This window comes from Rhamphochromis sp. 'chilingali' (genome assembly GCF_963969265.1).
Source record: "Rhamphochromis sp. 'chilingali' genome assembly, chromosome: 21".
NCBI lineage: Eukaryota > Metazoa > Chordata > Actinopteri > Cichliformes > Cichlidae > Rhamphochromis > Rhamphochromis sp. 'chilingali'.
Genome location: NC_137949.1, coordinates 22,666,597 through 22,810,775, shown reverse-complemented (window position 1 = coordinate 22,810,775; position 144,179 = coordinate 22,666,597). Strand labels below are relative to the sequence as shown.

General features: G+C 39.5%; 4 protein-coding genes and 1 long non-coding RNA gene across 5 annotated transcripts; all 5 read left to right on the top strand.

Moving 5' to 3' along the window:
- Window positions 1-48,912: 48,912 nt before the first annotated feature.
- Window positions 48,913-52,573, top strand: LOC308389501 (beta-1,4-galactosyltransferase galt-1-like). The gene is made up of 5 exons (XM_080870952.1): window positions 48,913-48,931; window positions 49,025-49,660; window positions 50,649-50,979; window positions 51,063-51,238; window positions 51,335-52,573. The coding sequence occupies exons 2-5, from the start codon at window positions 49,056-49,058 to the stop codon at window positions 51,564-51,566; spliced, it is 1,344 nt and encodes a 447-aa protein (XP_080727078.1). The 5' UTR covers window positions 48,913-48,931; window positions 49,025-49,055; the 3' UTR covers window positions 51,567-52,573.
- A 2,401-nt stretch (window positions 52,574-54,974) lies between these two features.
- LOC308389793 (uncharacterized protein) lies at window positions 54,975-78,622 on the top strand (the record flags this gene model as incomplete). The annotated part of the gene is made up of 5 exons (XM_080871320.1): window positions 54,975-55,031; window positions 76,017-76,649; window positions 77,285-77,615; window positions 77,726-77,901; window positions 78,400-78,622. The coding sequence occupies exons 2-5, from the start codon at window positions 76,048-76,050 to the stop codon at window positions 78,620-78,622; spliced, it is 1,332 nt and encodes a 443-aa protein (XP_080727446.1). The 5' UTR covers window positions 54,975-55,031; window positions 76,017-76,047.
- An 8,054-nt stretch (window positions 78,623-86,676) lies between these two features.
- On the top strand, window positions 86,677-112,895 carry LOC308389352 (uncharacterized protein). The gene is made up of 6 exons (XM_080870722.1): window positions 86,677-86,706; window positions 92,542-92,613; window positions 109,662-110,297; window positions 111,286-111,616; window positions 111,699-111,874; window positions 111,961-112,895. Exons 2-6 carry the CDS (start codon window positions 92,582-92,584, stop codon window positions 112,190-112,192), a joined length of 1,407 nt encoding a protein of 468 aa, XP_080726848.1. The 5' UTR covers window positions 86,677-86,706; window positions 92,542-92,581; the 3' UTR covers window positions 112,193-112,895.
- LOC308389354 lies at window positions 101,879-106,429 on the top strand. Its single transcript, XR_013970256.1, has 3 exons — window positions 101,879-105,847; window positions 106,153-106,186; window positions 106,294-106,429. It is a non-coding gene; the product is annotated as an uncharacterized lncRNA (long non-coding RNA).
- A 152-nt stretch (window positions 112,896-113,047) lies between the features above and the next one.
- Window positions 113,048-123,692, top strand: LOC308389353 (uncharacterized protein). Its single transcript, XM_080870723.1, has 6 exons — window positions 113,048-114,880; window positions 115,317-115,523; window positions 121,006-121,171; window positions 122,122-122,613; window positions 122,750-122,817; window positions 123,328-123,692. Exons 3-6 carry the CDS (start codon window positions 121,135-121,137, stop codon window positions 123,418-123,420), a joined length of 690 nt encoding a protein of 229 aa, XP_080726849.1. The 5' UTR covers window positions 113,048-114,880; window positions 115,317-115,523; window positions 121,006-121,134; the 3' UTR covers window positions 123,421-123,692.
- Window positions 123,693-144,179: the final 20,487 nt, after the last annotated feature.

The following is a 144,179-nucleotide window of genomic DNA, read 5'->3' as shown; positions in this document are numbered from 1 at the left end:
ACCAGAGAAATCATTTTACTGTAGGTACAAGTTTCTCCATCTGGTTGCCAGGCAACCAAAAGCCTTGAGTTGGTCCAAAAAAGGCTTGTGTGTGTATGCACATCCAGATGTACGCTTGCACACACACACACACACACACACACACACACACACATGCATATTAGCACACACACACACCTGCGTGCTACTGTGGTAAACATCAAGCTCTATCAAAGGATAAACAAGAGCTATCACCCCCTTCACAGTGTCCACTCTGGGGCTTGTTCTCACAGATCGCATGCCAGATCACAAACAATGTGTGAGCCTGTGTGTGTGTGTGTGTGTGTGCATGTGTGTGTGCACGCGTGCGCGTGCATCAGGGGGATTTTTAAAGTGGCATTGTTTAAACCATTCAGATAGTTTTGCCTGCCAGAGAATGAACAATCCTCTTCTGTACACACAGCACTACACTAATACAGATACGCATGCATGCACTCCCCACATACTGTACACACGCTTCACATGTTCGTGTATAAAGTCACACACACTGATGAGAAAATGCTCGTTACCACCCAGGCGTGGGAGACAAGCGTCAGGTAGGGGCTTTTTTTTCTTTTTTTTTACCTCTGCATTTTCTCATGATGACAGGTGGGGTAATGGGCCATTAGATTAGCAGCAAACTGAGGGGGTGCTTTCAAATGTTATGTGATGCTTTGTTTATAGAAACCAGACGCTGCTCTCTTCCTGACTTGGGCTTTTTTGCAGTATATGCCTCCGTGCGGTTCGCTCAAAATAGGGCCAATGATGATAGAATGAGGCAATCTCTGCTCTTTAGTGTGTGTGTGTGTCAGAGGAGAAAGAAAGGCACAAACACGGGGGAAAGAAATGGAGTTAGAGAGTATGTGTGTATGCATGTGTGGGTGTGTGAACGTGTGTGTGTGTGTGTGTGTGTGTGCTCATTAAAACAGAAAAAGAGGGAGGGAGGGGGAGAGAGAAGGGAGTGAGGTGGGGGGGGGAAAGCTTGGGAGAGACAATCCTCTGTGCCCATCAGCAAGGATTTACTGATGGGTCTCTCATCTCTCTTTAAGATGTTCCCTTCTCAGCCTCAGCCTTCCTTACTGCCTTTTGTTAATTGCCATTGTTCAATACTGTAAATTCCCTTTGTCAGCACACACCCTGTGAAGACAGAGAAGGTTAAAATTCTGAACAATTTCAAAGAGAAATTTTGTTCTGTATTCTAACTGTAGATAGAGGCTTCGAAACTTGTGCGCCTTCAACTGCAACTCTGTTTCAAGTTGAAACAGATCGTCAGACTGCTGTTGTGCTTCTGCAACAGGTCAGACTGCACGACTAGCTACGCTAAGTGATAATGACTTGTAAAAGCAAGGTGCAAAAGATAAACAACACCTTGACTGGAAATAAGCAAAAATTATTCTTAAAACCACCCAGGAGTTTGCCTGCATCCGTCATGAAAAGAAAACAAAGTCAAGAATTTGTGTTAAGAATGCCCTTGAAAATGGGATGCTTGAAAATAGCAAAGGTAGAACTTTGGCAAAAAAATAAAAAAATAAAAAATTCAAAGCAAACACAAAAGAGGCTTTGTGTAAAAAGTGACTGCGTTACCGTGGAACTCCTGAGTGTTCGATACCAAAATCCCTCTACACTCAAAAAATGTATTTTACTTATTGTCATTTCAATCAGGTGTTCCATCTTCACTGTGCAGAATTTAACAAAAGAGGCTGTTTCAGCATTCGTCAGCTGGGGGGTGGGGGGTGGGGGGTTGTATTCCAGTGCTCAGTTCAATTCTGGGCTTGAAACCGTATTTGTGTGATTTTTGCGACATTACATTCAGTTTGAAAGTCAGATGAGGTGATGTCTACTTTCTGGGTTAAAAATATTTTCATGAGGAAGAAGTCGTAGATGCTGTTTAGCAAACTCTTAAAAGATAATTAAACTTTTTGGTGAAACACAAAGTATAATTTTTGGCACTATGTGTTTATTTTGGGGATGTAAAATTGATACAAAAATGTTCATTTATTCTTATTCCATCATTTTTGATAATTACCCTTCTGATGGTCACATAATTACCATATGCTACTGTCTAGTTGTGATCACAAGTTTACATACTGTTGGTCATCTTGGACTTTCAATGATTTCTTTGGACTGTTCTTTTTCCAGGGTAGAGTGATTGTGCAGTGTACATCTTTGTGGACTTTAAAAAACAGGAATTGAGTGCACAAGTCTAAATTTATTTAGGTTTCTCTCTAATTCACAGAAAGTAAACATATAGATTAAAATTTGGCAAAATGTCAAGTTGCACCTCTAGAGTTTTGTTAGCCGTCAACAAGCTCCTGGCACAATCCTGGCTGGATATTTGCCCACTCGTAATTTGCAGAGTTTATTTAAACTGAGCTGGCTTTTAAGAATAATCCACAAATTTTCAATAGGGTTGAGCTTGGAGCTTTATGGAGGCCACAAGTTTAAGTTGAAGTTTAATTTTAGCATGCCAAAACCTATTATGATGCGTTCAGGATCATTGTCCTGCTCGAAGACAAAACTGTATCCAAGTTCTAATCATCTAACTGTTGATTCGAGGTGAAGAATTTGGAGGCTTTTCGACTTCTTCACTGTTCCTCACACTTTGTGCAATGTACCAGCACCACTTGCAGCAACACACCCAGAGTATGATGCTGTCACCACCACCATGCCTTATAGTTAGTACACTGTTCTCGGGTTTGAAAGCCTTGTCTTCACTCTTTCAAACCTACCTCTTGTCTGTCATACTGGTTTTCCATCAGTTCCCAGTTGATAGCAGGCCTGAGCCTTGGTGGTTCCTGGGTTGTTCCTGAAAAAGCTAGCAGTCACATGTCGGCAAAACATTAATAAAGGCAGTCTCCACCAGCTGGCAAGTCAAAACAATGCTAATTTAGGCTGCATTCACAGTGGTCAACATTAATTCACTAAGGTTTTAGCCAGTCATACATCACCAATCTCACAAGACCGATTGCCAAATATTCCCAGGTAGCTCCTATGTATATAAAATATATTTAGTTAATTGAGTGAAAAGAAACACAATAAAATCATGTTATTAAACAAAGGCTACATGCACACTACTGTGCCACGCAGGGCTTAGACATAGAGCAGCATCTAGCTGGATATAATTCAGAGTAGATTTAGCTGTGTCGTGTTCTAGGAGAAAGACATTTAACTCTGTACAGAGTAAAAAGATTTGCTACCTCACAACTCTGGTGGCAGTTTGTGGCAGCCAACTAAGAACTGGGAACACATGTGAATGGCAGACAATTCACAGGAAGGCTACACTTTCATGAAAAGTGACATTATGAAATAAAGTTTGACATAAAATAAAAACTGCATAGGGAAAAATGCAATGATGAAGTAAGAACAGACACCTGAATAAATAAATGTTGAAATAAAAATGATGCAACAACATTAAAGAATAAAGTGCTCACTTTTTTTAATTTAGGGGTTTTTTTTTGTACTGTTCACGTGTCTAATGCTTTATGCATTACACCTTGAATCCTGTACAAATGACAGACATCTTGTCACTGTTACAGGCAGGGACACTGCCTTAAACTATGGGTCCTATGACAACAACTCAGCAGCATCTCTGACACATTATCTATAATCCTTGACATGTTCTAGGGCCCCTGTCCAGCTCTCGGTGAAAACTCTTTATCTCCACAATGTCAACTTTTCACAGACTAAGAAAAACTAGTTTACTTTTGGCTGTGTGACAATTCATTTTTGACATTTTCCAGTGGGTTTCTGAGAAGGATTCGTGAGCCGAGGAGACATGAAAAAATAAAATACATAACTACAGCGTGAGCTGCCAAACTTGGACCTGAATTTTTAAAGACATTTTATACTACATACTGTAACTGAAGTGGATGTCTAAATGACACACCTTCAGATAAAACTGGATAACAGTTGAGGCTGGTAATTGCTTGAAGGTGAAATGAAGCCAGTTTGAAAAGAAAAATGAGAACTGAGCCGAGGGTCGGCTGCTTGTGTTTGCTGCTTAGCATCATCGCAGATCAAGATGACTGAATGTAAGTGAGCTAGTCAAGGCCAAGACAAAGAAGCAGAGAAGGAGAGACGCAGTGTAGTGAAAGGCAGATCGATGTGCAAACAAGCCAGCCTCGCAACAACCAAGAAAACACGACTGTTATCGCTGGCTAGATGACTTTTCACTATTTTATTGTGCACTCTCATTTTAAGTCAGGGCTGAAAATGCGTCTCTAATAAATAATAAAGTGAGAATTCCTCTAAGCATCTCTATGTTGGTTGGTATGCACTTTTCTTTCCTGGGAATGCTCAAAGAGATTAGTCTTTGTCCTTGTATTTCAGGGAAACTACCAAGTTCTCGCTGCCACTGTTACTGTTACTGATTTTCATTAATTATAACATAAAAGCGGGCATTTATTTGCGCTTAAAGTTTAAGGCTCATCCTGACTGACTGGATAGAAGGATTTCTTCTTTGAAATTGTAAAACTAATGTAAATTCTTAAAGCCGACTGCTTAAGTGCAAAAGGAGTGCAATTTAGTCTTTGTGTAATTTCACCTTTGCTTTCTATTTCTCTTCCTTCTACTCTACATTTCCTCTGCGAGTCTCCGAGGCTATTTTAACATCCATCTCTCTCCCCTTGGCCACAATAGAGAATGATGTGCTATACAGCAGGCAGGCAGACTGAAAGAGAGTTACTCAGACAGATTACCAGACAGATAGATCAGGAGGTGGTTGAATTACCTATGCAGAGAATCACAGCAGTTACAACTTGTGATCACAGAACGAACGAGAGGAAGGGAGACAGAAAGAGTGACAGACGTAGAGCGCGAGAAAGAGCAAAAGCAAAAAAACAGGTGAGGAAGAGCCGAGGAGGAGGAGGTGTAGTTGAAAGTAAGAAGAGAATAGAGCGGTGGAAGGAAATCGATGTTCCCCATGCGATCTATAGAACTCTCAATTATCCTACTGCAGCCTGTCGACAGCAGCTCTTGAGGAGATGAAGAGGGGAGGAAGAGGCGGCGGAGGAAGAGGCGGCGGAGGAAACGTCAGCGAGAGGGGGGAACGGTCGGGAAGGTGCTTCTTATTTCAGCTGCATCTACTCGCAGTGCAGACTGTAATGGCGAACTCTGTGTTGCAATGCAAATTTACCGTCCTGTTTGTCTAGTGGCACTGGCTGCAGAGGACGAATACACAAGACTCAGGAGAGGAGAAACAGATAGAGAGGCAGAGGCGAAATGGAAATGAGACACAGAAAGATGGAAAAAAGAGAGCAGAAAGAAGGGAGTGCAGAGCAGTCAAGGAAAAGACAGAAAGATATAGACAACCGAAGAAATGGAGATGGATTGTTTTTAAAAACAAATAAGAGATGTGGATATTGAAGAAGAAGACTAAAAGCAGGTCTTCAAAATCCAGTAGGAACCTTCCACTTAGAGCAGCTGACTTCCTCCAAGAAAATCAATGCTGGCTGTAGCCACAGTCCCCCAGGCCGAGGAAAAAAGACCCACTCTGCATGAGCATTTTCACACTTGCCACACATGTTATTTAATCTACCTGTGAGGACACTGAAATGACTCACAGTTCATTTGCTGGAGGTTTACTAATACCCCTGAACCTCAAAGACTCGTGATTTAAACCTAACCCAACCTAAATCCACCTTTAAATCCTAATCATGCTGCCACTTTCGCACACTTGGACATGGTCTCTGTGGTCTGCTTTGAATGGGTTTGTGAAAAATGTGATTTAAAAAAAAATCTGTCACCATTAACTCCTGGGGGAAAAAAGATGCATCATCATACTTTTAGCACCTACACCAACAGGAACTAATGATTCTGACGTATTAAAAAATGACTCACCCAGGGAAAACAAAATGATTGTACTGATAATATGTCCTTTTGAACTCAACATACTCACTAACACCAGCTCACGCATTAAGATTCAGGACAATCGGGGGGGGGGGGGGGCTCAGTGCAGCTCTTTAAAACAGGGTGATTGCAGTTGAGCTTCAGAGGGAAATTCAATAGACGGAGAGCACCTGGCTCACAAATGCCTGCCAGATTTGGCTGGCTTTTGGGTTGCAATCTTGGGCACAATTTAGATTAAGCATTACAACTCAAGCAAGCCCAGATATAATTTGGATAAATCTGATGTGTCATTTTTCACAAGGAAAGCGCTATGAGGCAGTAAAACAAAACATAAGATGGAGACATCTGGAAGGTTGTTTGTGAACGTACTTTAAAATAGGGCTAATTTCCAATTTAGGACTGAAAATTGGCCTCAGGTAGATAAATCAATGTTAAGGCGCATATTTTGGAAAATAACTCTTCTGTATTTGACCTTTGAGAGTGGTTGCAGCATTGTGTAGGAGCCTCCCCAGCTGAAGCAAGCCAGAGTAAACACTACACACTTCCTTGCCAATTTCATAAGGCCATGTAATGTTAGATATACACTCATCAGCCAGTTCATTGGGTAACTGGTCGTTCGCATATATATCTAATTAGCCAGTCACATACCCAGTGTATTTAGTCATGCAGACATGGACAGGACGGCATGTTTAAGTTCAAACTGAGCATCAGAATGGGCAAGAAAAGGCATTTAAGTGACTTTGAACATGCTGCTCTTGTTAGTGCTTGTTAGATCAGCGGTCCCCAACCCCCGGGCCGAGTCGTTTGGTACTGGGCTGTGAGAGTTGAGTCTCGGGTGTGAAATTTATGGTTTTTAAGGTTTTTATCGTTATTTTTTAAATCATTTTTATTGTTAACTCGGTTTCCCTGGGTCTTTTCCCATGTGTTGTGAATAAATCTTCCTTTTTTCGGTACCGTTACTGGTTTTATTTTGTTGTATTTATCCACGATACCTTAAAGGCCGGTCCGTGAAAATATTGTCGGACATAAACTGGTCCGTGGTGCAAGAAAGGTTGGGGACCGCTGCGCTAGATGGACTGGACTGAGTATTTTGGAAAATGCTGATTTGTTGGAATTTCTACACGCAGGAATCTCTACAGTTCACAGAGATTTGTTCAAAATACAGAAAATATCAGTCAGCGACAATTCTCCAGGTGAAAATGTCTTGTTGTTGCAAGAGGTCAGAGCAACTCAATCATCCAGTCGAAACAAATAATGTTAGCAGAAGAGCACCTCTGAATATGCAACGCATTGGACCTTGATGCGTGTTTGCTAAGGCAGCAGAAGACCACACTGGGCGGAGGCACTCCTGTCAGCTAACAGAAAACCTGGGCTACAATTCACCAAAACTGGACAATAGAAGATTGGAAAAACGTTTCCTGGTCTGGTGAGTCTCTGGATCCATCTACAAACAAACAAAAAAGGTTATCTGTTTCTCAAAATGTACCGACCAAATTCCTCCTCACGCAAAACCACTTGTGAGGAGATTAAACGCACACAAACACATATCGTATCTCCTTGCCTAACAAATAATAAATATTCATTCAATTATTACAATAGTTAATAAAGGTTAATAAAGGTTTCCTTGTTTTCCAAATTGTCATCTAAAATCAATTATCTTACAATGATGGAATATTTGATATTCTTATAACGCCGTGAACTTCAGTGTAGTTTCCCCACATCAGGCTAGAGAGTTGGATTTGGAGTAGGACAGGAAAGACGCCTTTGTAAACAGCATATTCAATTTGTCAGGTTTTGTTGCTTAAAAGCATTGTAAAGTAAAATCTCAGATGCAGGCAAATATTACAGATTCCCATGTAGTGTAGTAGCTGAGACGTGTTTGTGAAAGAAAGAAAGAAAACACTGTTTGAAGAGACGGAAAGAGAAGAGATTTTTGACAATAAGAGTTTTTTCTGCTTCTACAACAAGCGTAAACTTCATCTTCATCTGCCAGTGTTTGCATGCACGTCTGTGTCATGCACTCGTACAGTTCAGCCTATGTGTGCATTTATATTGTTTCCAAACAATAGTGAGGCGCTAATTAGGGATATGCCATTTACTGTCTCTAAGCAGTATTGTCTCTAAAGGTGTCTTTGCCTATATGATTGATGTGGCTTTTATTTTGTGTTTGTGTGTTAGATTGAGATAAAGGGATATTGTACTCGGACTCAAGCTGTGGTGAATTGAAAGGGGGGTGTACTGAGTCATTATGGTCAGTAAGACATCCATTGATCAAACTGTCAAGTATCTATGTGTGTGCGTATGCGTGTCTGCGTTGTTTCAAGTGTGCATGCACTCGCCTGATAAGGAAATTGCCCCTTGGCCAATGGAAACACAGAGTCTAATGGCTCAGAAACATCAAGTCAATTAGTGCATATAACAACAGGCAAAGATACAGTCACTCACTTACACATTTCCACTCATCAAACACATTATTCAGCTCCCTTTGTTTGTTGTTGTGTTATTCCTCCTTTTTTCTGTTCTAGTGTATACACCTACATACAGTGTGATCTTAACATGCATTTACCGTGTCTCATCGCTTACAGACGGCAACTAAAAATGAGGTTAAACCTCATGTGAAGAGATCTGATAGGTGGCAATTCTGAAGGGAATACATTTACACATGTGAAGCTTTAGTTACATATGGCTACAGATGTTTGCCAACACATTCATTTATTCAGCCTAAAAATGGCGAGAGCTTCTGAATCCCTTCATCAACACTACGCCCTCAAATCTTAACAACACATGAACGCACCCAGCCAGCTCACGCATCCACATACATGCGTTTTACACATACACCCACAGAGATCTCTCACACAGAGGTATCCGCAATAAAATGGGATTAACTTTGGCTGCAGCTAATCCTGTTTGTTAGTCTCATTTTTTCCCCCGCTGCACTATATTCACAACTAGCTGCGGAGTCTAAACCCAAATCTGTCAATTTCCACTTTCTCAGGGAAAGCAGGAGGGCACTTTACTGGTAATATCCAAGTGAGGCGCTATTCATTATTATATACTTCCATCATTCGAAAAGGAAATTGCGATCTTAGAAAAACTTATTATTATTCCACAAATATTTTTTTTTTACTGTTCAGCTATCTTTAAGGTAAAAATTTGAGACAAAAAATTCTGGTTCAGCTCCCAAGGTCAGCTTACGAAAAAGTGCACTCTGGAAAAAAAAGAATGAGAGAGGCAGTTAGCACTCACATGCTCCAGTGGAGCTGCTCAGCAGTTGATGGTAGCAGACAAGGGTTCTACTCCCAGGTGTGAATGTTTGTAAAAGCAGTTACGAGACACCAAATTGAACTTGTGTAAATCCAACTGCCATTCATCACAGTACAGCCAGCACCATCTATTCTTCAAGATGCAAAAAGGCATTAGATAGATAGATAGATAGATAGATAGATAGATAGATAGATAGATAGATAGATAGAGAGACAGACAGACAGACAGACAGACAGACAGACAGACAGACAGACTTTAGTTACATCTGCAAAAGTATTTGACAGGTAAAAAAATAGTATTTTTGCACCAGCAAGGTGATTCCCAAAGAGATATTAGATGAAAATGTGATATATTTCAGCATGGTGTACAGCGTGTCCTTAAAAATTTAAGGAAACCGGACAAGTGAAGGACAAAAGAAGAAGTGGCAGCATCTACAGCAGATGAACAGTATCTAAAAGTCATGTTCTTCAGAAATAAGAAAAAGCCCAGCAACAAACTGACATCGGACTAGAGAGATGCATCTGGTCCCTCAAATGATCCATTTATTACCAGCATCCAAAGAAGAGATTTGAATGTCCTTCAAGAAACTTGGAGAACTATTCCTGAAGTCTATTCAAAGAAATTACAAGGAAGCTTGCCTAAGAGAGTTCAGGCTGTGCTGAAGAATAAAGTTGGTTATATCAACTATTCACTTTCAAGGGCGTTAGAATTGTACAAACTCTGTTTTTGCCTAACCTTCTGTGTATTTCCATGTAGGTTAGCACACGTTTCAATAGATCACTGCATTTATTTTGCATTTTCCTTGCAAACTATAAAGAAATGAGGGGTAGCACTCAATTTTTGCACAATACTATATTTGTTGTAGTTTGCCTGTAGATATGTTATATGTTGAGTTGCACTGGATTCTGTAGAGACAAGATATCCTCCAACTATGTGTGTGAAATGAATAAATCTGTTTGAGAGAGCTGTATATGAGTAGCAACTGGCAGTCTGCGCTGCACTGGAATAACTACGATAGGTTGTTAATACCTACACAGCTGGTAACCAGCCAATCATTGTGAATCATGCTAGAAATCTGAACCGATCTAGAAATAACAAAGGAAACAAAGGTCATAAGCACAAAAGATTAGATCGACACAAAAGACAAAGATGAGACAACAAAGCTAACAGTGCAACACAGTCAGTGAATTTTAATGATTGTGTTTTTCTGCATTTTGCTTGTTGGCTCAGTGTGAACCATCACATTTTTAAAACCTGCATATTTAAAATAAAGGTTAGAATGAATGCATTTGAATTAGCCAGTGGCGTATGCATTTCTTTTGGAAGAATAGCCCTTTAGCATTGAATAAGAAATCTATATAAACGCAGCTTCTGTCCCCTGTTCTGTTTGACCTGATTTATCTAACTTCTGGCTGGCTAAGCCTTGCAGCTTTCTCTATGATCTTGTCTAAATTTACATCTCTCTACATGCCCCTCTAATCGTGACTGAGGAGAAGTTCTCATTGCTCCTGATGAAAGAGTAAGAGGTCGATCAAATGCAAAACAGGCTCTCTTAAGCTTCCTTTGCATCACACATTGCTCTCTCTTTGTGGCCTCCAGCTTAAAACAACACAAGGATGGTCTGAATGCAGCACTCTCATGAAAATCAATGATCAGATTCTGGCATTCCTCCAAAATAAAAAAAGTTTAGGCAATTAGTGCGTATGAGTGATTGTGTTCAGCTGTAATAATGATAGCAAGACAAATCTGTGGGTTGGTGCGTCTGGGATTGAGGGGCGTGTAAGGAAAAACAAATTCACTGGCTGATAGTATAGAAAGATGTTTATCCTTTAACGTCCCAGATACATTAAAGATGTGGTATAAAATATGTTTGTCAGCATAAATCACTGTCAAGTTTGATGCATGCTGCAATAAAATCCAAACACAGTGAGTCTTAACTGGAGTAAGAGATTATAGAGAAGTAGCAGCTATCAGATCCACCAAAACCACAGGTTTCACTTTAGCTTGGTAAGCACAAACTTTAAACCGGCTTCCAAGAAAACATGCCGCACTCATTGATATTCTGCATTTAAAGGTACCATGCCGAGTTTTGGAACAGCAGTACTAAAACAGAGCAAGCAGCATGAAGAGCTCTTGTTTTGTTCACATGGTACCCACATCATATTAATGAGTGAGCAGCACAATAGCCGCTGCTCTTCTGTGAAAGTCAGTGGCAATAACTTAAAAAAAGCAGTCCTCTACCCACAAATGCAGTAAAAAACAAAAAAACAAAAATTGCAAGCTAAAATGTAGCTAGAACATAAACAAGGCTGAATTTCTCCAAATAATGTTACTTTAACTTTAGTTTATTGACAAGAAAACTACACACAGCAGCTTCAGTTTCATAATCTTGTTGAAAGTATAATACAACCTTTTTATAAGTCTAATGTTACCAAGTTAGAATCTAGCTCTATTTGAGTAAAGTGATAGTTTAAGTCAAGCTAGTACATCAGTTCCAGTGTCCTATGTAAACTTCTTTAACCTGCCTACAGATGCTGTTGCTCCTGCAAGCCACTTTGTAACCGACTTCTGTTTATTGTGAGGCCTTTCTGCTCATCTGCTTTAGACTTTCCACGCGTATACATAACACGGGGGAAACAACCCAGAACAAAACAGAGCCATATCGTCAAACACAAATAAGCATCCTTTGATTATGGTGATTCTAACTGAAATGAAATGGTTTCAGTATGCATACAGAGAGAAATTCATGCATCCTCATTCAGCCCTATGAAAGCTTATGAAAGCAAGCTGTCAAGCTCTTGTAATGTAAATTGAGTTGCATATAATGATAAACTCAGAAAATGAACATTCATTTTAGGGAATAGCTTTTAGACTGCGTTCCATCATTGTTTTAGTTTTTAGCCTGTAATTTTCTTATTTATTTTAATATTGTACTTAAGCATTTTTCTTTTTTAATGCCATATATTGCTGTTGATATCTTCATATTAACTTTACAACTTCGTATGTTTACACAGATCATCTAATGGTGACAAACTGAAACAGAAACAAAATTACAAACAAAATTTATGGTTGCAATATATATCTACAATATAGTTGTACAAATTTATGCAATGTGCAAAAACAAAAAATCTTTTGGCACCTAAAGTTATCCTAAAGAGAATGAAGCTCGTTTCCAGCAAGTGTCCATCCTTATTTTTCTCATTGATAGCAACAAAATCAGCATTGTGTTTACATTCTGTCTAGGCCCTTAGTCCCTCACAGATGCAGGCTACTGTATATTAAAACCATTACTTAACCTTTAATATTCAAAGAGGAACTGTATTACTTACTTCAACGAGCTCCTAATGACTTAAATGGTTGGATGCTTTGCATGACATGCTACTTTAGGGAGCTCTTGGAATTTGTTTGATTAATACATAATGTGCCATGATAGGCTCTTTGCATAGCATCACTAAAGTTTGCATGGCTGGGAGGGAAACAGTAGCTGTATCTGTATACAGGAATTGGAGAATACCAGTGAAGTCTTTTGTGGCTGGAAAGGGAGCTGTTCAAACTGATAAATTTCCTCAAGTGATCCTACATCGTCAATGGTGCTCAGGGAGTAAGAAAAAGCTCAATGGAAGCTGATAAACAGCCCTCATGAGGCTAGAAGCGTGAGCTCTAATAAGACACTATTAACATAAACAAAATCTCCAAAAGAACTTCTCTTCAAGTTACGTTGTTTATTATAAAGACAATGGGTTTGACAAGGAAAGTAACAGGATAAAGAAAGACCTCACATATGGTTTTGGAAATTTTCTCCATGTTCTCCTTCATTAGCACTTAGCTAATAGCAGCACTAGCTAGCTAGCCAGATTCTTCACTTCCATCCCTTTGCTCTTCATTTTATTGTGTGTCACACAATCTGATTTGCTAGTGGCATCTACAAATTAAAATCTGATTGAAGTGACATTTAATATCAACTTCAAATTTGGTTTGGATCCAGTATTCAAACATTGTTGGGTGCATAAAGAGACGTTAAGTAGATCCTCAGCTTATTAAGAAGTGACCTTCTGGAAAAAGAGGTATTGTGATCAGTGAAACAATCAGCTCTTTCCTGTAACTGCGATCAGGAATATAAAAGGTTATAAAAGGTTGGTTTGAAGGCTGTTAGGCTTAGCACTGAAAAGACTGCTTACTGCTGTAACTGGAGTAGCTGTAGCATTTGCTGTGCTTCATTTCTCTTGCATCAGATATGGTAGAGTTGCTGCTGAGAATGTTCAGAACAGGTTCATTAAAAACAGTGTTTACTTACTCATTGATATAAGGTTGTTATTTTACTCTCTAATTTCACTAGGTGGAATTAAAATTGTAAGTTGCGGTTGAGTTTTCTAATCTCCCTCTGGCCTTGTGATAAGGATAAGAAGACTTATTGTATTTCAGAACTCTCCCATGTGTCTGTTATCCATAAAGCCGAAGGTCCCTCATTTTGCCTCGTGGTTTTGCAGCTGACACTCACTAATTTTTTTTTCTGGTAAAAAAAAAATAGCCTTAGGTTTATGGAGGTAATGAGGATATGCATGTTCTCTCATTTTTTAGTAGGAAGCACCATGCAGAAATAGAAGGTACATGTAATAGCTGGGAAAAGCTTGCTTTAGTAGAAATGGCAGAAAAGTTTAGTGCAGGTTCTCATTATAGTTTTTCTGATTGCTCAGGCAATCTCTTTGAAAATATAAGCAATTTTTGCAAACCTTTATACACTAACCACTAAACTTTGCACATCAACAGTGAAATATTATCCAGCTCTTGGAAAATCAAGCAATTGCTGGAAAAAGTGCTCGAGCTCTTGGGGAAAAAAACAAAGCAAAAAAAGCATTGTTTTTGCATCAATATATCACACACAAACCACAACAAAACATGTGGCTTTTGCTTTTTCTGTGTGCTGCAGCTTTTAATAAAGTTTTGGGATACAAAAAGTAACACGCAGGTATCAAAATGTGTGACATGGACATGTGTGAATGTGTATTTCAAAATGACTCAGTATCACTGCAAACGGGGGACAAAGACATCAAATATTTGTAGAAAAAAAGTATGTCAAAATGTTGTAAAACTCCTTAAAAAGGCACCTAAGAAAACCAAATTATGAAACTATTATTATTACATTTTTATTATTCATTTTGCAACAGCGGCTTACTTTAGATAACCTTTAATAAGATTAATGAACTGCTCAGGAAATTTAAAAGAACACTCTGAAAACACATCAGATGTGAGAAAAAATATCATGCAGATATCTATACTGATATGAACCAGGTAATGTGTTAAGAACAAAAGAATGTCACATCACTGGATAGAAATGAAAATGATCAACCTACAGAGAGCTGAATGCTGACAACCAAAGTGAAAAAATTATGTGGCAGACTAGTCCATTTTGCAGCAACTCAAAGTGCCTGATAACATCAGTGTATGCTCCTAATGAGACGACAGATGGTATCCAGAGAAGGGCATCACTGAGTTTCTGGACAGTCCAATGTGTAACCTGATGGCGTTGGATTGACCAAAACATGACATCCCAGAGGTGTTCTATTGGATTTAGGCGAGACAAGCCTGGGAGGCAGTCAGTGCTATCAATTCCTTCATACTCCAGGAACTGCCTGCATACTCTCGCTACATGAGGACGGGACTTCACAAGGAGGAACGAAGGATTCACCGGACCAGGATAACTAGAAATGGGCCCAAAGATTTCATCTTGTTACCTAAAGGCAGTCAGGGCGCCGTTCACTAGCCTGCAGAGGTTTGTGTCTCAATCCACACAGCATCATTAACCCACCACCCAACCAGTCATGCTGAGCAATGTTACAGGCAACATAACATTCTCCACAGTTTCACGTGACCGTGTCTGTCACATGTGCTCAGAGTGAACCTGCTCTTATCTGTGGAAAGCACAAGACGACAGTGATCTACATACCAATTCTGGTATTCTATAGCAATTGGACTCAAAGGTGCCTGGCTGTGAGCCCAGGGCCCAGTAGAAGGTGTTGGGTGCTGTTTCTAATTCTGTTTCTGATTGTTTGATCAGAGGCATTCATACCTGTGGCCTGCAGGAGGTCATTTTATAGAGCTCTGGTAGGGCTCAGCCTGTTCCTCCTTGCATCCTTGTCCCATCCTGCTGATGAGTTAAGGACCTTCTACATCCATGTCCAGCTCTCCTAGAGTAACTGCCTGTCTTCCACATATTGACGTGCTATCCTGGAGGAGTAGGACTACCTGTGCAACCTAGGTAGGGTCCAGGTCATCTCATGCTACAAGTAGAGACACTTGCAAAACAAGTGAAAAAAAAACAGTCATAAGCATGAGGAGGAAAACATTTCAGTGGCCTCCATCTGTAAAACCATTTATCTTTTGGGGGTTGTCAAATCAAATCAAATCAAATCACTTTTATTGTCACATCACATGTGCAGGTACATTGGTACAGTACATGTGAGTGAAATTCTTGTGTGTGAGCTTCACAAGCAACAGAGTTGTGCAAAATACAATAACATAAACACGCAAAATATACGAATGGCTAAATCTGAAACTAATAAATATATGTACAATATATAATAGTATATGTGCACCTGTTGTTTATTTTTATGAACACCAAAGCAGCTGAAACTGATTAACAACCCCTCTGTTACTTAACTCACAGGATCCAAATGCCAGAAGTTCAACTGACTTGATGCTATACTCTGATTAAAAAGTGTTTGTTTAATTATTCTGAGCAGTGTATATTTAAATGGCTGGTTGGCTGTGGTTTCTGTGCTGGTTTGAAATCAGTTTTAGATTGAAACTGAAAATCACTCAAGCAAAACTCAACGACTTCTTTTCAGACTCTTCAGGAAGTGAACTTTGTGTACCTACATTTAATATTGATAAAGCTTTCCGCCCATGCTCAGAGTATTCTGACTGAGGTGAAGCACACTATATAATAGGTTCAGACCATGCAGAAATGCTGCTCACACCATGCACTGTATTAGACTGGACTGTTTCAGCCAGTAAGAGCAGAGAGAGGAGATTACAAAAGATGTACAGAACTTCCTCAAATGTCTTTACTTCAAGGATTCTGCTCCCTAAAGTTTCTCTATAATTTTTTTTAAAATCAAAACAATGTGTCACGTTAAAGTAGTTAATAGTGACAAGCCCACAAAGGGCCTTCTGTCTCCCTCCCCACCACCTCAGTTTTTTAGAGTGTCTGAAGTTTGCTTCTTGTTTCCAGCTACAGACAGATGTTTTCAGGATTTAAAAAAAGCTTTTGAAAACCCAAAAGTTACTATACTGGTTCATGTAGCAGCCCACAAGTCAAATATTTTCAGCAGGACTATAGAAGATAAAAAAGCAAAAAGAAGTCTAATTAAATAAAAGCCTTTTGGCTCACTTGATCTATGACCTCATGAAACATTTACTGATGTTGCTAATTTTAAGTTCAGTTAAATACAACAAGATATTCATTTTGTTAAATAATGATACCACTACAGTTAGTGGCATCATTATTTAACAGGCTTTGGAACATGTGCGGACACGGGAAGCAACATGCAAACACCACACAAAAAGGTCCCAGGTAAGATTTGAACCCAGGAGCTGCAACACTGCGCTGCCCATAGTGGATATATTGTTCTTTTATATACTGGACATGATTAGGACTCAGAGCTTAAAAGAGAACTATTACCACTTATTGTCACCAGTGAAATGTATGTTAAATCCTCACACAAGCCTAGAAATGAGTGTGTATTCCATGACCAGTTGGCAGATAGTTGTTGTCACAATAGGTACAATAGATTGAACACCTCCTTGCGATTGCTCCAGTCACTAGTAGTTAGCCCTAGTTTGCATGGCAGGCATCAACTTGGCTATCAAAGTTAAAGTTGTGCTGGTTAACTCGGTCATGGGGGCCTAGAGATGAGTTAGCAACCATGTGGCAACAATCATTGGCTGGTGAAAAATGTTGATTCCCTTGAAAAAGTGCAATGTAATATGTAAAAGCTGCACCTTTTGAAATGTCCTCCAGCACAAGGACCAGCTTTTACTTGAAGAGCAGTAGTTCTCCAGTTTGGTTTGCATCACACTTTTTCAAGTTTCACTACATCTTGGAGAGTAAAATAACAGACAAGTCATTTATGCGAACTACAGTTAGTTGTGGGAATCTGTTTGCAACCAAAGCAATCACAAGGCACAGCACCCTCTTTCCAATCAATTTCGCCCAGCATCAACCAGCAACCGCTTGCAAAAACCCATACTTGCCAGATGGTTGCTAACTGGTATCTAGGCTACTGTAAATGAGGCCTTAGACAGATATGAATAGGAAATCAAATGTTTCCTAATGTTGTATCTGCTGTTTTGCTGGTACGTTAACGTGTTAACATAAAATAAATAGAGGAAATAGCTCTTGAAAACCAGCTCCTTAACACTGTGAGAGTGACCATGTTTTACATGTTATTATATAATTGCTTTTGAATTTTTTTGCTTGTTATTTTACAGTGCTACGGGCTAAATAATAGCTCTAGGCTAAGGAGTTAGTAGAGTTAGTATATAGTGTTCATGTGAAATCACAAACATAAAGCAAAAAATGCATGGTGATACTTTATAAAAATGAAGTTTTGATGTTATTTATAATGTGTTTTGGGATTCAAGAAATGGAGCACAAAGAGTGGCTACTGACAGCATTACATATATTTAAATATGTCAGACAGGAAGACAGGAGCACGGCACAAAGCAAACATATAGTGCACGAGAGACATACCTGAGCTGGAAATGAATCTGTGTGCACACATCCTACACATTTGTAGACATTACATATATGACTACTTGGCTCCATGTGAGAAAATAATTGTCCTCTAAATCTGAAACCTGTATTATAAGTGTGACAAATATACAAAAAAGGAAATCAGGAAGGAGGCAAAAACTTTTTCACACCGCTGTATACACAGCCTCAAATTAGGTGCATTCATGATATGATGACGTGGCCCCTTAGTGTTGAGCGTCACCATTTCAAAATCTGGTTTTAAGACCTTAATATTTTTAAATCATATTATGCTGATGGTAAACACATTCACAAATAATGTTCTGTGTAATTAAATTCCCACAAGCTAACACACACAAAAAATTGCTAGGTTTTCTAGCATAAGAGTGCTGGTTATAGTCTCTAGGCAAATAATGAAGCTGCCATTTATAGGTTGCTGTGTGCTCTGTACTAGATGGGCAAATACGAGAATGGGGAACAACAGAAGATTTTCATTCTGGTCCTCCCTAATATGGATAATCCAGTCATGAATGTTTCCTTTATAGTCTTGCAATAAAATTCAGCAGGGAAATAATGAGTGACTTCAAAGAATAGAGGGAATGGAGGAATCTAAGACTGGTGTGGATTCCCAGTTTCATGTGCATTTACAGTATACAATGTATTCACTCACAATCCATCACACAGCTCACATCTTACAGTGGAAATCCACTTTTATGGAATAAGAAATATTTTTATATTTCACAACAAAGATGGCTTTTTAAAGTGCCATCTGCCATCCTGAGAGAGCAACTAACTACAATGCAGCCAGGCCCAGACAGACACAGGAACAGACACGTTATTATTGCTACTGGTTAATTGTTGCTCTTTGGTGACATCTGCTGGTAGAAACAATAAATAAAGAATGAAGAAAACTACAGGGTGGGCCATTTATATGGATACACTGTAATAAAATGGGAATGGTTGGTGATATTAAAGTCCTGTTTGTGGCACATTAGTATATGTGAGGGGCAAACTCCTCAAGATGGGTGGTGACCATGGTGGCCATTTAGAAGTCGGCCATCTTGGATACAACTTTTGTTTTTTCAATAGGAAGAGGGCCATGTGACACATCAAACATATTGGTAAAGTCACAAGAAAAACAATGGTGTGCTTGGTTTCAACGTAACTTTATTCTTTCATGAGTTATTTACAAGTTTCTCTTTGTTCACAGCCATTGAGATGTCGAAGAGGTTAACACGTGAGGAGCGGATCAAAATTGTGTTGATATCTGGTGAAGGCAGTAACCGGGTCATTGCAGCAGATTTCAATGCAAGACACCCATCTCCCATGCTACAGTCAGCAAACTGCTTGCTAAGTTTCGTGAAACTGGTTCAGTGTTGGATTTGCCAAAATGTGGATGCAAGAAAACTGTCACTAATGAAGAAACATCAGTGGCTGTCCTAGCTTCATTCAGCAAGAGCCCACAGTGTAGCACTCGCCGCATGTCACTGGAGAGTGGCATTAGTCGAACATCCCTTCGGCGGATATTAGCTACTCACAAATGGCACCCTTACAAACTACAGCTGCTGCAGCATCTCAACGAGGATGACCCAGATCGGCGCACAGAATTAGCAGAATGGGCAAAACAAAAATTGGAACAGGACCCTCAGTTCACGCAGAAGATTTTGTTCAGTGATGAGGCAAACTTTTATGTGATTTTAATCAGCTGTGTTGGATCAAGTACACATCTAAAACCTGCAGGACACCTGAGGCCTGGAGTTCGACACATGTGGTCTATGGTGTGAAGATACGAGATGTGCAGCACTTGAAACTACGGATACTGGATGCCTGTGCTGGCATTTCTCCTGAGATGTTGCTATCAGTGTGTGAAGAGTGGGAGAAGAGGGTTGCATTGACAATCAAACACAATGGGCAGCACATTGAACACATTTTATAAGTGGTCAGAAACTTGTAAATAACTCATGAAAGAATAAAGTTACGTTGAAACCAAGCACACCATTGTTTTTCTTGTGACATTACCAATACGTTTGATGGGTCACATGGCCCTCTTCCTATTGAAAAAACAAAAGTTGTATCCAAGATGGCCGACTTCCAAATGGCCACCATGGTCACCACCCATCTTGAGGAGTTTGCCCCCTCACATATACTAATGTGCCACAAACAGGACTTTAATATCACCAACCATTCCCATTTTATTAAAGTGTATCCATATAAATGGCCCACCCTGTAGAATTACTGCCTTAGTTTAGAATTCAACCAATCAGCTTCAACATTAAAACCAAAGCTGTTAAAGTGTGTATTGATCGTGTTAAATGTGTGAGAAGTCTGAAATTAATCAACCATAAAATGCTTTTTTTATTATAAAGAAATAAGAACAACTTTATTGATCCCAAAGGGAAATTCATGCTGGTTTTATTATTATTATTATTATTATTAGTAGTAGTAGTAGTAGTAGTAGTAGTAGTATTAGAAACTGTATACATACTTCTGATTGCACTACCTATGTTTAACACCTGCAGATACAAGCTATCCTTGCAGTTTCCTTCTTCTAATATAAATGATATATCCAGTAAAGAACTGCTAAATAGGGCATTTCTGCCTTGTTGGCTTGTGACCTTTTAAGGCAAAAGTTGTTTCTTGGTGGTTTTATAGTTCTGCCAAAGACACGGATCCCCTCCAAACTTCTGATGCTTTTATTTGAATCATTTCTTTGGGCTACAAGGCTAAATTCCTGGTCGGAGAATAAGAATAAGAGGTTATAGAAAAATCTAAAACTTAAAATCGTGTTTAAGCGGGCACGTTATGCAGCAGAGTTTTGTTTTTGTTTTTTTCTTTCTTCTTCCATACCCCATTAATCATCTCATTACCCCACAAATTTGTCATACGACCCTTGGGGAAGACCAGATCTCAGAGCTGTATTTATCTAACTGCACCTGAAACAGTTCCAGCAGCAAAAGGTTACTCTGACACATCTGTGTCAACAGTGTCTAATTGGCAGATGTTTTGACATGTCAAGAACAAGCATGTTAACCTCCTAGGACCTGGCATCCACATATCTGGACATCATATTCTGGGTTGTCTAGACCACAATACTAAATTTTGCTCTACAAGGGCCTGATATATACTTATGAGGACATTATACTGCCACTGTTCTATCGAAATTTAAAACCAATATCCTCATATGTGGATATCAGGCCCTTGTAGAGCAAAACCAGGTAAAAAGATAATTCTTTGTTTTCCCATTCATGAGCCCAAATAGCAAAGGGAAAATAAAATGAATGCCATGAAAGAATTCAGGTCTCGGGAGGTTAATGATCTTTCCATGTAGATCACAAAAGTGGAATGTTTTGAATTTCAGTTACCTGTCTACGTGGACGTGTGTAATAAACATTAATCAGGGAATCTTTTTTACACAATCTGATGTTAATCAAATTGGTTCTCTTTGACTGTCTTGTACTTTAACAAAGCCTCCCGCTAAAGTCTGTTGATCTGTTCACCTTCCCTTGGTTTTCGACACTTGCCTGCCATCTGTTCACAGGTTTAATGCAAACCGAGTTAAGCGCCTGTGTAGTCAAAGCGCATGGAGTTTACTTATGAAAACTAGTTACTTACAGTGGCTTGACGGCTCTCCCACATTTTCATCACAGTCGCTGTGTCAAATATTTCTGTATGTATTAAACGCAGACACATTTTTTTCTCTAAGTCATCGTTATAAAGTAAATGCTCATAGCACAATGAGATTATTTTTCTCAAGACTTTAATTATGAACTCTCTGGAGAAAGTTACGGTTCGATTGCACTGCCAAAACAGGGAATAGCTGAAAAAGTGGACGGTGGATGATTAACTGGAACTCTGCACAAGATGGCAAATGACCAAGCAGCAATGAGACTCGGTCAAATCATAATATTGGCCACATGATAATGCAAACATGTTAGGTAGGGCCTATTTTAAGCCTACTGCTTCTGCAGCTTCAGTTCCAAATGGGAAATTGTGATGATACTGCTAAAGAAACATAAATAGGTACACAGATTGCAATTAATATTTTGACCCCAGTGGTTTATGTCACAGATGTACAATGGAAAAATTTGATTTACATCTTACTGATCTAGAGGAGATGGGATGTGAAATATTATGTTGGCTGTAAACTGTGAGGGACACTGGAAGGTAAAATCAGTTTTCTACTCAGTCCCATGATAGCTCAAATGTCTTGCTATGAAGGGTGCTTTGATTTAAAACAATAATACTAAAACAAAAAGCTTGTGAATGCCTCTTGAAATAAACATTTGCTGTCAAATATCAACTCGGCTTTCTTTTGTAACAGCAGTTCTAACTACACCAGCTCCTCTGATTCACAAAGGAGCACAACCTTTTTCTAATGAAATGACAGACATGGATTGTTAAACCTGATGTACATACACTAGTAAGAAAAGTTAATGACTTGTGTTAAGTTAAATTTTACACACATTATGACCTTTACATAAGTTATGACTTTCATTTCCAGGCAGACAAGCAGCAGTGGCAGGTTTTCACTTGTTACAAATGCACTGTTTTGTTGTCCAAAGCTTAATGAAAACAGGCAAATAACCATTCCTAGAATTAGATCGGAATGTGCTTTCAGTTACTCTTATATAGTTTCTGTCATTGGAACAAGCTCCCAAATGACCTGAGGTCTATTAGAACTGGGCCTGGATTAAAAAACAAACCTTCTTGTTTTTATAAGTTTACATTTAATTATTGTGTGTATTTGTCTGCATGAGTGGCTTATTTCTTTGTAAAGTTTGTTTTGTTTTTATAGCATTAAGACATAAAACACTTACATCGGCTTTTATGTTTTTGTTCTTTAAGGGTAATCAAATGTGCTACATTAATAAAACTGACATTGTTTAGTGATGCAAGAGTGACTGGAAGTGTCATGTATTGTGGAATTGCAGGATGCAGAAACATGAAAGAGTTTAGTAAAACACAAGTTGAGTAAAAAGTTCAATTAGCTTCTTTGACAGCCAGGGGGCACACATGGAGAAGATACTGCTATTTATTTACATGACAGCAGGAGCAGTGGACACGGTGAGATGGCAGGTGAGGTAAACTAAAGTAAAGTAAAACTAAATGCAAAACACAGGCAAATAAGAAACAAAAAAGGACTATACTATAACAAGAGCTAACAGCTCCAAGTGTACCTACTCTATTTAACAACAGCACCAGGCTAAACTGAGCAGGAACTATACAATCAAAGCAAAAAGAAAGGACTCTGTGTAAATAATCTTTACAGCTTTTATAGGAATTAGGAAGATAACTAACAGCCAGGTGCTGATAATCAAATGATCATCACATTGATTCTCAGCAAGTGCGGATACAACTATAAAGGCAGCAGTCTTTTCCAGTTTGCTGGTCTGGAACATTCAGGTGTGTGTTAACAGAAAGCCATAATCTTCCCAGTAGTTAATATTTTATAAAGTCTATCTGTGGGGGACCATCTGTTAACAGTTAAAACTTGGTCAAAGTCAAGGTGTTGCAATTGTCCAGACATCAACCTAATTGAAATACTTTAATGAGTCCTTTAGAGAGATGTGCATAAACAAATGCCTGCAAACAGCAATAAAATTATGCATTGTTCAAACAAAGAGTGGGAGATAAAATCTGCCAACATTAAAAATCAATTCAGTAATGAGCATCAATCTACACTCTAACTAATATAAACAGGTTTTAATATTTTTAATATTAGTAATTACTGCTAATAACAAAAAATGGTAGAAAATTATCCAGCTCTTCTGTTTTGGACTTCAATTTGCAGTCAGGTGGATTTTGTTTATTTAATTTAATTTAAGTTATTTATTTATTATTGTTTTATTCTTCAGCACACTAGCAAAAAATATTTGAAGCTTAAGAATATATACTTGGAAAAATTGCATAAACTATCCAGATCCAAGTGTGTAAGTCTTGTAGAGGTTTACTCAAAAGACTCAGAATTGTTGTTTCTTTTGTGGTTTTCATGCTGGTGAAGTCTTTGGTTCAAATATAGCACAGAGCAAGCGTAGGTTTTAGGCATGTGTTTCTCCTCAGAAATAGCAGAGCGATCTGTTCTGAAGCTGAACACTCTTAGAAATTGATCGGGATTTTGTTTGGGGCCTCGGAGGTTTAGGCAGCCAAACGAATTTTACATCTCAGGTGGAGCTCCATATTTATCCAGCTGCTCTCATGCTAACAAGTCATGTCATGCTGCGTGCAGCTGTTTACCAAAGTCAGAGGAAAGAATCGGATTAGCAGCTGGCCACTGTGCTTTCACAAAAATTTAATATGTTACTTAACAGATATAATGTTCATTTGAATTTTAAAAACTAAGCAAAATATAAACTAAATGTCCATCTGTGATGTTGGAGAGCTCTGTCTGCGGAGCCAAGAGGTGCAGAGGCTCCTGTGTTCTCTGCAGTTTTGCTCTCTCTGTTTTCTTTTTACCCACGTCTTGTATTTGCATCACTTTTGCATCACTGGCTATTTTAATTCCTGTCTTTTTGTCAACTTTGCTTGCCATACTCAGATGTGTTTTCTGGTTGTTACCTTGTGCATTTATACTCCAGTCCTCTCATTTGGTCTTATGGATCCACAGTTTTTCCCACAATAGTCTGATAGAATCCAAACCTAATGGCTTCATATCTAAGTGAGCACTACTTTTCAATAAAGTTGTGAAGGCAACCTAATAACATTTATTTTTGTAAATGCATATATCTTTTTCTGAGCTAATTATTAAGCCCTGCAGCGACATTCGTGTTTGAGCAGAGGCAGTGATTAGTGCAAATCATGGATTAATTATAAGGTCCGGACAAAGTCTGAGTAATCGAAAATTAATTCTATATTAGTGTAGCAGTCACTTTTCAAATACATGCAACACCGATCAGTGAACACTCATTTGTGATGCTGTAAGCTTTTGCACTGATGGAGTCATATTTGGCATCATGTTGGAAATGATGTGAAGATTTGTGATCAAAGAGGATTGTAGTAAACTTACTTTAAGATTATAAAATGTAGTTTACACTGAATACTTAAAACCAGGCTGCACACAGTCCAAATCAGTTTAATTTATGTTCACACAATAAAATACAGTCATTAAATGAAGTCAAGTTGTCTAAATATTTAGCTTGAAGTTTGAACTCAACTCATTTCCACCACAAATCACCAGTCAGCCATACCGGATGTGATCAGTCTTATACGTCTATAACTAAGCTGTCTTTCCATATTTCTTATCTTAATTTGCCGTCAGATTTTGTTCCAGTTTTTTTTCCAGTTGAAGACTTAGAAATAAAAAATGTAGTTAAAGATGAAATATGAAATTTGCTGGATTTCCAGCTCTATTAACTGTTATGGGAAATTCAGTCTGGATAAATGATGACTGAGTGTGTGACTCTTAATAAGATGACTCCTTTTTTATTTGAAAGCATTTCATTGAAATGCTTTCAAATATCAAATACTACAAAATTAAAACAAGGCTTGGCGTTTTATTCGCTGTTTGCCATGGTGAGTTCGTGATCCATGTATTTAACATAATATGAGTTGTTGAACTATTTCTGATCTGTTCTGTAACCAGGTGGGCATTCTTATAATCGCAGGCTCTGTTTGCTGATAACCTGTACCTGGTAATTAAACATCTTCCCTGCATGTTTAATCATGTTTCTTTTTTTGTTCTGCTTTCTGGATGGCCATATTGACCAACTGTTAAAACAATTATTGTTTAGTCTTCCTCTACTCACTTTTTATTTAGCCTCAACATGTTTATTAAAGCTCTTTTTGCTTTACCTGAATGACTCCTGCATTACAGAATGTAAGTTCTTTAAAATATTCATTTAAATGTATACATGTAATGTTTGGGGCATTTTTAACAAATGAACAAGTTTGAGTGCGAATGCTTTGGAGAAGATGGGGAAGTCAACAAAAGATTAAATAGAGTGTGCAATTAGAACTATAATAACTATTTAGCAAAAAGAGGAAAAGGCACACCCATAAAATTCACAGTATTTAAAAACAAACTTTTTTTTCTTCTTTGGACCTTTGCTGCAGATGTGATTGATTGAGGCAATTTTGGTTGTGAGTTTACTCCTGGGCTCCTGGGCTAGTTCCAGGAGGTGCTGCAGTAAGAAGGCTCGTATTTGCAAAGCTATATGATGATGTATGGACAATCTTGATTCAGTTGTCACAGTTATTTTGGAGGGTGCAGGCACAGCAACAAATCATAGACATTAACTGTTGCTGTATTTATGTTTTTCAGAGCGGTAGGAGGCTCTCTCTCTCTCTTTTTTTCATATTCTATTTGTGTGCATGGCATTTTTTTCATTCGTTAGTAGCTGTATGTTTGACCATGGATGGTCATTACTGCAATGTCATAATTTATTTTATTTTATTTAATGTACAATTACAGGTAAATGCACATATTGCTCACTGAGCAGTTGACCTCGAGATAAGAAATCTATCATTTACCTTTATAGACCTTTTGTACATTTTTGCACAGTAGTGCAATGGTTAGCAATTGCTTCACTTGCAAGCTGCTGGGAGGCTTGGCCATGTTTGATGTGGACGTTTGCATGCTTTCCCTTGTTGTTATATGTTTTTCTGCTGCAGTCCAAAGATATGCATGTTAGGTCATCAGTCTGCACGCCTACAGAATCACCCAACTTGGGTGTGTCCCCTCCCACATCTCAGATAAAAGGTTCATAATAGACACCGCATGGAGCAGAGCAAATACACTTCAATGTCCACATTGGATTGAATGATTGCTGCTTTGTTACTAAGCTCTTTGCCTCCTTTTCCATTTGTCCTACTGCTTCCTTTAATCTGCCTCCAACTGCCGAGTGTCATTACTGATATGTTTAAACAGTGCCATGTTAAATTTCCTTTATTGTTCAGAGCAGCCTGTCCTGCTCTTACTGCCAGCATACTAGATTTCGCTGCCAGGCCACAACTCAAGCATGATTTTTGCTTCTTCTGCCCAGAAAATACAATTAATTTGTAAATGTATACTGTTAGCTAAAAACTGCTAAACATGAATATTGAATAAACAATGAGAGGAGACTACTTTTCACTAAAATGTCATCCTTTATTTAACACCGAACCATTACTCATTTGCATTAGTTATTTTTAAGTTAACATAGCTACAAATGTCAGTGAGATTTTAAGCAGTTGTCTGCAAACTTTAACAAAGTCAATATGTTTTTATCTTGTCTTTCTTTCCCTTTTCTTTTCTTGGCTTGTCTCTGTTCTCTTGTTCACAATAGGAACTGATGGGTCCCTCTAACCTAGAGGTTTTTATAACCTCAGTTCTGTTTAGCTGTTTCTTGAGATTATCCAGGGTATGAAGGTCCTACATTAAGATTGGCTCTAGAATAAAAAAGTCGGCACTCTCAGAAGAACCACGTTGTTGATCTATTGATAACTGAGATGAAACGGCAATATAAGTAACAGATAACACTTGTGAGACAAAAACAAACTGCCTCTGCTTTTGCTTACAAGAAGTTGAGAAAGTCCAGCCTTCCAGTCATCTCAGCCAGATCTCAGAGCCTACAGTGTCCCTCTGCTTTGATGTTTCTTTGTATTAACAAAGAGAAACTTGACTTGAGATGTTCTGAGTGTTTGTGTTCTTAATCCAATAAGATAAGATAACTCTTTATTGTCATTGCACAACCATACATAGTACAATAGTACAATGAAATTGGAATACTGAGTTATGATTATGATTACCTTCTAGTTCCTCATTGTTTAGTATTTGCAGTGTTTCCTAATTTAGTTATTTGTGTTTCTAGTTCTTAGTCTCTTGTCTTAGTTCCCTCTCATGTCTTTTTCATTTTAGTCTTGTCTCTGTATGTGCTTCTTAGCATCTCCTATGTAGTCTGTCATGTCTCTGTTTGTTTACCTTTTTTCCATGTCCATCTACAACCCGTTCTCACTCCCAAAGCGTAACATTTTACGCTAGGTGACAAATCGTCACCATATTACGTTTTCGGCTACCCACCACGTTCCTAAATGACGACCTCGGAAAAAGAGGAAATATGAGAACCGTCTGGACTGAACCTACACATGTTCGCTCTTTTTCTTCAAATCGCTTAGAAACACGCTATTTAACATCATTAAAGTCCTGGTTAAGGTCAGGAATAAGGTTATGGTCAGGGCTAGGGATAAGGTTAGGTTTAGGGCTGGAATACAGGGCTGGAACGTCTACTACCGCGGGAGCGTCATTGCACTGGATTCCAGCCATAACCCGCCGCGTACCATAAGAACGCCGAAGGTCTCCTTTCGCGTTCCTCAGGAACGCCGCGGGACGTGACAAAACGTCGACATGTTACGCCTCGGGAGTGAGAACGCTCTGCCATCTATGTTAATGCTTCCTGTTTTATTTTGGTAAGCTTGTGTTTCTGGTCCGCTATTGTGACTTTTGCTTCCTATGTTGTGATTCTGTCCTGTTTTATTCTGCCCTGCTGTCTTCACTTCCCCTAATCGCCCTGCATGTATATATTGTCTTAGTTTACCCACGTCCTTTGTCAGAGTATATGCCATGTTCCTTTTCTTGTTCTCCATTCTTAGTGATCCTTAGTCCTATTGTGTTTCCTCGTTTTTAAGTTCTAGTCTAGTATTCAGTTCTCCTTTTTAAACGTTACCTGTTTATTTATTTAATAAACAGACCACTTTTTGTTAAATGTATTTCGCCTCTAAACATCTGCATTTGCATCCAGCTTACAACTGATAATCTGCAACCCCACACACACATAAGGGGATGTTGATGAGAAGCAGGTCAGAATTCAGTAATCTACAAACAAGAAAATGATTTATTATGAGCAGTAGAATTTTCCCCGGGGATGTGCATTGTCGTGTTTGTTGTTTGCATATATCTCCTTTTAAATGCGACCTTTTAGCTTCAACCCTGATATCAATCATTGGTTTTTGCTTTGATAATTGTTCTCCTTCCAGATGCAAATGCCGATGCATCTTGTAATTCATTCAAGAGAGCGGCATATTTTAAATTCTTGAAAGCAGCTGTAATAATAAAAATGTGTCAGAGCTCACTGTTTAGCTCTGCAGCCCACAGCCCACTTTAATGTTTTTTTTAGTTTTCACCTCGTAAAAGCCGAAGTGGGAAGCAAGCACAGTTGTTCAATAACTTGTTAATACCACAGCTGTTATGTAAAATGTTACTGATTTTAAGAAAGCTTGAAACAGTTGCCTTAAATGGAGCTCAGTTCAGTACAAGCAACAATTTCTATGAGAGTTTTCTTGTAAATGGACAAAACCAATAGCTCTGCCTAATATTCAGTCTCAATTATCACGTGACTTTGTTAATCATGACACTTATGGGCGAGCTTATGAATTACTTATGAATTACACTACACTACAGTACTACCCAGTACTGCTAGTACTGCAGTACTAGCGATGTGTACCTTATAAAGATATACTGCACTTTATAAGGCATACATACTTGTACTGAGCTGGATTTCCTCTTTGCCTTCAGAACCGTCTTAATTCGTCATGTCGTAGATTCAACAAAGTGCTGGAACCATTCCTCAGAGATTTTGGTCCATACAGACATGACAGCATCACACAGGATCACATATCCATGAAGCAAATCTCCCATTCATTTACACGCAGCAGGGAAGGGAATGGGAGATTTTGCTCTATTGGATTGAAATCTAGTGACTGTGGAGGCCATTTAAGTACAATAAACCCACTGTCATGTTAAAGAAAACACTTTGAGATGATTGGAGATTTGTGACATGGGGCATTATTGAGCTGGAAGTAACCATCATAACATGGATAAACTGGTAATAAAGGAATGGACATGGACAGGAATAATACTCAGGCAGACTGATAGAACATAGGATGGATCCATGCCGTTACGTTGATTACATTCCCTTCTGATCGCATCATCTGAGCGTCACAATATAAACAGACACTCATCAGACCAGACCAGGAATGATTATTCCAATCTTCTCTTGTCCAGTTTTGCTGAGCCTGTATGACAGGAGCTGCACTCAGTGTGATTATACTGCTGTACTGAAGCCCATCTGTTTCAAGGTTTGAAGTGTTGTGTTGTGAATTCAGAGATTTTCTTTTGCCTATCTTAGTTGTAGAAGGTAATTATTTGAGTAACTGTTGCCTTCCTATCAGCACAAAACAGTCTGGCTATTCTTCTCCTCCCTCTACCATCAACAGGACATTTTCACCTATCCACCTTCCACTCACTGGATAAATTAGTTTCTTCAGAAAGTTCTCTATAAACCCTAGCTGTGTGGGGAAATCCCAGTAGATCAGAATTTTATGAAGTGCTGAGAGCTCCCGGTCACAACCATGTCACATTCAAAGGCACTTAATTCACCTTTTTTCCTCATTCTGAATCTTGATTTAAGTGTCAGCATGTCTTCTTGAATTTCTAAATGCATCAAATTGCTGCCAAGTAAGTAAAGATCATTTTTTATAGTACTTTTGACAGACATAAAAGTCACAAAGCTCTGGGAAATACTATATCAAAAGAGAAACATATTAAAACAGAACAAAAATAACTGATTAAACAGAAAAGTTTGTAACTATTTTTTCAAAGGAGTCCACAGGGTCAGCTAAATCAAGCTGGATTAAATATCTGCAATATCAAGCAGTTGAACAGTTGTACCTAACAAACTGGCCAGTGAGGCTTACATGTGATTCCTAGAGTTATAAAAGTAGAATGGCAGAAGGCCTGATAGCAGGGCATTGTGCTATCAGGCATCTCTGAACCATACCTTAGTTATGTTGCAACAGGCTTCTTTTTCACTCTCATACTCACTACAGAGGAGTTTAGATGAACTCCAACCTGCTGCTGACCTTCTACCGCTCATCCATTGAGAGCCTGCTAACCTACTGCATCACGGTATGGTACAGCAGATGCACCAAGGCGGATAGAGTGAGGCTTCAGAGTGTGGTCAAGACAGCACAAAAGATCATCGGCTGCCCTCTCCCCTCCCTGATGGACATTTATTCCTCCCGCTGCCTCAGCAGAGCAGCAAACATTATCGAGGACAGCTCCCACCCTGGTTTCAACATGTTCAGCTACAGGTTCATCAACACAAAAACCCACAGACTCAAAAACAGTTTCTTCCCCAAAGCCATAACCACCCTGAACTCACACATGCACCGATAACACAGCCCCCCCCCCCCCCCCCCCCCCTTCTTTTTTTTCTTTTCCTTTTCTTCCCACTTCCTCTATGGACCACCACTGTGCAATACCAATTCTATGTGCAATAACCCAACTGTATATATACAACACTATTTATTACATATTACTTTTTTTTAAACCGGCTTGTATATTTGTACATTTTATATATATATATATATATATATATATATATATATATATATATATATATATATATATATATATATATATATATATATATATATATATATCTTTTCCCTCCGTTAATACTATCCATATGTATATAGCGCTGCAGAACTGTGCCCCCCCCCCCAGCATGTTTGCACTGAGTAGGAGATGCTCTGTATCTCATTGTACAACTGTATAGTGACAATAAAGGCATTCTATTCTATTCTATTCTATTCTATTTATTGCAGAGTCCACCCACTTCGTGTCGCCAGGATTTTTTTCATCTGTAGTCACTTGAATCTTCCTTTTATGGTCTCTTGTCACCACTCTGTTGTGAAACACTAACTCATTGTAGCATGTTAAACGAATGCGTTTACTCATTACTAATGAGTAAACTCTGTCCTGCCCTGCTACTCATTAGTAATGAGTAAACTCTGGCTCACTTTCCATAGTTTGCCTTTTGTCTGTCTGCTCTTTCTTCTCTTGCCCCTCACCCCCAGCTGGTCACAGCGGATGGCTGCCCTCCACTGAGCCTGTGTCGGCCTGAGCATTTCCTTATCATTGTTGCCAAGTTCTTGCTCATAGGGGGGCGTGTGAATGTTGGGATTTCTTTAAAATGCCACAAGGCAGCTATTATTGTGAATTGGTGATATATCCTTCTGAAACCCAGCCTGTTAATTTATATCATCTTTAACATCTTTAAATATTAGCTACCCTAATACCCTCTTTTAGCTCCAAAGAGGCAGGACATCACAAAAACATTTAACCTGAAAGATGCTTGTTTCCTCAGTTCTTAAGAGGATGATTTGAATTGCCTGCATGGTACACAGATCTGTCATCCACTGTACAATGAAGCGATGTGTTTTTCATTTTTCATACAATACTGCTGAGTATGTTGTAAAACATACAGCATGCATCTGATTTTGTAGGACAGATGTACCTGTGTAATAATTAACCTCAGCCTGACGTCTGTGAAGGTTCTCAGTCATCCAGGTCATCGTAGTCAAAGGAGCTTGCAAAGAAAAGCGTCTGGACTTCTTTAAGTTGCTTGAAGACGTTTCACCTCTCATCCGAGAAGCTTCTTCAGTTCTAAGGTCAAATGGTGGAGAGTCCCAGATTTAAACCTAGTGGGAGTAACCCCCCACAGAGGGACAAAAGGACCCCCTGATGATCCTCTAATCGCCTGAGCCAAGGTGTGAAACTGGGTGTGGGTCCCAATCAGCCAGAGTTTCGGGTGAGTTCATTGTGAAACCTGGCCCCACCTTATCATGCGAATTCCTGAGGTCAGATGGCCCAGGATGTGAGTGGGCGTTAAGGCGTCTGGGAAGGGATCTCAAAACTGGATTATAGATGGCAGAGAGTTGGTGTCGTAAACCACCAGCTCTGTTCAAAGATGGTCGCTCACAGTGGACATAGATGGCTTCTTTCACTCCTCTTTCAAACCATCTGTCCTCTCTGTCCAAAATGTGAACATTGGCATCCTCGAAAAAGTGTCCTTTATCCTTAAGATGCAGATGGACTGCTGAGTCTTGTCCTGTGGAGGTGGCTCTTCTGTGTTGTGCCATGCGCTTGTGAAGTGGCTGTTTGGTCTCTCCAATGTACAGGTCTGAGCATTCCTCGCTGCACTCCATTTCAGACCCAGCAACACGCTCAGACAAAAACTGGTTCACCCGAAAGACAAAACGCCAAAACACAAACTTAACAATGTGGTGTATGCTGTACAGTGCAGCGAGGAATGCTCAGACCTCTACATTGGAGAGACCAAACAGCCACTTCACAAGCGCATGGCACAACACAGAAGAGCCACCTCCACAGGACAAGACTCAGCAGTCCATCTGCATCTTAAGGATAAAGGACACTCTTTCGAGGATGCCAAAGTTCACATTTGGGACAGAGAGGACAGATGGTTTGAAAGAGGAGTGAAAGAAGCCATCTATGTCCACTGTGAGCGACCATCTTTGAACAGAGGCGGGGGTTTACGACACCAACTCTCTGCCATCTATAATCCAGTTTTGAGATCCCTTCCCAGACGCCTTAACGCCCACTCACATCCTGGGCCATCTGATCTCAGGAATTCGCATGATAAGGTGGGGCCAGGATTCATAATGAACTCACCCGAAACTCTGGCTGATTGGGACCCACACCCAGTTTCACACCTTGGCTCAGGCGATTAGAGGATCATCAGGGGGTCCTTTTGTCCCCCTGTGGGGGGTTACTCCCACTAGGTTTAAATCTGGGACTCTCCACCATTTGACCTTAGAACTGAAGAAGCTTCTCGGATGAGAGGTGAAACGTCTTCAAGCAACTTAAAGAAGTCCAGACGCTTTTCTTTGCAAGCTCCTTTGACAACCTCAGCCTGACTGTTACTAAAGTGGAGCTTCTGGTGTTAAAGGCCTTTCTTTATTATTCACGGATTCAAAGGTTAAAGTCTAACTTCTTGTATTATCTGCTTCATTTAAGGGTTGGAGGAGACACCCCTTTAGTTTGCTACCCAAGCAGTTTTCAGGGTCAAATCTTTTTCAGGGGCACCTGGCAGACACTCATGACAGCTGTCCATGAACTCATTGCAACTTAAATGAGTAAATGTAACTAATCGTTTAAATTGTTGACATACATAAACAAAATTGAAAAGAGTATCACTGTTTTTATGCTATGTACATCTTCTACAGCCCTACATTTATGATAACAGATGAGAACACAAGTCCATTAACTTCAAGACATGAGCTCTGAACTATGAAAAATAAAGACAGCCAGTCTTGCAATGTATGAACTATACCACTCAAGAATACCAAGGTAGAAAATTATCTCTGCCTCTGTCAGCAGGTAAATGTAGCCCAGCACCACGTTGATTACTAAAACAAGCAGCATTTCACTCTCTGGCTGTATCCCAATTCAGGGTCTGCAGCCTTAAAGTACACATTTCAAGGCCGATTACGTCACAGCGGCGCGCCGAAGGCTGTCCCAATTCAAAGGCTGCTCCTTCATTTCTGTCAAACAAAGCTATGACACGTTTCCAGTGGTTAGTATCATGGTTGCTAGGCAACCTGGGCAGCGCAACGGAGGCTTTTTTTTTTTAAACTTTATTGACAAACAACAGTATCAGCGCAACGGAGGCTAGACCGTCCCATTACACAAGCCTCGCACTTCCGGCCTTAGCGGTCTTTGAGTACGCGGCCCTTGAGGATCGTTGGGGCTGCGTACTTTAAGGCTGCAGACCCTGAATTGGGAGACAGCCTCTGTCTCTCTCAGCTCGCCTGTCTCCATTAGCGATGGTAAATGCGATTCTTTTTACTGAATCGAGCTTTAATGAGTCACTCACCAAAGTGAATCGGGTTTCTTCAGTCATTTGAGTCACTGAGTCAGGTGACCAGAGAGTGCAAAAATGTACATTTTCACTCAAACTTAATTTGTTTCTCTTTTAATGTAAATCCTACTGCTGAGATGAATGATTGTAAAAGAAAACAACTATTTTATAGAGCAAAAAAGATCCCAAAAGTTCTAAAGGGAACATTTATTTATTTTTATTTTATTAGTATTTTCCTTAAATGTGTCAAATATATTTTCTCATCTAAATGTCCACTGAGCTGTGAGCCAGGGGGCGGTAATGCACCTTAACATTGGTTGCCAACCAAGAAGAAGAAGAAGCTGTGAGCCAGGAGGGAGTGAGTGATTCGTACTTGCTATGATTCAGCAAAAACCCAAATCCTGAATACAAAAAACAAAATCAAAAACTAGACACTAGAAACAAGGAACAGAAACTGAGAAACTAGGAAAAGCCACAGCAGTGCACACGGGGGATACACAGCAACAGGGGAGTTGTACGACACGACAACAAACAGGGGAAGACTGAGGACTAAAGTACACAGGAAGGTTAACAAGAGGATGGGGAACAGGTGGAAACACAGCTGGGACTAATCAGACATAATGAGACAAAGCAAAACTCAAACCACTGAACACAGGACACGAGACTATCAAAGTAAGACAGGAAACACAAGAGACATCCACAAAGACACAGACCTGACACTGAAACATGACTGACTGGGGAGGCACAGGGAACAAGGAACACAATTACAATAGTTAATACATATTGACCTTCACTAATAATCTACCAAGGCAAATTAGTGCCAGACCTCACCATAGTTAACCCTCCTGCCATCCTTTAAAAAACTCACACCCATCACCCTAGGGACCATTCTCAGCCACGCCATAAAAAGACCATATATCCATATTTTATTCCACTTTAAATTAGCCAACCTTGTAAAACTACTTCTCCCTGAAATATTCATGTAAAGTTTTAATTATATTTTCGTTGTTTTAACCCTTCAAATCCCAGTGTTATTACATGAGCGCCCTGTGTTATAAGCCCCAAAAACCAAAAAACGAAACTAAATATTTCCACAAAAAACCAGTTGAAGTAATATGTGATTGTCATTATAAGTAGGCCTTTAGATGGACCAAAGATTGGCACCAACATACATTTTGACCTGCCATTATTTTTTTTGCATTTTTTTTGCAATTTAAAAATTAAAACTTCAAGGCCCTGAGTCTTCATTGACATCCAAGAAAAGAAGAAAAAATAAAATCATATGATGATAATTTGGGGTTGAAAAATAGCGTTTATAATGGAAGTCAATGGGCAGAAAATGGTCCCCAGGGTGATGGGTGTGGGGATTTCTGCTGCTCAGCCATTTTAGGCTGATTTAAGGAATTCACACTGGAATATTAACATTGACAGGTAAAAACTATCCTGTGGCAAGTTTGGTTATATTCCACTGAACACAGTGGAAATGGCAGCCATTTAACACATAGCAGTGGCACAAAAAGGTCCCAAGAAGGCAGGAGGGTTAAGCTATTATCCATGTGACTGGCTGAAATTATGTCAAGAATGTGGAGATCCTTTGAACCTTCATGTGGGGTCTCACTGGAGAAATAAAGTCCCCCAACTTAACTCTTAATAGTTTGAAAAAGGATATATTTTGAGCTGGATAATTTATGAATGGGTGGGCTTTTAATTTGGTCTGATCTTTGTTTAAAAAAAAAAAAAGAAGAGGAACATTTTTACTGGTGTTTCTTGTTTACAAAAGTGGAAACCTGAAACTACACAGCAAAAACACGTTTTTGGTAACGTATCATGCACATTTTGTAGTTTATTTGAAATGAATGAATATACCTCATCATTGACAAGGAAAGGTGATTAGACAAAGAGAATTTTTGAGAAGACAAAACCCCCACTCGGCAGTACCAAGTGTCTTATGACAGCTTACACAGAGCAACGAATGAGGCATTTGGATATGCATGTTTCTGGCATATTTAGAAGGCTCCATCGAGTCCCTCCGCCACCTTTACTGCTGTGCAGGTTATTTAAATAAAACAATTCCAGGTACAATTTTACACTACAGATAACTCTGGCTTTCCCTTTGTTACGATGGATGTCAGACAAACAAAGAGTGCATTTGACCATGCATAACTTCCAATGAAAAACAAAAAGGAACAATGGACAAATAGTCAGTTGTTCTCCTTATAGTGTTAGTAAATATGCTTGTAAATAGTAATATACCTAGTCACTAGTCAATGTTCCTTTAATGCAACTACCCTTATAACTATCTACTAGTGTAGGGCCTTGGAGAGAGTGAGACTACCCTTTTGTGCTCATGCAAATCTAAGAGTGCCAGGACTCGTGGATGACTGGCTGCTGGGAGTCCTGTGCCAGTCTTCTTTTATGCAGATCACAGTGTGCCAGACCTCGCGGACGATTGGCTGCCTGGAGATCCCATGACCACTCCATGACCAATTGACTGGCTGATTGTCTGCACCTGGGAGTATAAAAAGGCTGAAGATCCTTCACACTATGGGGAATTGCTGCTCTGAAGTGAACATGCAGTGTCCTCCTCGTCTGCTTTGCATGTGAAGCTTGTTTGTTAAAGCTGTTTGCTGTGTTGCTCTTTGTTTAAACCTGGTATACAGCTGAACTTAGTTTCATTAGAGTTTTGTGATGCTGGCTGGCTGTTACTCTTGCCTGTTCTTTTCATTGTGTATTAATTGTTTTCCCGGTGGTCTGTTGAACAGCCCTGTCGGTTTTCAGTTTAATGTTTGTAATAAAACCCCTTAGTTACTCAGATTTCGTGAGAGGGCTTGTGTATGTTTCTCCCCTCCTGTCGCCTAGCAGAGGGGGTCGTAACACTAGTCACACAAACATACTGCAACAGTAAGACTCAGTGATTAGACACAGGGGTTACAGGTGGGTCCCCAACAGTCAGCAAAACAAGTCATAAAAAACAATAAAGGTTGTTTTCTTAACAAGAGCATCCGAGGACACACACCCTAACGTCCACATAGAAAGGTGCACACCCCTAACTGTACCCCTATAGTTTCCACCTTTTTCTTTATCTCTGCATGTCAGAGGTCAACTGAAACAAAGTCCACTTATATAAAATCACCCCATCAGACACACGGTATTTTCCTCGTCATTTCACAACTGCCGCAAGGTATATCGTTTTAACTTTTTTTGTCGGACCCCAGACACAGTGGTGTGAGGTAGTTAGCACAAAATTTGGCCATGTAGAAAGCATCGTTTGTTTGGAACGCATCATCACTGTTCATAAGAGTTGAACCCTGGCTCTGGACATTTTCATGACAAGTGACAGCGCAGACATTTGCTAACACTGTGATGTGAAGCATCGTTAAAGTGTCACTTCAGTAATGTTGACTCATGTTTTTTAATAGATGACTTTAAAACACTAAACTCTAATTTCAGTGGTTTATTTTAAGTTTACATAATATAACATGTGATAAGACGATGAGTTTTACTTCTCACGGGCCGTGTTATGTGTATCTATTTATCATGTATGCTACTTTGCTCTGTGGACTGTAAAATGTTTCATTGTGTTCATGAAATAAACCAGACTTTCACTGTCTGCATCTTTTACTGTTTTTCTGTTTGTGTTCACTCCAAATTGACAAAACCTACAGATATCCAGAGTTGACTCACTAACAATGTGGAGCAGTCTCAATGTATTTAGCTGCTTTTTCCCTGAACACAACCAACTGAGAGAAATGTCTACAGTCCTCACTTTGGTCGTTGCGAATGTTGAAGGAGATTTGTTCCATAGACACATTATACTAGTGTTTCCTACACTTAATCCAACACCACTATGTTCTATTTAAATCCAGGTTCCTTTTATAGTTTGCAGTGAAATTTGTTAAACCATTGCTTAATGGGACAGAAGTACAAGTCACTCTTTACTAACACATTTGTAGATACGTTTATTGCTGAACAACACAGCTAGCAGTCTCACACACTCTTTAGATTTTTTAAGTTTTGTGCGTAATGGTTTAGTCTCTTAAACCTTACCCTTTTCTCCTCAGTATCACAACAGTATGACTCCCAAAGTACGGCTCAGTAAAAAACCAATGATTCTAAAGCCGTAACACAAAATACAGTTGGAAGATGAATGATTGCGATTTTATGATGCATAGTAAAACTACCCCCTCTTCTTCTTCTCTGAGTTGCTGTTGCTCTTGTGTGTGTGTGTATGCCTTAGAAGTCATATAATACATTAGCAATACCTGAAGGGCAAGCTTTACTTACACAGCCTCACACACAGTAGGTTTTTAAAGTTTTTGGGTACAATGGTTTAGCCACAGATGTAACTTCCACTTTTGATAAAGATCACTCCATCTGCATATTTCTTAAGAAATGAAGCATCTTTATTAAGCTCTTATAAATGTTTACACAATAATAGACACCGTGTGCTCTGTGACATTATAGTCTTCTACTTCTGCTTCCATTGGTTTGCATTTTAAACTCCCAACCTTTCAGGTTGTTATGAACAACTTATATTTCTACCATTTTGTGATATAAAAGTGAACCATGTGGCTTTTTTATTTTCTGTGTGATGGAATGACTTAAGACACGAGTTATTTAAACAATTCTAAATGACAGTGTGATGGCCATGGTACTTTATGTAGGCCAAATATGTTAAGGATAATGTTTATCAATGTAAAATTGCAAAGAACCTTTGAATAGATTATAACATCTTGTAAACAGTTACCTCAGAACCTGTACTGTCAGACCTATGTATGTAAGGTAAAACTTTCCACAGTACTTCCCCTTAAGTAAGTAACTAAACACATAAAGTCACCCTTACCAATATTCAACTGCTCCTTGAAAAAAGTAGCACAAACAGACAACTGACTCAGCAATGATAAGAAGAAAATTAAAAGTTTTGGTTTTTGTGGCTCGAAAAATTAAAGAAAGTGTGTTTAATAATTCAACAAGACCCGCACCTTCAACACATGTACATTCAGATTTTGGATCAGACTTACATTGCTGTTGTTCAATAGTTTTTAGCCTCTCTCAAAATTTATTTTATGACCTTTACGTTTCCAGCCGATAAGGACAATTACTGCATTTCAAATGCACATCCAAAGGCTTTAAACATCCGCTTTGTCTGTAGCGACAGCATCAAACTACAGAGCGTTGTTTTTACTAAAATTCAACATTTTCAGATTAAAATTTGGTTGCTTTTTTTTTTCCACTGTAACACCCCCCTCAATTTTTGTGATATTCTTAGAGATTTCATTTTTTATATTTATGCTTTTGGTGTGAGGGTATCTAATATACAACGTTGTCACTGTGTTTTTGTACTACCAGCTGTGAGGGCTCTGCTTTTGCTTTGAGCAGTCTGTATGTATGTGCTCTGCTATAGAAGTCAGCAGTCTAACCAGGTTATGGGCAGAAATCTGTGCCATCAGAAACTGAATTTGATATGCTTAAATTTGAATTTGAATTGCTCAGATTGAATCTGAATTGCAACTTGAATAAATGCTTTTAAAAACTGCATATGAATTAGCCTAATTTGAAATTCAATTTATTGGTTTGAAAATGATCATGAGTAAATTGAAATTGAATTTTATATTTTGAAAATGAATTCATTTGCTTTGAAACTGTATTCAGTTTTTTGGGACTTACATCCGGTTACGGTTCAAGAGTAATGAGCGCAGATTAATAGAACTACGTTTTACTAGCGGACCGAAAGTGTTACTGATGGGAATCTACAGCATCTTGAGTTGAATTAAGACTTCAGAAGTCATTCGTCATGTCGAATGACCAGCGGATAAAATTTTCATTTTTTTCCACATCTGTTTTTTGGAAAGTTCAGCTTTTTCACCTCTTTTCAGCACAAATTTGAGCTTCTTCATCTCTTTTTAGCAGAATTTTCAGTTTCTTCACCTCTTTTCAGCAGCTATTTCTACTTCTTCGGCTGTTTTCAGCAGATTCCACTACACAGCATTCATACTGCATTTTCACGGCCTAAAGCTTTATATTGTGGTCTGTGACAAATTGGTTATGCTTGAACTCATTTAATACTTGTCCCCTGATAATTTATTCCTTGTTATTTTACAGTTGACCATAATGCTTTAATTTAGACATTGCTGGTGTAACCTTGCTTAACATACTATCCCAGGTTTCTTTGTGGTACCATTAGTTACATCCATGCATATGTTTTAAAGCAAAAATACTACTAATAGTCAGGTCATTTGAATTTTCTTCTGTTCACAGGTAAATTTCTAATAAATTATGTTTCTTTGTACTTACTTCCTGTTTATACAGGGTCATGAGGTCATGGATTGCATCATTGGGTACAACCAAATGAAGGGTTTTTCATTTTGTACAGTATTGTTTATTTTCTTTAAAGTAACCTTTTGAGTTGTATTGTATGCAGTGTTTTACTTTTCAAACCATTTATCTGAGTATGAGTTTGTCATTTGGATCCATAATCTTAATCCTGTTTTTTGTTTAAAATCGTATTGTTTGGTCTAACCTATTTTTCAATGGTAGACACCAAAGAGGTGTGTGAAGTCCTGTATAAAGCAAGTGAGATTTTGCCTACCAGGTTTGTTTGGGTTTTTTTGGGGGGTTTTTTATAACTTTTTATTTTGTACTTTTTCCAATTTTATAGTACATGCAAACAAAAACACGAAAAAAAAGAACACAAAAGAAACAAACCAAAAAAAAGAAGAAAGGACACCCAATCTGTGGAAGAGGGGAAAAGGGAAGAAAAAAAAAAGAAAAAAAACAACAACAAGGAGAGGTCCCTGCCCTATGGGGCTGAGTGAGTCTTATAGGCTATCCATTTTGTCCACTGTTTTCGGTGTTTATCAGATTTCAGTCTCAAAGTGTAGGTCATTTTCTCCATTATATATACAGTGGGGCAAAAAAGTATTTAGTCAGCCACCGATTGTGCAAGTTCCCCCACTTAAAATGATGACAGAGGTCAGTAATTTGCACCAGAGGTACACTTCAACTGTGAGAGACAGAATGTGAAAAAAAAATCCATGAATCCACATGGTAGGATTTGTAAAGAATTTATTCGTAAATCAGGGTGGAAAATAAGTATTTGGTCACCTCAAACAAGGAAAATCTCTGGCTCTCACAGACCTGTAACATCTTCTGTAAGACGCTTTTCTGTCCCCCACTCGTTACCTGTATGAATGGCACCTGTTTGAACTCATCATCTGTATAAAAGACACCTGTCCACAGTCTCAAACAGTCAGACTCCAAACTCCGCCATGGCCAAGACCAAAGAGCTTTCGAAGGACACCAGGAAAAGTAATGTAGACCTGCACCAGACTGGGAAGAGTGAATCTACAATAGGCAAGCAGCTTGGTGTGAAAAAATCAACTGTGGGAGCAATCATCAGAAAATGGAAGACATACAAGACCACTGATAATCTCCCTCGATCTGGGGCTCCACGCAAGATCTCATCCCGTGGGGTCAAAATGATCATGAGAACGGTGAGCAAAGATCCCAGAACCACACGGGGGGACCTGGTGAATGACCTGCAGAGAGCTGGGACCAAAGTAACAAAGGTCACCATCAGTAACACACTACAACGGCAGGGAATCAAATCCCGCAGTGCCAGACGTGTTCCCCTGCTGAAGCCAGTGCATGTCCAGGCCCGTCTGAAGTTTGCCAGAGAGCACATGGATGATACAGCAGAGGACTGGGAGAATGTCATGTGGTCAGATGAAACCAAAGTAGAACTTTTTGGTATAAACTCAACTCGTCGTGTTTGGAGGTAGAAGAATACTGAGTTGCATCCCAAGAACACCATACCTACTGTGAAGCATGGGGGTGGAAACATAATGCTATGGGGCTGTTTTTCTGCCAAGGGGACAGGACGACTGACCCGTGTTAAGGACAGAATGAATGAGGCCATGTATCGTGAGATTTTGAGCCAAAACCTCCTTCCATCAGTGAGAACTTTGAAGATGAAACGAGGCTGGGTCTTCCAACATGACAATGATCCAAAACACACCACCCGGGCAACAAAGGAGTGGCTCCGTAAGAAGCATTTGAAAGTCCTGGAGTGGCCTAGCCAGTCTCCAGACCTCAACCCCATAGAAAATCTGTGGCGGGAGTTGAAAGTCCGTGTTGCTCGGCGACAGCCCCAAAACATCACTGCTCTCGAGAAGATCTGCATGGAGGAATGGGCCAAAATACCAGCTACTGTGTGTGCAAACCTGGTAAAGACCTATAGTAAACGTTTGACCTCTGTTATTGCCAACAAAGGTTATGTTACAAAGTATTGAGTTGTATTTTTGTTATTGACCAAATACTTATTTTCCACCCTGATTTACGAATAAATTCTTTACAAATCCTACCATGTGGATTCATGGATTTTTTTTTTCACATTCTGTCTCTCACAGTTGAAGTGTACCTCTGGTGCAAATTACTGACCTCTGTCATCATTTTAGGTGGGGGAACTTGCACAATCGGTGGCTGACTAAATACTTTTTTGCCCCACTGTATGTCCTCGATTACATCAGTCCATTCTTCCAATTTTAAAGGGTCACTTTTCAGCCAGTTTTTTGTTATTACCTTTTTGCTTGACAACAACATAATTTTAAACAATTAATGGTCCTCCTTTCTTACATTTTCCCATATTCCAAAATACATTACTTGTGCCTCACACAGCACGTCATACCCCAGCACTTTCGTCATTGTTACCGCAATGCTTTCCCAGTAAGGTTTGATATTTTTACACTTCCAAAACACATGAGAATGACTGGCGTCCCAGTCTCCACATAATCTCCAGCATTGTTGGGGTGTTTTCAGCTGCTTGCTTTTGATATAAGGAGTAATAAAGAACCTAATCACATTTTTCCAGCCATATTCTCTCCATTGTCTAGAGCTAGTGGAATTATGCTGTGTGAGACATACGGATCGCCAGTCATCCTCTGACAACTCAAGATGTAATTCCGATTCCCACTTTTGTTTGATATATAATGTTTCATTCCTATTCAAATTTTGCAGGCCATTATATAATTTCGATAAAATTCTTGATGGAGGATTTTTATATGCACCTGTTATTATTTCTATTATATGGCTTCCTTCTCTCAAGAACGTCTTCCTAATTTCTGTATTGTAAAAATGTCTTAATTGAAAATACCTAAATAAATCTGATTTATCCAGTCCAAATTGTCTCTGTAGATTCTCGAAGGATTTGAATGTTGTCCCATCTATTAATGTACACATTGCTGTAATTCCTTTATTCACCCATCTTAAAAATGTACTATCCCATTGTCCACTTTGGAATTTTCGAGAATATGCAGGCCAAATCAGCAATTTACAGGCTTCTATAATTCTATATTTCTTCACTATAATCCACCAGAGTTTAATAGTGAATTCAGTAATGAGATTTGTGTTCGTAGACTGGATAGTTTCTTCTCCCAATCTTGCTTGTGGATGACATGATAAGCAATAATTTATCTCCATATGCTTCCATTTTGAGGTGTAATCCGGTGAACACCAGTAAACAATATATCTCAGCTGAGCTGCATAGAAATATTCCTTGAAATTCGGGAGGGCAAGTCCTCCTTTTTCTTTTCTTAATTGGAGTATTTTAAATCTTATTCTTGGCTTTGTCCCTTTCCAAATAAATCTACTAACTAATTTATCCCATCTACCAAATTGTTCATCTGGTATATGGATTGGCAATGAAGTGAATAGATACAGTAGTCGAGGAAGCACATTCATTTTTATTACCTCTATTCTTGAGCTAAGCGGAGCCCATTTAATCAAATCTTTTTGGATTGTATTACTAATCTTTACATAATTTGCCTCGTATAGTGTACTTATTTCACTAGTTAGATAGGTTTGTTTTTTAAATGCCATAATGGAGATGCCAGAAATAAAGGACAGTTAAAAAAAACTTGACTATGCTGATGCTGTCTATTTATCACCTTCTTTGCCACTTGGTCTACAGCACCTCACATGGTCCAAACTCCAACATGATACTACTTCATGATCTCTTGCAGTTGCAGTGCCAAGAAGAAAAGAAAAGAACTTGAATTACATATAAATTGAATATGTGATTCCAGATTTCCCTGGCACACATTAACACCTGAATGTAACACAGCTGTGTTATCCCATGTTAATAGTTTATTTCAGCCCTGCCGTGTCATTAAATTATGTAAATTTATTTATGATGATAAAAAGCAATAACAACAGTCACCAAAAACCACAATTCCACAGTAGTGATCAATCCTGATCCCAGGTGCCAGTGATTCTTCTTCCAGAGACTGCTGTCCACTTTAGCTCACCTGCTATTCACAGTTGCTCACCACACTCCCCACACCTCTTATTCACAGACTCCTACACACGAGAAAGAGCAAGTAAGTTCATCGCAGGCAAACAAGATATATGACAATCACCAAAGTCTGAGTCATTCAACAACCAAATGCCAGCAGGTGTATGGAACTGAAAAAGTTTTGTGGGAAATTCCACTGTACTGCAGATACACACGCACACATGTAAAACACACAAACAAGGAAAAACAGGACTGAGGCAGAGAGGATGAAGTGGAGAGAAAGGCAGAAACAGGGAGGTCAGCAAGGTGAGGATGGGGATCATGACATGTCTTTAGTCTCTTCTATGAGTTTTGATTTATTTTCCTTTTGTTCCTTATACTTTTTTTTAAGCTATAAGAAGACAGCATGTATGCGACACAGACTACATGAAACACAGAGACTAAATACACATGAGGGATGATCAGGGGAAGTGGCCACACATGGGAGCACAGCTGACACACATGAACCTAACGACAGGACAGGAGAGGTGAAACTAAATACACTGACATTGAATGCAGACTTTCAAAGTAAAACAGGAAACATGGAGATTAGACATGACATGAACTAAACATAACCACGCAGACATGAGGCATGAACCAGGGAGACTTAGTACAGGGGGAGATGACATAAACAACTAAGGAACAAGACTAAAGAGCAATCTAGAAATTAACTAGGTGAGCTAAACTAGGGCACAAATGAATACAAAAGATACATATAAGAACTCAAACACTGGGTCACAGACCTAGCCCATGACAGCGTCGGTCAATCTGAATAAGCATCCAATTAAGTTATTGTACCTCCTGTTACAAAACCACAGTTACAGTTGAAAAATAGGAATATTATGCACATGATTATGTGATTTGAGTGGATTTTTGTTTTTTTAAACATTCAGTTATATATGACGATCTTTGCCTGACTTCTGCTGATCTGTTCAAAACAGTTCAAAATCTTACCACAGATATGTAAAATGTCATTTTTGTAATGCACTGCACTATGAGAACACAGTTACAATGGACTGACACAATTTAAATGCACTAGAATCCACTCAAATATATTATAAACGTCATCAAAATCTACCCAGAAGTGTGGAGTAAAATATAAAATATTCGTGTAAAATGAAAGTAGTTACTGCCTGAAAAGATATCGCGAAGGAAACGAGTGCGACGTGATACACAGAACACCACAAGCCATTATTTCTGTTTTTTTTTTTTCGTCTACGCGTTGCGGGCGAGGTAGTAAAATCAGTTACTAGGCGCAGTAGGAAATAAACGGAGATGCATCTGTCGTCTCTCGAACAACAGCAGGAGGAACGCCCTGGCTACACCGCTTCCTCAAGTTAATTAACGGTAAATATAATATTTCAATGGAGTATTAAAACTAATACAAACGTTCTTATAATGCGTGTCCGATTTCTGTTAGAGCTAAGTTTCTACTCATTGCCTTAATTCGATGCTTTAAACTGGATCTATTTCCGAGTCGATACCACTTAAATCTCTATTCGACTCTTCTTTACTGTTTAACACTTTATTTTTCACTGCACAGTCTTTGCCCTTACTCCCAGCAAATGGGCGATAAACCAATCGGTGCCTATGCCATTCCCAATATGCGCTGGCTGACGTCGGGGCAGCATGAGTACGAGCATTTTTTTTTTTGTCGATGCCCGTGATGCCGCCCCCCACCACGATGCCGCCCCGGGCAACCGCAGGTGTCGCTCGTATCTAAAACCGCTACTGGTCCTGAGGGTCGCTGTTGATCATCTTAGTCATAATGTGGGGAAAAGAAGAAAAGGCATTGCTCTTGTGGCATCATAACCTGGGCCTGGGGATAAGGATGCAACTGTTTTTGGTTCTTTGTCAGACTGGTTTGAATGTTTTGCCCTCAGGATTAATCATTTTTTGTCTGAGGATAAACTGTAAGGACAAAACTCAGTGACCATTGCTGTTTCGCTAGCTGGGCCCACGTCCTCATTTTATATTTGACAGTGTTTTTATCGATAAAGGCAAAAGGCTTAAACATGAATTGAGCTGCGGTTTGGGGAAGGCCTCAGAGTGGACTGGTGGCAACTCTTGGGCCATGTACTAATAAGAAGTGAAAGAATTAAACAAGGGAAGGGAGTGTGGTCCACAAAAAGTTCAGTTATGTTTATTTGAACTGAGTTAACTATGGAGTTGAGTTTCTTATTTCTTTTTGTCAATATTGTTTGGTCACAAAAATGGTAAATAAATCGCTCACTACACTGGACAGGATCTGTCTCCTGCCCTTCTTTAGCCACTTAGGTCAAGTTCTACCACAGGGTCCCTTGATTTTGTAAAGGAGCGTCTAGTATGGGTTGTCTACAGAAAACTGAAGGGGGATTCAAAATGGAAGTTAAAGTGAATCTTATTGATATTTGGTGCTGCAAAAGAACTCAATAAGTCAAACAATATCAGGTCATATTCCATTTTCTTAAACTAACTTGTTTAATAGGATTTACGTTTTTTCTTTCTTTCTTCAAGGACACTCTTTAGCTCTATAATGTTGTGGTTTACATGTTTTGTAAAAAAGTTAACTTTTGTGTAAAAATCTGCCAAATCAATTATATGGTGAACTTGCAAATAAAGAAATGGGTATCTTGATGCATGCTCAATCATCCAGGTAAGTATATCCCAAAAGGTTGATTCTGTTGATCTGGACGTAGTGCTTTCAGTGGGAGAATCGTCACTCATCCAAGTGACTTCTTTAGTCTCAGCTGACTGCAGGTTTCCCCAACCTTATAAACAGTACATTTGCACAATGACTGAAACTAGTCCACTGAATGAACAATAAGCTGTGAGGTCAGTTCCTTGATCATTAATATGCAAATTGTCATGACCATTGATCAACTAGCACTAATCAAAGCCCATTGATTAATGACCATTCAGTGGGCTGTGCTGGTCAAATGAGTGCCAGTGATACATTGGGCAATAATTTTTACCATCTGGTTTAGTGTTATTTAACCATCTCTGGTAAAATTGTTGTACTACACTGGTATGCCGTTGGTGAGAATGCTCTCAATAGTACAGTGGTTGACATTGACTAGTATCCTGGGACACAGGTGAGCTTTCTAAAGGCCTTTTTTAATGGGAGAACAATCAGGCAGAATTCAGTTATTACATAAAATGAGCCTGGAGTTTGGGTCTTACATCTATCAAGAATATTTCAGTAAAGACACCTGTAGAGGTTAAGCCTACGCTTGAAGCCACTGAGGTGTTTGTTATCACTTCCTGTTCCTGCTCAAACACAGTGGTGTTTCTGAGGAGCTTATTTGCTTAGCAAATTAAAAACTTTTAAATACATTCTTTTTTCATAGTACAATCTTCTCGTGCTTCATCCGAAGCACACTTTCTGTTATGCTGCAATAGGCTTCCGGGGATTCCCATAATGCATTGAGTTTTTCCTTTCCAGTCACCTTTCTCACTCACTATGTGTTAATAGACCTCTCTGCATTGAATCATATCTGTTATTAATCTCTGTCTCTCTTCCACAGCATGTCTTTATCCTGTTTTCCTTCTCTCACCCCAACCCGTCGCAGCAGATGGCCCCGCCCCTCCCTGAGCCTGGTTCTGCCAGAGGTTTCTTCCTGTTAAAAGGGAGTTTTTCCTTCCCACTGTCGCCAAAGTGCTTGATCATAGGGGGTCATATGATTGTTGGGCTTTTCTCTGCATCTACTGTACAATATAAAGCGCCTTGAGGCGACTTTTGTTGTGATTTGGCGCTATATAAATAAAATTGAATTGAATTGAATTAACGGGGGTGACGCGATGTCACTGGTATGCATGAATTAATTAAACAGTCCAATAACTCCAGCAATACTTATCTAGTCCTTTTGGTCTTTATTCCAACATCATTTTAACATAACAGCGCAGTGGTCATAAACTGTGTGCCTTCTTACGATTAACAACACACCTGATGCTGATTATGTGCATCTACCTTAAATACCTTTACATGAACCAACCATACGAAAACAAAAAAATGTGACCTTTAGCGGCAACATAAGGTATTAACCCAAAAATGGCTCCTACAACATCAAAGTGGCTACTTAAATGAAATATAAAGTTTGAAAACAGGTTTGTTGATGTTCCACAAACATCGCAGCAAGAAAATTTCTAAGGAATTTTTACATTTCTCTTTGTAATTGTGATTCTACACCTTCTCCTCAGGTTGGAAATTAGCTTCATCTGCGCTGGCTGGATGGATGCAGCAAAATCTCTCAAAAAGAAGCTGGCTCTCCCCTTGATTGTTGCATTAATCTTCATTCTTCTATTCAATGTGAATATGCCAAACAACAACAACAAATCCATCCCAAAACCATCTGGGCCTGCGGGTGTTTGCTCCTTGGGAGTATCTGAGCAGACCATCACCCCGCTCAAAAATACCAAGCACTTACTGGTGTCAGCATACGTGGACCAGAGAGTGAAGGATTTGGATATACGCATCATTGGCATATTTAAGAGAGACTCCATACAGCCCCTTCACTGCGTTTTTTGCTGCACAAATGTTTTAAGTAAAACCACTCCAGCAACAATTTTACAACATTCTGATCACTTTGGTTTTCCCTTCGCCACTACGGACGTCATGTGTCAGATTCCTCAGAACTGCAAAGCTACACGTGTCACTCTCTTGACTACACCAGACAAAGAAAGTGCATCTGACTCTACCTGGCTTCCTATAAGAAACCAAAAGAGCGACAGGCAAAAGGAAGAAAACATGAAGTTTGACTTCACAGTCTGCATCTCTAATCTGTTTGGCGACTACAACAATGTGCTTCAGTTTGCAGAGACTCTGGAAATGTACAGGTGAGTACAGTAACAGCACTACAAGCTACAGAGTGAAACCTATGCAGCAAAACCTCTGTGTAACGGTTGCTGTTAATTGTAAAGCTCCTGGATTTCTTCAGTGGTGTTTCTACTTCTGTATTCAAGAGCGGAGGATAACGTTGGCTTGACTTCAGAGTCTTTGACATTCTCACCAAAGTGAATATTTCCAGTATTAGAAGTTTTGAAATGTAGCAGGTGCTGATAGATATTTAAATGTGCATCTGCACATGTAAGTGTGGAGCATAGACTGTATAAAAACGATGGAGTTTTCCCCACCCATGTTTTTTTTTTCTTTTTCTTTTTGTGCTGCCAGCATTAATCTCGTTAAAATGACGTTAACGCCATACCCACATTAATGGGGCAAATCTCCATTAGCCAGTTAACGTGGCTCACCCCGTGCGTGGGGCTGCATGGTGTCAACGTGTTAGCGTGGTTAGCTTGTTAACACGTTAGCGCTGTCCAGGCTCTCCTGACTAATGGAGATTTGCCCCATTAATGTGGGTATGGCGTTAACGTCATTTTAACGAGATTAACGCTGACAGCACAACTTTCTTTATTTTTGTTTTCGGGTTTTTTTGTTTGTCTTTTTTATCCAAATGTGGCCACATTTGACTGAGGCCACACAAAACATCCTAACCCCTAAATCTACCAGTATCTAAACCATCCATAAAGGAGGGTTTAGATACTGTATCATGTATCAGGATATAGACTTCCTTATAATGTTGTGTAAATGTTTTCCTTTCGAAGCTGGCCCCTAAACCTAACTGGCTTTTCTGTGGCTTTAAAGTAAAATGTCGTCTCAAACAAAAAATCTCTGCATTTCCAGTTATTTGTTATATGTATACTTCTTAACTCCTCTGTGTAATATGAATGCATTTTTGTAAGCTAAATGCAATAAATAACAAAGGCATGAGCAAACTAATGAAATATATAAATGTAAGCCTTTAAACCTGTTACTTTGTCCCAGGTTGCTGGGTGTGAACAGAGTGGTGATCTATAACACCAGCTGTGGTCCAGAGCTCGACCGCCTGTTGCAGAATTATAGCCAGGAGGGCTTTGTGGAAATGGTTCCTTGGCCCATTGACAAGCATCTGAATCCATCTCGTGGCTGGCTTCACTCAGAGCACGGAGGAGACGTGCACTACTTTGGCCAGCTGACCACACTTAATGAGTGCATTTACAGATCAATGGAGCGTTCCCGCTACGTCCTGTTAAATGACATTGATGAGATTATAATGCCATACCAGCACAAAGATCTGATGTCTTTGATGAACACGCTCCAAAATCAGAATCCAAATGTAACATTTTTTTCTAAGCATTTCTAAAAAAAAATTTCAAATGTCCTTCCTGCACCTGTCAAACCTAAACTGTTCTTCTACAGACAGGAGTATTTCTCATTGAGAACCATACCTATCCCAAGAAGACTTTTAATCAAAGTAAATGGGGACCCCTGCCTCAATGGAATGGGGTGCCAGGCTTTGATATTATGGTGCATATCTACAGAGAGGAGCCTAACAGAAATATTTACCATCCACACAAGTTAATAGTTCAGCCAAGGTGGGTTATAATGGGAAAAATGGTTGAGTGTTCGGCACTAGCATTCATTTAACCCTGAGGCATTGTGTGATTGTCCATGTATTTATGCACCTACAGAGCAGTGCAGCAGACCTCAGTGCATGATGTGCTTATGATGTCTGCAACAAAGTTCAAGGTTCCACCAGACGTCTGTCGGATCATTCACTCGCCAATCAGGACTCCGACCGATCCACCACTTGATCGGCTTCATGTGGACACCCGACTGTGGGACTTTAAAGACAAACTGCTCCCCAATGTGATCAAGGTGCTGCGGAGAGCAGAACTGCTGAGATCAGAGACGCAAAACTGATAGATGATGGACAGAAACGCAAATACTGAAGTTTTAGGAGAAAAAAGCTGGTCAACAAAACACAGGCTGACCTACAGGGGTGGCATGTGCCAGCCTGAAATAATGTCTTTCCATCCCAAGTCCACTCTATTTTTGCTTATCACAATGCTGCATATTAAAATTAGCCATCATTAACACTCTGAGTCTGGCTACAAGTAACATTAAATATCAATATAATTATAAAGCAAACGGTTTTATTTCTTGTTGTCAGTAGCAATCAATGCTTATGATTGTGCCAGAGCACACAATCATAAGCATTTTCAACACATTGGCTATTTTCCGATTTCAACACAGGTGGTTGATTGCTCCACTCTAGAACTGGAATGAAGGCGAGTGTTATTAACCCTCTGGGTTGACAGACAGCCACACCTTCAAATCACATGACCAATTTAAGCTGACATAGCTACAAGCTGCAGTCACGCATCTTCTAGCATCCGGGTCTCTATTTCGGCTTGTGTTGAAAGTCCAGACTTTAAACTATATGCCAGTTTTTACATTTTATTGATAAGCCACTAACACCGGAGTTATGATAAGTGAAAAGAAACGGTAACAACGGCATTTGGACAGCGCAAATAAGGGAAAAAAATGCCACCCTTTCCTATTGGTGGAATAGTGTACCATGTCCACCGATAAAAATGATATGACAACACGTGGGATTTGGTGATTTAGGAACAGGGAAAATTTGGGGAAGTGGCGGTGGCTAAAGAGAGAGCGATTTCGACTAGTTTTAGTTTTTAGTTTTAGTTTTTAGTATTCGTGGTGGTTGCAATTTTAGGTAAATGGTTGTATTAACTTAATTGTTTCCAAAGTTTGTACACAGGTTTTTAAAATTTACAATTTATATTTGCATTTCAGGTTATGAAAATAATTCACTAAACGTGTTTGTGGTTTTTACAGTAAACTTTTTCCGTACTCGGTTTTTATCAGGGTTTTGTGTGTGTGTGTGATTTCAGATTTCAGATATTTTATAGATATATGTTTTATATCTATTTTAACCACATATAATGCATATTACAGGATGTAAGAACTGGATATGTGTAGGGTGGCCACCCTAAGAAAATTTCTCTTGTCCACCCCACAACAAAATAGTCATTATGATGTGAGAGCAGTGAGAAACATGAAACATGAGACAGGCCTGGTGCACCACCTTTGAACATGTACACTTTCAATAATTTACATAAGTTGTGATAGAAGAGGCCCTGGGGTGCCATAAGAAGCTAACTTCCTGAAAGACAGGTTACAAACATGCTTGGATTGTTTAATTAAGAACTTCTGTTGTCAAACTCATGGTAAACTTCCTCGTTATACTAGTCGCAGATTGGTTTCTTACGACATTCTTTTCATTCTTATATCACTGTTCTTTGCTTCATGCACTGTACTGAATTATCAGGATAAATAAGATTTTGTCGCCTCAATGCAAAAAGTTGAATAACATTTTGTAATCATTTCCTTGTTAGTCGGCAGAGAGTGATAGTGGGAAACTCAAAAATAGAGCAAACGCATCTAGTGAATTTTGTGGCCACAGTAGTGTGTGTGAGATTGCTGAGAGATAGAGATGCCTTCCAGAGAAAAGCAAGCTTGCTTGTCAAGCATCAGAAACTACAAAGACATGATGAAAATAAATGCATGCAGAGGATAAGCACACACCAGGGAGCACAAGAAAAAAAATGGGAACAAGAACATCACGACAGGCACAAGCTTGACTAATGCAGTAAAGTAATGCATGCGATAAAAAGGACGTTGAATGCCACTTCCTGACTGGTTTCACAGCCGCAGACTTTCAAATTGCATTCTTCTTGTACAAACTGGGTTAAATGCTAACATCATGACATCTTGTAGTCAGTTAAAAAACAGTTGTTGGGGTTTTTTTGTTTTTTAAAGGTTGCCTTAGATTGTGACATACAGATATAAATCTTACACACACACACACACACACACACACACACACACACACACACACACACACACACACACAACTTGCTTAGTCCTGATTAGCTGCTGCTGATTTTAGCATTTAGCTCCAAGCACTGCTGGGTTTGTAAGTACAGCCCCACAGAGGAGCTGGCATGGTTATTGTCTGTTGAGCTGTGGCTAAGTGTGGTTTAAAATAATGCAAGTAGAACTAACCATGAACTTAGTGACTTCAGATTTTTTTGTGGTCATGCTCATTCGCTGAAATGACCCGTTTTTATCTTAAAATGTGGCTGTAATAAAGAGTTATCCCTTATGATGAAAGAACAGCCAATGATGGGGGGAATTGCTGTTTTTTTGATTGGTTGTCACAGATTTTGAGATATGGATACAAAACTTAGATAAAAGAAACCACTTGATGCAAAAGAAAATTATGAACCCAACACTGACATGTTACCTCTTACACTCATGTGACAACTGTAGCAGTTTACAAAAAGAGATGACTGGTGCTTTTCAGTGTAGCTGGAAGAAGTACAAAAAAACGAAGTCCAGGAAATCTTGCTAAATATTCTGAGTAAGTACAAACGCAGAAAACACCTGAGACACCGTGGGCTCTCTCCGGTTTCTAGAGCTTCCTGCCACAGTCCAAAGACATTAGCCTACCACAGCGATGCAGGCCTCGCCCTACGACAGCGGGTATAGGCTCCAGCACACCTGCAACCCTGATAAGGATAAGCGGAAGAAAATGGATGGATGGTACTGTTTACATTTCCTCTGCTATGTGTTAGTCACTTTGATAACAAATTAACCCAAGGGGGGGGGTTTAGCCTTATGAAGGAGTATCAAAGCAACATTAAGAAAAAAAATGATCGACGATCTAGAGATTAAAGTCGTAATTCTATTCTGAGAAAAACGGTCGAAATGAGCATTCTGAGTTTGTGGAATCGTACCTCAGAGTCAGTTTTAGCAAAAAGGACAGGAAAGTCTTTCTCTTTCAGCCCATAAACACAGTGTGGTAATGGTGCAGAATGCTCTATCTGGCCAGAGAAAAACACACAAATGTGGAAGAGTGGATTTGCACAAAAGGAAATAGCCTGTAACTGACAGATTTCGACTTTATTCTCAAAATGATCAGCAATATGTTTTCTTAATGTGCCCCTAATACTACGTCGCAGTTAGCTGTGTGTAGTTGGCATTGCGCGATAAAGCTTAGACCACGATCAGAAGCGAGTGCGTCTATAGTGCACAACGCAAAACAAACAAACAAATAAAACAAAACAAAAAAAGCCCAGTTCTCCAAAACGTTTTGTGCGATTTTACAAATTCGTTTTTTCCTATTGACTCGTTTCTTCCCCCCGGATAATTCTGACGTATGACAATGACTTGGTCACGCCCGGATAGAGCAGGAGAGAAGAAGACTCCGAGTGCACTTGCAGACCTACGAATTCAAAGTTTAACTCTTTCTCGACTGGTGGGCACAACCGGGGGAACATACTGACCACAGTTCAGCCTCGAGTGAGTTACCTGCTGAATGGTGAATAGTGGCTTTAAGTTGATGTTTAAGTTAATACAAATATTCTAATTCGACCACTCCGAGTATTTATCTTCTACTCCGATTTCGATGTAACTTAAATAGCGTTTTCTTGTGCTTAAGGAATAAAGTATGTCAGTAAGAATTAAGCCATTTTTATGCTCAATGCCTGCCCCTGTCAGGTGGTGGTGCATGCTAAAAATGAGGGTGCAATTTGTGGTGTGTGCTGTCATTTTGAAAGCGATTTTTGCAACCTGGAGCATTGCGCAATGGCTGCCCCAGTTGGGTTGATGACATGAGTATGATTGCATCACTTATCACCATTTTAATCATATTCTAGTACAGAAGCCCTGAGCTATATAGCTATACAGAGGGAGATTTTGCAGCAATCTTTTTTAAAAAGTGACTTTCTGGAATAACTTTGCAAAAAAAAAAACTTGCCAAAGTCTTATCTTCTGGTTTTGACTTCTTCTCTTCCTATATCAGTGCTGCCATGATACTTTCTTGGGATAAAGGCGGATTTACGTTGACAAAGTGGTAAATTGCACTCTGTTGCAAAATATCCCAGATGAGCAAAGGGCTAAAGACTTGAAGGATCTAAATCTTGACAGAGAGAAACTGTGAATAGAGCTTTGGATTTAAAGTGGTGTTTTGAAACTGTTTCATTTAACCTAAAAAATAGATGTGCCAAAAAAAACCTGTACTAGACATGGAATGTGATCAATATTTATTCCTTTTTTTTGGGGGGGGGGGGGGGGGGGTTGCACCAGTTCTGCTGCCTGACAAAATTAAAGAAAGAGCTTTGCAAAACAAAATTTGGATGGGATGAAGTAATACTAGAAAGCATGTTTAAAGTAAAGTAAAATTTTATTTATATATCACCTTTCAAGATAAAATCACAAAGTGCTTTACAAAGGCAGAAAACGGACATTAAAATCTAAAACAAAACAAAATCAACCAAAATCAAGTTTAAACAGATACATTTTTAACTGCTTTTTAAAAGACATGACTGAGTCCACAGATCTCAAACTCAAAGGGAGCGAGTTCCATAGTCTGGGAGCCACTGATACAAACGCTCTGTCACCTTTTGTTTTTAACCTTGTATGCTGGACAGCCAGCAACCCCTGGTCACAGGACCTCAGGGACCTGCTGGGGTGATAAGGAAGAAGAAGATCACATATGTAAGTTGGAGCTACACCGTGTAGGGCCCTATAAGTCATGGTTATGATCTTAAAATGGACACTGAACTTGACAGGGAGCCAATGCAGATGAATCAGCAGGGCAGTGGCATGGGAGTATTTGTGGTGCTTTATCAGAAGCCTAGCAGCAGCATTTTGAACACCCTGCAGTCGTTCCAGGGAGGCATTACTTAAGCAATTAACAAGGAATTACAATAGTCTAAGCGAGAGGAAACAAAAACATGAATAATCATTTCCAATTCGGAACGTGACACAAAGGGACTCAGCTTAGCGATATTTCTTAAATGGCAAAAACAAGAGCGAACCAAGGATTTAACGTGTGTGTCCAGCGTCAGAGCTGGATCAAATGTAACACCAAGGTTCCTAATGGAGGATTTAATATAAGAAGCAAGAGGGCCTAGATTTTTAACCATGAGGGGAACAAATTTCTCAGTAGCAAAGACAATGACTTCCGTTTTATCAGCATTTAGTTGAAGGTAATTACCAGCCATCCAATCTCTAACGGAAAGCAGGACTGCAAGATTTGGAGCTTAGAAACATCAGGTGGCTTAAAAGAGATATATAGCTGAATATCATCTGCATAACAATGATATGAAATATCAGAGAAAGAGCTAAGAAGTTGCAGAAGAGGGAGTAAATACAACAAAAACAATAACGGTCCCAAGACAGAGCCCTGAGGCACCCCATAGGCAAGAGAGCTGATGGAGGATCTGAACTTAGAGGTAGCCACAGAGAAAGATCGATTTATCCAGGGCGAGGGTTTTGTAACAGGGGCTAGTCTAGTTTTAAAAGGGCAAATATTATCGATAATAGAAAGACAATAATTATTAAAAAGATTTGTTAATAAATCAACATCATTTGAAGCAGGTAGAACCTAATTAAAAACGTCAGAAAAAGTAGCAGCAGTAGAAGAATCTAAGACGCGTGAGCTAAAAGCACGACTCTCAGGAGGAGGAGGCAAATAAAAAGACAAATTAAATATAATACAATGATGGTCCGAAATAAAAATATCCTCAGAACTAATACAGTCAATGGTTAAGCCAATAGTAAAAACAAGGTCCGGGGTGTGTGCTTTGGTGTGGATGGGGCCAGATACATGCTGTGTGAAGTGAAAAGAGTCCATGATGCTAAGAAAACCTCTGGCAAAGAGGTCAGAGTCATCATCAATGTGCATATTAAAATCGCCAATTATTAGCAATCTGGACAACTTCAAGATGGAAGATAAAAAGTTACTGAATTCCTTTAAAAATTGACCGTTAGGTCCATGTGGATGATAGACTACACCACAGTAACACGGATCTTTATTTCCAATTTTAACCAGCTGTAGTTCAAACGTTGACATTTTTTCAACCATCAATGAGCGACAGTGAAACCAGTTTCGATACACCACAGCCAGTCCTCCGCCACGACCAGAGGTCCGCGGCCGACTGACAAAGGAGTAGGGGAGACCAGGGACAGTTGTAACGTGGGTCAGTTGTAACACTTCCAATTTCTCCAATCAGGGCTAAGTTTCAAATGATGTGATTCATCCTGTGCATGCCCAATTCAGTTCTGCTATCACATGTAAAAAATCAGCACATTTTGTCAAACACAGACAATTTACACGAAAAAAAAAGTAATTTGTATGCCAAAAAGTAAGCTTTTCTACTTTATTTCAATTTCTAATAGCATTATCTGCTTTGCAGTTAAACTCATCAAACTTAAATTATGTTATTTGTATGCCTATGGGGATATATTCTGTGTAGGTCTTTAGTGCTAATGTTTTAGCCGTTGGCTGTAATGTTAGCTAGTTCATGGCTATAGGAGTCTGGGTCAGTTGTAACAGCAACAGTCTGGGTTAGTTGTAACAATAATGCAGATGTTACAACTTACCACACTATTACTTTAACTTATATTAAACAACTTGGGGCAACAACATCAGCAGAGAGAGGTTCACTGGTCGCTTTTGTATATGAGGTTAATGACATTGGCAACACAATTCCTCCACTGTTTGTGTTCCCACACATACATTATGCAGACCACTGTGTCAGAGATGGACCAGTAGGAAGTATTGGTAGTGGAAATCAGGATGGGTGCAAGAAACAGATTTCCTCATCTTTCTGAAGCACTTTGCAAACCACACCAAGGTAAGCCATGAAAAAAAGTAATGGAATTGCGATGCTGGTGCACAACTAAATTTTTTCAGCTTCATTGTTATGTTCAAAAGTTGGTGCAAGAGTTGTAGGTAGGTTATAATGCCCACTGAGCCAATGAGGCCAAACTCAAGGAAGACCAACCAAAATTAATGAAATATTCAGTTGCAGAAAATTCCATAATTTGTCTTTTTTGGGGGGTTGGAATATGTTCAAAAGCTAAATTTCTGCATTCTGTTACACACACACGTAGCTAAATAAATGGCTCTAAGTACATTCATGTGTTGAATAAAAAAGATTACATGTTAATGTTTTGTCAGTACCCTTATTTCATTGTGTTCCATTTCACCCCAGACTATGGGGTTAATTGTAACATTTCACTCTTTGTGTTTGAGACCATACCATCCAATGGGTAATTGTGCTGCAGAGACAATAGCTGCACTATTTAATAGCAGAGACATGTAAATACTTTGCATTACATTTTGAATCCACTGTGGAGGTAAACACAGACGACACGAGAGCTCTCGATAAACACTGCTCGTTTATTACTCATCACCACAGAACTGAACACTTTCCCTCCAAAACACAGCAACAACACTTCCTGAGAACTGGGTGTGAGTGGAGCCCTCCAGTGGTCCACCACACATGCCCCCCCTGAACACCCAGTAGGGTCATTCCCTAGTCCAGAACCCTTGCTTTAATTAAACGTCCAGAACGGCTGAACCGGGGAGGTGGAGAGCTGGCGGAGGGGAAACGAGCCTGAGGGCCAGGCTGGCACGGGCGGTCAGGAAAAACTGAAGATAACCCAGGCCCTGCCAGGTGGGGGGCACTCCCAGAGGAAGAAGCAGGGTTGTCCAGTCCAGTGGAAGGCGGGCGGCCATGGCGGGGGGCCTGAGCCGGCACCACCTGGTCATCCAGAAGCACATGTGCTGGTTTAAGTCTGTCAATAGAAACAGCCTCCTGCCGACCCCCAAAATCCAAAAGGAAATGCTTCCGGCCCGGTTGAATAACCCGAAAGGGGCCGTCATACAGTGGACGCAGCGGAGGCCTATGAGCGTCATGCCTGACAAAAACAAACTGTGAAGAGTCCAACGACCTCGGAACAAAGGTGTCAGGCACACAATGCACTGGGCCAGGAAGAGAAAACAAGTCTCTTGGGGGACGGAGAGACAGCACAGAGGGAGCGAAGCACGGGGGTGGGCTCTCAGGCAAGAATTCCCCGGGGACCCGGAGGGGCTGACCAAGGACAAGTTCAGCCGGGGAAACCCCAAGGTCTTCTTTAACCGCGCAGCACAACCCCAGTAAAACCCATGGAAGGCGGTCAACCCAGTTGCCATCTGTGAGAGAAGCACGGAACGCGGCCTTAAGCGACCGGTGGAAACGTTCGCACATCCCGTTGGCCTGCGGGTGGTACGCAGTGGTGCGGTGGACCTTGACCCCCAGGCCGTCAGCCATGGCAGACCAAAGCTCGGAAACGAACTGGGGGCCCCTGTCTGAGGTAATGTCGGCGGGGGGACCGAAACGCGAAACCCACATTGACAAAAATGCCCTGGCCACTGCTGCTGCTGTAGTGGACGCCAGAGGCACTGCCTCAGGCCAGCGGGTTGTGCGGTCCACTACAGTCAAAAGGTGCGTGAAACCTTGTGACTGCGGCAGAGGACCGACCAGATCCACATGCACATGATCAAAACGCCTCCCTGGAACGCGGAAGGATTCGAGGGGCGCCTGTGTGTGCCTATGGATCTTAGCGTGTTGGCATGGGATGCACGCGGCTGCCCAGTCTTTCACCGATTTACCAAGGCCCAGCCAAACGAACCTAGAGCTGACCAGCTTGACCGAGGCCCAGACGCCTGGAGAGAGGGCGTGTACGGAGTCGAAAACGCGACGACGCCACGAAAGGGGAACTACAGGGCGTGGACGGCTGGTGGAAACATCGCAAAGCCGGCTAGGCCCGGTGTTCCACACGGGACTGTCCTCCAGTACAAGGCCCGTTTGCGCAGACCGAAGGGCAAGGACGTCCGGGGCGGCCTGTTGGTCATAGCCTCAAAGTCTATGCCAACATAAACAGGAGAAACCAGCACGCGGGATAGACAGTCAGCCACGCAGTTGGACTTACCAGCCACGTGCTGAATGTCCATTGTGAACTCGGAAATGGCTGCCAACTGGCGCTGCTGGCGCCCGCTCCACAGATCAGAGACCTTGGACATCGCGAATGTCAAAGGTTTATGATCGACGTACGCGGTGAAGCTCCGACCCTCGAGAAAAAAACGAAAATGCCATGTGGTGAGGTGTAGGGCCAGCAACTCCCTGTCAAAAACGCCATATTTGCGCTCACTGTCTCTAAGCGTGCGACTAAAAAAAGCGAGCGGTTGCCAGACACCGGAGACCCGCTGTTCTAACACTGCGCCCACTGCCACATCCGACGCGTCGGAGGTCAACGCAATCTCCGCCGACGGAAACGGGTGGGCCAGCAGGGCGGCGTTTGCCAGCGCGGTCTTGGCCCCAGAAAATGCCTGGATGCGTTCAGGGAGCCAATCAATCGGGTCCTTAGCTGTTTTACCCTTCAAGGCAGCATAGAGAGGCTGCAGCAGGTGCGCAGCTCTGGGGAGAAAGCGGTTGTAGAAATTGACCATCCCCAAGAACTCCTGCAGCGCTTTAACGGACGCAGGATACGGAAAAGCCGAAACGGCCCGGACCTTGTCTGGCAACGGAACCACACCGTCAGCAGAAATGCGGTGGCCCAAGAAATCCAGAACCGGCAAGCCGAACTGGCACTTGGAGGGGTTGATGATCAGGCCGTGTGCCGCCAAGCGCTGGAAAACCTGATGCAGATGGGACGCATGCTGACTCTCAGAGCAGCTGGCCACCAATATATCGTCAAGGTACACGAAGACGAAAGACAGCCCGCGCAAAACAGAGTCCATCAACCGCTGAAAAGTCTGGACGGCGCCTTTCAGGCCGAACGGCATGCGCAAAAATTCAAACAGGCCGAAAGGGGTAATAACGGCAGTTTTGGGGACGTCTTCGGCGCGCACGGGAACCTGGTGATACCCCCGCACCAAGTCAATTTTAGAAAAAATCGAGGTCCCGGTGAGGTGGGCGGCAAAATCCCGGATGTGGGGAATGGGGTAACGGTCATTCTCCGTGACATTATTCAAACGGCGAAAATCCCCACACGGCCGCCACCGACCGTCTGACTTGGGCACCATGTGTAGCGGAGAAGCCCAGGCACTATTCGAGCGATGCACTATGCCGAGGCGCTCCATTGCGGCAAACTCTTCCCGAGCGACGGAGTTTCGCGGGGTCGAGGCGGCGCGCGCGTGCAAACACCGGGGGACCGACCGTCGAAATATAATGTTCAACCCCGTGCTTCGTTGCCTTGTTCGAGAAATTAGGAACAGTCAGTGAAGGGAACTCCAAGAGCAAACGCTGAAAAACATTCCCTGAAGTCACTAAATTAGCCCGATTCAGGGGCTCGATGGCGCGAGTGAAACAGGGCATTGAAGAAAAAGACAGTGGATCGATTAAGCGTCTGTTAGCGACATCGACCAGCAGTCCGTGGACACAAAGAAAATCAGCGCCAATTTACAGACAAAAAAAAACTATCCCCGGTCTCCCCTACCTGCCCGGGCAAAGTTTGATAAGGGAAGAATAGTCACCATCACGCTGCCAGGTTTCAGTTAAAAATAATAAGTCCAGTTTTTTGGAAAGAATAAGATCGTTCAATAAGAACGTTTTATTTGTCATAGATCGGGCATTGAGAAGCGCCATGCTCAAAGAGGAATAAGTCAAACCATTACATAACAGTCAGTGCTGGCAAGTGAGTAATTTTATCTCTGTAGGGACATCTGCTGGTCGAAAACCGGGTCGTCGACCAATGAAATCAATTCTAATGACAGCGGTTACGTAACTTTCATTATCACTACAGCTGTCAGTTCCAATGGCGTGTCCAGCGGGGGGTGCAGGCCACCCCCCCAACCAGACTGGCCACCCCAGGTGCCACCCCGAAGCTAAAACAATAAAATTTAATGAAATATCAAATGTACGATTATGGTTTCACAGTGAAGCTCAGATATCCGAGGGTAAGTGAATGCAGCACCGGCTTCTGCACTATGCGCATCATGTTAGCAAAGGTAGGAGAGCCAAGCACGAAAGACGGCACCGCAGAAAACATTTTTTCGGCGAAAGATTAACAAGTTAACATAGCTGGACTAGCCGTTGGACATTTGCACGGTGGGCTGATGACTTATTTATGAGAGGTGGTGGATTGGCCAGATGCTGGCCGATGTGTAAAAATAACTCAGTTGTTTGGTGGTGGCTATGGCGGAGCTTCCACAGAGGCAACAGGTGGATGAGGGAAGGTGAGGCAGGAGGAGAGACCCGAGGCGGCCGCCGGTCCGAGTGTCAGGTGAACTGAACTTCAGGTAAGAAGTTATGACCTGGGCCCTGTTTCAGGAAGCCGGTTTAGTGGAAAAACTGAGTAAGTATACCCTGAGTTAACGAAAACTCTGGGTTTTCGGTTTCACAAAGCGAGTTCAGCTGCAGCCTGAGTGAGTCACTATGACGACACACTCCGTGAAGCTAACCTGCCCCCTAGCAGGTTTACTACAACTAACCCTGACTGTCTCCGCCCCTTTGTCGGAAACCTGACAGTAGGAAGTGTCGGACATGGCGTGCCACTTCCTTGAAGAGCCAGTAGATCGTGAAGCCCAAATTCTCCGCAGAGCTCTCCGCCGGGAGAGAGTGATCAGAGCGCGTTTGGACATTTTATCATTTCCTGATGATTTTCTGTGCGAACGTTACCGTTTCTCAGCACAATCTATAATTTATTTGGATAACATCCTCAGGCCATATATTACGCATGTGACACATCGCGGACATGCTCTCAGTTCATTGCATATTATTTGTATTGCACTTCGGTTTCTTGCAAACGGGAGCTTTCTGTATAATATTGGTGACGCTGAGCACGTTTCCAAGGCTACCGTCTGTCGGGCAGTCAGGAATGTTACAGTTGCACTGAAACGTCTCCTGTACTCGTCTGTGGTGTTCCCCGGTCACAGACCCACAAGATTTATCAAAGAGGGATGCCACAAAATTGCAGGTATCAGGATGAACAAAACTTAATTTATGATGTGGTGATACTTGGACTACTACTTAAATTGCACATTTATTTTCAGGGTTCCCAGGCGTGATTGGCTATACAGATGGCACTCACATTCCAATCATTGCTCCTTCAGTAAATGAAGGAGACTATGTGAACAGGAAGTCTTTCCACAGCATTAATGTACAGGTACATAGTTCCCTGTAGCATGTCAAACTAACAAATTATTTCATTATAGTAATGGATGCTAATTTGTGTTCTCTGCACTGTGAAGATCATATGTGATGCTGCCAACATTATCACAAATGTGGAAGCCAAGTGGCCAGGCTCTGTCCATGACTCACAAATATTCCGTGAATGTACACTGAGCACAAAATTTGGACATGGTGAGTTGAGAATACTTTAAAATATATAAAGACCAATTGCTTCAGGGACATTTGAACTGAAGTGTACCCTTCTGTCTTAGGAGAGTTCACTGGCTACTTGCTTGGTGATAGGGGGTATCCATGTTTACCCTATTTGCTTACCCCTTACCCTGACCCTGAACCGGGCCCACAGCAGCGATATAATCTGGCTAATTGCAGGACAAGAGCCAGAATTGAAATGACTATCGGAATGCTTAAGGCCCGGTTCCAGTGCCTGCAAAGACCCAGGGTCACCCCAGAAAGGGCATGTGACATTATTGTGGCATGTGTGATTCTTCACAACATTGCCACAATTAGAGGAGAACACTGTCCTTCTGAACCAGACATCAGCAGTGATCCAAACCATGAACATCCTGACCCTCCCACGGACATACAAGATGGAAGAGCAGTCAGAGACACCATATGTCACAATCATTTCTTTTGACCCATCACCTCAACATGTTGAAAGAAGAATAAACAGATTTTTTGTTCAACTGGCTTTATTGGTCGCCTGTATTTCCTGTACACAAAGTATTAAAAGATGTAAACCTCATAAAGTGTCTCTGTTGCTTCCTCCTCTGTAACAGCTGTCAATGTTTCTTCATTATTTTCCTGTAGTAAAGAAATAAACAACATTGCTGTTCTACTGTAAACTCATATAATCTGTGGAGTATTACTCACAACTGCATGTTGGTCTGGCTCAACAGGAGGCTGCACCAGATGCAGTACACCATCACCATCAACTGATAGAATATGAGGTTTATACAGGTCACTTATAACTTACAAGGGACCAAATGGCAATTAACAAACATACCAAGCACCTTACACTTCATTGTCATTATGCTCTCAAAGACAACCAAGGCTGAGGGAAGGCAAAATCAGTCGGAAAATAACTTCACTACAAAATAATTCATTATGGTAAAGAGTTTATCAAATGAATGTGTCGCACTGCAAAGGTGACTGTGAAGAAAGGATGTATGCACATCATGTATTATTTTGAATTTACCCCTTATGTAGGCACTTGTGTCTTGCGGGGTTATTGCCTCAGAGGATGTCCCCGCAGAGATGCCTTCGGCCACAGGGCGCCCACTGTTTTGGCTGAGGGCCAACTGCTCAGCCTCTGTGAGTGGTGGTGGTGGAGGACCCCCACCTGTTTTTCGGGCCTCTGCTTTTTTTCTGTTGGCTATAACGGGCCACATTTGAGCATACAGAGTAAGCAAATATGTACTTGTAATGTGCTCAGATAATTTCAATAAGTGCTTACAGAAAGAAAATTAATGTAGCCTCTAACTGCAATTGATTTACATGGGACAAACAGACCAAGCACTATGGCTCATAATACAATTACACCTCACCTGTTTGGACTATATTTTTATATTTCATTTTTACTTGCTGCCAGGCACGTTTGGGGCCTGTTGGGTTGCACCTGCGCTCACATCACATCACAAAATAAAATGTATAAAATAACAAATAAAATAACATATGATAAAATAACGTGTTAAATGGGTGGAAATCCCTCGATCAATGTTTAAATTAACACTCACGCATTGACTCTGTCGGCTATGTTTTGCCATGCATGCTTTTGCAGCTGTGGCTGTGTTCCTTTTTTTCGCGGAATTTGCATGTTATCGGCATATGCTGCCATCAGAATTTCGGCCTCAAGCGCTGTGAAATACCTTGACCGCGCCTTCTTTCCCTCCGTCTCCATGGTGACTCGCTTAATCTGTGCTCCGCTTATCAGGGCTTTATGTATCCTCGTCCGCGCGCTTCACTTGGGGTTAAAGCAACTCCGCGTTGACTGAACTAATTGTTATCAGCCTTTCTGAAACGGAATATTCCGAGTTGGACAGTTCGGGGTTACTCAACCGTGAGTGTCGTTTTTCACTCTGAGTTTTCCAAACCGGCTTCCTGAAACAGGGCCCTGCAGTCTATCTGGGTCAGATATAAACCAAGTTTAGGTGCAGTTTATTTTCGTTGTGCTGACTTTTTACAGTCAGTTACAATACCTCATACTGCGTGAGCTAGCATGACGGAGTTTCTATACAGCTGTTCGCTATGATGTTACTGATAGTGAACTTTATTTTATTGATAAGGTTAGTTAGTAGAGTTGCCAACAGCTCCTTAAAAAATGGAATGGTCCCTCATTCAGAGAAAATATTATGCATTTTGTATTGAGCTGAGAAGAGACGCAGTTTGTCCCGTACTTCAGCTAGGATGGAAAAAGACACAAAGCTGGAGTTATTCTGTCTTTACAGCTGCCTCTTCTATTGCTACTTCAATCATGAAACTAATCAATGATCAGCTGATCGTCTCTCTTGTTTGTTTATCGCCCACTTTGCGCCAGAAACAGGAAACCAGCGGATGTCGCGCTAAACAACAGCTGCACGTTTAAGCTTGATCAGCTGTTGTTAGAATTTATTTAATATTAATTTCTACTATCAGCTGATGTTTGCTGGAGCCACAGCTGTAAAGCTGCTGGTCATGATGTCGGTTTGGATATGTGGTGAGAGGGAAACGTGAAGATGAAACCAGGAGATGTCCTTACTGAATCATCAGAGCTGTGATGGAGAAACAGGTTTACCTTTTAGGTGACATGAATGAGTTGAAGGGAAGTTATGGACTGTTTCTGAGAGACAAATAACACCAGGATCCTTTTCTAAAGCACTTAGAGTCCCCCGAGAGCAGCTTCTACCTTTCTACCTTTAAAACTCGCCTTCCAGCCAAATGGCTGGTAGGCTTTTAGCTAGGCTTTAGCTTCAGCCAAGTAGAAGCTAAATTGTCTAGTCATTCATATGTAAATTAGGTTGTTATCTGGGAATTCTGGAGGGGAGTGGGGGTGTGTGAATGAGGGGGTGGGGGAGCTGCTAAAAGCTGTGAACTTCCTTTTGTGTTCGTCTTGATGCATTCTCAATCATCCAGGGAAATAAATCTCCAAAAGTCACCAACTTGGAGTGTTTCAGTTTGCCATCTTAGGGAGAAATCAACACACATGGGTGTATTTCCTTTGTTGCTGAGATTTATTGATAAAAACAGTACAAAATACCAACCATTTGTACACATATTTACAAATAATAATAAAAAGTGAGTGAGTACATTTCAACATTTTCAGCAATCACTCACAATCCTGGCACTGCCATGGTATCTGTATCTGGAAATGGGGAAAATCACACTGCCAAGGAGGAAATACAAGGAGAACAAACAAGGTAAGGAATGGTTTTGAGAACAGGCAACGACGAAAGTCGAGTAAAAAAACAAACAAACATGCGGATAGTATTTGAGGAGCAAGATTTAGGAAGCTCATAAACATTTACAGTATTACTACTATTTCATTTAGATTGCTACTTTCTTTAGATATTTATGTTCACTTTTTTCTTTTTAATTGGGTTCTTTTTCTTTCTAATAAAGGCGTATAGGGCCACGTGAGGAAAAACATTGTAACGTTGAAATTTGAAGTCGTAATTCTATTTCCAGAAAAACGGTTTTAGTACCAAGTAAGGAAATAATTTCTCTTTCAGCACACAAACGAACCACCTCTCCGATCTGATTTATTTTTGCGCGTTTTTCTGTTTGCAAACCGTTTTATTCGATTTTTTTTCCCCGAATGATTTCCGCTAGTATTCTGACGTATGACAATGACTTGGTCACTTCCAGACAGCAAAATCAAGTAGAAAAAGAGCAGCAGAGGAGAAGGCTCCGAGTGCACTTGCAGACGCACGGATTCAAACTCTATTTCTCGACTGGTGGGCACAAACGGGGAACATACTATGGCCACACTTCAGCCTCGAGTGAGTTACCTGCGGAATGGTAGTGGCTTTAAGCTGATGTTTGAATTAATACAAATATTCTAATTCGAACATCAGCTCAATGTTTATCTTCTATTCGGGGAGATTTATATAGCGTTTTCTTGTGTCCTAGCGTTTATACCATACACACATTTGTAACTTCATTGTATTTGCATTATAATTTCGCCGAGCTATTTTGCACCACAGAATACCGTTCTTATTTTATTGTATTTATTTTTTCTCGGGACATTATGTAGTTCACCTATGAATTGCAAGAAACATATTATGGCAGTAACATGAAGTCTGCATTCACTGCTGAAGTTCAGCAGTTTGTGAGACAATATGCTGACGGTACTTAGTTCAGTTTAAAAACTTTACCAGCCCTGGCCTCATAGTTTTTGCTTTTATTACACCATAATGGCCCCTCTGTCAATTCTTACTTATGTTTTTTATTGCTCCACCCTTCAACTTTCCTGCTCCTTTGGTGTCGCACCCAACTGCTGTACTTTTCCTCTCCTCTTGTTTCATCTCTCCTGGTTATAAGAAGAATGCCGTCATGTCTCGATCAAGCTTCATCGAAATGTATAATGTGTAATTTGATGTGATTATTAGGTATTTAAGACATGCACCAACTTAATTAATGTATAAAATTAGCATCTATTATTTAACTTCTTTATGGAATGCTCTGAGTACACAGACATGCATGTCTTTGAATAGTGCAACAAATATGAACAGGGAAGGTACACAAAGTACACTCAGTGAAAGGGAAAATTTATTCAGTTTTGAAAAACAAAATGACATCAGTGGCACAGTGCACACATCATTTTCTATTGAATCATGGCCTTGTAAAAAATACGTCAGTGTTTTAAAGGTTGCTATAGTAATGCACACTATTTACACATGGTGCAAATCCACAAAAATGTGGCAAAGATCATGTTCACTAAGAAAACCTACTGAAGCTCACATCAGAAATTACTATGAGGTGTGATTTATTTCTTTTTATCCCCCTATGCTGAGCCATGTACTATTGTATACTGAAAAAATAAAATAGTAAATTAGTTTATGATATTGTAAGTTTAAAACTCTACAGTAATACACCAAAGGTTCAGTATAACTGGCCTTTTTTGGAAACTCACCAGGTTGGAAAAGAAAATGAAGAGACTCTATGCCATGTTTTCTTTCTCTTTTTTTTAATAACTTTCCAACTTTCCAAAACTATTGTTTATATTTCCCACAATATTTGTGTGACCAGCAGGATGTAGTCAAAGGATTGCTCATATGCAGGTTTTCACTATGATGCTTGCTCTGCAAAACTATGTAAACTGTTCAGGTTTCAGGCTCATAAAAGGGGGTAAAAACACAGCAACACTTTAAAAGGTATAAAATGGTCATAGAGCAATGCAGGCTGGAAGGAAAAGATAAAGAAATGAGGAGTGGCTCACAGTACAGTATATCTTTAATGGGAACTCTGCTCTTGTTAGGTTTATGTATTACATCTGTGGATGTCCTGCTATGACAGTTCAAAATTTCTGCCATGATAAAGGTTTATACCATTATATATAACTTTATACCTGTGCTGAGCATGGAAAGGTATCCCATTCACCTCTACTCTGGTCATCTTGGTCTCCAGAAGGCTGAAAACTTCTTGATCCTCTAGGGATCTAGTTACCTGGTTCTCACGGCGGTAAGTTGCCATAACTTTTCCACATTTCTCTTAAGATCTAACGCCACAGGGCTAATGAAGAGGAAACATTGTTGAAATGCATGATGAGTTTGCATAAGCTGAGTTGGCCCTTGTGACACCTGAGTGTCCTAATATGGTTGTCATTGTGCAGAAAGAGCTAGATCAGCTTTAGTTCCATTGCTTGTATGTGTGCTGATTAAAATACTAATGTACCTTGTGCAGACAGAATTCAGCCACGACGTTAAAATTTTCCATTATAGCTTTAGAAACCATTAAATGTTCCATTAAAGTGCAAGATTTCACACCTTTTAAATGATCATTTGAGATATGACCTATTGCAAGTTCCTGTTTTTATAGTTTAGCAAAACGCTCACTTCTGCCGTTTCAGCATGATACACATTAGTTTATGAAAAGTCACACTCTGTATGAGGGCGACTGGAGAGATCGATATCATGCTTAAAATTGTCACGTGGTTAACTAAATTATGTGTAACTTCTGTTGTCAATAAAACAGTTGCTTGGACAGGCGAGTGCAAGCACTGCCCTCCTTGAAACCCTTGCGAGTGAAACGTGCACTGGTGTCTGTGTGGTTGCTTACAGTAACAGTTTCTGCTTACCAGCAGGATTGACTTGAACCCAACAACACCCATCCTAGGCGAGTCTTAGTGGCAGCTAGACCCCCGGGGTTCCAGGACAAACTGGTGCTGTAGATAAGGTCAGTGTGATCAGCAACAATGAGCACTAATGGATGTGCTTGTTCAAATGATTACAATGGAAGATCTTTGAGGTACTTATGTTTTGTCAGAATGAATGCAGGAAAGGTCAGTCAGGTCAAGGCATTTAGCAGTGAGTGCTGCACTAATATCAAAGGTCATTTGAGGAGGCTGCAGGTGACCAATAATGATATAGGAGAGCCACTGATGGTTTGTAGACCTTGGCGGTTTTCGTCAAGTTCTTATCTGTGCCTTAGATACTAAGTGGCATGGCAGGGTTAGATAGGAGAATGGTATGCTACAACTCATCATCAAGTGCTGCATAAATTTTGAGTCTGACTTGTCTGTAATCTGTATAGGATTTCTGTTGCTGAGCTCAGCAGGCTGGAATAATCCCAAAAGTGGTGCATTGACTGAAGTAGTGATCATCTTTGTTTTAATAGGGACGAAGGACCTTAAATGATTCTGTATTGGGATAAGGAAGGATTTGCGCTGACAAAGTGGTAAATCCCACCCTGCCGCAAAATATCCCACATCATAACAGTCCCTATATTGAAGGACCAAAGGTTTTGCAGAAGCCGGAAAGTGATTCCCCTCCAGTCTAATGGAAAGCTCCATAGAACCAGTTGACCCTGAAGTCAAAAGTGAGTCCACAGTAAATTTTACTAAAGTAAAAGACTTGCCAGATGCTACATGTTGATTGATGACATACTTTTCAGGCTCCCGTTGAGTCTGAGAGGAGGCTGTTGCTTAGTTCCTTAAACTGAAAACAATCCTTCGTGAAGTAGGATGTAAGAGAAGAAGGCTGGAACCCTACTTAAATAATCAACTCTGTATAAATCCTACAAAAGAAAAGGAGGTAAAGAAAACTTGTATGTGTGACCTTTCTTGGCTCTTGACAGAGGCGGTTGCTTATTTTCCTTTCCCCTCTCCCTCCCTTGTCTTTCCTGCTTGGCTTCTCATGTCTTTTGGATTGTTTTTTTGTTTGTTTGTTTGGGTTTTTTATGATTTTATGGCTTGCCGACGTGATAGATGATGGCAGGGCTGTGAGTACTCAGACTGGTGGCATTTCATATGGTCAGAAAGATTTTGAGATCAGTTCTTCAGCAACAACAGTTCAACAACAATGGATTAAATACAGTTCTGTGTGAAGGTGAAGCAATTGTAATTGATCAACCCATAACAAAGCTGCCTGATGATCCAAAAGACCTAGAGTCATTTACTCCAAATCACATCCTCCTGATACGTGAATACCTGCCTTTGTTACACAAGAGACAAAAAGACAACCAAAAGAGGAAAAATCTAAAACCAGGGTATATAGTTATTTTAATGGGTTCTTCTGTCCCCCGAGATTCTTGGCCCCTTAGACGTGTTCGTGAAACCATTCATGATAAAAATGGACTTTAAAGACAAAGACCAACATTCTTGAAATCCCTGTAACTAAACTTTGTCTTTTACATTAGACTGTAGTTTAAAAGTGTATTTAAGTGCTTTTATTTTATTTTATTTTTTGTGTGTGTGTCTAAAATGGAAGTACTTTATTTTTAATTTGGCTCCTTATTTGCTTTATAATTAGAATTGTCATGTCTGACAGCCATTGCACTTAGGGCCTGGTGTGTAGGAGCCATTTTTGTGTTTTGCTTATTACCTTATGTGTGCCTCTAGGTGTCACTTTTTGTATTTGTAAATGATTGTATGGAAGGTAGAACATTTAATTAGGGTCAGGTGTTGCTGGTTGGAAGGACCAAACAGTTTGTGACTGCGGTGATTTATGTTGGATCTTACGATCAATTGTGAAATATCAAATGCAATCAATGGTGATTGCTTAGACTGCTTAAACTGACAAGGTAAATACAGCTGGAGTTATTGACTGGACTTTCTTGTCAAGTTCACCAGTCATACACCTCAGTGGCTTCAAGCGTAGGCTTAGTTTGTACACCTGTTATATGGTTGACTGTATATATATTTGACTATCACATTAAGGGGTTTTGAGGTGAAAAAGTTAATGTTCATCCTCAATCTTCGTTCTGCAAATTTGTTTGTATTATCTTAACCATAGCTCTGTAGCTAGCCATTCTATGCCAGCTAGCCCAACTTCATAAACCATACAAACACTGGTGCTGTTTAATTTAGTGTTTTTAGAAATCCGTCAGTCAGAAGGATGATCTGATATCGTAGTGTTGGTGTTGTTCCCAGATCATCATGAAAATGTTGTTCCAGGTTATTCTTTTGCGCGCCAAGCCATTCATGTATTTATGAAATTCCAATGTTGCAAGGACAATATCAGTTCTGCTTACCATTTATTAAAGGGTCAGGGTCCGTTGATCGGTGGACAGAGGCGGTTTCTTGCAGCTTAAGTATAGTTTTTTGTTTTACGGCGGTTTTTCTCGAAGTCGCAAAAGTATGACGTCACAACATTGATTGGTCACTTGCAATGTTGATCCTGGAACAACATTTAGTATGATGATCTGGGAACAACACCAACACGACGATATCAGATCGTGCCAGTCAGATCATGGAATTTCATCTTTAGATGGAAACTGGCAAACTAACTTCCTGCTAACTTCAAACTCTCTTTCATGCATGCCTGGATGTTAATGTTACTGTAACAGCTGGGAGGCAGCCTCACTGATCATTTTATTGAAGATGAAATCATTTGGGCCACTTTTAACTCAGTGATACCACAGTGTTTGTTTTGGCTATGGAAATCAAAGAAGAGTGGACCCAGGAATGGATAATGATGTTGTTTTTATGCTTGCTGTGCAACCTGTGTCATGGGTGTCGCTCGCTGATTTTGATATCACATCATGAGGCATTTGTCACAATATTTGCGGCCGATTGTGTGGCTCTCGATTTCTCGTAACGTGGCGGGTTGTGTCACAGCTGGGTTGAAGACACAAATGTTTGAGTGTGTTCGTTTTTAATGATATTCCAGTACAGAAACTCGGATACAGTTATACAGAGGACAATGTTGCAGCTGTTTAAAAATTGGAGACTTTGTTAAAAACACTTTGGAAAAACTATTTGCTTCTGGTTTTGATTTCTTCTCTTCCTACATCGGTACATTTGTGCCCAGCACCTATCATTCAGGAGAATACTGCAGCAGGTTACCACACCTTAATAGTGGCATTAATATAAGTGACTGCATGATGATGTTGTGGCAGTAAGCAGAGTGATCAATGCGGAGGGTATGCTGGTGCCCGTAAGAGGCAAATTAAAAAAAAAAAAAAAGGTTAAAATATAATACATCACAAGCCCACGTGGGGGTTTTGAAAGAAATTTAACACTGCCAGCTTTGCACAGATCCACAGATGTAAGCTACATTCATGTCTGTGTTTTTCCTCCATATTCCCGTGGGCATTTTTTTTCTAAATAAATTTAACAGCTCGTTACCTCTCTACTAGAAAATGTACACTACCAGTCAAAAGTTTGGACAAACCTTCTCATTAATGTTTTTACTTTATTTTTACTATTTTCGACATGAAAAGTATAAAGCAAGATTTATGGAATTATGCAGCATAGGAAAAATTGATAACTTTAAATATCTCTTATACAGTCCCGTTCAAAAGATTAAAACATCTTGAAAAATGGCAAAAAACAATCGTATTTTGCATGATTGGATCTTAACAAGGTTCCAAGTAGAGCTTCAACATGCAATGAGAAGAAATGGGAGTGAGACAAAACATTTTTTGATGCAATTAAAACAATTAAACTGAAACAGGCGGTTTTACAGCTGATCAAAAGTTTAGGATCACACCTCCAAAAAAGCCCCCCCTCCTAAACTGAAGTCAAAGTTCCAAACATGAAGTCAGTAATGAGTAGTTCCACGATTATTTTTGATCACTTCAAAAATTTGTTGCTGCATGCTTGATTGCAAGCCTTTCCTTGAGGCGACTGAAAACATTTCTCCAAGTGGTGAAGATGCCTTGAACTTTTGTCCATTTTTGTAAACTTCCCTTGTCATCCATCCCCAAGGTTCTCAATTGGATTTAGATCAGGGGAACACGCGGGATAGTTCAGAAGAGTGATGTTATTCTCCTGGAAGTAGTCCCTTGTTCTGCGGGCATTGTGTACTGTAGCGTTGTCCTGTTGAAAAACCCAGTTGTTACCACAAAGACGAGGGCCCTCAGTAATAACGGATCCTCTCGTCAACATCTGGACATAGCCAGCGGCCGTTTGACGTCTCTGCAACTCCCGAAGCTCCATTAGGAAGTTGCCTTGCAACTCTGCATTTCTGTCCATTTGATTTCCAACTACACACAAGAACAGTTAATGTGATTAAATGAACAGATGAGACAGTTGTTGATGACAAACAATAGTATAAAATGATTAGGAGAGGCTAAATCAGTGCACTAATATACTCAGTTTAGGTGTGCTTGATCCCCCGTCTGAGCTCATCTCATATGTTCTCCAAAGGTTGTTGGTTTTCCATTATTCCCATCAGCAATTCATCCAACTGCTCCGTGTCCTTATTTGCAGGTCTTCCGCCAGTCTTAAACCACTCTTTTCTGGCTTCTGCAACAGTCTTTTTAACTTTTTTTAAATATATATTTTTAAGATAAGATAATGCTTTATTGTCAGAGTCATACCTAGTACAATAGTACAAACGAAATTGGAAATTGTCCCACATCAGCACTATGCACACCTGAACACAACACAGTAACTTAAAGTGGGTTTTTTTTTAAAGTGCAAAAAAGGTATGAGCAAAAGAAAAATGAATGACTTAATAAATATATAAATGAATGGGTGAATGTTCATTGCACGTGATGGCCAATCAGGTCAGCTGTTAGCATTGCTTAGGGCTATTGCCCTGTTGTAAAAGCTGTCCTTGAGTCTGTTTATCCACATACCAGTACCCTGAATCTCCTGCCAGACAGCAGCAGCTTAAACACCCGGTGCCCTGGGTGTGTGCAATCCTGTAGGATGCTGCCTGCCCTCGTGAGACAGTGAGTGCTGGACAGGTCCTTCAAGGAGGGAAGAGGATGTCCAATGACTTTTTTTTTTTTTTTTGGCCCATATTAATCACCCTCTGTCGTGCCATGGTGCAGCTGGACAACCATACACACCACTAGTCGTAGGTGTATTAACTGTTATTAAGCATTTCTTAATTGCATGGATCAAACAAAGGAAAAAAGCATGGACATACTTTTTCTTTTTAATGTACTGCTCACAGCATGTATTAGTTGTAATGTTGTGGTTCTTTCTTTTTGTTTCTATTTGCACATTTTTAAGCAAATACCATCACAAGAGCTCATTCATTTCAGTTTAAAAAAAATTTTTCTAATGCCAAATCACAACTAAAGTCACCTCAAGGCACTCGAGTTTTGGACAAAATTTGACTTTTCTGCCAAACATTTCTAGACAGCCACCTTTGCATTGAGACGATTTTTGTTGAGGCTTCACTGAACAGTAGATCGATCAACTGGAGGATTAGATGCATCTCAGCTCCTGTGCCAGGTCTTTGCTGGATTCTTTTGTTTGTTTGTTTGTTTGTTTGTTTTTCAATAGATACTGTTCATCTGCTGTAGATAGTTTTTTTTTTTAGGCCTGCCACTTCTTCTTTTGCCCTCCATTTGTCCAGTTTCCTCATATTGTTAAGGATACACTGCACAGCATGCTGAGATATGACAAGGTTTTGGTTAATATTTCTTCAGGAATGACCTTGTTGGTGTAGATTCAGCTGAATCAGGCTGCATGTAACAAGGTGCTTAAACATAAAATTTATGATTGGTTGTTTGCTAAGTTGTCTGTGTAGACACAACACTGGCTCATTCTTGATTTAAGTGCCTTTTCATGTTTGAATGATTGACAGGTCAGTGTTAAGGGATTTAATAAACAACCCAAGAAAATATCCCACTGAAAATGTTTAGGGTTTCCTTTTTGAAAGCCTGGTGAATTATTGCTCATGAACAAAACTAGTTTTGAAACTAACCACAATTCTGTGTTCTGGTACAGGTTGGGAACTGGTTTCATCTCCACTGGCTGGATGGAGCTGTTAAAGCATTTTAAAAAGAAGTTGGTTCTCGTCTTCATCACTGCACTCTTCCTCTTTTTGGTCTTCACTGTGAAAACGCCCAGCACATACAACTCAATCCCAAAACCATCTGGGCCGCCAAGTGCTTGCTCCATGAGGATATCCGAGCAGACCATCACGCCGCTTAACAATACCAAGCACTTACTGGTGTCAGCCTACATGGACCAAAGAGTGAAGGATTTTGATATACGCATCATTGGCATATTTAGGAGAGACTCCATCCAACCCCTTCACTGCTTTTTCTGCTGTACTGGTTATTTGAGTAAAACCACTCCAGCAACAATTTTACAGCATCCAGATAACTTTGGTTTTCCCTTTGTCACTACGGATGTCATGTGTCAGATTCCTCAGAACTGCAATGCGACACATGTCACTCTCTTGACTACACCAGACAAAGACAGTCCATCTACTGATCAATGGCTCCCAATAAGAAACAAAGACACAGTTGGACAGAAGGAAGAAAACATGCAGTTTGACTTCACAGTCTGCATCTCTAACCTCTTTGGTGACTACAACAATGTGCTTCAGTTTGCACAGACTCTGGAGATGTACAAGTGAGTACTGCAACACCACCACAAGCTACAAAGTCAAAAATGTGCAACAGCAGCTGGTCCTGACACAGAATGAAACCTAACAAGCTCTGCAAAGGCTCCTCTTCAATGCAGTGTCTGGATTGTATCACATTGCACAGTTGTGTCTGTTACTCCTGTTGCTGCCAGAGTTTTTTTTTGTTTTTTTTTGTTTTTTTAAAGTGTAGTTGGACAGTGTCTTACCACTCAGACGTCTATCACTTGGTGTTAAACATTTACAGTAGCACTGTTTAAATTTCTGCAGGAGCTGTACGTCTTTTCAGACACTGTAGGAAAATGGATTTTTAGCCCTGTAAACTGTGGATTTCCAGCTGTTCAGAACCAGTTAGGAATAGACAGTGTCCCTCCTACTTGAGAAACACCACAGTCTACTCTTAATGATTATAATATTATTTTTTGTCTGTGTATTTTATCAGTCACATAGCTGCAAGCTATTGTGACAGGTACAGGCTAATACAGTATAAATAGTATAACACAGTATAAATATTATACTAAGGATAGAAAAATGACCAACTGTTTGCTATATAAACCACAATTGTTTTAAGTAATCTGTTTTGTTTGCTGACAACGATGAACTAATTTGCCTTATTTTGTCCCAGGTTGCTGGGTGTGAACAGAGTGGTGATCTATAACACCAGCTGTGGTCCAGAGCTCAATCGCCTGTTGCAGAGTTACAGCGACGAGGGCTTTGTGGAAATGGTTCCTTGGCCCATTGACAAGCACCTGAATCCATCTCGTGGCTGGCTTCACTCAGAGCATGGAGGGGATTTGCATTACTTTGGCCAGCTGACCACACTTAATGAGTGCATTTACAGATCAATGGAGCGTTCTCGCTACGTCCTGTTGAATGACATTGATGAGATTATAATGCCATACCAGCACGATGACCTGATGTCTTTGATGAACACGCTCCGAAATCAGCATCCAAATGTAGGCTGTTCTTGTAATAAGTTTGAAAAAAATAACACAATTACATTTCATCAAAAATTCAGTATCCCATACAATAAGTTGTATTTGACTTGTTTTTATCTGATTTGAAGGCAGGAGTGTTCCTTATTGAGAATCATATTTTCCCAAAGAAACACTTTGAGCCAAGCGGACGGTTTCACCTGCCTCAGTGGAACGGGGTGCCAGGAATTAATATTCTGGAGCACATCTACAGGGAGGACCCCGCCAGAAACGTATACCATCCATACAAGATGATAGTTCGGCCAAGGTAAGCTGAATTTGTCAGATGGAAGATTTACTCTATTTAGGATACAGTTCTTCGGTTTACTCAATAATACATATACTGTATGACTGCTATTAAAAAAAATAACTACAACTAAATAAAACAGTACCTTAGTTATTGAACTTCTCCAAAACCATGATAAACATACAAGAAACATCAAATGACCGTTTGCTACAATAAGTCTCAAGTACAAAACATATTTAAGAACGTCTGAATAACTTGAGGGTTATTTTTCTCCAATCTTTCCTTAACAATCTCTTAAGTTGAAGTTATTCTGTGAAACTTTCCATATGGAATGTTCTCTGAAAGTTATTGCCAAAAAACCCAGAACAACCTTGAGGGAGCATTCACTATCCCCCAAGGCTGATTTGTGAAACCTTCAGAGAACCTTAAGGGCTCTTCTAAAGAACAGGATCTTCAGTAATCAATGCATTTTAAAACCTTAACTCCAAGCAGTTAACTGTCTTGTGTTTTGTGTCACAGAATGGTGGAGTGGACTTCAGTCCATGAAGTGATCAAGAATTTTGGAGAACGCTACAAGGTTCCACTCGATGTTTGTCGGATCATTCATGTCCGTGTGGCTCTACAGGGATCATTAACCCTGGAGCAGCTTAATGTGGATAAACGACTGTGGGACTTTCAGGAAAAACTCATTCCCAACGTGGACAAAGTGTTGAAGAGGGTGGGGATGCTGAACTTGACATAGAACTAATGGATAAGATGTACAGGCACTACGATGGACACTTTTTAAACACAGTGAATCAGATCGTGAATGTGCATCTTTGAATCAGGGGCATTTGTGAATTCATTGTGTCATCGTTTTCTGAAAACATATTTTGCACCTGGTGCCAGTAAAATCCCTACATTTCAGTGAATACTTCTTAATTGCCATCATTGAATAATTACAAGCTTTTTGAAGGACACATTGGTTCTAATACTGTGTGATATGAGTGTGACCATTTAAATAGTCCTTAATATAAAACTGTTGACTTGAAGAACTGCAAATATTTTAACTGCCCTGCCTGAAGAGAGAAAAAACATTTACTAAATCCACAATATAACATACCATAGAATTTCTCCAGTGGTCAGCTTGGGGGGGGGGGGTTTCACCTGGGGTGGCTGTAGCTCAAGAGGTAGAGCAGGTCACCTACTAATGGTAAGGTTAGTGGTTTGATCCCGATCGAATCACCGTAATATGTGATATATTATATGGCATGGCACTAACCCCAAGTGTGTCTGTGACGCATACACTGGATTATGAATGTTAGATAGAAAGAGCTTTGGGGAAAAAGGTACTTTTGTTTATGAGGGAAGCTGTGTAAAGAGCTTTGAGTGCTCAGAGTAGTAGCAGCTGCATAAGAACCACTGAATCTACCTTGTTTTTCGATCAGATTTGGACTTTTCAAAATAAAGCTTAAAGACTTTTCTGGGAATAAAGGCAACATCTCAATATAAAGAGACGAGGCCCTGCCTCTCAAGGCCTTGTATATTGTGAAGTTTGAAGATGATCCACAAAAAATGTGGGTAATATAAAGTTCTTATCATTATTAACATTTGGTGTGACCTTGAGCCAATTTTCACCAAAATGAATGTCTCGCGCTGTTATTGGTATTTACCATCACATACAACTTGAAAATGATATCTTAGACTTGTATTAGCATTCCAAGCTTTACATTGACTACATATTTTACATTTAATAACTATCTGAGAACTTGGAGTAGCCAACAGCAGATGATCCTTTAAGTAAATTGGCATCCCACCAAACTGAACTGCTGACATGATGATGGCACTAGTTAGAGGATCACCAAAGCATATGTCCAGCTTTGAGGTTTTTGGTAACTCGTGATCTTCTGTGATTTCACATACATCAGTATGGATCATATAGCATATAATGACCGTTTTGGCCACCTGGTATTCTCTGGGAATCCAACCTTCTTGTCGTTGTGTGTATTATTTAAATATTTTTGTCATTTTTTTCCCAGCCACCATGAATCACGAAGGTCCAGGGAATTTCTTGACTCTTACAGCTGGGTATGTTTTAAGTCAAACTGCTGTGCTAATACTGTACTTTTCTCTGAGGAAATTCTTGATATTTTTATTATTAAGTTTGACTTTTCAACAGGTATGTTTTTTGTGTCTTTGGGGGGAGCAGGTTTAAGTTATAATGGCAATAATTGTTACTGTCTGCAGCTTGGATGATGCCTACAGTTTAAAGGTCATGATCCGAATGTTGCCTGTTAAATGTAAAAGTTCGATTATATTATGATATTATAGATGTTTTTGTTTCACTTCCTCAGGTATACCTTCCTAGCATGAGATTGGACCCATTGCCTTCAGATTTACCTTAATTGTTTTGAGGCATTAATTACGGTTAAACTGGATCCATGTGGTTATTTGGTGTTGGGTTGAGAGGATTTGCAGTTTGTGAAGTGTGTTATCCTGTTGAAAGCAACCATCAGACGGTGATTTTGATCATAAAGGGATAGACATGGTGAGCAACAATGATCAGGGTGGTGTTTAAAACAGTTTGCAGTTTGTAGAAAGTGGTTCCAAGAGTGCCAAGAAAGTGTTACTCACACCATTACACCACCACTAGCAGCAGTGTTGGAGAGTAACTAAATGTACCAGCGTTATGTATTTAACCTCCTAGGACCCGGCGCCCACATATTTGGACATCACATTTTGGGTTGTCTAGACCAAAATACAAAATTTTTCTCTACAAGGGCCAGATAAACACTTACATGGATATTATGCTGCCACTGTTCTATCAAAATCAGTAAAAATAGCAAAAAATATTAAAAATGCATGCCATGAAAGAGCTCAAGTCTTAGGACGTTAAAATACAAAATATGAGTAACTGTATTCAGTCACAGTTTAAATGGATGATATTCAGAATAAAGTTACTTTGTTTAAATAAGTGGAATATAGGGCAGTCATTTTGTGTTTCATAGGCTATCCCCTCTTTATCCCTTCGCCAGTTTTGGTGATTAATTGCAGTTGGTATTAAATCTAGTTCTTTATGATTCTTTTACTGAATACAGAGAACACGACTCAGTCTTCAAAGTGTTTATAATTATTTATTCAATCAAATTCCGGAAGAGAGAGAGACGTGCACAGCCCAAAGCCATTTTGCAGATCTCTAGCATTAGAAGCCAAAAAATGTGTATCATACAGGTGTTATTTTGGTCCTTTACACGTCACACATAGTTGCGATAAAAACAACTCCTTCCTTGTTATTTAGTTCCGCTTTTTCTGTCTGGTTTCCTGCATTTTATTAATATGCCTCTGTTGCTAAGTCGACCTGTCACCCTCTGACCTAGTTCTCTCTCACAGCTGGCCTTGCTTTATACAGGCCTTTATTATTAAAATACACAAACAATACAACCAGAAAAAAATCACTAAGAATATATATTTGTTCCGTAACATTGGGCACAGGTTTAGCTCGAATGGATGAGCGTGCACTTATATGGCCCATGGCCGAGAGTGGCCGACCAGGGTTTTCAGTATAACCTGTGGGATCCTTTTTTTTTTTTTTTTTTTTTTTTTTACCCTGGGATGAATACATTTTCTCTGATTCTGAAACCCAAACAAAACGCGCAATGAGAGGCTCTAATGTTGATGCTGTCAGTTACACACTGGACCTGGCACCAGCAGAAGGGAACCAGCAGTGCATGAGCAGGAATGCGTTTTTTTACTTGGAAATTCCAACACCACTTCAGAAGAAGAATAAGATGGGCAAAACTTCAGTACCTTCGATGTGCTATTGCTGTAGTTTTTAAAATATTGATCTGTACCACACTGTTGAGATGTCCGTTTATGGTAAAATGTCATGCAAATACAAGTACATTAGATAATGCAGTTGAAGAAAATCAAATAAAGGGCCAAATTATAATTAAATTAATAACAAAAACTATCCCGGGCATTGGATACAGTTTATTTATAGTAGCATGCCAGTGAACATTCAGTTGATGGAATGAAAACAACAACAAAATACATAGTTTTTTCATCTGCAAATGTGACAAATGTGCTACAGCACAAAATACTCACATTCAGACCACTTTGTTCGAATGCTACTCTGCAAAATCAGTTTTGTTTTAAAAAAAAAAATAAAATAGAAAAAGTGCAAATCAAGCACATCTGCTTGTGGTTTTGGTCGTTGGGGTCTTAGAGTGTAACATTTATTCTGTGGTCTTGGAGAGCTGGATCATGGTTGTCCAACTCTAGATGCTGGTTTGTTAACTTGGTTCAGACACAGCCAGGTGGAAACCTTTTGAGAGCCATTGGTTTCTGGTCCAGTAAGGCACAGTCCATCTTGTAGACTAGGTATTCAAGTCAAGGATGTACCTGAAAAGTGGAATATGCCATCTCCTTAACTTGTAACTTATAACTTGTCTTATACGGGTGTAATAGCACATCAGAAAGTTTAATTCCTCCCATATGCTAATTATATACAGGGATGAGTGATGGGCATGGAATGGTGATCTTTGCATTGGACTCTTTGCTCCACCATTTGACCGATGAAAGAAGCATGAACAGACAGGCATTGTTTAGGAGGTTGACACATTTCTTGTCTAACCATTTCATTGCAATCAGACCTTCATCAGACCTGTAATAACAGGCTCCATGGCCCTTCTTCATCAGGTCTTTGTCTGCCATCAGGGGAGCTCCACCGGTGCAGTTTGATCATACAGTACCAATGCACCTGACACCCAAGGAGGTGTGCAAGTTCTGGACCAAGCAGAAACCTGTGAAGAGCTGGGGTTCTTTTATGGGTTTGCATAGTGTTTTTGACAACTTTGCCCCCTTAGATGGAGCTTCTGTTCCTTTTCACTCAGGGGAGCATTGAAGAATGTGGACCCCCCTTGATACAGCAGCAAGTCGTGGATGATGCCAGATGAACTTGCTTGGCAGAACAATTTAAAGCCACACACATGCACTCCCATACTCTCACTGAGTATGCCAGTTGCTGTACCACTGGCCTGGTGTTCAATCAGTTAATGTTCATTAAAGTATATCTGGAAAGCGCTCTCTGTGCCCCACTCTCTGACTGGAGTCGTGGTCCTGAGGGAGCTATCACAACGGTATCCCAGAACTCTCTAACAGCAATAGAATATTCGCGTAGTTGTAAAACGCATGACAATATATTAAGTAATCCAAAGTATTTAGAATACGTTACCCTCATTGAGTAACTTGACAGAATACTTTACAAAATACATTTTGGGGTATGTATTTGGTAATACATGGGCAGTATGGGGGCGCGGTGGTTAGCACTGTTGCCTCATAGTAAGAAGGTCCTGAGTTCAATTACTTTTTTTTTTTTTTGCTTTTTTGCCTGTCCCGTTCGGTACTTTAGCAATCAGAATTGTTGTCTGAAGGCCAGGAAAGATGCAAAGGGAAAATATGGCAATGCCATATTGGTCCACTTTATTGGTAAATGGCCTGTATTTGTAAAGCGCTTTACTAGTCCCTAAGGACCCTAAAGCGCTTTACACAGCCAGTCATCCACCCATTCACACACACGTTCACACACTGGTGATGGCAAGCTACATTGTAGCCACAGCCACCCTGGGGCGCACTGACAGAGGCGAGGCTGCCGGACACTGGCGCCACCAGGCCCTCTGACCACCACCAGTAGGCAACGGGTGAAGTGTCTTGCCCAAGGACACAACGACCAATATTGACCAATATTTCAGGCCAGGGTCTTACTGTGTGGAGTTTGCATCATGTTCTCCTCGTGTTTGCGTGCGTTCTCCCCGGGTACTCCGGCTTCCTCCTATAGGAAGTCCAAAGACATGTATACAGTCCAAAGACATGTACTTAGTGGGGTTAGAGTAACTGGAAACACTAAATTGCCCATAGGTATGAACGCATGAGTGAAATTGGTTCTCTGTCTCTGTGTTAGGGTGTACCCTGCCTCTTGTGCTAAAACAGCTGGGATAGGCTCCAGCGCCCACTGCGATCCTGAAGAGATAAGTGGAAGTGAATGGATGGATGGTATTCTGTAATCTGTAGTGGAGTACATTTAATTAACCTTCCCAACACTGAACAACAGCCTGAAGAGCTTTAATGCTCAATTCTAACCCTACTATCCAAATGTCACAGCAAAAATCGAGACTCTCCAAACCAGCAATGTTTTTTTTTTTCAAATTTTCTTGTCTAATTTTGATGAGTTTGTGCTAATCTTAGCCTCAGTTTCCTATTCTTAGCTGACAGGAGTGGCACCTATGATTTTCTCCTGCTGTAGTTCATGTGTTTCAAGGTTTGATGTGTCGTGAGTCCAGAGCTCCTTTTCTATGTGCTCAAATTGTTGTCATAAATATTTTCTACTTGCAAATCAGGATTTGTGTGTGTGTGTGTGTGTGTGTGTGTGTGTGTGTGTGTGTGTGTGTGTGTGTGTGTGTGTGTGTGTGTGTGAGTGAGAGAAAAAGATTTGTGTGTGGACTTACTGTAACTTGAGTGCAGAGTTTCACACGTATTTTTTTGGCTAAGTCCACACACAAATCTTTTTTTATGCACACACAAATTCTTTTTACACATACAAATCCTGATTTACAAGTACAAAATATTTATGACCACAATTTGAGCCCATACTTTTCTGCATCCTTTGGTTGTAACGCTGGTTGAGTTGCTGTTTCCTTCCTATCAGCTCAAAGCAGTCTGGCCATTCTCCTCTAATCCCTGCCATCATTTAGACTTTTTTGTGCAGCTCACTGGTATTATCTCTCTTCCAGACCTTTTTCTGTAAGCACTAGAGATGGTTGTGTGGGGAAAATCCAAGTATATAAGCATTTTCTGAAATACAGATTGGCACCAACAACCATGACAGGTTCATTAAAATCACCTTTGATCACCATTCAACCACTCAGTTTTGTCTTCAGGGAGTTGTCTTGACCATGTCAATGAGCTGCTGCCATGTAATTATACCCTATCAGCAAAGTTTTAGTTTATTATCCTTCTTTATCCTTTCTGTCAGTGCGCCCCAGGGTGGCTGTGGCTACAATGTAGCTTGCCATCACCAGTGTGTGAATGTGTGTGTGAATGGGTGGATGACTGGATATGTAAAGCGCTTTGGGGTCTTTAGGGACTAGTAAAGCGCTATATAAATACAGGCCATTTACCATTTTACCATTTAATTGCATATTTTGAAATAGATTTTTATGGGTTTTTTTAATCTAACAAACTGTGATCATTACTTTTGCTGTAACCATAAATCTTTATTTTTATTTTTCCTCTTTGTTTTTGTGAGCAAATCAGGTGCATTGCAAAAGGTTAATTTTCTAGGACAAGGAAAGAATGGATGAAAATGTATTCCTCTGGTTGTCCAGTTCTACCCTATAACCTATAACTACAGCAAAAGATTATTTTAGGTTTAGAGCTATTTAAACCAAATGATTACTTTTACTTTTACTGTTTTCCACCAGTAACATTTAATGTTTAAGTGTGTATAACAAAGACAAAAGATAATTACGATTCATGTAGGAGCTGTGTATATTTCCAAACACTATAGGAAAATATTCTGGTAGCGCTTTCTATTACAGATCAGTAAAAAAGAAGTTATAGTAGGGAAACAAGGGGGAAATAAGAACGTAATAATGTGGTAATTTCTAAGTTATAACTATGCATTTACCCAAGGGCGTAGATTTGGCATGGACGGCAGGGACATGTCCCCACCAATATCCTGCGATTATTGAATTGTCCCCACCAATAATTTGATCTCTTCGAGTAAAGAACAACAATCCCGATAGTAAGAAAAAAACACAGATCTGTCAACATCATTCACCCAGCGGTGCAGAAAGAGTTAAATTACGCCCTCTACTGGAGTCCTACGTCATGTGACAAATATGGCCAGTGTGATTGGCTGTGCCTTTCAGGGAGCTCTGTTTAATTCTAGCAGCGGCGATGACCTGCAGGGAGGAGAGGAGGACGGCAGCAAAGAGGAAGAACCTGGATATAAGAAAGTATTTTTCAAAGAAACCTGTAAGTCACTTAAACTCAAGTTCACTCATAAAATGTGTCCGTCATGTTAAGGTTCAAAAATTGAGGAAGGAGAGTACAAACCACCCATGGTCCAGAAGGTCTTGGTCAAACAATGATTTTAATGACTACACACGTGTGGGAAGACAACTCCATACGCAGACAGCAAGTAGTCTTCGACTTAATCAATAACGTTACAGGCTATGCTAGGCTTTGGCCCACATCAGTCTAAAACTGTATGTAACCATGAATGACGTGTTTTGGAAACTAACTGCACAAAAGGCAGCACTATTAGTTCTCTCAGTCTCAGAGCAGCATTTCTAATTTTGATTGGAACTGTCAGAGAAATCAGCAGCCTTGAGCAAGCCAGGATATTAGTTTACAGAGGCTGTTAAAATTATATGTCTAACGTTAAAATGTTGGTGACACAATAATTTCATCCTAATGGCACTGACGTATTCATAGGGTTAATTTTTGAGACAATATATTATGAGCTAGTCATGATTTTACAAATATTCCACCTTGTAGTGCAGTTTGCACAAATTGTTTTAAAAATGCACTCAGCCTACAAACATTACAGATGAGTCAAGATCTGCACAAATTGACAGAATAGGCTGATGATTTGGTGCTATGATTAACTAGTATTTATTATCATGACAATTGTTAGGCTGCTGATGTAAACTGATTCAATATGGTATGTTTGACAAAGAATCTGAATTGACATGTCTCACTTTTTATATGGCACGAATCAATGTGTTATTTTATCAGGTGGCAATATGTCCTAGTGCAGTCAGAGGGGAAGAGCCAGGGCCAAAGGTGAGGCACATCAAGCACAGAATAATAATTGTAATCTGAGGATAAAACGCAGGTACTGAGGCCAAAAGAAGCTTCAGTGCTCTCAGAAGACTAACATGGCTAAGGGTTAACAGTGACTCAAATGAGATTAAACAATGCTGCTGTATGTCGACCAGGAGAGACTGGACAGTATAGATGTAAAACCAATATGCCAGCAGTTTCTCAGTTAACGAGAGGAGAAGGCATGTGTTTGGCTCCTTCACATAGAGGACGTTGAGTTGTTGTGTGGGACATGTAGTCCATGTCTGTTGCTGTAACAGTAGTTCATGTTTAGAATAAAACATCCCAGCTCACTGACTTGATCGGGGCAGTAGTGCCTAAAGTGTTGCATAATTTTGCCGAGAGATCTTTTACTTTGTGGTAATCTTAGATGAGTAGTTTTATGGACAAAAAACAGCAGGTCACTGAGTGTTCCCTTAGTGCTAATGTATAAGAAATGTTGGTGTAGTATAACTGAAGTAATGTTGTTGAGTCCTTAAAGTCATATTCTTTAATTGTCATGACTGTATTTTAAGCTATTTTTATTTTAGCATGATACCTGATTTATACGGAATATGACTGAAGTAAACTAAAGTCTAAAATACTTAGTCATTTGTTTAATAGTAATTTAACATTATATAATTCACATATAAAACTATGAATTGTAATTTTAAATGGTTTAAAAACATGCAGAATAGCATATGTAGGCAAGTATATTTCTCCTTTTTTATCAAGAAGCAAAGACAAAAAGGACAAAAATAAGAAACAGGGCAGGGTTCAGTGGTTGAATCATCCGTCCCCACCAATGCCAAAACCAAATCTACGCCCTTGCATTTACCACAGTAACAACCACTTAATATCCATATCAACAGAAATCACCTCAAAGAAAAGGCTGCCAGTAGATGGCAGGCTGCCTCTACCGAATGTGCACTTTCTGTTTTATCCCTGAATAAAATCAGAGGAAGTGGGGGACCAACTGCTAGCTTTGGCACGTACAAATTCCAAAACACTTAGAAAGTTTGCTTCCTTTTTGGCTTGCCTCATAGAGCCATGGTTGCATAAACCAATGAGTTATAACAATAGATTTGGAATCAACCCATATTCTAGCTACTGCTGTAGAACTGCAAGGGAAGTAAAACATTTTTTATTCCTTTAGTTATATTTAGGAGCATGTCTCTTGTAGTTAACTTATGCCACATACTGTCAACTTACACCACTAACAGAGTAGCTAACCGTAGGTTAGTTGGTAATACTTAGAGTAGTCATAAAAACCAAAGTTGGATAAAAGTAAGGTTGTCGTGAAATAAGCTGACCATTATTGTAAATATGAATAGATGTGGTCAGTTGTACTTCTAAAAAAAATACATACATTTGCCCAAAAATTGAGCACTCCAGTTTTAAACAGTTTAGGTGAGTGGGTTCGAGGTTTGGTATTCTCGTAATATAGCTATCCACCCCCAGTATATTATGTAGTGGTTTATTTTTTAATGATAGACTAAATATTCCAATATGTTATTTTGTGCATAAAAGGAAAAAGATTAATTTATTATATAACTTTGTACACAAATTATAATGGTGCATTTTTTTTTCCAATAGAAAAGTCTGTATCTGGTAAATAGATGCTGAAAGAACAACAAATTTCATCATGCTTGCTTTAACATTGTTTTTCTTCCAAAACGTCAAATTTTTCGGTATGCAAGTGGTGCTACTCGCTGCAGGACAGGATATTTGGATGATTAGGGGTCAATGAATGATGAAGGCAGTGCAGGACACTGGTGACCAACCCTGAATTAACAAGCAGGGGAACATGAATGGCATCTTATTTTTGTGTAGTGGACATTTTAAAAATGTGCTCCAATTATTATGTATTGTCATCCATGTATAAAATATGCTGTGAAAAAGGGTCCTCTACACGCCTATGCAAATTTAATGTATTTCTGTGTATTGTTCTGAGTCAGAAAAACAGGATCTCACCATCGGCATAATCCCAGCACACATTTCCCCATTACCAATATCATCCGTGCACCATGATCAGTCACGCATCAGCATCCTGAATTTGTATTTTCTGAGAAATATGTTCAGAGCCTGCAAATCTGTGAGCAGTCTCTTGTGTCTCGCTTGTGCTGTGTGCCCAAACACTTGTGTTATTTCTAGAGTACGGCTGAATAATCTGGTAGAGCAGCCACATGGATCATTTTATTACAGATGAAAGAACTTAGACAGTTTTTCAACTCTCAGTGTTGCCACAGTGATCTTATGGACCTACAGTGGAGTTTGTGGTCTGAATATTACCTCTTAAATGTGAAAGTTCAATAATGAGAACTGAAATAGTGAAATAAACCAGTAGTACAATTTTAGTTCTTTATGTTCGTTACTTTAAATAGCAAGAATTAAATAAGTCATTTTAGAGACAGTATGCTGACAGTACTTACTTTAGGGTCTGCTTTTATTGCACAACAATGGCTACTTTTAAACTCTGTGATGTAAAGTGCCATCTAACCGGTCTTTCCGAAAATTGAAAAACCAGATATACAACTCAAATTTGGCCTGGTGCCAACTGCCTGTTTGCTTTCATTTTCATTCATATGTGCCACCTGAGTGGTAAAGCTTGCAATACGATCCTTGTATTGTGCAACCCAAAAGAAACCACCATTTTTGGATTTATTTCTAATGCTTTTGGCTTATTTGCAAACAATATAGATTATTTTTAATTAGTATTATTACTATTATTTGCCTGTTTGCAAGCCATCTTACTCGGAATTTTCAGATGTTCAGATGTCCATGAGTATTTCCATTCCATTTTCCTGAAGCTCCATATTACAGAACAGAGCTTTACTTTTTAAACGTGTGTGTTCTATTTGCATATGTATTTCACTTTACTTCTTAACTGGCTTACAAACAAAAAGCGATGTCCTACATTTGTTAAGAAACTATAATAATAATACTAATATCAATTGCTGTTATTTAAACTGTTATAAATTAGTTGTCTCATAATCTGTGCACCATAGCTCAAGAATATCTCACGAATGGAATAAAGTCTTTTTGATTCAGAACAGTGTAAAACAGAGACACTGAGTTTTGTGTTCATAGCTGTTACAAAACTGGGTTGTTTCAAGATGGGCATGATAAACTCGCTCATCAGGTATTTTTGGTTAGCAGCAATGTATGACACTACCTGGCATCAAAACCTTGAAGAAAAGACGGGGACACTAAGCTGTAGAACATTTTTTTTTAAATAATTAATTGAATTGAATTGATATTGAATTGATTGAATTGAATTGATATACCTTTATTAGTCCCACAAGGGGAAATTTCATAAGGCTGCCGACCTATTGCACGCAATGGCGGCACCATCTTACCCTCCGACCAATACATACATTACACAAAACATCACATGGGGAAGACAGGTCAGTGAGGTATAACAATGGAAAATGCACCACATGAGGAAAGATAGGGAGAAAAAAAAAAAAAACTCCCCCCAGACTGAGCTCCAGCAGGGAGATCAGTTTGAGAACAGGAAAAAAAACACCTCTGCACATAGCGCATGAATAAACTCTTAATACACCAAAGAAACACATGACAAGCAACAGGGGTGGGTAAAGGGTGAGAGACAGCCGAATTAGACAGTACATCCGGGCCTGCGTGCGCTGGTCTCCTTGATCTACCGTCAGCATCAGAAGGGAATAAGCATCGAAGGCGTTTGGAAAGGGAGGGGAGATGAGTGTGTGCATATCAGTGTATATGTATGTGTGTGCGTGTCCAGAGTACTTCCCTGCTAGGCGAAATAAACAGTCTTCCAGCCAACCCAGGTGGCCTTCCATGGAATGGGAAGGAACCAGTGGCGGAGCGGGGGGGGGGGGTGGCTTACTGGGCTTAAGCCCGGGTTGTTTTTTCAGAAGCCCGGGGTCTTTTGGAGTGTAATTTTTTCATAGTTACATGCCTGGCTGACAACTGTATAAAGCAAAAAACTACACACACTATTCGAATCACATAGTGCACACTGTGGGAATTTACGACTGTGCGTAAATCCCCCCTAATATTGGTATGATCCGAGCTCAGGCAGTAAGCGGGGCGGGGCAGCTGCTGCCTACGAGTGCGCTGTTGGAGAAACGGAGCTAGGCAGACAGAGGAGAACTGAAGTTTGACCAGGTACCAAAGCAAATCATTCATACTGTACAAATAATGTGAATATGACTGTGTATCATGAAAGATTGATATCAAACTGATAGGTGGGAATCACCATACATCCCACGATACGATATTATCACAATACTTAACGCACGATACGATATTATTGCAATTTTTTAAAATATTTTGCAATATTCAGATTCTGTACATAAAGGTAAAGTTTATCAATATTCATTTTATCTAATAACAAAGTCTCACACTCAGTCTTTCTCTCATTTCAGTCAGTTTTATTGTTTTTTTTTTTGTTTTTGTTTTGTTTTTTTGTTTTTTTTCCGCCTGTCCCATTTGGTTCTTTAGCCATCTTTAGTCAGTTTTATTGTTGACAAACTGAACGGTTTGTATTACAGTCTAGTCCAACTTAACTGAATGCAACCATCTGGCACAATTATAACTATTCTGAACTATGCAATTTATGAAAACTATGCAGCCCGTTCAGCAACTGAAGAATTTGAAAGTAAATTAAAACAAAATATAATTTTACATTAAATAAAAAAAGTTTTAAACTTAATTAAAATAAAACATGTCTTAAATGAAAATAAGTAAACTCTGAAGTCAGAGCATGTTCCAGTCCACAAAAACTTTTTTGTAACAAAATATCGATTTCTGCTGTCCCTGTATCGATACATTATTAGAAAACAAAATATCACGATACTACACGGTATCGATTCCCCCCCCCCCACCCCTACAAACTGATCACTTCACCCATATTACGTTACTTGCTCTTCAAGTGAATCAACAAATGGCGAAATGAAAAGCCGAACAACAACAATGCTCTTTCTTTAGAGAGTCTTAGCTTACATGTGTGTTTATTTCATATTTTCAGTTGTTTCCCTCCACGGCTAAATAAATCAGTTTCAGTAATTTATGATATACAAGAATGGACATAAGGGGCTTCTTTCAAAGAAAAAACTCAGGTAGTCTATATATTATGCTTTGTATGTTGTTCAGTATATTTCTATGCAAAACAAGAGGAACTTCAATACACAGCAGTATATTCACAATTTAAACCACATATTTACATACACTTATGGAAAAACCAAGAACATTTTTTTACTGTACAACATCAATTTAGAGTGAACTTGTTTTGTTTTGGATAAATAAATATTGAAATATATTTTGAATTAGTTAAATGTCAGAATAAAGAGAAACAGAGCTTTCTATTTTTTATCACTTTCATTAAATTTAGGAGTACATGTACACTAAGTTTATTGTTAATTAATAAGAAAACTCCAGACGATTCCATTCTGAGCTGAAGAAGCTTCTGATAGGTTAGTAGAGTCCATGTGAGCAAATTGGTGGCACACCTGTGGACGCATATAAGGCAAAACACAGAGCCTGTTTCTTTGACATGGGAAAATCAAGAGATGTCAACCAAAACACCAGGAAAAGAATTGTGGAGCTCCATAAGTGTGGCTCAAGTTTGAATACAATTTGGTGCCATTTACAATTAAGAAATACAGATAGTTTCTCTCTTTACTCTTAAAGTTAACAAATATGTTTTTTATATTTATCAATCTAAAAAAAATAAACATTTAGTCTGATTTGATGTTACAATTAAAAAAGTGTTTGTGTTTTGATCTGAAGAGTGTGTAAATATCTGGTTTCAACTGTATATTTGATGATTGTCAGCACAAAGAGGGAGAGAGAGGAACAGAGAGGGAGATGGAGAATGAGGACAGAACAGAGAGGGAACAAGAGCAGGTGAGACACACATGTTAGTCAAATGGTTGTTTACCAAAAGTATCACCGTATCATAGGTCCTCATGTATCTCGTACCTAGTGTTTCTTTTTAGGTCTACTATTTTTCAAATTCTACATTTATTAAGTTATGCAGGCTTGTTTGCAAAACAAGGCTAAATAATTATATAAACTTTTCTCAATCTAAATAGTCTACTTTGGTAGAATTAAAAAATAAGTGTAGTGCAGGTCTATGATGATTTTTAGTGCTACTATCATCTAGTTCTGATTCTGGTTCTGTCTTGGTTAAGTCCTCAGTAGTCCTGATTTTGAACTGATGTAGTCCTGTTTTAATTCAGGATCAGTTCTGGGTCTGGTTGAATTGGGGTTTAGTCCCTGTGTCTTGATACAGCCCCGATTTTGTTCTGCCTTGCTGCTTAATTAAAAAACTAGTTTAAGGTGTCCTGCATATGTGATATATATTTTTCCCTATATGAAGTCATTCTTTTTTTGAACAAAACTCAAGCAGAGCCTATTAATCTTTCAGTCGTTTCTAACCCCCCCCCCCCCCCCCCCAAAAAAAAATAAATAAAAAAAATCTCATATGCATACTACCCTTTAGGGCTAAGCCCCAGGTGTTTCAAATGTCTGGCTCCGCCTCTGGAAGGAACAGACTAAACACAGTCGTTATCAGGGTGTTGGGTTTTAGAGAACAGACTGTGAGAGAATGTTCCAGGGAAAAGTAATACAAAAAAACACGAGACTAGGCAAGGACATAAGAGGCTAAGCAGGGAAGCTAAGGGAGAGGAGAAGAGGAGAAAAGTGCGACCACCTTCATCAAGAGCAAGAGCAGAATGCTGAATCCATCGCCATAAAAACTGTTCGCTTCACAAGGTACAACAACGTATTTCCTTCCCCCTCACATTTCAGGATTTGGTTTGTTCCACGAGCTGACACTGAGCCCTCTGCGAGATAAAGACGAAAAGTAGGTGGAAATTAAATTCATAGTGAAAGAAACTGCTCGATTTTCCTAGTATTAGTTAGCTTACTTCATTTCTAACAGAAGATTATGTGTTTGTATTTTTTTAAGCCAATTTGTAATTCGTCCATGTACACCCTGTACATATGAACACTAAATAACCGATCTGTCGACCAGGTGCTTCTTCCTCAGGCTTAGCTGTCCGACTCTCCCCATACAGACATTCCCGACCCTGAACCAGTGACACTGATATGTGAAGGAAGTTAATTCTTTCATGTCAACAATGTGTATAATTGCAGGCAGCCCTGTGGGATTTTTTTTCTACCTGGTGTTTTGTAATAACACATCATGATTATAACCAACATAAACAGAGTACTTCTGGAGAAATGTGCATTGCTCTGTGTATATATTGTACACTGGCTATAACTGTTGTGGGTGGGGAAAACTAGTGAGCTAAAACAGATGAAAAACCCTTTGAGTTCCACTAGGTTTTCTTTGAAATTGATATCCAAGGAATTATTTATGTTATATTTGCTAATATTTTGTATCATAAATAAAGGTAATTAAGCACAAAATGTTTTTACACCATTTTATAAATTACATTTATCTTTCCTTAAATCCAAAAAAAGCTCACAAATATAGTATTTGTATTTGGCGTACCAATCAATGTAATAATAATAATAATCATAATAATACCACTACAATATTCTAATGTAAAAAAATAAATTAAAAAAAAGACTTATCTAAGCAGTGTACTGATCCATGTCTCCACAGTGTTATATTTTTAGGTTTGGCATGGTTTCCAACATTAAAGTGGTAATGGCGCCATAACCTGCAGACTTGAGCAGATATTTTTCAGTTGCATGAGTCAAACAGAAAAAGGTGTAGACATAGTTTTTCTGTTTAACTGGTCTCAGTATAACTAGCTTTTCTTGAAACTCTTGCTAGGTTAGAAAAAGACAAAAAGACTATGCAACCTTTGGTTTTCAACAGTGCCCAACCCTACAAAACCATTGTTTGTCTTCCCTGATTGAATTGCTCTTTGGAATTGCATTCCTTGTCTTCAGCCAGGAGTTAGAGCTCGCGTGTGAGGTTGAGGGAGATATGGCACTGTAAACAATTCAACCAGAAACTTGGCCTGAACGTTTCCAGTAATGTTAACCTATAACTTTCTTCCACCTGCTGCATGTGGAAAATTGATCCAGCTCTGCTTTGCACCTAAAAGTGACAAAACTAAGACATTTTCATTATTATCATCACTGCTTAAACAACACTTCTCTCTCTCCGACCAGAAATACCAATTTATGTCATGTATTCACACTCATAGGTGTAAGCGTGTCTTTCATTGCATTTATGTTATGTGTTCATATTAATGCTGAGTATATTCATATATTGAATTGATATACCTTTATTAGTCCCACAAGGGTAAGCTGCTTCTTCATTGCATATGTATTTTATAATCAGGTTTAATTCATGTCTCTTTGCACTGAGCTGTGGATTCAAACTATCTCACTTCTGATTATTTCCAAAAATAATTTAACATGTAACAATTTGTGTATGTGTTTTTTATTCATTCATTTAATTATTAGTTTGTGTTTTTCCTTCTCTCTCTCTTTTTTTTTTTTTTTTAAATTTACCTTTCTGTTATGATGCTCGGGGCATTTCTAAACCTCCACCAGTTCAGCCCCCATTTTCAAGCCAATTCCCCACACGCTGTCACTCTAACTCGTCTGGGCTTGACCTCTCACTGGTCCTTGTCCTTGTTCCTGTGTGACCTTCAAATCTCCATCTCTCTGTTTCTTCTCTCTTGATCTTTTCAGTCTTTTTTTGTAGGTTAACTCCCAGCATGGCAAATATCACGTCCAGTGCCTTCAAACAGTCATGTCACTGATTAAGTCTCCAGCTCGTAATTCAAAGCTCATGTTCCATCAGTGGTATTCATACATGCTGCTGGACCCTTCAGTGTTATAGGTCAGTTGCACTGTCTTTTGCCTGCTGTTATTTCTTCAAGTACACGGTGTTCTGTCTGTCTTCTGTCTTCATCAGGAGATTGACTGTCCTTTAAGCTTCTTCTCAGGATAAGGACAGAATGAAAGGTCAAGCTGTAAAAATTTTAAGCCAAAGGCTGGCCTGTTTGTCATCCCAATTCTGTTAATCTATCATTTTGCCGCTGTACTCATGTTTTGAGGTTGAGTAAGTCCATGGGCACCTGTATTAACACACTAAAACACTTATTTAATATCATTTTCATTACTATTTCTTAAGACATTCATTCTCTTCCTCCACCTAGATTTTAACAAGTCTCTCTCTCTCTCTGGTTCCACACTACACAGTTCCTTTTATGGGCATGCAAAGTTGTTCACTTCCTGCCAGACACACACACTGCACCACACACCCTCATATTTTTATCTGTTTCTCTCTTTTCCTGTTTCTCAAGGGCGTAGATTTGGTTTTGGCATTGGTGGGGACGGATGATTCAGCCACCGAACCCTGCCCCGTTTCTTTTTTTTTTTTTTTTTTTTTTGTCTTTGCTTCTTGATAAAAAAAAAAAAGAGAGAGAGAGAAACATACTTGCTTACATATGCTATTCTACATGCTTTTAAACCATTTAAAATTACAATTCATAGTTTTATATGTGAATTATATAATGTTATATTACTATTAAACAAATGACTAAGTATTTTAGACTTTAGTTTACTTCAGCCATAATCCATATAAATCAGGTTTCATACAAGAATAAAAACAGCTGAGGCTTCCGCTTCCGGCCGATGAAGTAAGTAGCAGCGAAAGGCAGCTCCGCTAAGATTTTTGATTATCCAAACCTCCTGGGACACATATTGACTTTGATTTGGACCAAGATTCAACTGTACAAACTCCTCCTGACCAAAGCGAGTCATGAAGAGTAGTCAGAAATACACGCAAAAAACTTTGTCGTCAGCTTCTGCTACATCTGGCGGCGAAGAGCCACAACACGACATGGCGGACGAGAACTCGCCAATCTCCGTGAGGATCCTTCGGAGCGAATTGCAAGCCTACCGAGACGGTATGATGAACGATATTAAGACGCAGATAGATAATATGCATGAAAACTTACGTGAGGACATTTCCTCGCTAAGAGAAGAAGCTAAAGCAGACACCAATAAGCTTCGACATGAGCTATCACAGAAAATAGAGGCACTGCACGAAACTCATGCAGAAACAACAAGTATACAGAAGGACATGGAGCGGGCCCTCTGCGACACTACAGACGGGTTAACAGCCTTGGAGAAAGATCACGAAACCCTAAAGAAAGATTACAACAAGCTACACGACAAATGCCTGGATTTAGAAAATAGAAGCCGCAGAAACAATCTGCGTGTGGTGGGCATTAATGAGGACGCAGAGGGGGGAAACCCCAGCCGTTTCATGGCAGAATTTTTCTCAGAAGTGCTCGGGAAAGAAAATGATGATTCGCTTATCATGATAGACCGAGCCCACAGAACCCTCGCCCCGAAACCACGGACAGGGGAGCGCCCAAGAGCCATGATAGTCTGCCTGCACTACTACACCGACAGAGAGAAGATTTTACGATTGTCCAGGGAAAAAGGCCGCCTCTTCTACAAAGGATCACCTGTACACATCTTCCCGGACATGAATCCTGAGGTCAGCAAACTTCGAGCGTCATTCAACCCCGTGAAAGGGAAACTACGGAATGCTGGCGTCCCGTACAGTCTGTACTACCCCGCCAAGCTGACTATAACGGTGAACAACGCTAAGCACTCATTCACAGATCCGCGCGAAGCAGAGAAGTTCGTCAGTACCCACGTCCAGAGCCCAGCCACATCTACCGCTTAGCCACATCTTTACAAACATGACCCAGGAGGGAATAGCATATAATAATAGACAATCTTAAGGAGTTTAGTGGTGAATCTGATGTCTACAGCCTGTAAAAAGCTGGACAAAAATTGTTTTTCTTTTCTTTTCTTTTCTTTGCAAATGAAGAAAGGGTTCCGGTTTGAGTTCATGAGGTTGTTCTTTAGTTTGGTTCAAGAAAGTTGTGAATTTCAGAGGATCACTTTTAGAAAGCTCAGAGTAAGATCCATCAACCACTCAGTAACAGTTAATAACTATTGGTACCTCTACTGAGAGAGCACCACAAAATCTTGTCAACTTTGTAACATGGAACTGTAAGGGACTCAGGGGACCAGTGAAACGAGGAAACATTTTAGCTCACTTAAAAAAAGTAAACGCGGATATAATCTTTTTGCAAGAAACGCATCTAAAAGTACACGATCACAACAGATTACGATGCAAATGGATAGAACAAATATTTCACTCTACGTTTAATGCTGGAAGCAGAGGCACAGCCATACTGATCAAAAAATCAGTACCATTTACAGCAGCAAAAATACTACCAGACACTCAGGGTAGGTATGTTATTGTAACTGGCAAACTTTATGGTCATTTAGTTATGTTAGTGAATATTTACGCTCCGAATGTGGATGATGAGCAATTTATACGGTCGATAATATCAAAGCTTCCGGATATCGATACTCATCAATTAATCATAGGAGGTGATTTTAACTTTGTGTTAAATACTAACCTTGATAGATCATCGAGTAAACCTGCCAAAATATCTAAATCGGCAAAAGCCGTCCAGGAATTTATGGGAAACTATGGAATAATTGATCCGTGGAGAGTTCAGAATCCTAATGTGCGACAATATTCATTCTATTCTCCGGTCCACCAGACATATACCAGGATAGACTTTTTTTTTTTATTCGATTCTAAATTTCTACCATCAGTAAAGCACTGTGAATATGGCACAATAATGTTGTCGGATCACAGCCCCCTCCTTTTGCAACTAGCCCTCGGGTTCAATTACACAACAAAGATATGGAGATTTGATAATAGTTTATTATCAAATAAACAGGGGGTAGAAGACATTAAGAACCAAATTGATTTCTACCTGTCAATTAACAACACTCCAGATATTACCAAGTCTACCTTGTGGGAAGCAATAAAAGCGTACATTCGGGGGCAGTTAATGTCGCGGAAGAGTCTAATGAATAAACAACGAAGAGAAGAAGAGAGACGTATAAAAGACAAGATACAGGAAGTAGATAGACAACACACAGCGTGGACAAGAAGAAACTGTCCCTGCAAGCTGATTTAGAATTGATGTATACCGCAAGAACAGTCAAGCTTCTAACCAGGGCAAAATATAAATATTATGAACAGGGGGAAAGGATGGGTAAAGTTCTAGCACAACAAATCAAGAGACAAGCAGCAACAAGATTGATCACAGAAATTCGCACCATTACGGGACAAATAACGAGGGACCCAAAGGAGATAAATAGTATATTCAGAAGTTTCTATGTAGACTTATACGCCTCGGAATCAAAAAAAGAACCCCGCACTATTTGAGATGTTCTTTAACAAGTTTAGTGTACCTGTGATCAACCCAGATAAAGTAGAACAACTCGAAAAATCCATAACTATACAAGAGATACAGCAAGCAATAGATAATTTACAGAACTCCAAAGCTCCGGTTCCAGACGGTTATACTTCGGAATTTTACAAGGCCTTTAAAGACCATATCTCACCCCTGTTACTAGAAGTATATAATGAGGCACTGGACAAAAAAGCTCTACTGCCGACTTTATATCAGGCAAGCATCTCTTTGATCTATAAAAAAGAAAAAGATCCTTTAGACCCGGCTTCATATAGACCGATCAGCTTAATTAATGTAGATAATAAGATACTTGCAAAGATTTTGGCAACACGCCTGAAAACTGTTCTGCCAACAATTATATCTCAGGACCAAACAGGGTTCATTAAAGACAGGCAGCTGTTTTTTGATATTAGAAGACTTTTAAACATTATCTATACGCAAAACAAGCATAATCCTAATCCTGAAATTTTGCTTTCTTTGGACGCGGAGAAGGCCTTCGACAGGGTCGAGTGGGATTATCTCTTCTCGACCCTGTCGAGGTTCGGATTTGGCCCTAAATTTATTTCTCTGGTTAAACTACTATACATCCAACCAAAAGTGTCAGTACAAACAAATAATGTCCACTCCAACTATTTCGATCTGAATCGTTCAACAAGACAAGGCTGTCCTCTTTCACCTCTGCTTTTCGCGTTGGCTATTGAACCTTTAGCTCTTCTACTGCGCTCAACAGACGAATATACAGGGATCAGAAGGGGAAAAGCAGAAAATAAAGTCTCGCTTTATGCAGATGATTTACTACTGTATATTTCTAACCCTGCAAAATCAGTCCCAGTCATCATGGAGATTTTGCAGAATTTTGGAGAAGTGTCAGGATACAAATTGAATTTATCTAAAAGTGTGCTATTCCCAGTCAACTCTAAAGCAATAGGTAACCCAAGTTGTTTCAATACCTTGCCATTTCGGGTTTCTAATCAGTTCCAATATCTTGGAATAAATATCACTCAGGATTATTATGGTTTATTTAAACACAATCTCTCTAAACTATATGATGAAACCAAAAATAACATAGACAAATGGATTAATCTACCAATTTCACTAGCAGGGAGGATAAACATTGTTAGAATGAATATTCTTCCCAAATTCTTATTTTTATTTCAGTGTATCCCTATTGTGATTAATAAAGCCTTTTTTAATAAATTAGACTCCTTAATATCCTATTTCATATGGAACAGAAAGAATCCAAGGATCAAGAAAAGCTACCTACAGAGACCGACATGTCAGGGAGGGATGGGGTTACCATGCTTCCGTCTGTATTATTGGTCATGTAATGTTCGTTCCATGTTGTTTTGGTTGCGGACTAAGGGGGCCGACTGGACAACGAGGGAGAATGAAGGCTGCTACCCCTCCTCATTAGAAGCTATGATCTATTCAGCTCTCCCTATCCCTAAACATGACTTTAAAAATCCTGTAGTCTCTCATACAATTAAAATCTGGACACAGATAAGGAAACATTTCGGGTGGAAGGAAGCTTCCATACTAACTCCACTCATGAATAACGCATCATTCACACCATCACTTTCAAACATTTCATTTCTCCAATGGAACCACAAGGGGCTGCACTCAATAAAGGATTTATTCATCAACAAGGTTTTTTCCCACATTCCGGCAACTGCAAGAAAAATTTGACTTGCACAGTAATGACTTTTTCAAATACTTACAGATCAGAAGCTTTGTAAGGAAGCTTTTTCCATCTTTTCCAGGTCGGCCCCCAGACTCTGCCTTAGATAACTTATTTCAGTTTGATCCACTCAAGAAAGGACTAATAACAAAAATTCACAACGCTTTGTCACAACTGGAGGGACCTGTCACACTTGACTATCTGAAAGAGGCCTGGCAGTGTGACCTTGGTACGAGAATTACAGACAATCAATGGACAAAAGCCCAGGAAAATGTACACTCTTCCTCTGTTTGCATTAGTCATGGACTCTTACAGTTTAAAGTGCTACATAGACTCCATTTATCAAAGCTGATACTGTCAAAAATGTTCCCCAACGTAAACTCGTCGTGCGAAAGATGTAAACAGCAACCTGCTTCACTGGCGCATATGTTTTGGAATTGTCCCTGTATAACAACATATTGGAATAATGTCTTTCATATCTTGTCTAAAATTCTAAAAAAAACCACTTAAGCCAGACCCAATCTGTGCTTTATTTGGAGTGAAGCCGGTTGTTGTAGACCTATCAGCCACCCAAAATAATGTGATACGTTTTGTGACGCTGCTGGCACGCCGTTTGATTCTACTAAATTGGAAACAAAAGGTGCCTCCTACCACATCAGCGTTAATACAAGATGTATTGAGACACTTGCAGCTCGAAAGAATTAAACTCCTACTAAAGGGGAGGTTGGAGGAATTCCATTCAACCTGGCAACCTTTTATAGATTTCTTCAATACTGTACAGATATAAATGGTCACTCAGCCTCATTGTTAGTTCGATAAATAGCATCCTCTGTCCAACGTTATTTGTTGTTGCCTTTTTTTTTTCCTTTTTACTTTAATTTCTATTGTATATATGTAATCATTTCTATTTGAATCTTAGTTGCCTTTATGATAAAGAACACTGGAAAACCAAATAAAAAGATTTGAGAAAAAAAAAAGAATAAAAACAGCTTCAAATAGAGTCATGACAATAAAAGAATATGACTTTAAGGACTTAACAACAATACTTCAGTTACACCAACATCTCTGACACATTAGCACTAAGGGAACACTGAATGACCTGGTGGATTTTGTCCATAAAACTACTCATCTAAGATTACCACAAAGTAAAAGATCTCTCGGCAAAATTATGCAACATTTTAGGCACTACTGCCCCGATCAAGTCAGTGAGCTGGGATTTCTTATTCTAAACATGAACTACTGTTACAGCAACAGACACGGACTACTGGTGCCCCACACTACAACCAATGTCCACTATGTGAAGGAGCCAAACACATGCCTGCTCCTCTCGTTAACTGAGATAAACTGCTGACATATTTGTTTTACATCTATACTGTCCAGTCTCTCCTGGGTGACATATGGCAACACGTTATTCATAGTTACATACAATTTTAGACTGATGTGGGCCAACGCCTAAAACGAGTTTGCTGTTCTCATCGGCTTAGATATTTGAAGTTTACTCAGCTACATTCTCGCCTGAAAATATGTTAAATGTTTATTTTGCGACCCAGAAAGCGTAATAAGAGTAATACTAAAACTAAGTAGCTGCAGTAGTAGTAGCCATTGTTGGAAACTGGAATTGGCTGGGCCAATCTGGGATATGGTTTTTCAATTTTGTTGTCCGGGTGGAAAAACGGGAGAAATTCGGGAGAATGGTGGCTCCGGGAGATTATCGGGAGGGGCACTGAAATTCAGGATTCTCCCGGAAAAATCGGGAGGGTTGGCATGTATGCCCTAACATAGCCTGTAACGTTATTGTGACGGACACATTTCATGAGTGAACTTGACTTTAAGTGACTTACAGGTTTCTTTGAAAAATACTTTCTTATATCCAGGTTCTTCCTTTTTTGCTTCCGTCCTCCTCTCCTCCCTGCAGGTCCTCGCCGCTGCTAAAATTAAACAGAGCTCCCTGAAAGGCACAGCCAATCCCATTGGCCATATTTGTCACATGAGAACTCCAGTAGAGAAGTAATTTAACTCTTTCTGCACCGCTGGGTGAATGAGACGTAGACAGATCGTTTTTTTCTTTCTATTGGTTTTGTTTTTCTTTACTCGAAGAGATCAAATTATTGGTGGGGACAATTCAATAATCGCTGGATATTGGTGGGGACATGTCCCTTCCGTCCATGACAAATCTACGCCCTTGCTGTTTCTACAGCCTAATCGAACTCTTTTTTTGTATTTACAGTCTATAAACCCTCTGTAATTCTGCTAAATGTTGATATAAAAAGAATGCACTCTTATTACACGCACACACACTTAAATATACTAAGCTTTTTGCCTTTGCAAGCATTCAAATCAAAATCTTCAGCATGCTTAGCAGAGCTCTTTCAGACCTCAAGACAATTAACCGTTTGTTTTTTCCCACACATATCACCATTCTTTAGCTCAGTTTTTTAGCATCCTTCACACAATACATCAGCATTTTACAGGCTTCCCTGAACTTCGTCGTCCCACACACACACTTTTCTCTCAGACTTCCTCTGTTCACCCACTCTGCTATGAACCCACGTAGTGTTATTATTACTTATTTATTTTCTACAAATCACACAGAATCACTCAAATCCACTACCCACAACGTTCACACACTTAGAATCACCCAAAACATGCTTGTGATAGACTATTTTCGTCAAACCTGCTGTTTAGAATCAGAAAGAGGAAGTAGACCGCACCCTGTTAAGTGCATATACGACCTCAAACTGAAAGAAAAACAATTAAAACCTCTAATAAATTTTCACATTACACACCAGCAGGTTCAGCGATGTTCACAACAATATATTTATAGAATCACCAAAGATTAAAGGATTTCACAACATGCACACTTTCATTTCAACACACTCTCAGCATGCTTTCAGCCTTTAAATCACTGTTAAATTGCAAAGTTCTTTGAAATGCCAAAAATACTTATTTTATATTACAAAGACATCTTATAATTTTACAACAAACATACGGATCCCTGACATACTCAACACAAGAACCAAACCAATTTTGACAAATTTAACAAGCGTCCAACGCTAGGTCCAACCTTTTTGTGATCAATTAACCAGTATCAGTTCCAAACTGTGCCTGGCCCAATTTCTAAACACCCTATTTGAATTTTTTAAAGCGTCCAATGCCCGAGGTCCAACCTCTGCTGCCCAAAAAAGTGCAGATACCGTTCTAAACAGCAAAGTGATCCAATCACTGGCTATTTTAAACCAAGGCCCCAAGTCTTGGCAGGTGCCACCTGGAGTAATCCTCCTAGAGGGTCTTTTTACACGTCTGTAAAAAGCGGGAGGTCTCCACCTCTGAGCTTGTGCACTTCTTAGAAGTCCCAGACTTCCGTTCTACAGTAATTTTATTATACTTTGAAACAACAACCAAAAGTCCACCAGAACTATTTGACCGATGCAGGTCCAACCTTATGATCAATAGGGACTCAAACCCATAAAAATTTATTAATTTAAATTTATTAATTTCCAGAGCTATCACTGACTCCACACACCAAGTTTTACCACGATCAGACCAAAATTCAAATTTGGGCCCACGTGGATTTTGGCATTGCAATGTCTGATTGGTTGAAGTGACGTGAACGTGGCATCATTACTTTGATTCTATTGGCTAAAACGATTAAAAAGAGGTGTCAATCATGCAAATTGACCAAAAGAAACCAAAGTTACAGCCCTCGGAGTTTAAAGGGCCAGAGACCAATTAAACGCTTCATGCGCACTGCAGAAAAGGGCCATTACCATGTAAATGTGTGGTTAATTCTTCAAAAATGTATTTTTTTAAAAAGAGCATTTTTAGGCCTGTTAATAAAATGTATTAATTTTTGCTCTTTAATACCTAAAAAATTCATGGTGTCCAATTATGTGCCAAAATTGGACATTTTTGTACAACATCTGGATATTCATGTATTGACAGGGCTGTAATTTTTCACTGTTTCACTTTAGAAACAGTAGAAACAAATCTTTGCACAGATGATGTTTATATGTTGGTTACTGAAATCCTGGAACCAAATGTGATCTGAGGCATATTTTTAAAAGGTTTATATGCTAAAAATTAAAAAAAAATATTAGGCGAGGATAAAATATACATTTTCTATGTTCCAGTCTCAGTAACTTTGACACAGTAATATCTGCTTCAATATTTACACCTCTGATGAAATCTCACAAGTGTTAGCTTTATTTTGATACCAAGATTGTATGGACAGAGTTTGTAATTGCAGAGAAATAATCAATTAAATTTGGGCATTACGTTTTCGAGCAGGAAGCTCAGAAACCCCCTTGGGGCTTAAGAGGTTAAAAATATATATTTAAATCCCAACAGTTGTTTCAAGATGGGCATGATAAACTCACTCATCAGGAAGGTATTTTTGGTAGCAGCAATGTATGACACTACCTGGCATCAAAACCTTGGAGAAAAGACGTGGACACTAAGCTGTAGAACTTTTTTTTTTTTAAATAATTAATCCATCGGCATAAAAACTGTTTGCTTCACGAGGTACAACAACTTATTTCCTTCCCCCTCACATTTCATGATTTGGTTTGGTCCACGAGCTGACACTGAGCCCTCTGCGAGAGGTAGGTGGAAATTAATTCAACTCATAGTGAAAGAAACTGCTCGATTTTCCTAGTATTAGTTAGCTTACTTCATTTCTAACAGAAGATTATGTGTTTGTATTTTTTTAAGCCAATTTGTAATTTGTCCATGTACACCCTGTACATATGAACACTAAATAACCGATCTGCCGACCTGGGGCCCGTTCTTCGTACGTCGCTTACTACATCCAAGATCAAATGACACATCCAAGATCAAATCATCGCGCTAACCGTGAGCTCGCTAATCCGGTTCCCCGAACACACCTGCTGTTGACGATTAGTACAGCTGGACGCAGTAATGTGACATCACTGGGTGTCGTAAAAGGGGCCACGCATCGATAGTAGAAACATTGATCGGCAACCCTCTGATTGGTCGGCGAAAATGTCGACGGAGCGCGCTCGGCTCGGTATTTTTCGGCAGCAGAGCAAGAACTCTTGAGTGAGGGATTTCAGGAGTTTCAGAGTTTAATCAGAACGCAAGGGAACACTGCAAAGGCTGCAAAAGCAAGGAGCGAGGGCTGGCAGAAAGTTGCTGACAAATCAAACTCGTAAGTAATTTAATAATAACAATAATAATGGAGTGGATTGATATAGCGCTTTTCAAGGCACCCAAAGCGCTTTACAATGCCACTATTCAGTCACTCTCACATTCACACACTGGTGGAGGCAGCTACAGTTGTAGCCACAGCTGCCCTGGGGCAGACTGACAGAAGCCAGGCTGCCATATCGCGCCATCGGCCCCTCTGGCCAACACCAGTAGGCGGTAGGGTAGATTTATTATATTACACTATATTATCCAATATTATATTACATTATATTATAATATGTTATATTTTATCCTCTTTCACATTAGAGCCACGACAGGACCCACTAGAACATGGGAACAGGTAAAAGTGAAATATAAGAATATCCTACAGAATGGTAATATTTATCACTTATATTGCTTTTAGTCTCTTGGAAAGAGACCCTGGAATAATCTGTTTGTTTATAACAGCAACCAAGAAAAGGGCAGAGGAAAAAAAGACAGGTGGTGGTCCTGCACCCCCTCGTCAACAAGTTGGTTAAGTGAATAATACCCTCACGGGAAAATCGATATCTCTCTATGAGCACACTGTCGCGCTGAGCTAAAGGATCCTGTCTATCCCGCAATATACGCTGAATTCTGAGGACTCTCCTTATCAATCTTGCACCTTCCGCAATGGGTGGCTCGCGTATACGGACAGGACATGGCTGCGACAGGCTTCCCAAATCCACCTTCGCTTTTATAGCCGTGGTCTCTCATCTTGATTACACGAAGTAATTTACAATTGCTACTCTGAAATATGAATTAAATCTGTAATAATCACATACATGTAATAGAATGTTAATAGTACATTTCCCTTTTTTAGGAAATGACCTGTGTGAAATCAATAAATGGATCAGGTGCTGCATTGTCTTTAGTTACATTGATGTTATTTATTTATGGTGAAACAGTGGTGGAATATCGCTGTTGCTTTCGTATGATGACGCGGACATACCTGCGTGGCCGCGATCTAATCCTGTTTACATAAAGTAAACCTGCTCCCGAGCAGGTTTACGCTTACGGCTCTGTTGCTATGACAGCAAGTCCCGGATGAGCTTCGGGGAACCGACTGATCCAGGATCACGCGAAATCGTCAACAATCTAATCCGGCTAACCTACTTAGCGAGGTACGAAGAACGGGCCCCTGGTGCTTCTTCCTCAGGCTTAGCTGTCCGACTCTCCAGTGTGTGTGTGAATGGGTGGATTACTGAATATGTAAAGAGCTTTGGGGTTCTTAGGGACTGGTAAAGCGCTATACGAATACAGGCCATTTACCATTTTTAGTTAACATACTTGTTTTGATTTAGCCATATCAAATATGTATTATGTAATAGGCAAGCATGTACTATCCTGGATTTGTTTATGTTTTGCACTTTTACAGATAACATAACATCTTGGTTTAAATCAATTCTGACAAGTTTAAGTTACTGGTTAATCTGAGGTCACAGGAAGAGACCAGGTGAACAAGGGGGGAGAATCCTAATTTAACAAAGCTGATTTTAGAGTGTTTATGAAGAAATGAATGTATCGTTGTAATATGTATTGATTACACAGCATAGCTTTTATTGCTTAGAAGGAGTAGCAGTATAGAATTGAGTAGGGAAATGTTTGCCTTACCTACCTAATGGAATAGTCCAGGGGTGAGATTGTTTGGTTAAGTGGACTATTTAAGCAGACGAATGCAGGTGTTTGAGGAGAAAGGAGCAGGTCAGTGTAGCTGAATGCATGTGAGCTTATTTGCTGTTGATTTAAGTTCAGTTATGTTTATTTGAACTGAGTTAACTATGGAGTTGAGTTTCTTATTTCTTTTTGTCAATATTGTTTGGTCACAAAAATGGTAAATAAATCGCTCACTACACTGGACAGGATCTGTCTCCTGCCCTTCTTTAGCCACTTAGGTCAAGTTCTACCACAGGGTCCCTTGATTTTGTAAAGGAGCGTCTAGTATGGGTTGTCTACAGAAAACTGAAGGGGGATTCAAAATGGAAGTTAAAGTGAATCTTATTGATATTTTGTGCTGCAAAAGAACTCAATAAGTCAAACAATATCAGGTCATATTCCATTTTCTTAAACTAACTTGTTTAATAGGATTTACGTTTTTTCTTTCTTTCTTCAAGGACACTCTTTAGCTCTATAATGTTGTGGTTTACATGTTTTGTAAAAAAGTTAACTTTTGTGTAAAAATCTGCCAAATCAATTATATGGTGAACTTGCAAATAAAGAAATGGGTATCTTGATGCATGCTCAATCATCCAGGTAAGTATATCCCAAAAGGTTGATTCTGTTGATCTGGACGTAGTGCTTTCAGTGGGAGAATCGTCACTCATCCAAGTGACTTCTTTAGTCTCAGCTGACTGCAGGTTTCCCCAACCTTATAAACAGTACATTTGCACAATGACTGAAACTAGTCCACTGAATGAACAATAAGCTGTGAGGTCAGTTCCTTGATCATTAATATGCAAATTGTCATGACCATTGATCAACTAGCACTAATCAAAGCCCATTGATTAATGACCATTCAGTGGGCTGTGCTGGTCAAATGAGTGCCAGTGATACATTGGGCAATAATTTTTACCATCTGGTTTAGTGTTATTTAACCATCTGTGGTAAAATTGTTGTACTACACTGGTATGCCGTTGGTGAGAATGCTCTCAATAGTACAGTGGTTGACATTGACTAGTATCCTGGGACACAGGTGAGCTTTCTAAAGGCCTTTTTTAATGGGAGAACAATCAGGCAGAATTCAGTTATTACATAAAATGAGCCTGGAGTTTGGGTCTTACATCTATCAAGAATATTTCAGTAAAGACACCTGTAGAGGTTAAGCCTACGCTTGAAGCCACTGAGGTGTTTGTTATCACTTCCTGTTCCTGCTCAAACACAGTGGTGTTTCTGAGGAGCTTATTTGCTTAGCAAATTAAAAACTTTTAAATACATTCTTTTTTCATAGTACAATCTTCTCGTGCTTCATCCGAAGCACACTTTCTGTTATGCTGCAATAGGCTTCCGGGGATTCCCATAATGCATTGAGTTTTTCCTTTCCAGTCACCTTTCTCACTCACTATGTGTTAATAGACCTCTCTGCATTGAATCATATCTGTTATTAATCTCTGTCTCTCTTCCACAGCATGTCTTTATCCTGTTTTCCTTCTCTCACCCCAACCCGTCGCAGCAGATGGCCCCGCCCCTCCCTGAGCCTGGTTCTGCCAGAGGTTTCTTCCTGTTAAAAGGGAGTTTTTCCTTCCCACTGTCGCCAAAGTGCTTGATCATAGGGGGTCATATGATTGTTGGGCTTTTCTCTGCATCTACTGTACAATATAAAGCGCCTTGAGGCGACTTTTGTTGTGATTTGGCGCTATATAAATAAAATTGAATTGAATTGAATTAACGGGGGTGACGCGATTTCACTGGTATGCATGAATTAATTAAACAGTCCAATAACTCCAGCAGTACTTATCTTGTCCTTTTGGTCTTTATTCCAACATCATTTTAACATAACAGCGCAGTGGTCATAAACTGTGTGCCTTCTTACGATTAACAACACACCTGATGCTGATTATGTGCGTCTACCTTAAATACCTTTACATGAACCAACCATACGAAAACAAAAAAAGGTGACCTTTAGCGGCAACATAAGGTATTAACCCAAAAATGGCTCCTACAACATCAAAGTGGCTACTTAAATGAAATATAAAGTTTGAAAACAGGTTTGTTGATGTTCCACAAACATCGCAGCAAGAAAATTTCTAAGGAATTTTTACATTTCTCTTTGTAATTGTGATTCTACACCTTCTCCTCAGGTTGGAAATTAGCTTCATCTGCGCTGGCTGGATGGATGCAGCAAAATCTCTCAAAAAGAAGCTGGCTCTCCCCTTGATTGTTGCATTAATCTTCATTCTTCTATTCAATGTGAATATGCCAAACAACAACAACAAATCCATCCCAAAACCATCTGGGCCTGCGGGTGTTTGCTCCTTGGGAGTATCTGAGCAGACCATCACCCCGCTCAAAAATACCAAGCACTTACTGGTGTCAGCATACGTGGACCAGAGAGTGAAGGATTTGGATATACGCATCATTGGCATATTTAAGAGAGACTCCATACAGCCCCTTCACTGCGTTTTTTGCTGCACAAATGTTTTAAGTAAAACCACTCCAGCAACAATTTTACAACATTCTGATCACTTTGGTTTTCCCTTCGCCACTACGGACGTCATGTGTCAGATTCCTCAGAACTGCAAAGCTACACGTGTCACTCTCTTGACTACACCAGACAAAGAAAGTGCATCTGACTCTACCTGGCTTCCTATAAGAAACCAAAAGAGCGACAGGCAAAAGGAAGAAAACATGAAGTTTGACTTCACAGTCTGCATCTCTAATCTGTTTGGCGACTACAACAATGTGCTTCAGTTTGCAGAGACTCTGGAAATGTACAGGTGAGTACAGTAACAGCACTACAAGCTACAGAGTGAAACCTATGCAGCAAAACCTCTGTGTAACGGTTGCTGTTAATTGTAAAGCTCCTGGATTTCTTCAGTGGTGTTTCTACTTCTGTATTCAAGAGCGGAGGATAACGTTGGCTTGACTTCAGAGTCTTTGACATTCTCACCAAAGTGAATATTTCCAGTATTAGAAGTTTTGAAATGTAGCAGGTGCTGATAGATATTTAAATGTGCATCTGCACATGTAAGTGTGGAGCATAGACTGTATAAAAACGATGGAGTTTTCCCCACCCATGTTTTTTTTTTCTTTTTCTTTTTGTGCTGCCAGCATTAATCTCGTTAAAATGACGTTAACGCCATACCCACATTAATGGGGCAAATCTCCATTAGCCAGTTAACGTGGCTCACCCCGTGCGTGGGGCTGCATGGTGTCAACGTGTTAGCGTGGTTAGCTTGTTAACACGTTAGCGCTGTCCAGGCTCTCCTGACTAATGGAGATTTGCCCCATTAATGTGGGTATGGCGTTAACGTCATTTTAACGAGATTAACGCTGACAGCACAACTTTCTTTATTTTTGTTTTCGGGTTTTTTTGTTTGTCTTTTTTATCCAAATGTGGCCACATTTGACTGAGGCCACACAAAACATCCTAACCCCTAAATCTACCAGTATCTAAACCATCCATAAAGGAGGGTTTAGATACTGTATCATGTATCAGGATATAGACTTCCTTATAATGTTGTGTAAATGTTTTCCTTTCGAAGCTGGCCCCTAAACCTAACTGGCTTTTCTGTGGCTTTAAAGTCAAATGTCGTCTCAAACAAAAAATCTCTGCATTTCCAGTTATTTGTTATATGTATACTTCTTAACTCCTCTGTGTAATATGAATGCATTTTTGTAAGCTAAATGCAATAAATAACAAAGGCATGAGCAAACTAATGAAATATATAAATGTAAGCCTTTAAACCTGTTACTTTGTCCCAGGTTGCTGGGTGTGAACAGAGTGGTGATCTATAACACCAGCTGTGGTCCAGAGCTCGACCGCCTGTTGCAGAATTATAGCCAGGAGGGCTTTGTGGAAATGGTTCCTTGGCCCATTGACAAGCATCTGAATCCATCTCGTGGCTGGCTTCACTCAGAGCACGGAGGAGACGTGCACTACTTTGGCCAGCTGACCACACTTAATGAGTGCATTTACAGATCAATGGAGCGTTCCCGCTACGTCCTGTTAAATGACATTGATGAGATTATAATGCCATACCAGCACAAAGATCTGATGTCTTTGATGAACACGCTCCAAAATCAGAATCCAAATGTAACATTTTTTTCTAAGCATTTCTAAATTTATTTTCAAATGTCCTTCCTGCACCTGTCAAACCTAAACTGTTCTTCTACAGACAGGAGTATTTCTCATTGAGAACCACACCTATCCCAAGAAGACTTTTAATCAAAATAAATGGGGACCCCTGCCTCAATGGAATGGGGTGCCAGGCTTTGATATTATGGTGCATATCTACAGAGAGGAGCCTAACAGAAATATTTACCATCCACACAAGTTAATAGTTCAGCCAAGGTGAGACAAATGGTTGAGTGTTCGGCACTAGCATTCATTTAACCCTGAGGCATTGTGTGATTGTCCATGTATTTATGCACCTACAGAGCAGTGCAGCAGACCTCAGTGCATGATGTGCTTATGATGTCTGCAACAAAGTTCAAGGTTCCACCAGACGTCTGTCGGATCATTCACTCGCCAATCAGGACTCCGACCGATCCACCACTTGATCGGCTTCATGTGGACACCCGACTGTGGGACTTTAAAGACAAACTGCTCCCCAATGTGATCAAGGTGCTGCGGAGAGCAGAACTGCTGAGATCAGAGACGCAAAACTGATAGATGATGGACAGAAACGCAAATACTGAAGTTTTAGGAGAAAAAAGCTGGTCAACAAAACACAGGCTGACCTACAGGGGTGGCATGTGCCAGCCTGAAATAATGTCTTTCCATCCCAAGTCCACTCTATTTTTGCTTATCACAATGCTGCATATTAAAATTAGCCATCATTAACACTCTGAGTCTGGCTACAAGTAACATTAAATATAAGTTCTAAAACTGAATATATTGCATAGCATTACCTCCCTGCATCACTAAAAAAAATGTTTCAGCCCATAAAGCAAACGGTTTTATTTCTTGTTGTCAGTAGCGACCAATGCTTATGATTGTGCCAGAGCACACAATCATAAGCATTTCAACACATTGGCTATTTTCCGATTTCAACACAGGTGGTTGATTGCTCCACTCTAGAACTGGAATGAAGGCGAGTGTTATTAACCCTCTGGGTTGACGGACAGCCACACCTTCAAATCACATGACCAATTTAAGCTGATATAGCTACAAGCTGCAGTCACGCATCTTCTAGCATCAGGGTCTCTATTTCGGCTTGTGTTGAAAGTCCAGACTTCAAACTATATGTCAGTTTTTATATTTTATTGATAAGCCACAATGACCGGAGTTATGATAAGAAAAAAAATTAATTAAATTTAAAAAAAAAAAGATGCGATGGATGGATGGATGGATGGATGGATGGATGGATGGATGGATGGAAAAAAGAATACTATCGTCACGTTTTGTGTGAAAAGAAACGGTAAAAATGGCATTTGGACAGCGCAAATAAGGGAAAAAATGCCACCCTTTCCTATTGGTGGAATAGTGTACCATGTCCACCGATAAAAATGATATGACAACACGTGGGATTTGGTGATTTAGGAACAGGGAAAATTTGGGGGAGTGGTGTGGCTAAAGAGAGAGCGATATCGACTAATTTTAGTTTTAGTTTTTAGTATTCGTGGTGGTTGCAATTTTAGGTAAATGGTTGTATTAACTTAATTGTTTCCAAAGTTTGTACACAGGTTTTTAAAATTTACACTTTATATTTGCATTTCAGGTTATGAAAATAATTCACTAAACGTGTTTGTGGTTTTTACAGTAAACTTTTTCCGTACTCGGTTTTTATCAGGGTTTTGTGTGTGTGTGTGATTTCAGATATTTTATAGATATATGTTTTATATCTATTTTAACCACATATAATCAGTGTTGGGAAGGTTACTTTTAAAATGTATTCCATTACAGAATACAGAATACATGCCCCCCAAAATGTAATCTGTAACGTATTCGGTTATGACAGTAACGTATTCTGAATACTTTGGATTACTTAATATATTATCATGCTTTTTACAACAACGTGAATGTACTATTGCTGTGTGATTTATTACTATTACTGAAGGTCCGCGACTCCGAACTGTAGTAAAGGGACCTCTGACTAATACGGCGGGGTCCCTGTCGGCTCGTAGCCGAAAAATAGCTTTACTTTGTTGTGTGGGTCAACTTTTCTTGTGAGACACAGAGAGAGGCGTTGAAAGGCTGCTCCAACGGAACTTATTGTTTTCGGAGGAAAACACGAACACGGCAACCCGTTCTCACTCCCGACGCGTAAAATAATTTTTTGTGCAAATCCACTTCCACATTTGTGTGTTTTTCTCTGGCCAGATAGAGCGTTCTGCACCATTACCACACTGTGTTTATGGGCTGAAAGAGAAAGACTTCCCTGTCCTTTTTGCTAAAACTGACTCTGAGGTACGATTCCACAAACTCAGCAACCCGTTCTCACTCCCGACGCGTAAAATAATGACGATTTGTCACGTCCCTTAACTTCTCATGCTGACGCCTAAGGTACCCTTCCACGTTTTTATGTGAAGCTGTGGGTTGTCAATTCATTCCAATATGAACCCGCTCGCGGCGATCAGAGACGCTTCGAGCAGAGGCTCCAGCCATCCATTTACTCCAATAATAACCCCGTCACGGCGAAACATGACGCCGTGAAGCACAATCTAACTGGAGAACCGGGGACCCTCTCCGCGAACGGGTTTTTCTCCCTAATTTAATGCTTTCTTTTAATGACATCGTTAACATTTCTCAACAAAAACACGTGAAAGTATCACTGATAATTCAACAATAAAATCGCTTCATGTTGTGGCCATCACACAGTGTTTTCCAAACTGATTCACGATCTGAAAGTGCGCAGATTTAACGTACGTAATCCTTTGTTAGGTTTATTATTTTCATTTCACACGTAAAACACATTTATAGATTCATACACCACTCCTGTTAGTGTTGGATGCGCTCGGCTCCAACCAATCAGACCAATTTATGCAGACGCACTAATCCCGTAACTGCACACTACCCATAATCCTCAACCGCCGTCGCTATGGAAATGAAGATAACAACAGCTTGGTGCTACCCGTTATTCCTTTATTTACTCTAAAATAATAACCAGCGATAATACGAAATTAAACTGGCCCAGTGTTTAATTATGTAATTAAAAATTGCAAATTTTAGTATTTTATTTTTTACAAATTGCAATATTTATCTACAGCGCGCCTTTAGCGACACGTCAACAGATCTTAAGCAAGGCGATTGGATGGTTTTTACTGCAATGCATCTTGGGAGTCGTAGTAAATGTATCTTTCAACTCACGGTCCTGCAGCGAAGTTTTCGACTGGACACGAGGCAGATCCTAGCTAAGTAAGTTGTGATAAACTGTGGGTAATTTGCATGTTCACTGAAATATTAATTTCAGTGATATTAAACTGATATTAAACTTGAAATGTTTTCACAGAGCAGTCTGTGTACCAAGAGAACTACTTCTGCAAAAGTTTATTTAATTTTTTTTTGTGATGTATTCTCATGTGCAAGACACTTGCTTGGCCACCCAGCTAATGTTAGTACTGCTCTATTTTAGCAATGTATCTTTTCTGTAATCAATTCAGGTTTTTTTTAACCCTATTCACGTAATTAACTCAATATTAACGACTTTAATCTCGTAATTGATTTTTTTTTCTAAATATGGTGTAATACTGCCTCGTAATATAAGTTATTTCTTTGGTCATAAATTATTTTTGTAATCGTTTCTCCAAAACAGACCTGAAATAATCCCTACATGTTCCATTTTCATTTGCAGAAATGACAAAGCCAAAAACCAAACCATGCCCTTCCTGTCAGGCCCCAAACACCTGCAACAGGAAGACATGCAGTGGATGCCTGGGCAGCCTGAACCTAAAGGAGGGATTGAAAAAAAAACAAGAACAGTTTAAAAACAGTAACTGGGCTGCCTCTGTTAAAAAAAAACAGAAATGCGAGCAGGGTGGTTAATTCAGCCCAGTTGTCAGTAAGTTTAAAAGTTCTGATCTAATAAGTGGTTGGTCTGGTAGACAATTCTTTATTAATCACAGTTGTCAATGTTTTCTTGTATATCATGAAGTAAGAAACTAACAAGACATGTATATACACATAAAATATTAATTTATAAAAGAGCATAAATAAAAAAGTTATTCACATCAGAATAACATCATCACGACTTCAAGAATTTCAGCATAACGATAACCATGCATGAGAGGCGTATAAGGAGACGTATAACAACAAGATGGATTCACGGTGTGTCTGGTAGGATAATATGGAAACACAAAGTTGGCTAGGGATGGACAGTACACAATAATGACTAGTATGGGTGTGACAATCTTTCGTGAGTCATATCTCATTACTGGAGGGGGGCCCTTTCAATATGAGAGACATACCCCCCAAAAACAAAGAGAGGAACAACAGGTGGGGAAGGTGGCTGGTACCTCTTTATTGAAGTCCTCTTATCTGTACATAGTTAAATTAAGTTGTAACTTGTTGATGAAAATGTTTTGTTTAAACAAGGGTTCAATGGAGTGCCTGTGGGGGTCTCAAAAGATAGCCGGTAGATCACAAAAGGATAATGCTCACTACACATGAAGAAATAAAGTGTATGTCCTTAAATGTTAATGGAATCTGTAACTGTTACGATTTGGTGTTGTCAGTGTTTTGTTTTAGGCGTGACTGTAATGTGTTTCCTGCTTTACTTTGAAAGTCTGTCTTATCTCAGTGTTTTCAGTTTACGCTTTCTTGTCTCGTCAGTTCTGATTTGCCCCAGCTGTGTTTCCCTCCTGTTGTCCATTCCCTGATTGCTCCCTTTATGTATTTAAACCCTGTGTTTCAGTGTGTCATGGTCGCGATCTCCCCCGTTGTAAATAGTTTGGTGTTTTGTTATAAATAAATAGTCTGTTGTAAATACTTTCGTTATGGGATATTTTTGTTTTGGGATTTTGGTGGAGAGCCTTCGTGGTTTTACTTTCTTTATCTTTATTTTTCTACGTTGCACCCCGGTTGCCTAGGCCGGGGTGTAACATATGGGGGCTCGTCCGGGATTGCCTTCGCTGGGGGGTCCGGGGACCGCCCCAGCCTTTGTCGTCTGCTGGAGGGTCCGTGGGACCGCTCCAGCCTTCATTCGCCTTCGCTGGAGGGTCCGTGGGACCACTCCAGTTAAAAGAGCCAAGATTATGACTAAACTGAAAAAGGAGAAGACACAGATAACTTTCCTACAAGAAACTCATTTATCAAAAATAGAACATGAAAAACTGAGGAAATTTGGGTTCAAAAACACCTTTTACAGCTCTCATACAAACTCTAGGAAAAGAGGGGTTGCAATTCTCATAACTAACTCCCTTAAGTTTCAATCTCACAAAGAAATAAAGGATAAGGAAGGTAGATATGTCATTGTCAAGGGTGTGATTAATCAAACAATGGTCACATTGATGAATGTGTATGCCCCCCCTGAAAGTAATAAGGAATTCTTTAAATTGATTTTTGATATTCTTGTGCTTGAAGCAGAAGGTATATGCATATGTGGAGGAGATTTTAATGTGATACTAGATAGTGACTTGGACACAACCAGCCTGAAGAAAAAGAAAAATTCAATTTCAAAATTAGTAAGATATACATTGGAAGACACTAACTATTTTGATGTCTGGAGAGCTTTGCATCCGTTACAGAGGAATTATAGTCATTATTCAGCAACACATTATGTATATTCAAGAATAGACTACTTCTTTATGCAAAAAGGGAATAGAGATATAATAACAGATTGTTGGATTGGAGTGGCAGATGTGTCGGACCATAGTGCTATCTACTTAAAAATCTATCTTAAAGGTAGACCAAGAAACACAATATGGAGATTAAATGTGGGGCTATTAAACAATAAATCCGTGGTAGAACAAATACAAAAAGATGTCAAAACTTATTTAGAAGAAAATGACAATGGTGAAACCGATCCAATTATTTTATGGGACTGTTTGAAGGCAGTTATACGTGGGAAACTAATCGCAATATCAAGTAACCTTAAAAGAGAAAGAATGAAGCAATATAATGAATATGTGGATGAATTGTCACAATTGGAGAATAAACACAAACGCAAGGTGGATGTCAAGATACAACAACAAATGAAAGATATTAAGAAGAAAATTAATAATTTACTCTTATATGACATGGAAGTAAAAGCAAGATATGTAAAACAGAGCTACTATGAATCAGGCCCTAAAGCTGCACGACTATTGGCAAGACGTTTAAAAAAACAACAGGCAGAAACAACAGTCAACAAATTGTATAATTCTAAGACAGAACAAATGACACATAACCTAGAAGAGATAGAAAGTATCTTTACCGATTATTATAAGGACCTGTATCTACAAAATGCACCTACTAACAATGGCCTAAATGATATTAAAACGTTTTTAGACTCCTTAGATCTACCCTCTATTGGAACAATACAAAATGATCGCATGACGGCACCAATAACGATAGACGAGATTCAGAAAGCGATTGGAAAATTACGAACAAACAAGGCACCAGGCAGTGATGGGTTTCCTGCCGAATGGTACAAGAAATGTGGAAAAGAATTGATACCCTTACTCCACCAGACTCTTAATTGGACTCACACTAAACATGTGATTCCCCCCTCTTGGAGGGAGGCAATTATCACGGTGCTGCCAAAACCACAAAAACAAAGAGAATACTGCCAAAATTACAGGCCTATATCGGTGTTGAATGTTGATTATAAAATCTATACTACAATCCTATCACATAGGCTCCAGTCATTTATACCAGACCTGATAGATGAGGACCAAGCAGGTTTTGTCAAAAATAGACAGGCACAAGACAATATTAGAAGGACCCTACACATCATACACCAAATACACAAAGACAAGATACCGGCTGCATTGATAAGTTTAGACGCAGAAAAAGCCTTCGATCGAGTCAGCTGGGACTTCCTGTACCTAACCATGGCAAAGTTCGGGTTCACTACGAAATCAATCCAATGTAATAAATCTCTCTATGACAAACCGACTGCAAGACTAAAAGTTAACGGCTCATTGACAAAGACATTCCAACTAGAGAGAGGAACTAGACAGGGTTGCTGTTTAAGTCCAACCTTATTTGCCTTGTATATTGAGCCATTGGCACAAATGATTAGACAAGACGCCCTAATAACAGGAATAGAAATCAATAGACAAGAGCATGTAATTAGTCTATTTGCTGATGACGTGTTGATAGCCCTCAAAAACCCCACAAACTCTTTTATGCAGCTTACAGAAATGTTAGGTAAATTTGGTACGCTTTCTGGCTACAAAGTAAATATACTTAAAACTCAAGTTCTAATGTTTAATTGTATACCAACTCAAAATCTTAAGGACTGGGAAATAAAGTGGGAGGCAAAAACCCTTAAATATTTAGGTATAAATATAACCAAAAACTATGACAAACTATATCAAAGTAACTATGGACATATAAATAACAGGATAAGGCAGGATATGGAAAGATGGAATACATATCCATTAGGATTTAGTGACAGGATAAATGTGATAAAGATGAATATCTTACCACGATTGCTATATTTATTCCTCTCTCTTCCGATAAGCATACCTCAAACCCAATTCTCAGAATGGGATAAGTATATATCTAGATTTGTCTGGGAAGGCAAGCGGCCAAGGGTACGATACACTACTTTACAGCTTACTAAGGAGAAAGGAGGAATGTCGCTTCCTAATTTAAAAGAATATTTTCGTGCTGCACAGATACGCCAGATAACATATTGGTGTAGTGATGATTACGGGGCTCGCTGGAAGGATGTGGAGCTCTCCACACTCAATGTCCCAATCCAAACAAACATGGGTATGAAAAAGACCCCTGAATACGTAACTAAAGACCAAGATAGGAACCCGATAATATCCTTTACATTAAATGTATGGTATGATACAGTAAGGGAGTTCAGGATTGGCAAAGAGCTTGGTTTGCTAAAATGGATAGCCTTCGATGAAGAATTTAGACCAGGAAAATTGGATCTTGGTTTTAAAAATTGGAATGAAAAGGGAATCACAGCAATTTGTTTATTAACCAAAAAAGGAGAAATTAAAAGTTTTGAAGAATTAAAACAGGAATACAACTTGAAAAACAAGGATTTTTTCAGATACTTACAGGTGAGAGATTACTTTAATAAAAACATAAAAATAGAGGAAGACAAAATCCATCCTATTATAAAAATAATTATACTGGCATATAAAAGTGTTATTCCAAAAACAGTGTCTACCCTATACAAATGTTTGATGGAATCAAGACAGGAATCAACTGTATATGTTAAAGTAAAATGGGAAAGAGAGCTGAGTGAAGAAATCACTGAGGGGGTGTGGTATGAAACATGGAAAGAACATAAGAATACAACTCACTCATTGAGGTGGAGAGAATTCATCTGGAAAAATCAAATTCGCTATTTTATTACACCTAAGATTAAAAATAAACAAACCAATACACAACAACAATGTTGGAGGCTGTGTGGATGGGATGAACCAGACCATACACACATTTTCTGGAAATGCAGAAAAATTCACACTTTCTGGGTTAAAATTCACTCAGCTCTCTGTGATATATTAGGTTATATTATTCCTAGAACCTGCCTTGTTTTGTATCTAGGGTACTTGGAAGGTACTGTAGATGTAAAGGATCGTTACCTGGCTAAGATTCTCCTTTTGGCAGCAAAGAAGGCCATCACCAAAAACTGGCTTAAGACAGAAACACCAGGAAAGCAGCAGTGGGTAGCAATTGTGGAGGACATTATGGAGATGGAGAACCTTACATATAAACTGAAATTAAAGGAAGAACGCTTCTTGAAGGACTGGGGAAAATGGTTGACGTACAACGGAAGGGGGAAAAAGACTGAACTGAATGAAGATGAGCATACAAGAAGAAAAAAAAAGTGAAATGAATGATGGAAATGTTTGATACCACAGGCATGTTTCCTTTTTTTTCTTTTGTTTTACTTTATCTTATTTTTCTAATTATTATTCTATATGTATCTATATTTTTATACATATATATTTGTTTGTTTCTTTTTCTTTCTAATTTCACTGTCTTGAGTTTGTGACTCTCTTTGTATTCTGTTATTCTGAAGAAACTGTATGCGTAATGGACAGGTGAGTTGTTCAAATAAATAAAATAAAAAGTAAAAAAAAAAAAAAAAAAAGAATAACATCATCACACTAAAGACATCCAACTAGAAAAAACTTGTTAAAAACTATTTTTATTTAAGCTACTTCTGATTTTTAATTTAATCGGCTATTAACTGAGAGACAAAACATTTCAAGATGGATTTTATCATACATTTACAGGTTTGGTCACCATAAATACTTTTTAACTATCGACAACAATAAAACAACAAAGATGTGAAACTTAAAGGTTTGTTATACATCAATTTGCTTACATGAAAGACTGGCTGCATGTTTTCTTTGTTGTTCTTGCAGGTTTCAAAGCTACATGCCCTGGGCTACCAACCAATTCTGTTTCTTGGACAGTTTGACCGTAAGGGCCGTATAGTAGGGGACGTGATCACTCAGATCGAACCAGCGGAAGGTGCTGCACGTGACATCCTCATGAAGATGAGGAAGCTTTATGAACACCTTCTGAGAAGTAAGATATGCTTTGTCCATTATCTGTAACCAGGTGTCCTTATCAGGTAGCCTATCCTAGCTGTCTTTGGGTGATAATCATGGTACACCCTAGATAAGAAGGGGTACATAGAGACAAACAAGATGGTGAGGATGAGGATAGTTAACAGTCACCAGCTATTCTATTCTACTCTACTCTATTCTGTTCTATTCTATTATTCAGCCAAGGTTCAGACCAGTAACCTTCTTGCTGTGAGGTGACAGCTGCCCTACATGTCCTGTTGATAACATGAAAATAGTGTTATATCTGCCTTATTACCTCCCCATGTGTCGGTCACATCACCAAAGCTAGCCATACTGAACCTCTGGTGTTACCCACCTGAACAATTTTGTATGTGTGTGTGTATAGTATGGTCTTTCACACTCATGTATATACAAATGTAATTTTAAAAATCTTCACGAAAACCAGACCTGATAATTCTCTTCGAGACTTTCTAGTATAACAAATGTTATATAATGTTACCAATATGAACACCAAGATTCTTAAATAACTTATATACTTCTTAAGAGGTTACCTGATTACCTCCCTGAGGTAGTTAGCATCACCATTGTACAAAACTCCTAAGTCACAGTACTAGCTTGAAGTGTCAAATGTTATTCACTACAAAGTCAGGAAAGTAGTGTCATCAGAGGAAAAAGTCATTATCTATCTGGATTTATAGTCACACTCATTAATTTATTAATGTACAATGTAGAAAAGCACTACAGATGTCACACTACCCTAGAGGGCACTTGTACTGAATGATTTGGGTCAGTGAGGGTGTGAGATGACTTATTTGATGCCAATATTTACCAGTTGTATCTTTAGTAAAAACTTAACTGAAAACATGCAAATCACTACTTATGTGTTTATGTGTACTGTACATTTTTTCAACCCATTTTAATAAATGTTTAATATTTAAAAATTTTCAGAATTACAAGCTTCACCTCCTGCTAAAAGTTCTCCACCAGCAGCTGGACCATCCTCTGCTGACAGTGTCGATGCTGGACCAGTCCCAGACCCAGAGGCTCTAAACGAGGAATTTATTCTTCATTTAGAGCCTGTACCAACATCTTCCCTCTGTCAGCCTCCTGCATCCTCCTCTTCATCTCTGCCTCCTCCTGCATCCTCCTCTCCATCTCTGCTTCCTCCTGCATCCTCCTCTCCATCTCTGCTTCCTCCTGCATCCTCCTCTTCATCTCTGCTTCCTCCTGCATATTCCTCTCTGTCTCTGCTTCCTCCTGCATCCTCCTCTTCATCTCTGCTTCCTCCTGCATCCTCCTCTCCATCTCTGCTTCCTCCTGCATCCTCCTCTTCATCTCTGCTTTCTCCTGCATCCTCCTCTCCATCTCCACACCCTGCATCTCCCTCAATTTCTACGGTGTACACCTCGGATGTCCCAAACAAAAAAAGGACAAGGAAAGGTTAGACGTTATGGTATTGTAAATGTACGAAACACATGACAGGTTCGTTAAGTTTGTTAAGATTTCTTTTTCTTAATTTTTGCATTTTTTCCAGTTTTACAGACCTCATGTAAATATTTCATTTGTTATTTTTCAGAATGCCGAAAACACCGTACACAGAAGATTTTCAAATATGAAGAGATAGTAGACAGGAGAGTTGTAAATGTAAGTAATTTAGCCTGCTGTTGTGCAGATTTGTTTGCGTCTTTGGACTTCCCGGATTTGAACTGTGCCTGACTGAATATCCATAAGCTTTTGTATTTGATGAATCTACACTAATTCAGCCACTGAGTCAGGATTTCACTCCAAATAGGACATTAAATAAGAACAGACCACCTGATACGACCTGGTCGTGCTGCCTTCCTGATGTTTACGTTCTTTAAAGTCCTCCTGACATCATGCTCAGCAGGAGTGATTGATGTGGAGGTGCTCCTTCCCATTCAGTAACATCTGCTTCAGTTAGTTTTGCTTGTGAGCCACAATGTAAGCAGTGTTGCTTTGCTGACATGCACTCGATGCTGGCAGTACAAGCATTGTAGTGGTTCTTATGTTTTTGTAAACTAATTGTATAATATATTGAGCCATTCAATAGTACACAAATGTTTATAAGCTCCTTTTTGTATGCAACTTGCATGTCTTTCTTAATTAATTGTTTGTTTATATCATGTTTTTCAGGAAAAAGAAGAAGTTAAAGTCAAGTGGAAGCCTTGCTCAACATGGTATGTAGTAACAACTTTGTTGGACGGGAACAGACATTCATATTGTTGATAAATAGTTATCAACTCAATTTGAATTCATGTATTTGGACTAAAGTAAATTGGGAGCTTTTAGCTATTGAGCTCCTCTTCTGTGAGGAGCTTGATAGCTGTCCACCTCCAAAGTCCATTATGAGTTTTGGAGGTGGACATGGTCAACACTTTTAAGAGTAGGCATAAGACTTTACTTCTTTATAGAGCTTATAGTTAGGGCTGGTTCAGCTCAGCCCTTAGTTATGCTGTAATAGGACCAGACTGCTGGGGGTTAGTGCCCCCCCCCCCCCCCCCCCCCTCTCTCTCTGTCTCTTTCAGGGTTATGCAGGCTCAGTATTGGTTGAAGATGCAGTCACGTCTCCTTTTACTGAAAACTCTCCCCCTCTCCCTCACCACCATCTGTAAACATACATGTCTCAGTAATGCAGTTCATGCATGTTACTAACTAAACTTCTTCCCTGGAGTTTCTGTGCTCTCTCATCCAGCAGGTTCTGAAGGATCGTGGCTGCTGCTGTGGTCCTGCTTGACATCTACTACATATATTAATACTCTCTGACTTGATTTGATTAATTTATATTACAATGAAGGTGTATAAAGCATGACATGAATATAGAAGATATTTCATCCTAAAAAATTGTCATATGTCACAACCTAAATTGTCCTATTTTGTGTGTGGTTGTCGTTGTTGTTTGTTATGTTTTTCTCCTGACAGTGGCAAAGTGTGGGATGACACATGGGAACCTGCGCAGTTTTACACACAGTAAACCAGGCACCACAGGTCGCAGAGATCGCACAGTTCACAGCTTGTAGTTCAGCATAAAAGTTCAAAATAAAATATTTACTATACATTTCAACCAGTGTCAGTCTCTGTTTCACTCTCTAATTGTGGCTTAAGTACCTAACACATTCATTTCAATTTCAATTTCAATTTCAATTTTATTTCTATAGCACATTTAAAAGTCACAAGTACAACAAAGTGCTTCACAAACGAACCATACTTGCAATTTACAACAGGAGAAAACAGTTAACAAAGAATAAAATTATAAAATAATAATATAAGAACAGGCATGAATCAGGGAAAATTAAGCTAAGTAGTTTGAAAAGCGAGCTTAAATAGATGGGTTTTTAACCGAGATTTAAAAGATTGGATAGTTTCCGACACACGGACATCAACCGGTAGGCTGTTCCAGAGTTTTGGTGCAGCGAAAGCAAAGGCCCGATCCCCCTTCGTCTTTAATCGAGACATTGGTTGCATTAGAAGCCCCTGATTAGAGGATCTGAGTGCCCTTGTAGGGATATATAGATTAAGAAGGTCAATCAAATAACTGGGTGCCAAGTTATTTAAGATTTTAAAAGTATATAAAAGAATTTTAAAAACAATACGGTATTTGACAGGAAGCCAGTGGAGGTCAGCTAGAATGGGAGTAATATGATCCTGTCTTCTAGCGCCGCTTAAAAGGCGTGCTGCGGCATTCTGGACTAATTGTAGGCGTTGAATAAGAGAGAGTTGGAGGCCTAAGTAAAGAGAATTACAGTAGTCCAGTCTAGAGGTTATAAAAGCATGAATGAGCCTTTCAAGGTCTTTATGTCGTAGGTAAGGCATTGCCTTCGAAATTTGGCGTAGTTGGTAGAAGCTGGTTTTTACCACTGCAGCCACTTGCTTATCTAATTTGAGGGAGCTGTCCAGCATTACTCCGAGATTTCTGACAGTGGGCAATAAGTGGCTGGCATAGGAACCTAAAGTCTCCGAAAGCTGTTTCAACGGCATGTGGCTACCAAAGACGATAATTTCTGTTTTGTTTTCATTGAGGGTGAGCGAATTATGCAGTAGCCAGTCTCTGACGTCACACAGACAATTAAGCAACGGCAATAGCGGGGATTGAAGATCCAAATCCAAAGGGAAATAGATTTGGATATCATCCGCATAGCAGTGAAAAGCGATATTGTGATTTCTAAAGATTTTTCCCAGGGGTAACAGATAGAGAGAGAACAACGTGGGACTTAACACAGACCCCTGGGGAACACCGCAACGAAGGGGTGCGGGGGAAGAGGAGTGATTTCCCATAGAGACAGAGAAAAACCGCTCGGATAGGTATGATTTAAACCATGAGAGTACTTTGCCTTTAAGGCCAACTACATGTTCAAGTCTTGAAAGGAGAATATCATGGTCGACCGTATCAAAAGCAGAGGACAAGTCTAAAAGAACTAAAACCACAGGGCGCCCTGTATCAACAGTTACGAGGAGATCGTTAAAAACTCTCAGTAAAGCTGTCTCGGTACTGTGGTGAGGTTTAAAACCAGATTGGAATTTTTCATTGATTCCATTTGCCTCTAAGAAAGATTGCAATTGCTTGAGAACAATTTTCTCTAAGACTTTAGCCATAAAAGGGAGTTTCGATACCGGCCTATAGTTTGAGAGGACATTAGGATCAAGATTACTTTTCTTGATTACAGGTTGGATAACTGCATGTTTGAACACAGCAGGGACGCAGCCTGATAGTAGTGATGAATTCATTATAAGTAAAATCCAGGGTCCTACAATATTCAGGGCGTTTTTGATAATGCGAGAAGGGAGCACATCATGACGGGAATTGGAATTTTTCGTTTGAGCTATTATTTCCTTAAGGGTCGGAAAGGAAACAATCTGATCGATCAATAATATCTTCCCTGCACTCGACATCTCATAGTTTTACATATCAGCCAACATTATTGTCTACATCCTCATAAATATAGAAGTGACTTGCTTATTATAACATATTACAAGGTAAAGTAATACTGCACTGCACGTAAAGTAAGTAACACCTACTGTGTATGGGAGCCTAAAGCAAAGTTAACTACACCAGTACCAGCTTCAGAACATATTGTATATTGTATGTTTCTACCTTTTTGTAATATGTCATGTTTAGATGCAGTGACAATTGCACATTTGGAGTTGTGGTCATATGTGGTTTTTATATACAGGGTATTAAAAAATTTGACATTTTTTGCTATTTTTCTTGTTTGTTTGCACAATATTATTGTGTACATATTACATATGTAACATTATTGTTAATATTATTATTAGATATCAAAGATACAATTTGATTGAGGGTTTTCCTGTCATAATTTCAATAAAAATGCAATTACACACGTAAATAATAGGATCAAAATAAACTTTTAAAAAGTCTGTTGATCAAATGCTGATTTTCAAAACATTCTGGAGGAAAACAGAGATAAAATAATCTGAACAGTAACAGTGATTGTGGATGATGATGATGGAGGCTTCAATGGATTATTCTGTTTCAATCAATAGGTTCGTATCTATGACAATAATTTGATAAGTTTAACACTAGGAGTCCCAGGCTTCTACCTTTCTACCTATAAAACCCGCCACCAGCCAAATGGCTGGTAGGCTTTTAGCTAAGCTTTAGCTTCAGCCAAGTGGAAGCTAAATTGGCTAGTCATTCATATGTATATTAGGTAGTTAAAAAGGAATTCAGGAGGGAGGGGAGTGGGGGTGTGTGGATGAGGGGGTGGGGGAGCTGCTAAAAGCTGTGAACTTCCTTTTGTGTTTCATCTTGATGCATTCTCAATCATCCAGGGAAATAAATCTCCAAAAGTCACCAACTTGGAGTGTTTCAGTTTGCCATCTTAGGGAGAAATCAACACACATGGGTGTTTGTCCTTTGTTGCTGAGATTTATTGATAAAAACAGTACAAAAAACCAACCATTTGTACACATATTTACAAATAATAATGAGAAACAAACTTACTAATAAGCTGTTGAACTGCCGGTCAAACAGATATTTCTACTGTGTCAGAGATGATGAATGTTTCCGTGTTCCTCTTTATATTTTCCATCAGTACACACACGTCATGACATTGCTCAGTCAATCAGCTGCACAATATACACAATATAGAGTTTAAATGTAAATTAAAAATATAAAAATGTAAAAAGCATTGGTCAACAGAAAGCTTGTTTGAACAGTAAAGTTTTTAACTGCTTTTTAAAAGATTCCACAGAGTCAACCAAACGTAGTTGTAGAGGTAGACTTTTCCACAGCATTGGTGCCACAGACCCCTTTCGTCTTCAGACGTGTTCTGGGAGAAACAAACAAACTCTTAGTCTGTGAGCGGAGACGGCGAGCAGTAGTGTATTTTGTGAGAAGCTTGGATAAATAATCTGGGGCTTGGCCATTTAGTGCGCTGTACGTTAAAACAATAATTTTAAAACGAATTCTAAAATCTATTGGGAGCCAATGTAAAGAACATAAAATAGGAGTGATGTGAGCTCGCTTGCTAGAGCAAGTTAGTAGTCTGGCTGCTGCGTTTTGTATAGCTTGGAGGCGAGAAAGTGATGATTTATCCAAGCTGGTAAACAGGGAATTATAATAATCTAAACGCGATGACACAAATGCATGGACAATTTTTTCCAGTTCAGCTAAGGAGACCATATGTTGCAGTTTAGAAATATTCCTTAAATGAAAGAAACAGGAACAAGACAGAGATTTTACGTGTATATGACTAGTTAGGAGTGAGAACGTGTTGATGTAGCATGTAGTGGAGGTGGAACTCCTTTCTAAAGCTTTTCTAACATCAGCTACAATCAACAAACAACAACAAAACAAACTGGATGAGCAGGATTCCAGTGAACTTACTGTGATCATGGGTAATGCTGCAAACCTTTATCACATTTTCACAGAAAAGAAACTAAATATATATCCTCCTTTAAAAAAAACACACAATGAAACACAGACATACTTATTTATGATAAGATCCACAGAGAGAGAGCCAAGCACGTACACAACATAGCATTGATGAGAAAAGAGTAAGAATATACAATCACAGGTTTACATAAGTACACAGTTGTGACTGAGGCCCTGATCAAATGTTCAACTGATCATAAAGTCTGTGTCTCTGTTTTATTTCAGGGAGTGCTGAGGAGGGTCTAACATGAAGTCACAGTCGTGCTCTCTGGACAAGATGTGGCTCATTTTCTCACATTTGTACAGCTTTTGGGATGTCAGAGTGCTGCACTCATCAATGCATTTGACTTCATCAACTTCAACTTCATCTTCAGGTGTGTGTGAGAAACCAACTCACCATAAACTGTTGAACTGCATGCCAGTGAAACAGAGACATTTTTGTTATTTGTGTGTGTCAGAGAAGATGAATGTTTCAGCGCTTCTCTTTACATTTCCCTTAAATACACAACTTTGTGTGTGTTTGTGACACTGACTCAACTGTCATCCCCTTTTCTCCTGTACAGCTAGTGCACATCTATAAAGGAGAATCAGAAAAATAAAACTTTTTTTTCTTAATGTGTCACTTACTCTCTATGGTACAGATCTGGGTCCACTCTGCAGTCATTCGACCCTCCAGTACTAACTAGAGATGGCACGATACCATGTCCGAGACGATACTGATATCATAAATTTGGATACCGATATGAATCCGATATAGTGTTTTTTCAATCAATAAAACAGTTTATTTAAAATCTTGCTGCTTTTTGTATAAAAAAATGGTAAATGGCCTGTATTTGTATAGCGCTTTACTATGGACCACAAAGCGTTTTACACTACATTTTGTCATCCACCCATTCACACACACATTCGCACACTGGTGATGGCAGCTACATTGTAGCCACAGCCACCCTGGGGCGCACTGACAAAGGCGAGGCTGCCGGACACTGGTGCCACCGGGCCCTCTGACCACCACCAGTAGGCAACGGGTGAAGTGTCTTGCCCAACGACACAACGACCGAGACTGTTGGAGCCGGGACTCGAACCAGCAACCTGCTCAATCAACGTAATCAACTTTAATTTAATGCATGTATAAAAAATTGAACCGAAATCGATTATATTCCTACAATAATTAAATAGATTCAAAATCTTTCTACAACAGAACTGCAGACTGCACAGATGGCACCTTCCCAAAGGAAAAAGTACTACAGCTTACTAGGGTATATTAGACTTAATAGTTACTATATACAGTAATGGATTTCTATACATTTTACATCAGATTAAAACTTTGGTTGTAAGATTCAGATAACTATTTATTAAAAGCTAGACATTTTAAATGAAAATAAGAAAGAAAGATATTTCTTTGTGCCCCCCTTTCCCTGTTGATGCCCCACCTGCCCCCCTGGCAAAACTTTGCTAGACAAACTTGCTTTAGTTCTTGGGATAACTTTCTGGGAGATGAAATATTGGTTTGGTAGCGAGGCTCCAAATGCTCAACCCGACTGCCGACAGGTCTCGCACGCCACAGCTGCTCTATCACGTGAGGCATACTGCTAAGGTTATGAGCTGAGTTACGCTATGGGATATTTAATGGATCGGATTACATTTTTTATTTCTCTCCGATATCCGATCCAGTAATTTAGGTCAGTATCGAACCGATACCGATACGTAATATCGGATCGGTCCATACCTAGTATTACCACGGGAGATTCAACCTGTTCGGACTCTCTCATTGGTAAGTGTGCAGGACTGTACCAGCTGTAGTTGATGGTTTTCCTTCGAGCAATTCTTTAATGTTTCCTTTTCATCAGCAATGAAGTTTTGTTGATGGTTTTCATTTGCTTTAGCAGCTTTGCCAGAAGTTAAATCTTTATTGAAATCCAGTTTTAGGTTTTTATCTGCATTGACTTTTCTCCCCTGAAGGTTCAGTTAGTTTGATGGAGTCCATAAAAGGTTTAAAGGCACTTACTGGGATTTCTAAAATATCCAGATTTTACGAATTATAGACAAAATTTATATACAGTATAATTATGATCATTTACAGTATAATTGATTGCTTTATTTATTATTTATTCATGTATTGAAATATAAGAAGCAGAACAGTGGAGGCAATCAAAACACTCGCTCACAGAGAAAGAAGGATGAGGGCTTTTACTGGATGTGACTGAACTGTTCAAAAAAAGAAATGGATCAAGAACACAAGAAGCATGATGGAGAAATCATGTCTGCTGTGGCTGCTCATAGGAACTCTGTAATGGTCCTCTCTCTCTTGTTTCTCTATATCAAACATCCGGTTTGCGTAGGAGGTAAACAAGACAGCTGTTTCCTCCTTTCTCTGCTTGAACCCCATCAGTCTGTGTCCTGGAAGTTACTGCTTTTCTCTATTGTTTTGTTAAATGTCAAACTTTGAGGTAATCTGGATGTCGTTTCTCTTTAGCTCTGACCTGTCCTCTGTACTGGGTGCAAGCCAGCACCAGCAAGGTGTTCCTAAGTAGGGCTGGGTTTCGTCACTGATTTCTAGAATCGATTCAATTCCAATTCACAAGTTCCCGAATCGATTCAATCTAGGATTCAATTCAATTCGATTTGATTTGAATCAGGAAAATTTTGCCTCAGACAGTCAGAAATATTATAATTCAGACACATTCAGTACATTTCTATATTTTTATATCTATAAATAGAAATCTGACACTTGCAAGACTTCAGCAAAGGTGTATAAGCATCACAGCAGATGCCTTTGTGTCAAAGAGGATAAAACAGAGAAAAACATGAAGGTGATTTTCCTGGCCTGGGATTTTGTAAAAATATTCTGCAGTAGATCAAAAACGAAAGAAAACCATTAATCAACATATGAACATTACCTGATGCTGCTGAAGTGAAGCAGAGCAAAGTTACAAAGGTTTTATTAGAGACACAGCTGAGCGTTTGCAATTTTGCATAATTTTAAAAAGTTTAAATTTGTTGAGAAGCCCATTGAACAGCAGAAATGGGGCTTTTTTTGGAAGTAAGTAAAAGGAAAAAAAACAGTGTCTGACAGAGCTGTAAACAACTTGTGCGTAACAAGCAAGTGAATAATGCAGAAAACAGATTTTTAGACGGGAAACTGTTCTTGGAGTATACACAGAGAGAGAGAGAGAGAGAGAGAGAGAGAGAAAGCTGTGCATGAAGTGATTTTTACCGTGGTGGAAGCAAAACAGCGAAACTAAGGGAATTCATGACGATGTTTATGTGAAGTGTAGTTTGGATCTTCTTTTGCTGTTGGTTCAGTCAATATTGTTTGGAGAGAGATCAAACCTGCAGCTTCATAATCACAAGAAGAGCGTAAACACAAAGCGCGGACCCGCCGACGGATCAGAATCAGTGAGTTTTCAGCCATGACCGTGTCATCGGGTGAGAAAGACGACATCTCACTGACCCATCGGCAAACATGCAACCTCCACACAGAAAGACCCCGGCCTGATGTTGGAATTGAACTCAGGACCTTCTTGCTGTGCAGCAACAGTGCTAACCACAGTGCTGCCTTGGTTACAAAACATGTTCACTAAAATTAAAAAGCAATTGTTGAAGAGATAAAATGGTCCTTTCTCGTTTTTATAAATATGATTTTTAACTTACAGTTATTATGCATTTCTTGTATAAAATAAAAAAGATAAAATGTGAGTTACTGCTAATTGTTGTATGTTTATGTAATAACAAATCCCATTCACATTTAAACACTGAATTTAGGCTTGGACATTATATTTAACACTTAGTGTGGAGTTGTCATGTTTTCCCTGACAATTCTCTCTGGACACTCCAGCTTCCTCCTACAGTCCAAAGACACACATGTTACTCCTAAAGTGGCTGCATATCTGTGTACGTGTGCTGACCCTGTAACAGACCTGTGACCTATCCAGGATGTATCCTGCTTTTCACACATCAAAGTTGGGATAGGTTGATAGGTAGCGTTGGCTGAGGAAATCCAAATCATGTGACGTCACCCTGAGATGCTTCTGAGAAACAAACTCACTAATAAGCTGTTGAACTGCATGCCAGTCAAACAGATACGTTTACTGTGTTTGTGTTTCAGAGATGATGAAAGTTTCCGCGTTCCTCTTTACATTTTCCATTAGTACACACCCATCCTGACATTCCTCCTGTCAGTCAGCTCTCTGGGTGGAAGAGAACAAAACACATAAATAAATGTTTAAGACAGGAGCTACTTAAACTGTTAATGTTCCTTTATTTGTTTTGCACACAGGTTTATCATTAAAAATCTTACCAACAATGACATAAACTACTTATCTTTATAATCTTTATAGAGAAATAAATAAAGTTGAAATTCGTATGTATTTCTTATGCCCAGCAGCAAAGCCAGACTGTGACTTTAGGCCTGTCTTCTTACAATTACTTGTGTGTGTGTGTGTGTGTTCTGAGTTTTCATCAGAGCCAGAGGTCAGCTACTCTTCACTGAAGTTTTCCACCAGTCCCACCACATTACACAATATGACACACATTAGCTGGTTCAGTGTTTAAATGCTGTAGGCCACAAATGATGCATTTTTCTGATTATTACAGATACAAACACTTTTTATCCCCTCCTTGAATCGCCACCTTATCGTGGTGGAGGGGTTTGTGTGTCCCAGGGATCCCAGGGGCTATGTTGTCTGGGGGCTTTTGCCCCCTGGTAGGGTCTCCCATGGCAAATTGGTCCTGGGTGAGGGACCCGACAAAGGCAAGGCAAGTTTATTTGTATAGCACAATTCAACAACAAGGTGATTCAAAGTGCTTTACAGAGACATTAGAAACAAAAACAAATAAAAAGCATGATTTAAAATTGATTAAAACAAGCAAATAAACTAACTAACTAATTAACAAACAAACAAAACAGTATATAAAATCAAAACAGATAAAATCAGAACAGTAGATAAAATCAGTAGTTAAATGTAAGTTTTGAAATTTAAGCTTAAAAGTGTGGATTTGGTGCTTTATTCAAATGCAGCTGAGAACAGGTGAGTCTTCAACCTGGATTTAAATAAACTGAGTGTTTCAGCTGATCTGAGGCTTTCTGGGAGTTTGTTCCAGATATAAGGAGCATAAAAGCTGAATGCAGCTTCTCCGTGTCTGGTTCTGACTCTGGGAACTGATAAAAGACCGGATCCAGATGACCTGAGGGATCTGGAAGGTTCATACTGGGTCAGGAGGTCATTGATGTATTTTGGTCCTAAACCATTCAGAGCTTTATAGGCCAGCATCAGAACTTTAAAGTCTATCCTCTGACGGACAGGCAGCCAGTGTAAAGACCTCAGAGCTGGACTGATGTGGTCCACTTTTTTGGTCTTAGTGAGGACTCGAGCAGCAGAGTTCTGAATGAGCTGTAGTTGTCTGACTGATTTTTTAGGTAGACCTGTAAAGATGCTGTTACAGTAATCAAGCCTACTAAAGATGAATGCATGGACTAGTTTTTCCAGGTCCTGTTTAGACATCAGATCTTTTATCCTTGAAATATTCTTGAGGTGATAGTATGCTGACTTTGTTATTGTCTTAATGTGTTTTTCTAAGTTTAGGTCTGCATCCATCACTACACCCAGATTTCTCGCCTGGTTTGTGGTTTTTAGATGTATAGATTGAAGTTCTCTGGTGACCTGTAATCGTTTTTCTTTGGCACCAAAGACTATTACCTCAGTTTTGTTTTTGTTTAGCTGGAGAAAATTGTGGCACAACCAGTCATTGATTTCCTCAATGCATTTACCAAGAGCCTGCACAGGGCCTTGGTCTCCTGGTGACATTGTGATATATATTTGTGTGTCATCTGCATAGCTGTGATAGTTTATTTTGTTGTTGTTTATAATCTGTGCCAGTGGGAGCATGTAGATGTTAAACAGAAGGGGTCCCAAGATAGAACCTTGGGGAACTCCACATGTGATACTTGTCTGCTCAGATGTGAAGTTACCTATTGATACAAAGTATTTCCTGTTTTCTAAGTATGTTTTGAACCAGTTTAGTACAGTTCCTGAAAGACCTGTCCAGTTCTCCAGTCGTTTGAGTAATATGTTGTGGTCAACTGTATCAAATGCTGCACTGAGATCCAGTAAAACTAAGACTGACATTTTTCCACTGTCTGTATTCAGACATATGTCATTAAACACTTTGGTCAGAGCGGTTTCAGTGCTGTGGTTCTGTCTAAAACCTGACTGGAAGGCATCATAGCAATTATTCTGTTTTAAGTAATTGAGCTGTTGAGAAACTGCTTTTTCAATGATCTTACTTAAAAACGGGAGATTTGAGATCGGCCTGTAGTTGTTCATTTGTGTCTTGTCAAGATTGTCCTTTTTCAGTATAGGTTTAATTACAGCAGTTTTTAGTGATTCTGGAAACACACCTGATAATAAAGAAAAGTTGACGATCTGTAACATGTCTGACTCTAAAGTCTTTGAGACCTTTTTGAAAAAACTTGTTGGCAGGACATCTAAACAGCAGGAGTAGGAGTTCAGTTGACCTAAGATGTCCTCCAGGTCTTTGCTGTTAATAGGTTTAAACTGTTTCATGGTATTTAAACAGTTTTTTGGTGGACACAGTACATATCCTGGATCTGCTGTTGATGTACCAATAGCTTGTCTAATTTTTTGGATTTTTTCTGTGAAGAATTTGGCAAAGTCATTGCAGGCCATGGTCGCCCAGCCTCGCCCCCCTTAGTTCCTCCTTACCATCTTCATGCTCTGTCTCCGCAGTCTGATGTGTGATGTGTGAAGGGTCCGGGCTGTGAGGATTATGGCAGTGGTGACTTTTCCCAGGAGAAGCTGGGACCCTGTTTACTAGAAGGTTTTAAAATCTCTGTACTTTTAAGTGACAGAAGGAGACATGTGGCCTGGTCAAAACACAGAGAGATGCACTCTAAAAGATCTTTAAACATAGTAAACATACCTTGTGTGCCACAGACTGCTCCCAAACACGAGGGGACAAGTAATACCTCTAAAACACTTAAGTTGGCTTTATTAAACGTTAGATCTTTAGCTGGGAAAACATTTTTAATTAATGATTTAATCACTGAGCACAGCCTTGATTTTATGTTTTTAACTGAAACTTGGTTGGACCAAAGTAACAGTGGAGCTGTTCTCATCGAGACGACCCCTCCTAACTACAGTTTTATCAGTGAGGCCAGGGTGAGCAGGAGAGGAGGAGGGGTTGCTGTCTTATTTAATGAATCATTTCAATGTAAGCAGCTATCTCCTGGAAGTTTTCAGTCTTTTGAATATGTGGCTTTACAGCTGAAGGCCCCATCCAAAGTTGTGTTTCTTAATGTTTACAGGTCTCCCAAATACTGCACAGACTTTTTTAATGACCTCAGTGAACTGCTGTCTGTGATCTGTGTTGATGTTGACTGTGTAATTATTGTTGGGGATTTTAACATCCATGTGGACAACCCTCAGGACAAAGGGACTAAAGACCTGAGTAACATTCTGGGCAACTTTGGGCTGACTCAACATGTAACAGAGGCCACACATAATAGAGGACACACTCTCGACCTACTGATCTCCAAAGGCCTGAGCATTTCGAAGGTTACTGTGTCTGATGTGGGCATGTCTGATCATTACTGTGTTTTCTTTGAAAGTAAAATCTCAGCCCACACAAATATATCAACAACAGTGATCACAAAACGGTGTATAACTGAACACAGTAGTGCAATTTTTAACCAGGTCTTCCCATTAACACCTGACCTGTCCAGAGGGTCAGTCAATGAGCTCGTCAATAGCTTCAATGCTAACATGTTAAATGTAATGGACACTATTGCTCCCATTAAGGTGAAGGTTATCTCTGGAAGGAAAAAGTCTCCATGGAGAAACTCCACAAACAGCAAACCTCCACAAAAATGAAAAAAGAGAGTGTAGGAAAGCTGAGCGCAGATGGAGAAAAACAAACCTCCAGGTTCATTATGACATTTATAAAGAGAAACTTCACAATTATAATTTACAACTGAGGAGTGCAAGAAGGTCCTACTTCTCTGACATCATCACTAAAAACAGCCATAATGCTCGGGTCTTATTTTCTACAGTTGACAGGCTAACAAACCCTCCTGTGTCAGTGGCAGCTGAACTTCATTCGACCATGGCCTGCAATGACTTTGCCAAATTCTTCACAGAAAAAATCCAAAAAATTAGACAAGCTATTGGTACATCAACAGCAGATCCAGGATATGTACTGTGTCCACCAAAAAACTGTTTAAATACCATGAAACAGTTTAAACCTATTAACAGCAAAGACCTGGAGGACATCTTAGGTCAACTGAACTCCTACTCCTGCTGTTTAGATGTCCTGCCAACAAGTTTTTTCAAAAAGGTCTCAAAGACTTTAGAGTCAGACATGTTACAGATCGTCAACTTTTCTTTATTATCAGGTGTGTTTCCAGAATCACTAAAAACTGCTGTAATTAAACCTATACTGAAAAAGGACAATCTTGACAAGACACAAATGAACAACTACAGGCCGATCTCAAATCTCCCGTTTTTAAGTAAGATCATTGAAAAAGCAGTTTCTCAACAGCTCAATTACTTAAAACAGAATAATTGCTATGATGCCTTCCAGTCAGGTTTTAGACAGAACCACAGCACTGAAACCGCTCTGACCAAAGTGTTTAATGACATATGTCTGAATACAGACAGTGGAAAAATGTCAGTCTTAGTTTTACTGGATCTCAGTGCAGCATTTGATACAGTTGACCACAACATATTACTCAAACGACTGGAGAACTGGACAGGTCTTTCAGGAACTGTACTAAACTGGTTCAAAACATACTTAGAAAACAGGAAATACTTTGTATCAATAGGTAACTTCACATCTGAGCAGACAAGTATCACATGTGGAGTTCCCCAAGGTTCTATCTTGGGACCCCTTCTGTTTAACATCTACATGCTCCCACTGGCACAGATTATAAACAACAACAAAATAAACTATCACAGCTATGCAGATGACACACAAATATATATCACAATGTCACCAGGAGACCAAGGCCCTGTGCAGGCTCTTGGTAAATGCATTGAGGAAATCAATGACTGGTTGTGCCACAATTTTCTCCAGCTAAACAAAAACAAAACTGAGGTAATAGTCTTTGGTGCCAAAGAAAAACGATTACAGGTCACCAGAGAACTTCAATCTATACATCTAAAAACCACAAACCAGGCGAGAAATCTGGGTGTAGTGATGGATGCAGACCTAAACTTAGAAAAACACATTAAGACAATAACAAAGTCAGCATACTATCACCTCAAGAATATTTCAAGGATAAAAGATCTGATGTCTAAACAGGACCTGGAAAAACTAGTCCATGCATTCATCTTTAGTAGGCTTGATTACTGTAACAGCATCTTTACAGGTCTACCTAAAAAATCAGTCAGACAACTACAGCTCATTCAGAACTCTGCTGCTCGAGTCCTCACTAAGACCAAAAAAGTGGACCACATCAGTCCAGCTCTGAGGTCTTTACACTGGCTGCCTGTCCGTCAGAGGATAGACTTTAAAGTTCTGATGCTGGCCTATAAAGCTCTGAATGGTTTAGGACCAAAATACATCAATGACCTCCTGACCCAGTATGAACCTTCCAGATCCCTCAGGTCATCTGGATCCGGTCTTTTATCAGTTCCCAGAGTCAGAACCAGACACGGAGAAGCTGCATTCAGCTTTTATGCTCCTTATATCTGGAACAAACTCCCAGAAAGCCTCAGATCAGCTGAAACACTCAGTTTATTTAAATCCAGGTTGAAGACTCACCTGTTCTCAGCTGCATTTGAATAAAGCACCAAATCCACACTTTTAAGCTTAAATTTCAAAACTTACATTTAACTACTGATTTTATCTACTGTTCTGATTTTATCTGTTTTGATTTTATATACTGTTTTGTTTGTTTGTTTGTTTGTTAATTAGTTAGTTAGTTTATTTGCTTGTTTTAATCAATTTTAAATCATGCTTTTTATTTGTTTTTGTTTCTAATGTCTCTGTAAAGCACTTTGAATCACCTTGTTGTTGAATTGTGCTATACAAATAAACTTGCCTTGCCTTTGTCGGGTCCCTCACCCAGGACCAATTTGCCATGGGAGACCCTACCAGGGGGCAAAAGCCCCCAGACAACATAGCCCCTGGGATCCCTGGGACACACAAACCCCTCCACCACGATAAGGTGGCGATTCAAGGAGGGGATAAAAAGTGTTTGTATCTGTAATAATCAGAAAAATGCATCATTTGTGGCCTACAGCATTTAAACACTGAACCAGCTAATGTGTGTCATATTGTGTAATGTGGTGGGACTGGTGGAAAACTTCAGTGAAGAGTAGCTGACCTCTGGCTCTGATGAAAACTCAGAACACACACACACACACACAAGTAATTGTAAGAAGACAGGCCTAAAGTCACAGTCTGGCTTTGCTGCTGGGCATAAGAAATACATACGAATTTCAACTTTATTTATTTCTCTATAAAGATTATAAAGATAAGTAGTTTATGTCATTGTTGGTAAGATTTTTAATGATAAACCTGTGTGCAAAACAAATAAAGGAACATTAACAGTTTAAGTAGCTCCTGTCTTAAACATTTATTTATGTGTTTTGTTCTCTTCCACCCAGAGAGCTGACTGACAGGAGGAATGTCAGGATGGGTGTGTACTAATGGAAAATGTAAAGAGGAACGCGGAAACTTTCATCATCTCTGAAACACAAACACAGTAAACGTATCTGTTTGACTGGCATGCAGTTCAACAGCTTATTAGTGAGTTTGTTTCTCAGAAGCATCTCAGGGTGACGTCACATGATTTGGATTTCCTCAGCCAACGCTACCTATCAACCTATCCCAACTTTGATGTGTGAAAAGCAGGATACATCCTGGATAGGTCACAGGTCTGTTACAGGGTCAGCACACGTACACAGATATGCAGCCACTTTAGGAGTAACATGTGTGTCTTTGGACTGTAGGAGGAAGCTGGAGTGTCCAGAGAGAATTGTCAGGGAAAACATGACAACTCCACACTAAGTGTTAAATATAATGTCCAAGCCTAAATTCAGTGTTTAAATGTGAATGGGATTTGTTATTACATAAACATACAACAATTAGCAGTAACTCACATTTTATCTTTTTTATTTTATACAAGAAATGCATAATAACTGTAAGTTAAAAATCATATTTATAAAAACGAGAAAGGACCATTTTATCTCTTCAACAATTGCTTTTTAATTTTAGTGAACATGTTTTGTAACCAAGGCAGCACTGTGGTTAGCACTGTTGCTGCATAGCAAGAAGGTCCTGAGTTCAATTCCAACATCAGGCCGGGGTCTTTCTGTGTGGAGGTTGCATGTTTGCCGATGGGTCAGTGAGATGTCGTCTTTCTCACCCGATGACACGGTCATGGCTGAAAACTCACTGATTCTGATCCGTCGGCGGGTCCGCGCTTTGTGTTTACGCTCTTCTTGTGATTATGAAGCTGCAGGTTTGATCTCTCTCCAAACAATATTGACTGAACCAACAGCAAAAGAAGATCCAAACTACACTTCACATAAACATCGTCATGAATTCCCTTAGTTTCGCTGTTTTGCTTCCACCACGGTAAAAATCACTTCATGCACAGCTTTCTCTCTCTCTCTCTCTCTCTCTCTCTGTGTATACTCCAAGAACAGTTTCCCGTCTAAAAATCTGTTTTCTGCATTATTCACTTGCTTGTTACGCACAAGTTGTTTACAGCTCTGTCAGACACTGTTTTTTTTCCTTTTACTTACTTCCAAAAAAAAGCCCCATTTCTGCTGTTCAATGGGCTTCTCAACAAATTTAAACTTTTTAAAATTATGCAAAATTGCAAACGCTCAGCTGTGTCTCTAATAAAACCTTTGTAACTTTGCTCTGCTTCACTTCAGCAGCATCAGGTAATGTTCATATGTTGATTAATGGTTTTCTTTCGTTTTTGATCTACTGCAGAATATTTTTACAAAATCCCAGGCCAGGAAAATCACCTTCATGTTTTTCTCTGTTTTATCCTCTTTGACACAAAGGCATCTGCTGTGATGCTTATACACCTTTGCTGAAGTCTTGCAAGTGTCAGATTTCTATTTATAGATATAAAAATATAGAAATGTACTGAATGTGTCTGAATTATAATATTTCTGACTGTCTGAGGCAAAATTTTCCTGATTCAAATCAAATCGAATTGAATTGAATCCTAGATTGAATCGATTCGGGAACTTGTGAATTGGAATTGAATCGATTCTAGAAATCAGTGACGAAACCCAGCCCTACTTAGGAACACCTTGCTGGTGCTGGCTTGCACCCAGTACAGAGGACAGGTCAGAGCTAAAGAGAAACGACATCCAGATTACCTCAAAGTTTGACATTTAACAAAACAATAGAGAAAAGCAGTAACTTCCAGGACACAGACTGATGGGGTTCAAGCAGAGAAAGGAGGAAACAGCTGTCTTGTTTACCTCCTACGCAAACCGGATGTTTGATATAGAGAAACAAGAGAGAGAGGACCATTACAGAGTTCCTATGAGCAGCCACAGCAGACATGATTTCTCCATCATGCTTCTTGTGTTCTTGATCCATTTCTTTTTTTGAACAGTTCAGTCACATCCAGTAAAAGCCCTCATCCTTCTTTCTCTGTGAGCGAGTGTTTTGATTGCCTCCACTGTTCTGCTTCTTATATTTCAATACATGAATAAATAATAAATAAAGCAATCAATTATACTGTAAATGATCATAATTATACTGTATATAAATTTTGTCTATAATTCGTAAAATCTGGATATTTTAGAAATCCCAGTAAGTGCCTTTAAACCTTTTATGGACTCCATCAAACTAACTGAACCTTCAGGGGAGAAAAGTCAATGCAGATAAAAACCTAAAACTGGATTTCAATAAAGATTTAACTTCTGGCAAAGCTGCTAAAGCAAATGAAAACCATCAACAAAACTTCATTGCTGATGAAAAGGAAACATTAAAGAATTGCTCGAAGGAAAACCATCAACTACAGCTGGTACAGTCCTGCACACTTACCAACGAGAGAGTCCGAACAGGTTGAATCTCCCGTGGTAATACTAGGTATGGACCGATCCGATATTACGTATCGGTATCGGTTCGATACTGACCTAAATTACTGGATCGGATATCGGAGAGAAATAAAAAATGTAATCCGATCCATTAAATATCCCATAGCGTAACTCAGCTCATAACCTTAGCAGTATGCCTCACGTGATAGAGCAGCTGTGGCGTGCGAGACCTGTCGGCAGTCGGGTTGAGCATTTGGAGCCTCGCTACCAAACCAATATTTCATCTCCCAGAAAGTTATCCCAAGAACTAAAGCAAGTTTGTCTAGCAAAGTTTTGCCAGGGGGGCAGGTGGGGCATCAACAGGGAAAGGGGGGCACAAAGAAATATCTTTCTTTCTTATTTTCATTTAAAATGTCTAGCTTTTAATAAATAGTTATCTGAATCTTACAACCAAAGTTTTAATCTGATGTAAAATGTATAGAAATCCATTACTGTATATAGTAACTATTAAGTCTAATATACCCTAGTAAGCTGTAGTACTTTTTCCTTTGGGAAGGTGCCATCTGTGCAGTCTGCAGTTCTGTTGTAGAAAGATTTTGAATCTATTTAATTATTGTAGGAATATAATCGATTTCGGTTCAATTTTTTATACATGCATTAAATTAAAGTTGATTACGTTGATTGAGCAGGTTGCTGGTTCGAGTCCCGGCTCCAACAGTCTCGGTCGTTGTGTCGTTGGGCAAGACACTTCACCCGTTGCCTACTGGTGGTGGTCAGAGGGCCCGGTGGCACCAGTGTCCGGCAGCCTCGCCTTTGTCAGTGCGCCCCAGGGTGGCTGTGGCTACAATGTAGCTGCCATCACCAGTGTGCGAATGTGTGTGTGAATGGGTGGATGACAAAATGTAGTGTAAAACGCTTTGTGGTCCATAGTAAAGCGCTATACAAATACAGGCCATTTACCATTTTTTTATACAAAAAGCAGCAAGATTTTAAATAAACTGTTTTATTGATTGAAAAAACACTATATCGGATTCATATCGGTATCCAAATTTATGATATCAGTATCGTCTCGGACATGGTATCGTGCCATCTCTAGTTAGTACTGGAGGGTCGAATGACTGCAGAGTGGACCCAGATCTGTACCATAGAGAGTAAGTGACACATTAAGAAAAAAAAGTTTTATTTTTCTGATTCTCCTTTATAGATGTGCACTAGCTGTACAGGAGAAAAGGGGATGACAGTTGAGTCAGTGTCACAAACACACACAAAGTTGTGTATTTAAGGGAAATGTAAAGAGAAGCGCTGAAACATTCATCTTCTCTGACACACACAAATAACAAAAATGTCTCTGTTTCACTGGCATGCAGTTCAACAGTTTATGGTGAGTTGGTTTCTCACACACACCTGAAGATGAAGTTGAAGTTGATGAAGTCAAATGCATTGATGAGTGCAGCACTCTGACATCCCAAAAGCTGTACAAATGTGAGAAAATGAGCCACATCTTGTCCAGAGAGCACGACTGTGACTTCATGTTAGACCCTCCTCAGCACTCCCTGAAATAAAACAGAGACACAGACTTTATGATCAGTTTATTTGAACATTTGATCAGGGCCTCAGTCGCAACTGTGTACTTATGTAAACCTGTGATTGTATATTCTTACTCTTTTCTCATCAATGCTATGTTGTGTACGTGCTTGGCTCTCTCTCTGTGGATCTTATCATAAATAAGTATGTCTGTGTTTCATTGTGTGTTTTTTTTAAAGGAGGATATATATTTAGTTTCTTTTCTGTGAAAATGTGATAAAGGTTTGCAGCATTACCCATGATCACAGTAAGTTCACTGGAATCCTGCTCATCCAGTTTGTTTTGTTGTTGTTTGTTGATTGTAGCTGATGTTAGAAAAGCTTTAGAAAGGAGTTCCACCTCCACTACATGCTACATCAACACGTTCTCACTCCTAACTAGTCATATACACGTAAAATCTCTGTCTTGTTCCTGTTTCTTTCATTTAAGGAATATTTCTAAACTGCAACATATGGTCTCCTTAGCTGAACTGGAAAAAATTGTCCATGCATTTGTGTCATCGCGTTTAGATTATTATAATTCCCTGTTTACCAGCTTGGATAAATCATCACTTTCTCGCCTCCAAGCTATACAAAACGCAGCAGCCAGACTACTAACTTGCTCTAGCAAGCGAGCTCACATCACTCCTATTTTATGTTCTTTACATTGGCTCCCAATAGATTTTAGAATTCGTTTTAAAATTATTGTTTTAACGTACAGCGCACTAAATGGCCAAGCCCCAGATTATTTATCCAAGCTTCTCACAAAATACACTACTGCTCGCCGTCTCCGCTCACAGACTAAGAGTTTGTTTGTTTCTCCCAGAACACGTCTGAAGACGAAAGGGGTCTGTGGCACCAATGCTGTGGAAAAGTCTACCTCTACAACTACGTTTGGTTGACTCTGTGGAATCTTTTAAAAAGCAGTTAAAAACTTTACTGTTCAAACAAGCTTTCTGTTGACCAATGCTTTTTACATTTTTATATTTTTAATTTACATTTAAACTCTATATTGTGTATATTGTGCAGCTGATTGACTGAGCAATGTCATGACGTGTGTGTACTGATGGAAAATATAAAGAGGAACACGGAAACATTCATCATCTCTGACACAGTAGAAATATCTGTTTGACCGGCAGTTCAACAGCTTATTAGTAAGTTTGTTTCTCATTATTATTTGTAAATATGTGTACAAATGGTTGGTTTTTTGTACTGTTTTTATCAATAAATCTCAGCAACAAAGGACAAACACCCATGTGTGTTGATTTCTCCCTAAGATGGCAAACTGAAACACTCCAAGTTGGTGACTTTTGGAGATTTATTTCCCTGGATGATTGAGAATGCATCAAGATGAAACACAAAAGGAAGTTCACAGCTTTTAGCAGCTCCCCCACCCCCTCATCCACACACCCCCACTCCCCTCCCTCCTGAATTCCTTTTTAACTACCTAATATACATATGAATGACTAGCCAATTTAGCTTCCACTTGGCTGAAGC

What these genes read in the sequence shown, in the direction of transcription:
- LOC308389501 (XM_080870952.1), top strand. Translation starts at nt 49,056, where the DNA reads ATGGATGCAGCAAAATCTCTCAAAAAGAAGCTGGCTCTCCCCTTGATT. An exon ending in GAGACTCTGGAAATGTACAG is followed by an intron (nt 49,661 to 50,648) that starts GTGAGTACAGTA and finishes ACTTTGTCCCAG; the next exon opens with GTTGCTGGGTGTGAACAGAG. An exon ending in AAGTTAATAGTTCAGCCAAG is followed by an intron (nt 51,239 to 51,334) that starts GTGGGTTATAAT and finishes ATGCACCTACAG; the next exon opens with AGCAGTGCAGCAGACCTCAG.
- LOC308389352 (XM_080870722.1), top strand. Translation starts at nt 92,582, where the DNA reads ATGAGGACAGAACAGAGAGGGAACAAGAGCAG. An exon ending in CAGAGAGGGAACAAGAGCAG is followed by an intron (nt 92,614 to 109,661) that starts GTGAGACACACA and finishes CCTTCTCCTCAG; the next exon opens with GTTGGAAATTAGCTTCATCT. An exon ending in GAGACTCTGGAAATGTACAG is followed by an intron (nt 110,298 to 111,285) that starts GTGAGTACAGTA and finishes ACTTTGTCCCAG; the next exon opens with GTTGCTGGGTGTGAACAGAG.
- LOC308389353 (XM_080870723.1), top strand. Translation starts at nt 121,135, where the DNA reads ATGAAGATGAGGAAGCTTTATGAACACCTTCTGAGAA. An exon ending in CAAAAAAAGGACAAGGAAAG is followed by an intron (nt 122,614 to 122,749) that starts GTTAGACGTTAT and finishes GTTATTTTTCAG; the next exon opens with AATGCCGAAAACACCGTACA. An exon ending in TAGACAGGAGAGTTGTAAAT is followed by an intron (nt 122,818 to 123,327) that starts GTAAGTAATTTA and finishes CATGTTTTTCAG; the next exon opens with GAAAAAGAAGAAGTTAAAGT.